Source organism: Cryptomeria japonica, chromosome 2 (assembly GCF_030272615.1).
Source record: "Cryptomeria japonica chromosome 2, Sugi_1.0, whole genome shotgun sequence".
NCBI lineage: Eukaryota > Viridiplantae > Streptophyta > Pinopsida > Cupressales > Cupressaceae > Cryptomeria > Cryptomeria japonica.
In genome coordinates, this window is record NC_081406.1 from 20,024,181 (window position 1) to 20,166,225 (window position 142,045).

At 38.1% G+C, this 142,045-nt stretch overlaps 1 protein-coding gene across 2 annotated transcripts; it reads right to left on the bottom strand.

The window, feature by feature from the left end:
* Window positions 1-53,376: 53,376 nt before the first annotated feature.
* Window positions 53,377-121,100, bottom strand: LOC131035397 (uncharacterized). 2 transcript variants are annotated; one of them, XM_057967099.2, is made up of 5 exons: window positions 120,452-121,100; window positions 55,521-55,571; window positions 55,177-55,310; window positions 54,925-55,016; window positions 53,377-53,896 (listed from the first exon to the last, which is right to left on the bottom strand). In XM_057967099.2, exons 1-5 carry the CDS (start codon window positions 120,764-120,766, stop codon window positions 53,841-53,843), a joined length of 648 nt encoding a protein of 215 aa, XP_057823082.2. In that variant the 5' UTR covers window positions 120,767-121,100; the 3' UTR covers window positions 53,377-53,840. The 2 variants fall into 2 exon arrangements, with proteins under 2 accessions (XP_057823082.2, XP_057823081.2); XM_057967098.2 differs by having other exon boundaries at window positions 53,377-53,907; window positions 120,452-121,099.
* Between the last annotated feature and the right edge of the window lie 20,945 nt (window positions 121,101-142,045).

The window sequence follows — 142,045 nt, forward strand, 5'->3', positions numbered from 1 at the left end:
GAAGAACCCCCTTTGGAAGTAGATGTTTGCAAACAAGCTTGAAAATTGGTATCACCTATCAAGGTATATGTCTTATTGTTGTAGATAAACTTAACTTGTCTGTGCAATGTAGAGGGGATAGCTTGCATACTGTGAATCCAATGTCTCCCTAATAGCAAGTTGTATGTTAGATTTCCTGACATAACATGGATAGGTGTAGGCAAAGTAATAGGCCCCACTGTGATGGGTAAGGTGATAGTACCTAATGAAGTTTTAGCCACATTATCAAAGCCTCGAATAGGATGAGAATCCGGTTCAATTAAGGATGTATCCACGTTCATCTTATGCAAAAGATTAAGGCTACACACATTAAGACCAGAGCCATTATCTACTAGTGTTCGCCTTATAGCAGTGTCTTTCATGATAACCACAATCATCAAGGGATCATATTGTTGTTGAATTTCACTAGTAGGCAACTCATCTTGGGTAAACACAATTTGAGCTTTAGGATTCATCACAGAGTTAACCAAAGATGCTATATTACTAGATGTATTCGGTGGAGGAACATTCAAATCTCTCAAGGCATCTTGTAACATTCCATGATGAGCGGAAGAAGTTTGAATCAAATCCCAAAGGGATATCTTAGCAGGGGTAGCTTTAAGTTGTTCTATGAGATCATATTCCTTACTAAGAACTTGCGAAATACGGGGAGCTTGTGGAAGAATCGGTTGAGGATTCAGAAGGGAAACTGGGATAACAGGAGGAGGACTAGGTTGCCTATTATTTTTGGTATGATAAGTATGGGCAACTGCATGATAACTCTCTCTAGTTATTTGCTTGGCATAATTATAAGGACTTATAGGTTTTCTTCCTTGCACCGTGATGATTGGTTTATTCGGAGTACGAAAGGAATCATGATCATACCCTCCTTGGACAGTAAGGAGAGGTGTCTTAGGACCTTGAAAGGTGGGAGAAGGATAAGCTCCTTGGACTTCAAAGAGAGGCTTTTTATGCTCATTCAAGTTTATCATGTTAACTAATTTAGAAGTTTTGTTTTTGTTTCGAGATTTCGATAAAGCCACAAAGTCATCAAGAGCATCATCCAACAAAGCATGATCATATCTATTAAAAGGTTTATCTTTTGATTCAAAAGGAGACATCTCCTCATAGAGGGGATTGTTGAAAACAACCATGTTACTAGATTTAGTGGAAGAGTTGATAGGAATGTACCCTTGAGAGGACTCATTCAACTTATCTTTCTCATCACAACGAAATGGCATAGTAACAAGATTTATGAGTTTTTGGTAAAATGAAGGTTTCGCATCTTTAGGGTTCAAAAACTCATCTAAAGCTTCATCTAATTCATCTTGGCTATACTCATAATAATCATCGAAAGCATGAACATTTTGCAAATAAAAATCTGACATTTTGAAATAAAAAGTGCATGAAATTTAAACACACAATGCAAAGAAACACACTCTTTTTATTTTTTTATTTTTCTTTTTAATGAAAATGAAATGAAAACACACTAAATCTAGATCTAGATCTAACAAATGCAATGCAAGAGGAAGCAATGATAGATTCACGTCGGGTTCACCAAAATGTGTGGGGGAAAAAGCGAGACTAGGTTAATCATGCCCTAATCCTACCTTTTGACACACATTACGAAATACGAAAGAGCCTAGAGATATCGCACAATTGGCTACTTCTTTTTGTGAAAGAGAGAGCCATGAGATATCTATTAGGATTTCTATTCCCTTGTTGAAATTGTAAGATCAAGTAATGCAAGTTCAAACCCTAATCCCAAAATGCAAGTATGAACTAATAACAAGATTGCAGAATTGAGATTAAACAATGAATAGCTATAAATACAAGGATGAAATAAGAATGCAGATGTGTACTCGGAGTCAAAATCGGACTGAAAATGTGCGGGATGGGGGCGCGGGTGCCACTATCCTGAAAACTGCACCGGAAACTGTTGTTCTGCACTCTGGAACACTGTCGGAAAGCTGTCTGAAAGCTGTCTGTCCGGAGGACCAGGGCACCCAGCACCTCTGTCCCAAGGACCAGGGCCCCCAACGCCCCTGTCCTGGTAGGACCAGGGTGCCCAGTGCCCCTGTCCCAGTCTTCTGCTCTGCAATTTGATACAGAGTGCTGTCTCGACCTTCTCTCTCCGGATCTGTATCCCGCGGCATCGTCCGAATCCTGAAACCTACAATGATATCTGAAAAAGGGGGTATGGGCGGCTATATAGGGTTTTGCCTTAGTCAAACCCCCGCTTCGGTGATTTCCACCTCCATGAATAGCCAAGTTGTTTTGTAAAATGTATTGTGTGTGCAGACCTAGTGTGTGTGCAAGGTCCTAAAATGCAAGAAAGCAAACTAGAGCAACCTAGAAAGTAAACCCTAATTGCTTGTAAATGATAATGTAAATGCTCTAAATCAAGATGCAAAGTGATCTAAAGCATGAATGAAGGATATATTGAAGCTTTATGCAAAGACATGAAAACAACATGAAATCATACCCAACCCTCAAGGGAGAGGTACAAGCCAATCTTCAGTCGGTAATCTCCTATTGTTCTTCAATGTCTTCCAAGCCCTAAATGGATGAATGGAATTGATGAATGCTTGATAGAGGGATGTTGTAAGATGTTGAAGTCTTCAAAGATCTGCTCTTTCGCTACATATGAGGTTCCTGGAAACAAAAATCCGATCCCTTCAAATGAAGAAAGAGAGCTCTTATGTATGAAACCCTAGGTCGCAATTTCATCTTTTGGCCGACCTAGAGATTGAATATCCCGCCAATTTCTTGGGGTTAAGCTTTATTTTATGATTGGATCGTGCTCCTAAAATTTCGGGAAAAATGTCTGGGACCGTGTGCACTTCGGGCGCCACAGTCCTGACAACTTTTCACCAAATTTTCAGGGCCATCAGATATGATGATTTTAGAGAGAATCCCGAAGTTACAGGTGATTTCGAGATGTTTTGACGCCCGAAATCAAGCCCCCAAGCTCAGAATAGGGCCTAATTAGGGTTTTTGATTAAGTGATGTATTGGAGGAATAAAATGAAAGGGGTACGCTTTAACGAAAGGGCCCGACTTTGTGATGTGGAAAATGGTGAAATAGAACCTTTAGACCTAATTAATTGGATTAATTAAGTGCTAAAGGGGAAATGCAATGCAAAGTGCAACTGCGCCAAGGCGGGTGCTAGACTAGGTGTTAAATTGTACTGCTTTAGCAAGTGCGTACAATTTATGACGTTACTGTAAAGCAGAAAATCGCGATCGAAACCTAGTTGCTCTCCCCTCTTCCAACTCCAAGGAGAGAGAAGGGAGATTCGCTAGGGTCGATGGTTTTCACTTAGGGGAGAGACTTTACATTCAAAAGAGGGGTTGAAACCCACAAGATCCAATCCCACGCAATGCAAGATTGGATGCTAAATGAGTTTCAAAGGTTATGACAGCAAGGCTACCCTCTTTTGTAAAGAATGTTGATAGAAGAATTAATCTAGGAATGCATAGAAAGTGAGAAAGATTCGATTATAAACTAAGATAGGAATACAGTATGAAGCTGCGGACCTGGAATTAGTAGTAAAATGTCGATACGGCGTTGTCCTACAAATTTGAGCGAAATTGCCGGGACGATGGCGCCCGAGCGCCACGGTCCTCCGAAAAATCCGCGAAACGAAGGGGGATCTGTTCGTCTCTGCACAAGTATTCCAGATCTTCAATTTCAGCCACGTACCTGCAACCTACACACAGAAAAGCGAAGACAATTGGGGGGTTAGGGATTAGGGGTTTGCCTTTAGGTCAAACCCCGGTTTTGGAATTAACCAAGAAATGAGCAAGTGTTGTAAATGTAAATGTATGTAATGTAAAACAAGTACTAATACCTTGTTGTAAGGATGTTTGTATCCTTATGTGCGAAGGTATAGATGTTGTTGTTTGTTGTATGTTGTATGTTGTATGTTGTATGTAGCATGTAGTATGTGATCTCCTCTTCAATGGTTGAATCCTTGTCTTGAATGCAACACTTAGCCTTGAATGGAGACTTGAAATGATCAATTGCTTGAAGGAATGCTTGAATGCTTGAATGCTTGAGTATAATTTCCACGCCTTTTCCATCATATCAAATGAAAGAGGAAAATGTAGTTTATATACTTGCCAATTAGGGTTAATAGACTGATTTTCCCGACCTTAGGCCGACCAGGAAAGATAATTTTCCAATTTGCAAACATAAAGACCCAAAGTCCAAAAGAGACCGGGCCCAAAATAGGACCCAGGGACCAGGGCGCTGGGCGCCATTGTCCTGGGGGACCAGGGTGGTGGGCGCCCTGGTCCTGAAGGACCAGGGCGCTGGGCGCTCCAGTCCCACCTCCCGGGACAGCAGGGTGCAAAGGAGGTTCAGGCCAGGGTGCAAGAAAATACAGTTTTCAGTGTCATAATCAGGTTTCGGGGTCTCCATTCAGGTTGCGTGTTGCGTCGCCATCGTGAAGACCCAAATGCAGTCAAAATTGGAAGTGTCACAATTTTAGGATGCTACATTTAGCCCCCACTTTAGCGGGAGTATGTATGCTCATACTTTCGGTAAAGTACAAGGAAAGAACATTGAAAGACTTTCACCATGTCAAGGAGGCAAGACACACCAAGCCCCCAGTGGACTAAGGATCTTACGACTTCGATTGACAAAGTAAAAGGGAAGATCACGAGGGAGAACCATGACTGTCAGTATTAAGGTTCCCTCACTATGAGTCATGCAAGAAAGATATCAAAAATTTTCAAGGCAAAGCTAAATTTGTCAAGAAATTTTCAAGTATCTTGAAAAGATATGAACGGGATGTATGCCCCCCTATGTTAAAGCGATCGCACACGCCTCACCGGGGGTGATTGTTTTAACGTAGTGATACACATAAGAAATGAGAAAGGAAAGGAGCACGTTATCACAAGGATTTAGCCCCCAAGTGTGAGATAAGCCCAAGGATAATAGACACAAAACACAAAGCACGAGGTGACTTCACTTTCCTCGGGGTCAGTATGTTGTATGATTATTCATGTATATCATATGTATGTATGCATAATTGATCTTCATTCCCCAATCAAGGAAGGTCACCTAGAAGAAGGGAACACATGTGTCTTTTGAGTCAACATGAGAGAGACCAAAAGAGATCTCAATGCTTTGCATCGTCCTCAAGTAGACAACACCAAGGACAACAAATAGAAGAATGAGAATAACATATAGAAGAAGTAACACAAGAGAGGAGGAGAGAATCTGCTATGCTAATGTAACTAGTCTAGCATGTCATCTACCCCCCGATCTTGCTGATCAATGTTTCAGGAAGGCAGGGAACATGCTAGAGGAGGAACATCCAACACAGCAGATGGAGCTATCACAAGATCCAAACAAGGGCTATGTTCATGTTCCGAGCCACGTTGTTCTTGTCTAGGAGCTAGGATAAGTGCTTTAGAAAATTCATTAGATAAATGGTTATCAATATCAACAAGTTCATATTCACTATCAGAAGCAAGAGGAGAAGTAGCATTTTCATCATGAATAACATTTTCATCTATATCATCATCAAGATTTATAAAAATAGGGTCTTTAATTCGTACAGGATCAAGACCATCATGCATCTTATGTTTTGGAGATTTTGGAGAAAATGGAATAATGCTTGTTGAATGTGTTTTTGGAGATTGCAAAGTTTGAGAAGCGGCTGCTTGAGCCCTAAGATGACACTTTCGTCAGCGTTCACGTGCAGAATGATTACGTCTAGTCTTAGTAGGAAGTGGAGAAGATTGAGGAGGAGGAATGTTCTCATCCTTATCACTTGGGTGTTTAGGTTGTGGTCTCTTAGGCTGGATAATAGGAGAAGAGGAAGGTCTCTTCTCTTTATAAAAAGAAGGAGAAGGAACTGCTCCATATAAAGGAGGAATTTTTGGTTTAGGAAGGAGACCAAGTCCATCATGACGAGGAGGTATAGGTCTACTTTTAGGAATTTTATTAGGCATAGACATAGTCACATCCATAGGGATGGGTTGGGAATCTTCTTGAGGAAAGATATTGGTTTTATCTTTCAAAGGGAGAACTTCCTTCTCAAGAATGATAGGAATATCAAGTTTAGGTGTTCTAGGTTCACTTAGAGATAGGATCATATCTGTTTTCCACTTTTGATAAGATTTGAAAAGATGATCACTTCGCGGAGGAAGAGATTGGAATTGTCTAGGCCAAAAGTAATCAATAGGAACACTAGAAGTTCTTTCAGCTGGTTTAAAGAGACTATGATTGACAGTAACAACTTCACCATTATGGGGAAATTTCAAACACTTATGTATAGGAGAAGCAATAGCCTTCATGGAAGATAGCCAAGGATAGCCAAGCTTCACACGAAATTGTTCGGATGAAGGAATAATAGCAAAGTTCACATCAAGGGATTTATTATGGACCTCAATAGGCAATGTAATAGAACCAATTGCAGGAGAAGAAAATGCATCAAATAGTTTCACAATAACATCTGTTTTGTCATAAATCATTTGATTCAATTGCAAAGTAAAAAGAAATTCTTCAGTAATAACATTAATCATGCACGAAGGATCAATAAGCACTCCACGGCAAGGTGTATTCTTGACTTTTGAAACTATGTATAAAGGACCATCAGGTGCCCTAATGGTTTCACTGGAATCAAATGTGATGGAAGGTTCTTTAGGGTTTTCTTGCTGCTCTACAAAGTTAATCACATTCGGAATCATAGACACAAGACCATCAGATGAAAAAGAGGAATCATTAGTCTCAATCGCATTAGAGGTATGAGAAGGTAATGGATCAGTGAAAATCTGAAGATTTTGATTAGGAGGAGCTACAGATGTATTGCCTTTATCATTCACTCCAGAAATAGAAATAGTATTATTATCAATCAAATCTTGAATTTTACCCTTTAAAGAAAAACATTTTTCAGTATCATGCCCAGGCTGACGATGAAATTGACAAAAAGCTTTGTTATCAAAATAAGGTGAAGTAATCTTTGCAGGATCAATTTGCCTTATAGGAGGAAGAGTAAGCACATTTTGTTCCAATAACTTATTCATTATACTATGCAATGATTCATTCAAAGGAGTATACTTTCTTTCTTTCTTGAAAAATTTAGAAATAGGAGGCACACCTGATGCTGCATTCACATTGTTGTTGATGATGTTTTCATTGAATTTGATGGAATCTCTGTTCGGTTTAAACTTCCCAAATGGTTGTTGACTGCTATCACCCTTATCACTCGGAGCCATAGGATGTGATTGTTCCATTTGACACACAGTCAGTTGATAATTGTGAAGAGTTGCACACAACTGTTGGAAAGAAGTAAACTCAGAAAACAGAAGTTTGTCTCGAATATCTTTTTGTAAATTAGAAATAAAGATTCTTTGAATATCATTGTCAGGCACTGGAAAAGAAATTTGAGCATACAAATGCTTATATCTACCAATGAAATTAGTCACTTTTTCTTTAACACCTTGTTTACAATGCATTAAATCAATCAAAGTAACTTTAGGACTTATATTGTTTTGAAATTGTTGAATGAAAGCATTTGCAAGTTGTTCGAAAGAAGTAATAGAATAGGAAGGCAACGAGCAATACCATTGTAGGGCTTTGTCTCTTAATGTTCTAGTAAACAATTTTGCAAGCAACCTTTGGTCATAAGCAAAATCGGTACATATTGTTTGAAAAGTCTTAACATGTGTTAGAGGATCACCTTTACCATTATAAAGCTCCAAATGCGGGATTTCAACATGTTTAGGGGGAATAGCTCGAACAATGTCAAGAGAAAGTGGGCTCGCAACATCAAATGTGGGCACACTAAACTTAGATTGATTCATAGAGGCAATTTGTTGCTGTAAAGAAGAGACAGTTTGTGCAAGATTGTTAATGGTCGCTTCAGTCAAAGAGTTCATATTAGATGTGTTAGATTGAGATGGAGGTGTTATGTTATTGAAAGAAGGTAAAGAGTAAGGTGGTGGGACCCTATGATAATTAGTCATAGGAGATGATTGGACAGGAGGAACACTACAAGGAGGAATGGAATGATTGAATGAATTGCCCCCTTGCATCATGTTCATTTGTGGAGATATAATAGGGACACTCATTGAAGGAATGAATGAAGAAGTCGGATTAATTGAAGAGGAATGATTGCCCCCATGACTGGTGATCACAGGAGGAATGTCTTGTGTAGAAGTAGCCATTATGTTTGATGTAAAGGTAGGTATGCTAGCAATAGAAGTCATCAGAGGAATAGAATGATTGACTTGAGTAGGAGGTTGTGTATAACCCAAATTTTCAGCACAATTCTTCATAGGCATCACATTCGAATCCACAATGTGTGCAATACCACGCAAAATATCAATTTCATTCTTATCACTTTGAAGCATACATTTTAGACTCTCAATTAAAGGAAGAGCTTGACTATCAGGGTATTCTTGAGACATCCACTATCGAAAATCATCAAATTGGTTATCCAATTTTGAAAGTTGTTCTACAGAAACCTCATGGAGAGCTTCTTCATCATTAGGAGGATTAGAGGAATTACCCATGTCCTCGTTAAAAAGGCTATTCAAATTAGGTTCCATCTCCTCAGTAGTTAAACCTCGGAAAGACTTAATTCTACGGCTTCGTCTAACAGGAATAGTGTAAGTAGGGCTTATTGTTGTAAAACTCATGCACTAGAGAGAGAGAGAAAATTTTGAATTTAGAGGTAGCAATTTTTAGTAAAATCAGCCAATCTTCTGGATTTAAGCTGTTAAATGCAATCACGACAGTCTCCCGAAATTTCGAAAAAAATGTCCAGGACAATGGCGCTTGGAGTGCAACACGGTCCTTGCAACTTTTTTCAAAATTTGCAGGGATGAAAGTTATGATGATTTTGGAGCTAATCTGAAAAAATTGAGTGGTTTTACGATCTGTAGATAGGCCAAATTAAAGTTGCAATCTCGAAATTGAACCCTACCAAGATTGTCGAAAAATGCAAAAATTTGAATTTAGAAAAAGAGAGGAAAACTGAAATTTTGAATTTTATGATTTTAGAGGGAATGTCAAGAGCAATGCAAATTTTGAAATTTAAAAATTGACTCAATTTCACGCAAAATTCAATTTTGAAAGCGGAAATTGAAGTTGTTGTAATTAAGCACTTAATTTCAAAAGTCACAAATTGTAAGAATTTGAATAAAGCACTGAAATTTCGAATGAATGCAAACACACTTTTCAGATTTAGGACAGTAAGAACACAATTTTGACATGAATTTCAGTTTCGACAATTTTTGAATGTTTAGAAGCGTTAATCCAAGCAATCCCTAGACCAACTTTGACTGTAATTTTGAAAGTGTTAGATTTGATAAAATCAGCCAAAATTCTGGATTTTAGCAGGAAAATACAGTAAGATCTAGCTCCTGAAATTTCAGAAAAAATGTCAGGGACGATGGCGCTCGGAGTGCACACGGTCCTCGCAACTTTTTTCCAAATTTTCAGGGATGAAAGATATTGTGATTTTATTGCGGAATCCAAAGTTACAGCTGATTTGGAGATGTTTTGATCGGTGAAATTGTCGGACAAAGGTTGAATCAAGAGGGTTTTAAAAATTAGGGTTTTAACACTTAACCACTTAATTTTCAAAATTAAGGCACAAATATGAATTGATACTTTGTAATAGAAGGGCAGATCTGAAACAAGCATTAACATTTAGACATTTCACAAGCTTAATTACTAAAAAGAAAATTTAGGGTTTTTATGCAATTAACCTCTAAAATTTTGCAAAAGATCAAACATGGAAATGGAATCAAGGAATCAATTTTCAGATCTAATCATGAATAATCAGAAAGGATGTTCACGTCGGGTTCACCAAAATGTAAAGCGAAAAATCGCGATCGAACCCTAGTTGCTCTCCCCTCTTCCAACTCCAAGGAGAGAGAAGGGAGATTCGCTAGGGTTGATGGTTTTCACTTAGGGGAGAGACTTTACATTCAAAAGAGGGGTTGAAACCCACAAGATCCAATCCCACGCAATGCAAGATTGGATGCTAAATGAGTTTCAAAGGTTATGACAGCAAGGCTACCCTCTTTTGTAAAGAATGTGCATAGAAGAATTAAGCTAGGAATGCATAGAAAGTGAGAAAGATTCGCTTATAAACTGAGATAGGAATATAGTATGAAGCTGCGGACCTGGAATTAGCAGTAAAATGTCAATACGGCGCTGTCCTGCAAATTTGAGCGAAAGTTGCCGGGACGATGGCGCCCGAGCGCCACAGTCCTCCGAAAAATCCGCGAAACGAAGGGGGATCTGTTCGTCTTTGCACAAGGATTCTAGATCTTCAATTTCAGCCGCGTACCTGCAACCTACACACAGAAAAGCGAAGACGATTGAGGGGTTAGGGATTAGGGGTTTGCCTTTAGGTCAAACCCCGGTTTTGGAATTAACCAAGAAATGAGCAAGTGCTGTAAATGTAAATGTATGTAATGTAAAACAAGTACTAATACCTTGTTGTAAGGATGTTTGTATCCTTATGTGCGAAGGTATAGATGTTGTTGTTTGTTGTATGTTGTATGTTGTATGTTGTATGTAGCATGTAGTATGTGATCTCCTCTTCAATGGTTGAATCCTTGTCTTGAATGCAACACTTAGCCTTGAATGGAGACTTGAAATGATCAATTGCTTGAAGGAATGCTTGAATGCTTGAATGCTTGAGTATAATTTCCATGCCTTTTCCATCATATCGAATGAAAGAGGAAAATGTAGTTTATATACTTGCCAATTAGGGTTAATAGACTGATTTTCTCGACCTTAGGCCGACCAGGAAAGATAATTTTCCAATTTGCAAACATAAAGACCCGAAGTCCAAAAGAGACCGGGCCCAAAATAGGACCCAGGGACCGGGGCGCTGGGCGCCATGGTCCTGGGGGACCAGGGCACTGGGCACCCTGGTCCTAAAGGACCAGGGCGCTGGGCACTCCGGTCCCACCTCCCGGGACAGCAGGGTGCAAAGGAGGTTCAGGCCAGGGTGCAAGAAAATGCAGTTTTCAGTGTCATAATCAGGTTTCGGGGTCTCCATACAGGTTGCGTGTTGCGTCGCCATCGTGAAGACCCAAATGCAGTCGAAATTGCAAGTGTCATAATTTTAGGACGCTACAGTTACAAATAGCTATTTAATGAACAATACAATTCATTTCATTTCATCGTAAATGTTGTTTTTATAATGAACAATATAATTCATTTAATGAACAATACAATTCATTTAAGCAACAATACAATACAATTCATTCAATGAACAATACAATTCATTTAATGAACAATACAATACAATTCATTTCATGAATAATACTTGATACAATTCATTATTACCCTATGCATGGTCCTATTTTGCCCCCCACCTCGGTCGAATGCTCAGGGTTTTATTAGGGCAGCAATTTTCGGTTAGCGAAAAAATTGTCAGTCTTACTCAATCGAATGTTGTCGCGTGGCCAATTTCTTGTTCTGCTCATCGCGATGACAAACCATCGGCTTCGAAATGTCTAGTTAGGCATTATTACCCTACGCATGCTCCTATTTTACCCCCCCACTCGATCCAACGCACGGGGTCATACCCTACCGACGTCGTCCCTTGAGTGCCCTAAGTGCTCAAAATTGTCAAATGTTGACGGGCCCTAACTCAGAATCCGTGGCACCTGTGAATGATCCGTTTGAACCTACGGGGCCACGAGAGGGGTCCCTACAAAATCCTATCTCAATTTTTCAATTTTCCCTATGGTTTTGTTAGGGCAGCAATTTTTTAGTTGGCAAAAAAATCGTCAGTCTCACTCAATCGAATGTTGTCGCGTGGCCGATTTCTTGTTCTGCTCATCGCGATGACGAACCGTCAGCTCTAACATGTCCAGCTAGGTAGTATTACCCTACACATGCTCCTATTTTTCCCCCCCGCTCAATCCAACGCTCGGGGTCATACCCTACCGGTGTCGTCCCTTGAGCGCCCTAAGTGCTCAAAATTGTCAAACTTTGACGGGCCCTAAATCAGAATCCGTGGCACCTGTGAATGATTTGTTTGAACCTTTGGGGCCACGAGAGGGGTCCTACAAAAGCCTATCTTAGTTTTTCAATTTACCCTATGGTTTTATTAGGGCAGCAATTTTTTGGTTGGCAAAAAAATCGTCAGTCTCACTCAATCGAATGTTGTCGCGTGGTTGATTTCTCGTTCTTCTCATCGTGATGATGAACTATTGGCTCTGCATGTCTAGTTAGGAATTATTATGCTACACATGCTCCTATTTTTCCCCCCCACTCGATCCAACACTCGAGGTCATACCCTACCGACGTCGTCCCTTGAGCGCCCTAAGTGCTCAAAATTGTCAAACTTTGATGGGTCCTAACGCGAAATCTGTGGCACCTGCAAATGATCCATTTGAACCTACAAGGCCACGAGAGGGGTCCCTACAAAATCCTATCTCGGTTTTTCAAGTTGCCCTACGGTTTTATTAGGGCAGCAATTTTTCAGTTGGCAAAAAAATCGTCAATCTCACTCAATCGAATGTTGTCCCGTGGCTGATTTTTTGTTCTTCTCATCGTGATGACGAACCATCAGCTCCAACATGTCTAGTTAGGCATTATTACCCTAAGCATACTCCTATTTTCCCTCCCACTCGATCCAACGCTCGGGGTCATCCCCTACCGGCATCGTCCCTTGAGCGCCCTAAGTGCTCAAAATTGTCAAACTTTGACAGGCCCTAACTCAGAATCTGTGGCACCTGCGAATGATCTATTTGAACCTACGGGGCCACGAGAGGGGTCCCTACAAAAGCCTATCTCACATTTTCAAGTTGCCCTACGGTTTTATTAGGGCAGCAATTTTTCAGTTGGCAAAAAAATCATCAATTTCACTCAATCAAATGTTGTCGCGTGGCCGATTTCTTGTTCTGCTCGTTGCGATGACAAACAGTCAGCTCTGACATGTCCAATTAGGCATTATTACCCTACGCATGCTCCTATTTTTCCCTCCCACTCGATCCAACGCTTGGGGTCATACCCTATCGGCATCGTCCCTTGAACGTCCTAAGTGCTCAAAATTGTCAAACTTTGACAGGCCCTAACTCGGAATTCATGGCACCTACGAATGATCTGTTTGAACCTACGGGGCCATGAGAGGGGTCCCTACAAAATCCTATCTCAGTTTTTCAAATTGCCCTACGGTTTTATTAGGGAAGCAATTTTTCGGTTGGCAAAAAAATCATCAGTCTCACTCAATGGAATGTTGTTGCGTGGCCGATTTCTCGTTCTGCTTGTCGCGATGATGAACCGTCAGCTCCAACATGTCCAGTTAGGCATTATTACCCTATGCATGCTCCTATTTTGCCCCCCCACTTGATCCAACACTCGGGGTCATACCCTACCAACGTCGTCCCTTGAGTGCCCTAAGTGCTCAAAATTGTCAAACTTTGAAGAGCCCTAACTCAGAATCCATGGCACTTGTGAACAATCTGTTTGATCCTACGGGGCCATGAGAGGGGTCCCTACAAAAGCCTATCTTGGTTTTTCAATTTACCCTATGGTTTTATTAGGGCAGTCATTTTTCAGTTGGCAAAAAAATCGTCAGTCTCACTCAATCGAATGTTGTCACGTGGCCGATTTCTCGTTCTGCTCGTCACGATGACGAACTGTCTGCTTCAACATGTCCAGTTAGGCATTATTACCCTATGCATGCTCCTATTTTGCCCCCCCACTCGATCCAATGCTCGGGGTCATACCCTATCGACGTCGTCCCTTGAGCGCTAAAATTATATATAAACAAGCATTACACTGTAGGCACATAATGATCATGAATATTTCCACGTATTGTATACACATAATTACCATGACACTTGCATATGACATCCATGAAGGGATATGCAAACATTCATTATCAATACAACTACACCAATGTACTCATGTACAGATACATGGACATTATCATCAATATAACTAAACCAATGTTCTCATGGACATTGTATATCATCATAACAATGTTACATCAATTCACATCCATATACAAATACAGCATCCCACTTCATCTGCATCAGACATCCTCATGTCCTAAGAGAAAAGCTTACGTACAGAAATGCCTGCACATAAATGAAGACCAAAATAAGTAACCTTTTTATGCGGAATGAATGTGCTACAAGAAACAAATTATAACACTTAATACAAATTAGTTTGGCAAATTATAAATAGATCATTTCAAACATTTTTAAGATGCACAAGATTGTATAATTATGAAACTTACCAGTTTCTCTACAAAGTATACAAGCATAACTTTGAAGAAAGACGCATGTTGATTAAAGCCCTTCTCACTACATTTCTCTGCATGGTTGAAGATGATGGTAGATATGGTCATTTCTAAATAGCAATACATTCACTTGACTTAATGTTTATGCACAAAATTTTATCTCAATAATGCACAAAAGAATATGTACCATCACCAAGAGAGGGTCTTGTCAATGGCGAATGATCTAGCATGAACCTGTATATCATCAAAAATCATAATGTGATGTACTATTGTATATCATCAATAAAAACCTGCATGAGCATAAAGGTTTTGCGATAATTATATCATCAAAAATTGTAAAGCTCATCAAATGCATGATAATAAGTCGTGTTGCAAAAATACGTCCCTTCCGATTATATCATGTGTAGACACCTAAAAATGACTCATTGATCATGTACTAATTATTCCTCTAATTGATTAAATAATCGTTATTATTTAATTTATTTTAATTAATCTATTTCTTCTAATTTCATATTTCCTCATCATCTTATTAATTATTTCGTTTTCCTATTCTTTAATCATTTTAATCATTTTCTAATATTAATTAAATAATTATTATTTAATTAATTGTGATTAATTTCCTAATTTAAATAATCTTTATTATTTAAATAAGTTACTAATTATTCAATTTCTATCTCCAATCATCTAATCATTTAACCCTCTTCTAAATATTAAGTAAATATTTATTATTTAATTAATTATGATTTAATCCTTTAAATCAAATAATCTTTATTATTTAATTAAATTCCATTTCTAAAGTAATTAAATAGTTTCTTTAAATTATTTAATTAGCTAATTAATTCTTCTAGTTCCCCAAATTCTAATTTCATTTAATTTCTTATTTCTTCTAATTTCTTCCAAATTCAATCACATGTGCATGAATTCAAAAATCAAATTGAAAATCAAAGTCAAGTTCTAAATATATTCAAATGCTAAATTGAATTAATAAATTCAATTATTTGAATAATATCTCATGCAAAGATTAAATTAATAATCTAAATCTAAATGCAAGCACATGCTAAATTAATTAATTCAATCAATTAATTAATTAAATCATTTATCTCTTCAACTTCTATTTCCATCTTTCAGTTAGCTTTTTCTAAATTAAGCTCTCTGTGTCATCTTCTTTATTTCCACCAATCATTCTTTTTCTTCCTTCAGTCAACTTTTTCTTAATCAGTTGACTCAATTAATCTATTCAGTCTATTGAGTTTCACTCCTACAATCAACAGTTCAACTATCGACTTGCATTTGAGCTCACCTGAGTTCAAACCTCTTGATCAATATGTTCCACCTTTCAATCAATCTTCTCCAATTATTTATAAATTGAGCATCCAATCTTCATTTTCAACAATCACGAACTTTGAATCTTTGTGTCACTTGCAGGTTACCAGCGTAATATCTGAGAGCCATCATACCACGAAGAGGAGAAGAGCAATGGAAGCAATATGCAAATCTTGGAATAGGGAGTTTTATTTGAATTGATTTATAATTCCTATTTTATTTGATCTTGCATCATTTCATTGTTAGTTTGTTAAATTCTTTGATTAGAAGGGATTCATGATTTCCCTGGTTTCTAATTGACTTTGCTTTGTTAATAGAAGAATGAATTTTGCATCCCACATTTTGGTGAACTCGACGTGAACTAATAGCAATTTAAGCTTTTTCTGTGTTCTGTGTGATTTTTGCAGATTGTATGGATTATTCTTTTTTTCAGGTTGCATGAATTTCAAGAAAAGATTTTTCATCATGCAATCGTATAGACAGAATTACACATTCGACCCTTCGAGGCCACGCATTCGCCCTGATAGGGTCATGCAATCACCCTGTCCACATCACGCAATCGCACTTTCAGGGTCACGCATCCGCAAGGTTAATTGTTGTTTTATTTTTCTTTTGTCTAGTATTGCTTTTGTATAATTATGTCTTAAATTTGGTTAATCCGAGATCAAAATTACTTTTTTATTTCAGGATTTGATTAACACAGGTTATGGCAAGAAAAGTTCAGTTCAAGATTTCAGGTGCAAGAAGGATGAAACAACAAAGGAGAGAAGCCAAACAATATCAAAAAGTTCTCCAGGCAGAAAAATTGATACAAGATTCAAAAGAACAACTGGCCTTAGACAGATATAATAGCCTACTTCTTTCTTATATAGTTAAATATGATCTAATCAATATTGAATGGATGGTGAGGGATTTGGCTAGGGCTTCACAATTGGTTTCGCAGGTTCTTGATCGGGTTTAGTTTTCTTGTTTTTTTGTTTTTTTCTAATTTTATTTTGTCGTCTGCATTCTGTCACGCATTCGAGCAAATAATGTCACACATTCGCTCTGTCAAATTCATGCATTCGCTCTGTCAAATTTACGCATTCGCTCAGTAAGCATCACGCAATCGCTCAGGTAGTATTACGCAATCGCCTCTGTCAAGTTTTGAATTTTTGTTTTCTGTTGGTTTATTTTGCTACTAATCTTCTGTTTACAGCCTGTGGCCGATTCGCAGAGAGGATTAGATTAGTAATTTTACATGCACATCTCACACTTCAATTTTTAGTGCTTAAAATCAACAACAATTAAAATTGACATGCATGGATAATCTCACACTTCAATTTTTAGTGCTTAAAATCAACAACAGTTAAAATTGACATGCATGGATAATCTCACACTTTGTTTTTGGTGCTTAAAATGAACATGGGCTAAAATTGACATGCATGCATCTTACATTTGGTTTTTGGTGCTTAAATATCAAACAAATGGTTAAAATTGACATGTATGCCTTCATTCTTGGATTTGGTGTTTAAAATTGACATGCACATGTGGATCTAACACCTAAATTTGGGCTATAAAATGAACATGAATCAGGCTACATTAGATTAAATCATTTTTCATTTTCTTAAGGGAAAAGAACTTTTCATTGTGTCTGGGGTGGACCTACTGTTGCACTAACTGACTTTCTACCCGCCATTGGGCTTTTGGGAGAAAGAAGGAAGGTGACAATGACATCCAAATTTTATTTTATTCTATGTAGTGAGGGGTATCTTTGACTGGGGATTTCATCACACCATAGAGGTACTTCGAATTGGGATGCATTGGGGATATCATCTCTCCCAGCGTACTCTCGAGCAGGTTTTTCGAGCCGCTATATAAATATATTGGTCAGGCAGCTAGAGTGTTGAGTGAATTCGGCGTATGTGGGGGCCTTCCCTGCACCAATAAGATCAACTAAAGCCTTAAGTGCCTTGTTCTGAGAATCCGTCATTGGATCGAGACCCCTCGAAACCTAATACTAAGAACCAATTTAGTTGCCAAAAATCCTACATTTAGTGGTTTCGGGAGTGCGATCGTACCCCATAGATACCCCTCATGTACCTTACATTATGAGACAGAAATCCCTCGGTGATAAGATCTTTGGATCTTTGGGGTAAGAGAGACTGGCATGCCTGAGAAGTGTGTGCCACTAGTGCTGCCAGACTCTCTATCTGTCCATCTTGTTTCAGTATTTTGTTGCGGGGGTCTCACTGAATGGTGTCCACTATCCAGCCTAAGATTGTATTCCGTTCTTTTTTATGTATCGTTGTGCTAGACCAGTATTGAGTCAGTCCCTTGGGCTATTTCAGGCCCTATCCCACGTATCTCCGAATTTTTTGAGATTGTATGAAAATTGAGTCAGACAACTATACATACCTACCAACCATTGTTCTCAGACTTGGAAATCTGCAAAACATTGTCCTACACATGAAGTTACCAAAAAACAAAGTCCATTTTGAAACTGATTTTCAAAACGTCCTTACATACTTGTGACCTAAGTCCTTGCATAGTCCCCACTTATGTCCTCATTATCGTCCTAAGTCCTTGCATAGTCCCCACTTACGTCCTCATTATCATCCTAAGACCTTGCATAGTCCCCACTTACGTCCTCATTATCATCCTAAGTCCTTGCATAGTCCTCACTTACGTCCTCATTATTGTCCTAAATTCCATGCATAGTCCTCATTCACGTCTTAATTATCATCCATAGTCGTTGCATAGTCCTAGTTTTGAGTACGCATTATCATTCTCATATACATCCTTGTCTAGACCTCATATACATCTGTCTTAGTCCATCATCATTTGCATAATCATCCTAGAAAGTCATACCCCAAACGTCCAAAACACAATCAGAGGATCAGTCAAACTCAACCTCAACTCAAACAAGTTGGTCAAGTTCAATCAAACATTGTCACATTCAGAGAAATGGAGAAAATATCTTACATTTTGTGATCCTAGGTCCAAACTAAACAAGAAAACATCATGGATTCTAATTATACATTTCGTAGGGAAGGTGGAAGATTCATCCCTTCCATTCCTATTCCATTGCCATCCATAGAAATATTAGCTCAACAAATCAAAACTTTGCAACGACAAGTGACAGACATGGCTAGTCCTGACAACCATAGGGGCTGGTTAGAAAATATGATGAGAGAAGATGGCCACGAGGGAATCAGTATCAGACCAACATTCTTATTCTTGTGAGACCATTCAAACATGCCAACCTTCATTCTTCAACAAAATCGTTCCTACCTCAGTTCAACCCAACATTCAAAGTACCTCTTTCAACCAAAATCAAACCCCATTAAACCAAAGTCCAAATCACAATTCATACCAACCTAAAATTCAAACCCCTTTCAACCATAATAAAACCCTATTCAACCAAAGTCCAAATCAAAATTCACACCAACCCAACATTCAAACATCTTTCAACCAAAATCAAACCCTGTTCAACCAGATTCCAAATCACAATTCATTCAACCAAAGTCCAAATCAAAATTCATTCAACCAAAATCAAACATCTTTCACCCAAAATCATACTCCTTTCAACCAAAGCCCAAATCAACCATATCTATCCACCATTTCATCATCCCCTGAAGTCACGCAAGACCAATCCACACCATCTCTATCTAATAACATAACATCCCAAGGGGTATCCATAGCACAAAACCAATCCAATCCAAGTCATGATTTAGAGAGTCTCATTCAAAATCCTTTCTCATCAAGTCAAAAGGTTGAAACATTCCAACAATCTCCCATGCATTTCCAAACTCCTTCCCCGTGTCAAGATGATGATCCAAAATCAGAAGAAATGAGTCCTGAAGCAAATAAAGATCAAGAACAACCACTTCCATCCTACCCAATTTTTGATCAAGATCCCACCGACCAAGAACCTTATGATGATCCCCTTTCTCTTTTCTATTCCATTCATAATTAAACCCTTTCATCTCAAGAACAAAGTGTCCTTTCAAGTCCCATCCAACATTCACCTCCTAAACAAGATCAAGACATCCCTTCCATCCTTCCTGATAATCCCTTTCCAAGACAAGATCAAAGCATACCTTTACCTTTATGTCCTAAACAAGATCCCATTATTTTTCCAAATCTTGATCAAGATCCCTCCATCCCTTCATCTCCATGTCATAATCCTCCATGTTCTTCACAATATTTCCTCTCAAATGAACTTGTCATTTCTCCTCATGATCCCAATACCTCTACACAAGTTGTTCACAAACCACTTATTAATGAAATCACCAATCCAGATCATACTACACATAACAACTTATCAAAAATTGTTTCATCATCTTGTTCAAGCACAATCATAACACCAGTTAATGAGATCAACACCTAGTTGAATTCATCATCCTCTTCAAGTGCAACAATAAAAACAGACATAACACCTGCTCATGTCACAACTTCGGAACTAGAATCAATTTGCCTCATACATCCACACTTGATAGACTAGGGGCAAGAGAATCTACCACAGTTGCATTGCTTTGAAAATGATAATGCTATAGCTGAATTCATGGCTTTCAGAGCTATATTTCCTTACAATGATCCACAAAATCCAAAAAATAAGAAAATCAACATTGGAGATGTTGAACGTATACACTTAGTTGAGTCCTTATATCCTATTGAAAAACACATCTTTATCCAACTCTTCAAACAAAGACCAATGAACTACCTACATAAAACTCTCTGATCCTATGAATGACATGCACCTTAAAAGATATTATATCTAAGGGTTGGGTTAGTTTAGGTTTTACTTTCCGTATTGCATCTCATTTTATACAAAACATTGCATCACATATAGTTTCTTTTTCAAATATATTGCATTTGCAAAATTTCTGCATTTTCATATATCAGCATCAATAAAACAAGGCAACGGTTTGAGTTTATCATTTGTTTGCATCCTAAGGAAAACAAGGGTCATTTCCTTTCTTAGATATTCAGACATGAAGTCTTTGAGGTTCTAAAGTCATTCATTCTCAACATTACCCTGTGATGACGCTTTACTTATGGTTGGATAATGATTTCACTATTTGAGACTTGTTAACCCACAATCTATCAATTGCTATATCTCACACATTAAGAAGATCTCTAATTCATTCTAGACACCTAGTTGATCATATGACTAGTGAAAAATCTAAAATTCTACTTCAGCGCCACTATAATTGTCATACCCAAGTAGGTTTCATTACTTACAAGTCAAGGCAAGAAAATAAAAAGAAAAAGAGCTATGCCAAATATCCATCTAAAGGCAGATAGAGAAATGATATATAACTGAAATATCATGTATACAAATGCGATAAAAAAGCTTGACTATGGGAACATACAAGTAACTCGATCAGGGCTATGAATGCCTACTGACAATGGAGCAATATTTGAGAAATTAAAGTCTATAACCTCGTCGGAGCTCTCAAGGCTTGCTGGCAGCGAGGCTCTATTCAGGATGCTTTTGAAGTTAGAATAATCCATGTAGCTAGTCGTATAGGATGCTAAGGATCTTTAGTGAACACAAGAGCATGAATTAACTCATCTGCACACACATGGGCAAAAGAAGATCAAAGTTTCAAGAACCAATGGGGAAGTTTTCTGCGTCTCCATTTGTAAATCCTAGTCACTAAGTGTGTTGAGATGAATGATCCCAGGGACCTTAGATATTGATTGATCGCTTATCTATGAAATTATTTGCACCTCTATTTCAATTGGTGTATTACAAATGCAAAAACAAACACAGTTAACCTTGTTCGAATAGGAAATGCATCTTCATCCTGCATGTTGCATTCACGTATGTCATGTCAAAAATTCATTTGTCTCCACATACGTTGTGCAGATCATCATCTCATATAGGTCTGCACACTGGGGGCATAAATGAAAAAATCCTAAAAATTAGGTAAAGTCCTGAAAAAATCCTAAAAATCAGATAAAGTCATGAAAAAATCCAAAAAATAATATAAAGTCCTGAAAAAATCCAAAAAATCATACAAAGTCCTGAAAAAATCCTAAAAATCATATAACGTCCTTCAAAAATATCCAACAACATTGAAAAATTTAAAAATACCAAAAACATTCAAATACAATCTTGAAAAGATCAACCAAAAACATTCAAATACAATCCTGAAAAGATCAACCAAAAACATTCAAATACGATCCTGAAAAAATCAATCAAAAACATTCAAATATCGATCTACAAAATCCAAAAACATCGAAAAAGCTCTTGGAAAAGAACTAAAAATTGAAAATCAATCAATCAGAAAAACTTGCTATAAAATGTCTCTTGAGAAACAAATACCCTAGCAGATATCCAACAAACACTTCACACGAAGTTAACAAAGGATACGACTATCCAGTCAAACATTTGTAATCAACTGATCAAACTGTCTTATCAATCGTATCATATCCATATCAAAGTGATCATTATCTTGTCTTAAACAGAAGAGGATACACTCGAAATCAGACAGGTCAGTCTTAAACGGGGTCCGCAACTTTCTGAGATCAGACATTATCAACTATCACATCAAACAACTAAGAACGAAGGCACAAGGTCAATATAGCTGCTGAATTTTGTCCAGGTCAGTCTTTATCTTTTATCATTTGGTGACAGATAGTGTTCCTATGCTACTCAAGGATGTCCACAAGTGACTAGAGGAGCCATGATGGGCATTATCTTTTTCTTTGTTTGCTACTAGTTTACTACGTGTTTGTTTCTTCAATGAGATATCTTTACATCTTGGTTCCTTATACCCTGATGTGCTAAGCTTCATTGTTCAATAATAAGGCTCAGTGATGAATATATATTGACGCAATAAAATATGTGACACAGGTTCGTGATTCATTCAATTTTATTCTCATCTCATCTGTTTCTTGATAATCTGTTGATTTCCCATCTTTCTAAATCATTTTCTTATCATCTCATATCAATCATCTTCAATTGCTTCTAATTCTCATCTAACATTATTCTATTTCATTATAAGGTTCATTCTCTCATATTCTATTCCATTATCATCTTCATATCACCTATCTTTATCTCTAATCAACTAACCATTCTTCTATCTTTCATCTCATATTCTTCTTTTTTCGAGAGATCATTCATATCTTTAATGCACAAACAATCTCTCGAGGGGGCATTACACCCTAAGTATCACCGGGGCATACTGGGGCAAATTTTTTTTAATTTTCTTTGAAACAATGTCATTCTGACATTGTCTCAAAGAGGGGCAAATGTAGACACCTAAAAATGTCTCATTGATCATGTCCTAATTATTCCTCTAATTGATTAAATAATCTTTATTATTTAATTTATTTAATTAATCTATTTCTTCTAATTTCATATTTCCTCATCATATTATTAATTATTCCGTTTTCCTATTCATTAATCATTTTAATCATTTTCTAATATTAATTAAATAATTATTATTTAATTAATTGTGATTAATTCCCCAATTTAAATAATCTTTATTATTTAAATAAGTTACTAATTATTCAATTTCTATCTCCAATCATCTAATCATTTAACCCTCTTCTAAATATTAATTAAATATTTATTATTTAATTAATTATGGTTTAATCCTTTAAATTAAATAATCTTTATTATTTAATTAAATTCCATTTCTAAAGTAATTAAATAGTTTCTTTAAATTATTTAATTAGCTAATTAATTCTTCTAGTTCCCCAAATTCTAATTTCATTTAATTTCTTATTTCTTCTAATTTCTTCTAATTTCTTCCAAATTCAATCACATGTGCATGAATTCAAAATTCAAATTGAAAATCAAAGTCAAGTTCTAAATATATTCAAATGCTAAATTGAATTAATAAATTCAATTATTTGAATAATATCTCATGCAAAGATTAAATTAATAATCTAAATCTAAATGCAAGCACATGCTAAATTAATTAATTCAATCAATTAATTAATTAAATCATTTATCTCTTCAACTTCTATTTCCATCTTTCAATTAGCTTTTTCTAAATTGAGCTCTCTGTGGCATCTTCTTTATTTCCACCAATCATTCTTTTTCTTCCTTCAGTCAACTTTTTCTCAATCAGTTGACTCAATTAATATATTCAATCTATTGAGTTTCACTCCTACAATCAGCGGTTCAACTATCAACTTGCATTTGAGCTCACCTGAGTTCACACCTCTTGATCAATTTGTCCCACCTTTCAATCAATCTTCTCCAATTATCTATACATTGAACATCCAATCTCCATTTTCAACAATCACGAACTTTGAATCTTTGTGTCACTTGCAGGTTACCAACGCAATATCTGAGAGCCATCATACCACGAAGAGGAGAAGAGCAATGGAAGCAATATGCAAATCTTGGAATAGGGAGTTTTATTTGAATTGATTTATAATTCCTATTTTATTTGATCTTGCATCATTTCATTGTTAGTTTGTTAAATTATTTGATTAGAAGGGATTCGTGATTTCCCTAGTTTATAATTGACTTTGCTTTGTTAATAGAAGAATGAATTTTGCATCCCACATCGTGTACCCGTTATGTGCATGCAAAAACCGTGTTGCCAAAAAAAAAAGTTCATCAATAGACCTGCATTTTCAAGACATCCTTAATATACAAGTAACAAACTTGATCATTAAGGTTTAATGATCATTGTTCGAAATGAAATGCATGATAAAAAAAATAAGGCACCATTAAAGACCTACTACTCAAGTGTGTCTGAAGGGTCATCTCTTTGTTTAAGAGTATCCAGTATTGCTTCATGATCAGCAGTAGTCACTGTCCATAGCTCTTTGGTCTTCGGTTTTGCTTGATGCTTCAACAACTTAACATTTGTTGCTATAATAAGGTGTGAATACATTATAGTGGTTTTGTGTCTCTCATAGTCTTCAAATGTAGGTATGCGATTCATTTTAATCATGTATGTTCACAACCAAGTTCTCACAACAACAACTGAACCTGTAGGATATGTGAACTCATCATCATCTGTCACTGGTTGCGTTAGCTTTTGTTTTCCCTGTACACATCGTGCCAAATAATATTCTAATCTCTCTTCATTCTCTTGCGGTGCAACAACTACAAATCATGTCCTGGTTGTACAAGATCTGATAGACGATCATACTCAAGTGAACTTTCCATGTCATCGTTTGACAATGATATTGTTTGAGATAAAGAAGTTAGATAGTGGGGAACCCACATATCAACCCACTCACTTGACTTGCACTGATCCCAATCACACCGAACACAACTCTGACAAAAACAAGCCAACGCTCATGTCCAAATGGTCCATGTACTTGCATCTGAGCTGAGAAATGAATGCATCTTTGAAGATTCTTTAATTGTTTGACAATCCAATCTATCTCCCACTATTCCCTCCTCAACCAACCAAAAGAATCTGCTCACTGCTGAATCAAGAGTACCTCCATGTGACAATGCTAAACTACACCAATCAACAATACAACGTGCATCAAAGAAATTTGCACCTAAAATCCTCAATTTCTCCTTAATTAGAGCTCTCTTCAAACATGCACCTGCTCCATCATGCTCTCCCTTCCCATGCCCTGCCTCAAAAAAAGACCAAATATGAGGTATACGCCTCTCCACATGCATTCTACTCAACCAATAAAACATACGGGCATTCTTGAATTGACCCGTACAGTTATCTAACCATATTATATGTCGGTCAATTGCAAGAACTCAAAACAAATCTCGAAAGAATGTTGCACATACTCGAAGGAGTGTGATCTATCATCACTCATATAAAAATGATACTCCCTGATTATCTTCTTGTCCTCTTTTGTACTATCAGGAGCATGTCTATATGTAATGTGAACAAAAATAGCAATCTGGACTGAATTGTAGTACTGAGACTGTACCTCATTTTGTGGTTGCAATGTATTGTTCTCTGCAAAATCAACCATTGATACAATAGTACCAATCGGGAAAGAGTTCTTACACATCCTAAACTATTGATCCAACCACTAAGCCCTATGGGTGTGCCTTGCATACTTGTAGAAAAGATTTTCCTTAAAATCCAAAATAAAATCAGCAATACTCACTTCTCTCGAGACTAATTCGCATCCAGAACCTTCACCTCCACTCTTCAAAGTATATTTCACTGTCTCGTATCTTTTTTTCTCAACATAATTATTTCCAAACTCGTGTTCGCTGCCCTCATGAAAACATGAAACAAACTTTGACAACCCACCACATTCTGAGCACTTCTCATTCAAACAATCATTTCTATAGAAATAGCAGCCATCATCTCTAGGGCATAAAAATAGATCTTCCAAGTCTCTTGATGATCTCGAAAATAGTATTGCACCACACTCCTACAACATCTCATTAGTATGCATCATAGAACGAATATGACATAAAAGTTCATGGTACATTGAAAACTCCACATGGTACTTGCAACAACAGGTATTGTGAATCTTAAGAGGAACACAATAAAATGGTTTCAAAGATTCAAAGGCCCTTTGTGATATTTGTAAAGTTGGATGTAATTCACAAAAAAAATTGTACAACATTGTTTGGCTTGATTCCAAGAAATGTTTGGGATGCGGTGTGCGGTCTCGGTTGCCGATTCTTAATTTCAAAACATCCTTTACATTGGGTGACACTCTAGAATTAGAGTGCCAAAATTGTTGAATCTCTTCCTTCACATTGTCAGTCAACTTTCTATCAACACGTGGAAGCCTCCCACCAAATGCCCATGTATCTTGTTGAAGTGGATCGTCAAGTCTTTGTCTTCGTGCAAGTGCTCTATCCAAAGTTTTACGGTTTATGTTAAAATCAACACAAGTTTGTCTCATTTGAAGAGCCTTCCTCAATTGATGGCTTACTAAGGAGGTTGTAATCACTCTTCGAGCGGCTCTCTTATCTCTTTCTTTGGTATTCTTTCCAATAGAATTGAGAGCGTCAAATAGATTTTTTGCAATAATAGAATTTCTCTCCATCTTCTTGTTCATACGAATCTTCAATTTGTTTAGAAATGGTCTCATCTTTATCATCTTTAGCAATTGAACAAAGAGTTGGCATTGCTCGGTCAATGTCTTAGTGCTAAAATTTTGGTTGAAAAGTTGTGTAGCCCACAACCGAATGGTTCTTGTTGACCTCTTGCCTTCAAGATTCGCAATAATGTTCTCATCGATTTCAAATAACCATTTTGGGGTTCTTGAAGGTCTTGGATTTGGAATTTGTCTTTCATCCATGAGAGGGTCTTCATTTCTAAAGTAATTAGGTGTTACATATGGTTCACTTGGTTGAGCAATTCCACCTTCAATGTTAAAGTTTTCCACATTTTCACCTCCTGTGTCAAAATTTTCCACATGTTGAGCATTTTCATTATCACTTTCAACATTTTCAACATTTTCAATATTTTCAATATTTTAACTTTCAAAATCTACATTTTCATTTTCAATAACTTGTGGCACATTTTCAAATTCAATTTCCTCTTCAGTTGAAGTAACATTAGCAATATTTAACATACCTTGTCTTCTCCTCCTATGATATTCTCTATCTCTTTCTCTATACACTTCAATTTGGTCATTTGAAAGTTTTCTTTTGCGTTTAGACTTTCGACGACTACTACTCCCCATTTCCCTCCACACATATGCTCCTTCGTGATTGAAAATGTAAGTTTTCACTTTAAGAATCTCCCAAAAGCACAAATTTGTCTCTAGATGTCTGAAAACCCATGATCCTCGACAAAAACAGAATATGCAAACTATGGGCCGTTGGAATCTACAAAATGGCCCACAAACCCTTTTTTCTTGATTTTTTGTACTAAAATCGGATATTGGATTTTATTAGTCATATTTAAGAGAGAGAGAGAGAGAGAGAGAGAGAGAGAGAGAGAGAGACCCCTAATGACATGATTTGGTGTCTTAAGGGGTCCTATGGTGTCGTTAGGGGTCATATGATGTCTTGGGACACCATAGGACCCCTTAAGACACCAAATCATGTCGTTAGGGGTCATATGGTGTCATAGGAGAGATTAGGGGAGAGATAGAGAGGGAAGGAGAGGGAGAGAGAGATTAGGGGAGAGAGAGAGAGAGAGATTAAGACATCATAGGACATCATGAACCCTTATGACATTAAGACATCATGAACCCTTATGAGATTAGGGGAGAGAGAGAGAGAGAGAGATTAAGATATCATGAACCATTATGACCTCTTAGGACACCATATGACCCCTAATGACACCATATTGGGTCGCTTTAGGTCATATTGTTCCTATGGTGTCTCAAGACACCATATGACCCCTATGGACACCATATGACCCCTAACGACACCATAGGACACCTTAAGACACCAAATCATGTCGTTAGGGGTCATATTGTGTCCTACAACCCCTTAGGACACCATATGACACCTAACGACATGATTTGGTGTCTTAAGGGGTCCTATGGTGTCGTTAGGGGTCATATAGTGTCCATAGGGGTCATATGGTGTCTTGGGACACCATAGGACCCCTTAAGACACCAAATTGTCGTCAGGGGTCATATTGTGTCCTAAGGGGTCATAAGACACAATATGACCCCTAACGACATGATTTGGTGTCTTAAGCGGTCCTATGGTGTCGTTAGGAGTCATATGGTGTCCATAGGGGTCATATGGTGTCTTGGGACACCATAGGACCCCTTAGGACACAATATGACCCAAAGCGACCCAATATGGTGTCATTAGGGGTCATTAGGGGACACAATATGGTGTCATTAGGGGTCATATGGTGTCCTAAGAGGTCCTAAGGGTTCATGATGTCTTAATCTCTCTATCTCCCCCCTAATATCATAAGGGTTCATGATGTCTTAATGTCATAAGGGTTCGTGATGTCTTAATGTCATAAGGGTTCATGATGTCCTATGATGTCTTAATGTCATAAGGGTTCATGATGTCCTATGATGTCTTAATCTCTCTCTCTCCCCCCCTCTCTGCTAATCTCTCTCTCTCTCTCTCCCCCCAATCTCTCTCCCTCTCCTTCTCTCTCTCTCTCTCTCTCCCCTAATGTCTCTCTATCCCTCCCCTAATCTCTCTCTCTCTCTCTCTCTCTCTCTCTCTCTCTCTCTCTCTCTCTCTCTCTCTCTCTCTCTCTCTCTCTCTCTCTCTCCCTCCCCTAAGCTCTCTCTATCCCTCCCCCTCCCTCCCTCTCTCTCTCTCTCTCCCCCCACTCCCCCCTCTCTCTCTCCCTCTCCCTAATATCATATACTAATTTATTTATAAATTAATATATTAATAAACAAATCTAATTAGAGAATTTACTAATTAAAATCAGATATTGTGTCCTAAGGGGTCATATTGTGTCTTACGACCTCTTAGGACAACATATGACCCATAACAACACAATTTCTCTCTCTCTCTCTCTCTCTCTCTCTCTCTCTCTCTCTCTCTAAAATATGACTAATAAAATCGGATATCAAATTTTTGTCATCGCCATTAATGTGGCAGTTCAATAAATAAAAGGCGGCAACAGGAAAATTTTTGGGGACTACAAATTTATATATTAAAATCGGATATCCGATTTTTGTAGTCAAATTTTCAAATTTCAAATTTCAGCTCGGGAATGCTTTGGTATTTGGATTGGAAGTGACAAGCCCAGAAAGTCAACTGAAAAAATGTGTTTTTCAGTATTCCTTGATTTTCCAGACTTTACACTGGTGGCTAACGACTTTTTTTGTAGCCAAAATTGATGAAACAAAAAGGGTTTTTTAAGGACATTCCCAGCTTTCCAACAATATAAGGCTTGTCTTATTTCGAGTTTAATAAATAATTATTATTTATTTTCTAATTGAAACCTGATTGATATACTGAATGAAAAAACACTCATAACTTTCAAACGGTATAACATTTTTTGAATCCAAAACATGCGTCACATCCTATGCTTCGTCTACTATAGGGAAAAAAAAAAAATTTAAAATCATAAGGTTTTGACCAAGTTAAGGTGGTCAGACGTAGGAGTTTCAGAATTTCTAAAAAGCTGTAGTAAAAAATTCATAAATAATTATTTAATTTATAAAAAAAAAATTTAAAAATGTGTCACATCCGGACATGAGTCTAATACTTATATTATAAATATTATAAAAAAATATTATGATTTGATTTTGATTAGGGTGGTCAGACATACGTATACTTCTTATTTTTTTCCTGAAATTTTAGTACCACTACATTGAAATTTGAAATTTTCATCAAATAGGATTTTTTTTCTTCCAAAAAACAACTAGTAGCTTAGAAACTACATTCAATTTTCTATATATTCTCTTCTTACATATTTTAAAAATAATGTTCACAACTTATTCAAATTTTCATGTCAAGTTGCATAACTTTGATTTTATGAAATTTCATTACCACTTAAGGGCCTATTTTGGCACACCATGATCCTGCACATACCCTGTTCTTGTGCCTATATCAATAACATCCAGTTCAGCACCCCACTGTCTCGGCTATAACTACTCAAACGAAGGATAAGCTACATGCAGTCTAATCACCAATCCTCAGTCTCCAACCTCCTTGTTGGATCAAACATAATATGCCATACCTGTAGGTACATCCTATCATTCCCTAAACTGCCTCTATACCCTCTCTAGTAGTTGAACCTCAATAATACTCTATCTCATAGTGGTCCTTACTATCACGTACCTCGCATGTCTTCAATAGGAAGATGATCATCATCATCTAACCAACTTGGGCAATCCCTATATGGTCTCCATGTAAAATCCTTCAGGCAGTCTAGTTGATGTCTCGCATACAATGTATGACCCAACGGTCCCTATGACAGTGCCCTATCATATCAATACACATAAGGTAGTCATGGTTGCACTCGTCTGTCTTGTATAGGTTTGTACACTACTATGTGCTCAAAAGCCCACACATGTAATAAAGTCAACCCACTGCTAATAGTTAATGTTGTAAGGAAGTTAAGTAGCGGAACAACTTCCTACACCAACCTTGAGAGGAGGGTAATTCAAAAACTTTTACAGATCGTTACAACAATTACATAACCTTAACAAAAATAGACACAACAACATGCATACCACAACACAGTGATTTACGTGGGGAAAACCCTTTCGGGAGAAAAACCCCACTCCAAAAGTCGCCCAATATATTATTCAGCAATCAACAACATATTACAATATACTTGTAGAGAAATTTGTTTGCAAGAGTACCACTAATCAGAGATTCAGAGGTAACTCAATAGCCATAAGACTTTTACACAAAACCTCTATCTCACGCACCTCATATATAGGAGATACAATACAAGAAACTGTCAAACAGTATTACAAAACCATGGGCTAAAACCACCCAATAAAGTAGAGCCAACCTTATCTCCTATCTAGATGCCCTATGACGTGTTGAAACACACATCAACATGTGTCCCTCCCTTTTACAACTCATTTATGTGTCTGATGCATTTTATATTTCCTATTTCAGGAGTGCAAACTTCCGGAGACCATAACTTGTGAGTCGTGTGTCCGATTGATGAACCATTTGAAGCGCTAGAAAGCTCGTGAAGTTCTCTATCACCTCGTAAATGTCTATGCCATTTACCCCCACTTTTCAATGCATTTAGGAGGGTCTAAAGTCCTCAAAATTAAGTTTAAACCTTTCATTGCACCCCTCCAAAATGGAAACTTTAATATCTTAAAAACTAGTTGTGATCTTGTGACAAAACTTTACCAATATGCTTATCTAGCCAACCAGAAGCTTTGGGGAGAATTTTGCACCATTTCATGCTCAAATGAAAACTTACTATAAATAGTAACCTCATGTAAATGCAAGGTCAAGACACCATTTTCCTAACAAATGTTTATCAGTATGCCACCTGATATAGATGAAAGTTAAACATCCCAAGCATGCATGGTCCCCACGCAAATATCGTACCCTTCACAACCATCTACTCTAGCACTCAACCCCATCCAATAGTGATTCCATATCCTCTCCTATTTGCTGCTACCAATCTCGCTATCACTACACTGATGACAGTCACCAACCTCAAATGTCGAGCTTCCATAGTCTTCCATCTAATCTCATAGTCGACAATGCATAGCTCGTCCTTGTCCACCTCAAACATTTGGATCAAAGCCTCTCTCCAAGTAGCAGGCTCATACACAACTAACTCTCCATGGATAGGAATCCTCAGTATTTGCCACATGTCCTCCACTATGATTGTCGCCTCTCCCATCGGCAAATGAAATGAAATCCCCTCAGAATGCCACCATTCTGCTAATGTGGCGATAAGAGCCCTATTCGCCCTTATCTCAGGCATGAAAGTAATATGATGTAATCCTAAATGCAATAAGTAATCTCTCTCATCTCAGTAGTTGATTAAATAGCGATAGGCATGAAGGCCAACTCTCACGAATCTATAAAGTCGGAAGATCAACCTACAAGATAGTGGGACACACATTGTGTTAAGCTAACCTTCTCCATCATGCCTTATTACTATTATCAATTATGTCTCAATCCCTATTTAGAAACCCTAACTTGGAACCTGAATTCGGTACCCTAATCAAGCACATGAGCATCAGCCCTAGTCAAACCTAGGTCAAACCATTCCTCATCCTAGTAAAAACCTAACCCTAAACCCTAATTATTATGCATGTTGACTTAGTCAAATGCACAGCGGAACCTACTCAACTATGTAGTATAACCTAGTCAATTGCGTAGTTTTGCCTTCCAACTGCGTAGTTGTAGCCCCCAATTGTGTATTTTTGTCTCTCAGTTGCACAACTCTTCCCTCAATTGCACATAAAATGCACCCAACTACGTATCTTTGCTCCTAGGCCCCCCAGCAAGCATCAAAAATGAAGAAATTAAACCTACAAAAGTGTCCTCAAATTAGAAATTAGAAATTAACAAGTGGGATCTGTGGTACATACCGTTGGTTCTACGCCCTCTAGTCGCTAGTAGCTCCACATGGGCTCACCACGATGATTCTTCCCTAGAATTTGCACCACTCCTACTAACTCTTCCTTGCTCCAAAGCTTCAATTCTTCCAAAAAAGACAGTGAAAATGAGCTCTTTTCACCCTCCCACCCCCTTTTATACCCCTCTTGCTTGCTTAGATTGACATGCACACACTCCTATTTGCATTGGTTGTTATCTTTTACACCTTCTCAAGCTTGTAACTTTTTTTTTACCTCTAATTTCACTTATGTTCATGATTTTGGCATCACTATCGACAAATTAACCTTTTTCCAAAAAATTTGGTCAATTTCTCGAGGGGGCACCCTTATAACCTGTCATACCCAGGGCATGTTTTAATGTGATTTTTTCTTCAATTTTCTTTGAAACAACATTCTAAATCACATTGTCTCAAAGAGGGGTAAAATGTAGACACTAAAATTAATCAACACCTGCGTTCTTTATTTTTAACCTAATCGCACATATAGTTTTTATTATTCACATGATCCTATCTCTCTTCTCCTTTCCCATTTCCTGTCTTGTTGATATTATTTTCTTCCCATTTCAATTTTGGGATATCATTTTGTCCTAAAATCCATCGTATTAATGTCAGTTTGTTCCCATTTCGATCCTATAACATCAATTCATCCCAAAACCTATCCCAGTTAGCTCAATTTGCTCATGTTTTGATCTTGTCATTTCTCCTTTCCCATTTTATGTCCAAATCGCATCATTTTTTCCCAATTTGAGTTTATGACGTCATTTTGACCTTTTCTCCTTCCCCATGGTGTCACATCAGTCTCATTTCAGTCCTTTGATCTACTTTTACCCAGTTTGACCTAATTTTCCCATTTGGGCTCAATTCTTCCCATTTTTTATTCGAACCTTCCCAATTCCTCCCAATTCCTCCCAATTTTGCCCAATTTGACTTAATTTGACCAAATTGGGGCCTTTGGATGTCAGTTTGACTTATTTGTCCTTTTAGGTTTAATTAATTAAACCCCTTATCTTACTAATAATTCTTCTAAAGTTGAATAAATAAATTTAATAATTTATTTATTTGTCCCCTTTGCCCATTAATTAGATAAATTCATTTTATTTAATAAATTCAGTCATAAATACGAATAATAAATTAATAAATTGTATTTATTAATTTATTGTATTTATATTCATCTAAAATAAAGATAATTAATAAATTTTATTTATTAATTCATCTTTATCTGCTTTTTTGAGATGAGATATTTAATAAATTTTATTTATTAATTATCTCTATTTATCCTCTCATATGAGGATAACATATGCTTTTTCCTAAATTTTTTATTCTTCATAATATCCTCCTTATTTTCAAATTTGGGAAACCAATATCTTTTCTGATTTTCAAAAATCATTTTTTTTGGTAATATCTCGTTTATTTTAATTTTAAATTCAAAAAACGAGATATGCACATTCTAAAATCATCTTTCTTCCTTTTCTTCTGCTTTATCTTCATAATCTTTATCCTTCCTCGAATGGTAGCTTTGTCATGCGCTCAATCAAGTCCGTCTGATTAACCAAACATCATTTTGATCCTACCCATCCGTCAAGTCTCGGGTTTTCTATAAATTAGGATCTTGTTCTTCATTTGAATCATCAAGTTTTAAGCATTGTCATTCTGTCAAAAAATTATCATATAATTTTTATGCAACATTATTCTGTCGAATCCATTTAACAAACTAGTTTTAAGAATTGTCATTCCGTCGAAATAATTATCATCTAATTTTTGTGCATCATTACTCTGTCAAATTCATTAGCAATTCGCAATTAGCATTTCTATCTTGCATAATCACATTCCTACTAAATATCAAATATTGCATCCTCACTTTGTATCATTTTCGTGCATCGTGCATTAGAGAGCAACGTATTAGAATTAGAGATGAAATGAGGAACAACGAAGCTTTATTGAAGAATCATGGAAGCGTTGGTTTGCATTTAATTCATGTTTTGTTTCATTAATTTTGTTGGTTAGAGTAGGAATAATTTGCATGTTATTTTAGTTTGTGATTAGCTTAGATCATTTTCATGCTTTGGTTTGATTTCTTCACCTGATTTTCCCGATCTCCATTATCATTACTCACACTATTCCTTCCACTTAAGCCTAATATAGAGCCTTTTCGACAAAAATAGAGAACAATCAATGCCCTTATTGAACTTTTAATTTTCAAGGAAGTTTAGATATTGCTATTTTCTAAAATCAGTTTTCTTGTTATAAATTTGACTTGGGTAGTTAATTTGGTCCTAGTGAGGAATTACAATGGTGAGATGTTGATTTTAGGAACTTGAATAGAGAATCTAAAAAAGACAACTACCCCTTACCCTCACTATATGAGGTGCTTCAAGTTGTGAACAAATCCCAAATGATGTCCTTTTTGGATGGATATTCAAGTTATAATAAATTAATGGTAAAGTATAAAGATAGGATAAAGACAACATTCACAATAAAATGGATAACTTTCACATATATGAGAATGGAATTTGATTAATGCAATGGCCACCTTCCAATGGGAAATGGGCATGACATTCAATGACCTGATTGGGAAATACATTATTATCTATATGGACACCTTACAATATTCTCAAAGGAAATAAAATTTCACCTAGCCAAACTCAATGAAATTCTTGTGTAATAATCCTCACTCAAAGGAAAGAAGTTGAAGATGAAAGGCCTATTGTTTTTGTAAGATCTCCTTTCAAAAATGTTGAAGTTAGGTACCCATATCTTGATTAAAAAAATATTTGTATTAGTAATAGATAGCTATTAAGAAATTCAAAAATTATATCCTATAAAGAAAAACCTTCTCCATTGTGCTTGATCGAGTTGTTAAATCCATGTTCATGCAAAGTGAACTAGGCAAAAGTAGGAAATGGATGGATATACTGCACAAATTTCATCTTGAAATTTTACCAATGAAACCTATCCCAGGAGAAGGTTTATCCCAAGCCATATCTAAGATTGATCCTCATATAATTTGTTAGCAATACATTGTAGATTCATTCACAAAGAATCCTTGGTACGCAAATTTAATTTACTTCTTGCTAAATGTTTAGAAGCATTAAACTCGAGCTAAAGAAGAGTACTGAGGCTGAAAAGTACCAAATACATCATTAGTATTGGATTCTTGTTGAGTAAAAATTTTGAGGGCATATAATTAAGGTGTCTAGGACAACAAGAGATTGAGCAAGTTCTTGCAGAATTTCATGGTAAATACGAGATTGGACATGGATTTGGTGATTCAATTATGCATCAGATATTAAGATCATGATATTATTGGCCTCTTTAGAGATGCACATCAAAATACGTGGGGTTGTTCATATTTTCAAACAACTACCTCCAAAGAATGCAATTATTTCATGCCTCTATAGCTTGTACATGATGTAAGACCATTTTCCCTATGGGCTCTAGATTTTGTGGTAGTAATCAATCATAATTCTTGTACAGGTCACAAGTTCATCTTCATTGCAATGAATTATTCTACATGATGGACAAAATCCCAAGTGTGTAAAAATTGTACAATCAACGTGGTGATCAACTTTCTCACGGAAAAAATTATAACAAGGTTTAGGATACCTTTTGCTCTAGTATGTGACAATGGCCAGACCTTTTCTTCTATGCTATTTATGCAATGGACATTTGAGCATAAGGTAGCTTTAAATTTTTCTTCTAATTACTATTCTCAAGGAAATGGGATGGTTGAATTAACCAACAAAAACCTACTAGATATAGATTGGACAAAATTGTTTAATGGCATGTCATAACATGCATCATAGAGTTGGTCAAAAGTCAAGTATACCATGTAACTCTCTATAATAATGCTCTTACCTACAACATAGAATCTCTCATAAGTAGCTCCCACATCTTTCAATACCATAATAATGTTAAATGCTCTTGCAAATTCTTACACACATTACAAAGTACTTGATATTGTTAAACATATGTTGTCATTGATGTCAATGGTGTGACAAAAGTATGATGTCCAAGGTGCCAACATATCAATAATAATTAAATGTAACTACTTCTGACATGATTTTTCTAAGCATTTGAGTTTCAAATTGGCTAGCTATGATGGATAGATCTCTTATTGTTATCATTATGCTCTGGTTTGACTTATTCCTGATTGAATATCTTATGAGATGTTATCTAGAAGCATCTATGGTATGTTTCTAAGGTTTGTTTCTCAGAAATAGAATGTGCTTTCAGTTACACTATTAAAGTGCTAGGTTCCACATTATGTCGTAGATGAGAGTTACGGCTCATGGTTTTGAAGTGAAGTATACGCCCTATGAGTCATATTCCAAATTTTTTAGTGGTTGAGCTTCAACAGACAAAAAGTTAGAACTGATAGATTGTTCATTGTTTTTGTTGGTCAACTAGGTTGATGTTCCCGTGTGATGCATCAATGGATTATAATGTGTGCCAGCTAGAAGTAGCATGTGATTTTGCATTGGGGCTAGTAGAGCACATGTTGTTGGGTAATGCATAGTGTGTCCCTTCTTTTGAAGTAATGTGTGGGCTCTTGGACCAAGCCTACACATTTAGTATAGAATTTATTATTGTGGCTGACTTGTAGATGCAATAATCTTATTCTAGACAAACATGTGAATGTAATTATCATTGTAATTCATATATATAGTTGATCTAAGTTCATTCCTAGTGTAGTTCTTAATGTGAATATCCAAAAGGTGTAACTGATGTGTGAGTATGTGGGTGATGTTGTGAGTTGCATCTCAATCGTTGTGTGCAATTTTGATTGAATATCATATGCACTATGTGGGGGTGTTCTAATGTTGATCAGATCATAAAGAAGTTGAGTATTTAACCTTGAAGGTTTGCAATTCATATCTCTTGTATTTTGGTGAGATTGGTATCTCACATGCTAAGTTGGTGCTCTGATCCTAGAGTAGGGGATTGGTGTCTCATGTACCTTGGTGCCTGCAAATGTAATCAGGGATCGGTGTCTCCCATAGGTTGGTGCCTACTTCATATTATAAATTTCTCATTATATTCCTACTTTTTGTGAGGTTGGATTTGAATAGTAGATCAAAGCAACTATTCTGACCATGGTTTTCCCTTTTGGGTTTCCACATAATTTTGATGTTCATGTGTGGATGTGTGTGTGTGTTGATAAGTTGCTTTATCATTAAGAAAAAATTAGCAAATGCTACTTTGATGAATTGGGCTTCATGCTTGGAGAAGTTATTAATGATAATTAATGTTTTACTAAGGTGAAATTGGTAATACCCACCCCCCCCCCCCCCCTCAATATATTAGTGTGCTCTTCAATTGGTATCAACGTTAAGTTCCTTAGAAGAAGCTTAACAACTTGAGGTAGATCCTAGATGGCACACTCAATTGCTCAAGAAGGTCTATCTTCAAATAAGACACCACTTTTTGATGAATCTAGTTATGCTTTTTGAACTGTAAGAATGAAAGTGTATTTGATGGCCCTAGGATTTGATGTTTCCAATTAGTTGTGGATGTATACGAATTCCCTAAGAGTCCCCCAAGAGATCGAGTTTGAAAGAAGGCTTGTGAGAATAATGTTGAGGCAATAAATGCTATTTATTGTGGTTTATCTAACTTTGAGTTTGTGAAGATTATCCATCGCAAGACAACAAAGGAAGTGCAGGTCGAGTTGCACAACATTTATGAAGGAGATAACAAGGTCAAACAAGCAAAGATTCAACCCTACAGAGTCAATTTGAGAGTCTAAAAATGAAGGAAGACATAAACATTGCTACATTCTTGCTCCAGGTTGATAAGGTTGTCAACTATATTAGAGGACTTAGTGAAGAACTAAAATATATAGTGACTATAAAAAAGGTACTTAGATCTCTTCCCCCAAGGTTTGATGTAAAGGTTTCTATAGTTGAAGAAGCTAAAAATTTGAATACACTAATTATGGATGAATTGCAAGGTATTTTGACTGCTTATGAGATGAGGATTGATACTAACAAGTTCTCAAGGAAAGAGACGACATTCAAACTATCCAAGAAGCAAAACAATCCAAATTTTGATGATGAGTCAGATCTAGAGGAAGAAAATTTTGTCAAAAAGTTGCAAGTGATTCCAGAAAGTATAAAGATAAATTGCCTTTCAAATGTTTCAATTATGGTGAAGTAGGAAATTTCATGGCTAAGTGTCCATATAGAAATTTTAACAATGATTATCAAAAGAATAGGAATAAATCATTTCCAAAAGGGAAGTGTTTTCAAAAGAATCGGAAAAGCTTCTACACTAATTAGGAAAGTTACTCATCTGATGATGATGATGAGTAATGTACTTACGAGAATGTGGGAAAAAATGCTTTATTTGTGGCTATGAAGAATACAAAAGGTGACGTCGGACTGAATTATAGGAATGGTGATGATGATGTGGATCTTGTGGAAGATTTGATTAAGAGGTTGAAGAAGAGGATTGTTGAAGAAGTGAAAGCTAAAGAAAAATTATCTTAGAACCTTGAGAAGGCGAAGAAGATGGTCATTGATTTGAAGATTCAAGTGGTAGAAGAAAAGGTGATTGAACATGTTATGATATAAAGGTTTCTAACAAGAGATAAGGACTGTTAAAGAATTGAGGCAGAAATTGACACTAATAAAGGATCTGGAAAAAGAAAATAATCAAATCAAATTGAAGTTTGAATAAAGCACTAAAATTTTGGATCAAATTATAGAAAGTCAAGATCGTCACATATCAAAACCGATGTTGGATTTAATGAGAAGAAGAAGAATAGGTGACTGAGCAACTCATGCAATTAGTTGATGAGAATTCAGAAGAAAATGGCTTTGAAAGTTAAAAGTTTGAACAAGTTGTGGCAACCAAATAAAGCAAGAAGGTGAACAATGGTTTCACTCAAGTCCATAGGCTGAATAGGAGATCCGGGTTACAAGTGTCAAGAGGACAAGTATACAATGCCAAGTTTAATTATTCTTTTTTTGGTTCCCATTTTAATTGCAATCAATTTGGTTACAAGGCTATGAATAGTAGAAACAGTCTGACGAGAAGAAATGACTTTGTTAGCAAAAATGTTTTTGCACCATTGTTTAATCTCAATATTATTTTCATAAGTGCGAGAATTTTGGTCATATTGCAAGAAACTATAGAAGCAAAATTGTGACTCCTCCCATGTCGAATGTAAAAGGAAATAACTTAGTAAGTCAAACTAGTGAAACCAAAAAGGTTTAGAAGAAGAAATCAGCAAGACAAAGAATTGAGAACTATATTATGGCGTAGACTACACTACATGCTCAAAAGGGAAATATTCTATGGATCATTGATAGCAAATGTTCAAGCCACATGACCAGAGACAAGAGCAAGTCCATTAATTTCAAGAAGTTTGACGAAGGAGCTGTAACTCTTGATAATAACTCAGTTGCTAAGATTACTAGTAAAGGTACCTTGAATCTTGATGGTTAAAAGACAAACATATGATCTCTTGTATGTAGAAGGTTTGAAACGCAATCTTCAAAGTGTGAGCCAGATGTGTGATCAAGGCTACAATCTTTCATTCAATAAAAAGGGTTGTGAAATTGGAAAAACTAATACTGTAGAATTAGTTGCGGAAGGAAGAAAAACTAACAGTGATGTGTATCATCTTACTAAAATAAATGCGCAAAATTGTTTTGTCTTATAGAATGAAGAAAGTTGGCTTTGCAATAGAAGGTTGGGACATATCAATTTTGATGATATTGTGAAGATTAGTTCAAAAGGTGTAGTAAGAGACATGCCTAAGATGAAGAAGCCTCCATCTACTAGTTGCAAACCATGTCATGAGGGAAAACGGACAAGAACCAGATTTCTTATAAAGCAGTGTTCAACTACAAACCCATTGGATCTGATTCATACATATCTGTATGGACCAATGAGGACAAAGAGTATACAAGATGACAAGTATTTTATGATGCTTATTCATGACTATTCTAGAATGAATTGAATTACTTTTCTAAAAGAAAAAACACTTTTGAGAAGTTTAAAGCATTCAAAGTCATGGTAGAAAATGAGACCAAAAGAACAATCAAATGTCTAAGATGAGACAAGAGACAAGAGTGGAGAGTTTGTTTCCAACACGTATGAAGAATTTTGTGAGATGTATGGTATCTAGAGACAATATTTTTCTCCTTGGACTCCTTCGCAAAATGGTGTGGTGGAGAGAAAGAACCAAATAGCACAAGAGATGGCAAGAACTATGTTGAGCCAAACAAAGTTGTCAGATATGTATTGGAGAGTTGTTCAAATAGAACTGTACATTTTGAATCAAGCTCAAATTAGGACAAGGACTACAAAGACTCCATATGAGCTATGGAAAGGAAGACCAACTCCAGTTAGGCGTCTCAGAATATTTGGAAGCAAGTGCTATATCAAGAGGGAATAAGACCATTTGGGTAAGTTTGATTCCAATTTTGATGAAGGTATTTTTCTTGGTTGTTCTATGACACGCAAAGCCTATAGATGTTATAACAAAAGGTTGAGAAGGATTGTGGAAAGTGTCCATGTAAGTTTTGATAAGACAATATAGACAATGAAGATTAGTTTGCAGTGGAGATGAAGTAGGAACTAAGTCAAAAAATACAATTGCTAAGACTCCAACCAGGTATGTCCAGAATAATCGTTTTGAAGATCAAATCATAGAAGATAAAGATAGCGGAGTTCAAACACGAAGGAGAATTAAGAAAGAAAATGAACAGGCACATTTTTTAGTACTATCAAGAATTGAACCAAGTACTTATCCTGAGGTAAGCAAAGAAAGGGGTTTGTTAGAGGCTATGGAGGAAAAGTTAACTTCGATTGAGAAAAATAAAACTCGAGAATTAGTTCTAAGACCTAAAGACAAGAATTTCATTGGTACCAAATGGGTCTTTAGAAACAAGCTATCTAAAGATGGAAATGTGGTCCATAATAAGGCTAGACTTATATGCAAAGGATATGCTCAAGTTGAGGGAGTTGATTTTGAGGAGACATTTGCTCTGGTAGCAAGGTTAGGGGCAATCATAATACTTCTAGCATTATAAGCATTTAATAAATTCAAGGTATATCAGATGCAATTCAAATCTGCATTTTTTAATGGAGAGTTAGAAAAGGAAGTCGTCATTGAACAACCAAAAGGGTTCCAATGTTGAGACAAACCGTATTTTGTGTGCAAATTAAAGAAGGCTCTCTATGGACTCAAGCAAGCCCTCAGAACATGGTATTCCATATTGGATAGATATCTACAACATCAAGGTTTTAGGAGAGGTAGCGCAAAAACAATTTGTACATAAAAACAAAGGGTGATCAAATGTTCATTGTTGTTGTTTATGTTTATGACATTATCTTTCAAGGTAGCAATGATGCAATGAGCAAAGAGTTTTGGGATGCTATGTATAAATAGTTTGAGATGTTAATGCTTGGTGAATTATCTTTCTTTCTTGGTTTACAAATTTCTCAGTCCACAAAGGGTATATTCATATCTCAAAGCAAGTATATAAAAGAAATGTTGAGTACGTTTAAGATGGAAAAGTGTAAATTGGTAAGTACACCTATGGTTACTAGGTGTAAATTAATCAAATATGATGAATATGCTCCGACAAATTAAACCTTGTATAGGTCAATCACAAAGGTGGATATTGTTGAACATATGTTGTCATCGATGTCAAAGGTGTGATACAAGCATGATACTCAAGGTGCTAGCAGATAAGTAAGAATTAAATGTAATTGCATTTAACATGATTTGTTTAAGCATTTGAGCTCTGGATTGGCAAGCTATGATGGATAGCTCTCTTATCATTTTTTATTTAAAAAGCAGCATTAACTAGGGCGTCGACCCTTTACATAGTCAGAGACTATCAAAAAAAAAACTTACCAAGGGAGCAAACCCCCCAACAACTAGGTCAGACAAGCAAACAGGAAAGCTTGTAAGACCAAAAATCTAACCAGGCCCAACTCAAGGAGAGGTTTGGACAAGGGTAGGGCCCCTCCCCTTCCGCCTGCGATGAACCACAATCTAGGCGATACAATCATTAGGACCATTCAAAGGGAAATCAAGTGGGAGTGATTTCGTAGGGTTGTAATCAAAAGCAGCTGCAGAGTGTTGTTGTAGAACTGCAATAGGGTGTTGTGAAACAATGACAGACTGTTGCAGAGGAACAACCGTACGAGCAGAGATAGTAGAGGTATCAGCATCAGGAGAAGATGCAGAAATAGGTTGTCGAGGCAGAGTGGCGCCAGAAGTAGGATCAGCAGAAGTAGAACAACAGCAGAAACAGCGAGAGGATCAGTAGAAGGTTCAGTAGCAGTGAGAGGCACTTCATCTCGGGATGATACATCATCCTCATGAGAGGAGCTAGCAGAATCCAAATCATTGACAGTCAAATGGTAAATAGCAGCATCTTTCCACCAAGTAGAAACACCCCTATGATGAGGAAGAGAACAGTCTAAAGCAAGATGTCCCATTGAGAAGCATTTTCGACAACGGAAGGGCAGGCCCTCATAATCTAGCGGTTGAGTCCATGCCCTATGCCCAACCATGATAACAACATCCCTTGGAAGAGGCGAATAGATGTCGATGTTGATTAAAATGTGAGCAAAGGTAGAGTGCCCCATAGAAGATGTGGCCTCATTCACCTTCAAGAAATGACCTATGGAGTTGCCAATAGCCTCGTAGCAGGAAAGTTTCAAAAAATGGAGAGGGAAATTAGGAAGGTGGACCCTACTAGATGCACAGACAGTGATTCAATAAGGGGATTAAAAGAGGTTGTCCAGGACTTGATAGAGAGAGAGTGATCTCCCCAAGCCCACAGCTTGTCCAACACCAAGTCTTTATCCAAGGAAGTAAAAGATGCAATAAAAGAACCTGTCGCACAAGGAAAGAGCTCTATGTTATGAGCAACCAGGGGTTTCCAAGAGTCACTCACCAACAATGGAGATCTAGAAGAGAAGGCCATAACCCAAAAAATTTGCACACCAATGCATTGCTCTGATAGAAGTCAATACTATCCACAACATCTTGGCCACAAACCACCACAGGGGAGGATTTGGCACATGGAAGGGGACGAAGCCCCTTAATTGAGGCAGACCTAGCCGCACGGGCAAAACTTCTTCCACCAGTAAGAGCAGGAAGTCTAGGAGGGAGAACAACCTGGCATCCACACCCCCTCTAGCAACACCAATAGTCGAAGTACACCCAGCAGCAACGCCCTCAGCAGTGGGATGACCCCCCAAGCCAGCTCCCACGGGAGGAGGGGGAAGGGCAGAGCTAGCCACATCAGTGCCAATAGCACCAACCACAACTGCGACACCAACAGACACAACTAAACGGATCGCATAGCAGGAGGGTATGGGAAGGTCGCCAGCAGCCCCCACGTGAGGAGGAAGGGGGGGATTCCATGAACAAGGGCACGTTAGCAGAGCCACTGGTCATCGCAGCAAAAACGGACACCTTCATAGAAGAGGCACCAGTGCTCAAAATCTGAGTGGTGGGAGAGTCGTCAGCGGGAGGGCCATCGGGAGGGGTTAAGTTATGTTTAGAGATGTTATATTTTATAGCTCTCTTATTGTTATCATTATGTTCTAGTTTGAGTTGTTCCTGATTAAATATGTTATAAGATGTTATCTTCAAGTAACTACGGTATGCTTTTGAGGTTTGTTGCTTAGAAACAAAATTTGCTTTCAATTGCACTGTCAGAGTGTTGGGTTTCGCATTTTGTCTTAGATGAAAGTTATGGTCTATAGTATGGAAGTGAAATAATTATACACCTGATAAGTTATGTTCTATAGTTTTGGTGGTTGATCTCTAGTAGACAGAAATTTAGAAGTGATAGTGTTCACTAGGCTTCTTGGTTGATTAGGTTGATGTTTTGGTGTGATGCGCCAGTAAATTGTATTGTGTGCGAGCAAAAAGTAGTGTGTGATTGTGCATTAAGGCCAATGGAATGCATGTTGGTTAAAGCATATTGTGTCCCTTCTAGGATAACGTGTGGGCTTTTGGAACAAGCCTATTACATGTTTACTATAGAGTTTGTTCTTGTGGCCGACTTGCAGATGCAATAATCTCAATCTAGGCCGACAAGTGAATGTAATTATCATTGTAATACATATATATAGTTAATCTTATCTCATTCCTATTGTGGTTCTTAATGTGAATATTTGGAAGGTGTGATTGATGTGCAAGTATGTGGGTGATGCTATAAGTTGCATCTCAATCATTGTGTGTAGTTTTGATTGAAGATCATATGCACTGTGTGAGGGTGTTCTAATATTGATCAGATCATAAAGATGTCGAGTATTCAACCTTGAAGGTTCCCAATGCATATCTCTTGTATTTTGGTGAGATTGGTGTCTTACATGTTGAGTTGGTGCTCAGATCTTGGAGTAGGGGATTGGTGTCTCCTATAGGTTGGTGCCTACCTTATATATTAAATTCTTTATTAGATTCTTGCTTTTTTAAGGCTAGATTTAGGCAGTAAATCCAAGCAACTATTCTCATAGTGGTTTTTTTGTTACGGGTTTCCACGCAAATTTGGTGTTCATGTGTGTGTGTGTGTGTGCGCGCGTGCGCGCCCACGCGTGTGTGTTGACAAGTTGCTTTATCATTAAGGAAAAAAATTAGTATATGCTACTTTGATGAATTGGGGTTCATGCTTGGAGAAGTTATTAATGACAAATAATGTTTAATCAAGGTGAAATTGGCATTATCAATCTAAGATTCAAAAATCATATGCAATGGTATATGTTTGTTGTTTCCAAATGAAGATTTGCATTCTTATTTACAAGGCGATGAAGAATAATTTAAATATTGACCTTAGACGCATTAGGAAACTTGTTGTAGAATTCTCATCTTCCAAGTCATCTACATTATACAGACAACTTGTCGAAAGTATGATTTATGCAATATGACTAGATATTTCTTTTATTGTTGGAGTCCTCTCTAGATTCATGCAACAACCCAAAAAAAATCATTGGGTAACAACAAAGAGTTTTTTTGTATATTAAGGGAAATTGGAACTATGGTCTCAAAATACTCCAAGATAACAAATTTCACGATGGTAAGATATTTAAATTTTGACTATATAGGTGATGTGGAAGATGAGAAACCTAATTTAGGTTTCTTAATGCATCTAAGATCAAATAGTATTCTCTTGGAAATCTAAGAAGCAAACAATGCTAGCTCTCTCCTCGGTAAAAGAAAAAAATATAGCAACTAGATAAATAATATGGTTCAAAAGGATTCATGAGTATTTGCAAGACCACATTTTATCAACGCCTCTCCTAGTTGACAATACATGTAAAATCAAACTACAAAAAATTAAATCTTTCACAATCAAACCAAAAATATTAACACAAAGCTTCATTTGATTTGACATCACGTGAAAGGTGACATCCAACTCAAGTATTGTCCAACTACAAAGAATTCAACATATATTCTCACCAAAGCATTTAGACAAGATAAGATGCTTGGTTTAACAACAATTCATTTCATATTACCATGGAATGTAATGTCAATCTTACAACTAAATTTAAGTTTGGTGGTTTTCCTTTTAGGTGCATTCAACTTTGATAGTTCTCCCTTTTAAGTTTGTTTGTGGCAACTAAATTGTTCAGCTTTGCCCTTTAAATATGGTTGTGTCTTCATTATGTATAAACAAACATAAACATTATGTTCTACTTTTTCAATCCTCACAAAATTGTTGTAAATTTCTTTACACTTGCCAAGTTGAACTAAGGAAAGGATCTATATGTTGTTTTGCCAAAATTAAGAAACATTTTTCAATTGTCTTTGTTGGTGTAATTATTTATTCACATTGGATATTGTTACACCTTACTTAAGTTTACTTAGGATAATGCATTTCATAGTAGTTTGGGTATGAGACACTTGGGTGTTTGTGCCACATTGGGATAGTGTGTGTAGGAGAATTTCCACCTTTTATGGTGTGATCTTGTTACTACTCTATCATATCCACTTATTGTGGAGTGATAATTCCACCTTCGGTGGGTGCCACCTCATGTGGAATATTTTATTGTTTCTCCTACCTACCACACATGTTTCCTACCTACCCTTGAATCTTATTGAGCCACATGTCATATTTGTGTGCTCACATATCCATATTGCCTTGCCTATATATGCAGGCTCATATTCACTATTTGAACAACTATTTGAATTTTTTTTATCTATTGATGAGAATACAATTTATTCTTGTCCTATATTTTGGTTCTCTATTTTGTACTTTTCATTGAGCCCTTGATATTGGCAAAATCTCACATGGTATCAGAGTCATTAGAGCATCATTGATTCGTCTTTGAGAGGCATTATTACGACATCAGGAGGCAGATTTGAGGAGCAGCATCTTCTGGAGGCGTCCTAGACCAAATCCAACCTTGCCATTGCGTCCAAGTGGTCATTTCCATGAATTTTGACTATAAATTCACCTATATTGGGTGAAAGTCAATTTTGGAGCTTGGAGGAAAATTTTGCCCAATTTGGGTGGTATGGTACATATTTTCGAAGAAAAAAAAAATTTAAATTCTATTTTCTGCAAAAGAAAAAAATCATTTTCATTCTGCAGAAATTTTTTTAAAAACTTTTTTAAAAATAATATTTTGGGGGTTTACAACCCCCCGCCACCGTACAACCCTGCAAATTTTGCAGGTTGCAGGAGCTGCCCATGTTGTGGCCCCCACCGTCATCATCGCCTCTGGTTCCCACCGTGTATCGTTGTGCCCCGCTGCCTCTGACTGTCGTGTACTCCGTCTTCCCGTGCCGCCGTCCGTAGCAGCTCCAGCAACACTTGCCCCCCTGTGACGTCAACCCCTGCCGACCCCGGCCACCAGCTCCGCCTCTCGACTCCCTCCCAGCACCGACACCGGCCCCGGCTCCCTCCCAGCAGCATGTACCTTCCCAGCCTATCGTTGTTGTATCGCCACTGCCGCCTTGGCCCCCCGACGACCCCGCCTGTCAGCCTCCTCCCTCCACCACACGGCTTCTCCAAGACCGCCACGCAGTCTTCACATGGACCCTACATCGGAAAGACTCTGCCACGCGGCCACACCCAGTCACCGACATGTCAGCAACCTATCACATGTACCTTGCCACATCATTTCGTGCAACCCGTCACTCGATCGTACTGCCACGTCAACCTTTTCAACGAATCAGACTCTGCCACGTGTTAGTCCATACGGTACGGACGCCCGGTCAGTAGGGAGATGAAGATTTCGCGACGGCTAGACGACCGTCAAATTTAACTTTAGTTTGCTGGCGTCATCATTTTTCAAAAATTTATCTACCCCCCTCCGTTGAACTTTTTGATTTTGTAGTTCAACTTCAAATGGCCATATCTTGCTCATTTGTGCTCTTTTTTTGGTGCATTTTTTTTTAAAATGGGCTGGAATTTCGTGTACTTTCTCGTGGTGGTATTATTTTCTAATTTTGATGGACTGATTTTTCAGCATTCTCAGTTTTTTGTGACTATACCTGTCCAATCCTCGTTTCTGCAACTTCCGGGACTCTGTTTGGGCTCATACGAACTCCTTTTCAGGTGCCGTTTTTTAAAAAAGTGCATAATTTTTCATCTACTCTCATAATATGTTTTCAGTTTGCAACAATTTTGGGTAGAAATTGTACTTTCAACATATGATCTTTTTTGGCCAATTTGGCATTTGTATTGCATAGATTATCTTGTTGGTCTTTTGCATTGTAGTTCTTAGCCTATTGGGGCAGTTGTAAAACAAAATCAGAAGTCCCCCTTGCCATTGTTTGCAAGTGGCCTATTGTACACGCACTACATATAAGGCCAAAATCATCATTTGGTTGGGGGGGGGGGAGGGGGGGGGGTACTTTGATTGATTGAATTTGGGGGAGTGTCTCTTATGCTTTTATGCTCGTGTTCTTTCCTTTTTGCTGCTATGGGTTCTCCTAAGTTTCCTCTCTTAACTACTCATAATTATGCTACTTGAAAAATTGATGCATGGAGTAAACTTATGGAAAAAAGGACTAACTCTTTATATTGATGGAACTATTGTCGCTCCCGTTGATCCTAAGGCTGATCTTGTTGGTCACTTCGATTGGCTCACTAAAAATATCATGGCAATTGGTACCTTAAGAAAGTATGTATCAAAGGATCTCATTTTTCATATTGAGAAATGTACTCTAATCAAGGATGTTTGGCAAAAGTTTCAAGACTTGTATGGTCAAGTTGATGAGATTAGGGGATATCAGATTGATAGTGATCTTACCATATTAGATCCCAAGAACTTTGATACTGTACAAGATTATGTCACTAAGGCAAAAGAGTGAGGGCACAACTCAAGGATTGTGGCATTGATAAGAAGGATACTCAATTGATCTTCAATTTGATGGGCAAGCTTCCACAAGAATATGCAACATTTGTTTCTAGTTTCCAAACCCATAGGATGACAATGGGTTCAAGCTACACAATGCCTACATTTGATGCTTTCGTTGAAATGTTGATGATGGAACAAACTAAGTTGATAAGCATGGGCATTCTTAAGACTTCTAAGTCTCAAGCATTAGTGGCAAATCAAGGGAACAAAGGAAATCAAGAAAAGGACAACTCAAACAAGAAGAAATGGCAATCAAAGCATAAGGACAAAGCACCATCTTCTCCACAACAAGGAGATTCATCCTCTTCCAAGAGGGGCAATTCACCAAAGAGGGGGAGACCTACTTGTGCCTACTGTAAAAAGGTTGGTCATGAGGAGCGTCGTTGCCATTCTAAGAAGATTGATGAGCTCACACACATCCTCAAAAAGCACAACATTGATTTGCCTAATGCCTACAAGGATAATTCATCAACTTCGACTTCCTCATATTCAAAAGGAAAAGGGCAAGCATTCATGGCTTCAACAAGTGGGAAGACTCACTCTTTTTGGAAAAAAAAGGAAAAGCTCTTTGTGCTACTACAAGTCATGATTCAGGAAGATGGCTTCTAGATTCGGGCTTCTTATCATATGGCATCTTCGCAGTCTATGTTCTCTACATTTGAGCCTTGCACCATGCCGTAGATTTTGATGGGCAATCATACATACATGGATGTGATTGGGAAAAGAACTATTGTCACTGGGGATAACTCCTTCAATGATGTGTTGTATGTACCCCACTTGACGAACAATCTCCTTTCCATCTATCAAATCACACATGGCGCAACTAAGAGAATTGTGGAGTTCACACCTGAGTCATTTTTTAATTAGAGACTTGGAGACTAGAGCTATCATTGTGCCTAGGGTAGTTGATCATGCATCTTGGTTATATTCCTTTTCAGATTTTGTTGATGAGGATGATTTCATATATGATTCTACACATGATGGTCACACTTCTTGTGATGATTCAGATTTTGAGGAGAGCTTTGGGTACTTGAACATGGGGATTCTCACATGTGACCCCGTTCTTGAGCCTTGTGTTTCATCTCCTCCTATTGATATCACATCACTTATTGCACCTGATGATGCAGATAGTGCGACATTTTTGCCTTCTTGTGATTCAGTGCAGCAGGATATTTCATGTCTTCCAGCTTCAGTTTCATGGGATGAGTACTTGACAGACATTGCAGGTTTGTTTGTGGAATCCTACATTGCAGATTTGGGAGACATCATTGATGATATTCATCTTCTCTTTGATGAAGATGATCCTTCTTCGATTGTTGTGAGGGAACACTTTGACCCTCTTGTTCATTCTCTACATGATCATTCTTTCGAGGTTGACATGATTGTGGATACTTATGTACAACAGTTGGAGGAGGTCTCTTTATCCTTAGAGGAGACATGAGAGTCTTTGGATCATGTTCTACATCTCCACTAGATCTTGGAGTACCTTTTTCAACAGTGTGGAGTAGTTTACTACCTTTGGAGGGGGTATCTTTCAGCATCAACATGGGGACACTTGAGCAGTTTTCAAAGATTCCATTCATCGTGAGTTTTTTTCATACATCTTCCCTTCATGATTGGGGAGACTTCATGGATACACCTTTGGTTTTGTTTCTTCCTAAGGGGAGGAATGTTGTTCGACGTTCATGGAGCAGTTTCTTCATACATCATCGAGCTTCTATCATTGGTGTAGATTCTACATTGATAGGGGGCTTTCTAGCTTCTCTTCTTCTCTCATATGGGGGGTACTTTTTCCTCACATGGGGTTTTGTCCTTCACATGCTTCTATGAGAGTTTTTTGTATCTAGTTTTCATCTCTCTTTTGGGGGAGGGTTTTTTCCCATTGGGTTTTTCTCTCTTTCCCCGCTTTGTGAGAGATTTCATTGCATTGGTTTGCATGCATTTGCATTTGTACATGGGTACCTAATATGGCCATGTAGTCGGGACCCATCTTGCATTGCTTAGTTGCATTGTAGACTTAAGTGCATTCCCCTAAGTTGCACTTAAGGGGGGGTGTTGGTGTAATTATCTATTCACATTAGATATTGTTACACCTTACTTAAGTTTACTTGGGATAATGCAATTCATAGTAGTTTGGGTATGAGACACTTGGGTGTTTGTGTCACATTGGGATAGTGTGTGTAGGAAAATTTTCACCTTTTATGGTGTGATCTTGTTACTACTCTATCATATCCACTTATTGTGGAGTGATAATTCCACCTTCGGTGGGTGATCCACCTCATGTAAAATATTTTATTGTTTCTCCTACCTACCACACCTTTTTCCTACCTACCCTTGTTTCTTATTGAGCCACATGTCATGTTTGTGTGCTCAAATATCCATATTGCCTTGCCTATATATGCAGGCTCATATTCACTATTTGAACAACTATTTGAATTTTTTTAATCTATTGATGAGAATACAATTTATTCTTGTCCTATATATTGTCTCTCTATTTTGTACTTTTCCTTGAGCTCTTGATCTTGGCAAAATCTCACAGCCTTGGACAAAAAAGGGCAAGCCTACAACACCATTGTTTTGCATGAGTTTTAATGTTATTATAATTAACATGCCCAAATCTTGCATGCTATAAAAGACTAGTAGAAATATTACCTTTTTTAATAAGGTAATCAAAGCCTCTTGAAATAGTGGAACTTCCTTTGAGATTTTATAGCTTTTCCTCTTCCCAACAAATAAACATGACTTGATTATCATACTTCCTTTTGTCAACAAAATTGAGTGGCCTTGTTGCCAGGTTGGAACTAGTGTCAAGAACTTACATCTCAACTAAGATATGATACATTGTAAATTACAAAATCTACAAGTCTTGGCATTTTAAGCTAAATGATTCCTTTTACAAGCTTGAGGCTTGTTTTATCTATCAAATAGACAAGACCACACACATCTTCATAAAATTCTTCGTAATAATCACGTTGAAATGTGACATGTTTTGTGGCTCTAATATCTTATACCCAAGTATAGTATGTATCAATGTAGCATCACATAGAAAATCACAAATTCATCATGATCACTACCACATGCAAACTAGGCTATATTTGCAACATTGTCATCACAATTAGTCGCATCTTTTAGTTAGAAATAATACTCTCTTATTCCGTTATATTTTGTATTCATGGGCTTCACTACTTTTCAAAAACACCATTTACAATATATGATTCTGGTTATTACACTAAAATTATCCTCTACCAATTTTACCTCATCTTCCTTTGTTCCTATGTAGGCCTCTCACCTCTCTCTTAATCACATCAACTACTTCTAGAAGAAAAGTTCTTCATAAACAGGTTGCCTCTTTGCTGAGCAAGACAAAAAAATTCACCAATGCTACCAATTTTTCTCCTAAAGGTTAATCCTCAGCCAACCAACTTATCAACTAATTGATCAAAAGTTATTATTTTCAATTCATTATTTAGTTATAAAGGTTCCAAATAATTTAAATTGAATTCAAAGTTGTACCTTTGTAAGGCTATAAGATAGATATCAATTTGACCACTGCCAACATCAACATCTTTATAACACACTTACTCTTAATATCACCCCATTTTTCATTTTACCATTAAATAACTTCAATTGTTATTCAAATTTACTAATGTGAATATGAATCACACAAATCTCTTTAACTTTTAAAGTGCATCACAAACTAATTTGCATGCTTGCATGTGTTTTAACACATCTCCATTAACTAAAGCCAAGGCTTCAAAATTCTTATTTTTTGGACATCTTTTCTTTAATAACTATTGATTCTCTAGATCGGTTGTCTTGATCACAAATATCACACAACAAATCGTTAAAAATATAAGCATTTTCAATTTCTGTATGCCATTCCATCCCTGTAGTTTTTCCAGTCAAAGGTCTCAGCAACCGTTGCTACAATAAATTACATTTTATTGCTTTGATTCTTGTGCAACTCTTCTATATAAATCTATTTCTTTAACTATTTTTTATTTAATTTAAATGTTTATAAGCATGGTACATATATATGCGCTTATCTACAACGTTCGTTGGGCCAATTAATTGATATTTTGCAGGAATTCCAGATTTTTAACTATATGGGTAATTGTTGAGAGCCCGTGTGGCAGAGCAGAGCCTGATTTTCACTCTGTTAAACAGTATTTGATTTCAGTGTAAGAGGCTTTGGAAAATGTGATAGGGCCACATGTTTATGTGTTCTCATACATGCGCAATTTTGGAAAAGCAGAACAGATAGGTATATGTTTATCATATCCAAATGAAGATAGATATTTAAATTAGCATGGATAGCTATATTTGTATGTTAGAAATTCTAAAGGGCGCGAATAAAACAAACATCCAGATCATTAATTCCAAGGAAAAGGCCTTGAAACATCTTTGTTAAGATTTCCTGCCGCTCCCTCTGAAACTTAAGGGTGGAAGCATACGCTGGTAATTAGTTCCTTCTCATTCAATTTAACAAATATACTTACAGAATGATGCATGCACATGTTTATTAAAATATTCCAACATTTTCAAAAGACAAACAATTCGTTGGCAGTCAGAAAATTGAGATATATTTAAAAAATTTAATCAAATTAACACCATTCAACAAGCATCCATCAATAGACCTTTCGATCAACATTAATGATAATTAATCATTCTAAAATTCCAATCACGTAGCACATTTTCAGGCACCTAGAGTTCATATGCACTCAAATTCTCCTGCAGTTTTAACACATTTGTTAAATAACAGCGATTATGGAATTATGACATGATAAACAGATTTTGAATAACAAGAAGCATTTCACAGTACTACAACCAACTATACTTCACCATGAAGAATGAAGATTGTGTTTTAACAGTGGCTAACCTACTCTCCAATGATTATCTCTTTTTCCTTGGATGACAAATTCTTCCTTTTCATCCAATACTTACTAAGCCAACGAGATAACTGCCTCAAAGCACCCAAACTTTTCAATATACTACGGCCCTGAACAATTCCATCATGTAAACCTCTAGCTGTTCTTGCCATCACCGGTTTCATGATGTTGTCTTGGACTTTTGCTCGCTCCTGCAAGAGAGCTAATCCAGTAAACAGAAAAATAGTTGGCAATACTTCTCTGATAAGCCGTTAACTTATAGGTTATAATATATACAGACTAACACAATTGGCTAAATCCTCCAATACCTTAGAAATTGCAAGCACAAAATAATGAAAAGCTTTACATTAGGGAAATCAAAACTGCACCAGGCTCCAAGAACTAATGAGCCGTGACCATAACAATTGAGTTTCACTCTTATTGTGGATGCAAAATGTACATGAAAGATTCCTTGTAGCCAAAATAAATGATATATATGAAGTTACCAAATACCCTGGTTCTTGTATTTTATATGCATATCTACCAAACTAGCATGCAGTGCAACAAAAAAGCACCCCATCAAGCAAACAAAAGAAACTGAGAAAGGAAATATGATAAGAGCTCTTGCTCTAACCGTCAGAACAGAAAACCTGAAAAAATGTATACAAGCCTTAACATTTAATCTTAAGAAAATAAAAAATATAAACATGACATATCAGTTTTATAATAGCCATCAGCGACTTGGATCATCAACCTGTGAGTTGCATTGATCTCTCAACTAGTATCTTTGTTTCAGCACTCCATATTTTTAAATTGCATAAACAATAAGGTTTGGGAAGTATTTGTTAGCTCGGTGGCTTTCAAATTATACATACTGATGTAGTAGAACATCGTTATTTAGTATCATACATTCCAATACCAAAGCAATCTCAAGCTACATAATAAACACACTTCAATACTATAAGGAACTAAATCTGCATTCTAAACGATGCTGTTACTAGACATTATAAGTAAATTTATTTAACCACAGCTATCACAATGCTTTTTAGTCATTTCACTTGAACTAAATCTAAATCGATTTTACTTAATACATTTGCTATGATCTATTCTTCCCTATTATTGACATTGAAATTTTGAAGATATTTTGTTTTCAGCAATTCCAATACCTCGTAAATATACTTAACAATGTGAATTCACTTTTATAACAGATGGTCCACGGATTTAAGAGACTAATACCAACCTACAGATGCCATATTAGTCATGCGCCGAAGACCATCCTCAGCTGCTCTGACTGCCCGGGTTGAGTTCCTCACACCTTCCGTTATCTCTTGGCTGTGCAGTAATGAAAATATGTTAACTAAGGTATACCTTATTTTTGGCTTTAAAATGACATACGTTAATTAGAGTACCCTTTGCTTAGAAGAGGAAAACTAATTATCATTTTAATAAAAGATAAAGCACAAAACACATCACATAAGGCTAGAGGAGAAACCCCAAATCACTAAGCTCCATTGTCAGGTCACTGATTTCCATCCCCGATAATCTTACAGCAGCCATTGTTCCAGGCAACTCTTCCCTTGTAACATCTAGTAGCTTTTCCATGGATTCAGCAGCCCTCTTGAGTGCCTTTTTACAGTCAAAATGAAAAAATGGCAATCAGACCACGTGAAAACTGCAAAGTAAATTCAGAGAAAATCTTTACATTATAAACCTACAGAAGATCTACAAAAAACACAGGAGTTGATCTTTCTTTACAACTTATAGTTTTACAGATCTGTAGCATAAAATTCTAAGCCTTTCCCATTTCTGATTATAGAAGGGAACGCATTAGCATACCATCAAAGTTGGTATTGCAGCAAAAAACAAGCAGGAAGCAGACACTGCTACCTGAAATGGAAAACACAAACTATTAGTATTTGAGAATATTTGACAAAATCATTTTTACAAGTGTTCTAACCTAATACAAAAATAGCAATTAAAATGTAAATTTAATCTGACAATTGAATTCATGCAGAGAAAGAAAATATAAAACACAAAAAAGGCATCAGGATAGAAATTTAATCCTTTCACACATATAGGATTTTTAAAAAAGTATATTATTTGAAAAGAGGCTAAGTTACCAGTGCAGATTCAGGTATTCCGATATAGCAAATTTTGTGGGTGTGGGGTGCATCAATCCAAGAAACAAATAAAAATCATAAATATATACATATTTTAGCCTAAAAACAGGAATTAAGTTAAGATAGCCACATAACAAGCATATAATAAACAACACTGACTAAAAAAATATATACCAACCATCAGCACAGGTAGAGAATGCAAAAGTTCATATACATTGTACATTGAAGGCCAATAACTGAAGTTCTGAGAAGTATTGTAATGTAATAATATTTCCTAGAAAGAAATAAAGCATCTGCAGGTTATAAAGATTGTTAACAAGTTCATGAGGTTTAGAACTTCTAATGAACTTCATTGAGTTTCAGAATTTGAAATGATCGAAGCTCCATTCTAATTCACAGAAAAGATAAATGAAGCTTGAAACAAAATGCTACCACAAGTATTCTCTTGCTTGCTATCCCTGTAATTTGAAGTTCGCCCAAGAAAAATAGCAGCATTTATCAAGGCTGCAACTTGCTCAGATAGAGACCAAGAAGAGTTCAAACAAAGATCCACAAAAACAGGGCCGAATGCCCATTGTTAATCATAAGTGCTATGATAGTTGACATATTTATCATCTGTAATACAAAAATGGAAAAAGACACCGTGAAATGAAAAATGCAATTGTAATTTTGAGTCTTTTGACTATGGAAAAAGCCATGGATTCTCCTGAGGGTACATTCTAGGTCCCTGCATTTGCATGGACATACCCAGACAAATTGTCCTGCAAATGCAGAACCCGCTCTGAACCCACAAAGAACTGAACCAAACCCAAATCCAAAACAAATCATTCCCAACAGATGTGTGTGGACAAATGCATCTTGCAAATGCAGAACCCTGTCTGAACCCACAACAAACCAAACCAAACACGAATCCAAAATGAATCAGACCAAAATCGAGGGCTGCAGGGGAGCAAATTGGTAATAGAAAAAAGAGAGAATGGATGAACTTTCATAGATGCTGTGGAATGCAACACTTGAGAAGCCACCACTTCATTTAAAAGCAAGCTTCAAATAGGACACTTTCATGGAACAATTAGAAAAATAACATCCAATACTTATACAAGATGAAGAGTTTATTTTTCCCCAATTCATGAGGTTGGCTGGGTTGATCCAAAGACCATCCTTAGGGCTGGTACGCAGTGGGTTCCACCAGGCATCGGATGGGTGAAATTCAACTTCAACAAGGCATCACGTGCCAGTCCAAGTCCCTCAGGTGCGACGTGTATAATTTGAGATCATGAGAGGTTGTAGAAGCTGGTCGATGGCACAAATAATGAAGCTGAGTTTCAGGCAGCCTGGTTAGGGATTCAACTGTGCAACAAGTTTAAATTTAATAGGATAAATTTAGAAGGTGATTCACAAATAGTGATTAATGTCATTCGTCAGAAAGATACTCCTAACTGGAAGCTAAAGAAGTTGGTGGCTCAGATTTAAGAGGCGCTATCAAATTTTGAAGATGTTAAGGCTTTTCATGTCTATAGAGAAGGGAATCAAGAAGCAGATAGATTGGCAAACCAAGTTGTTGAAATAGAGGATATGTCTTGGTCAATGGACTTTAGCGGCCTTTGGAGCGATTTAAAGTGAAAAGAGTTGGACGATTGGACAGTATAGAACACCCACATTAATGGTGACCAAGATGGTCACATTAAAGGCAAGATGAAGGAATGAAATTTCACACATGTGAGTGTCTCGGATGACGCGTTCCAAGCTTGGCAGATGTTGGAGGACGATATCTTGGCGTGGCAGAATGGACACTACCATTAACCTGGTGGGCAACGGAAAGGGAGATGGCCTTCAAAGGAAGAAACTCAGACACGTGTCTATTGAAAGTATTCACATCCAAAGACAGAGAGATTTTGCAAGCCATTAAATTGGTTTTGGGTGACGGATACCTAAACTCCACGTATAGGCATCACGTCAATTCAAACATTGTGTCCATGTTCTTGGCTTGGATACTAGAGTTGAGAGAGGACAAGGTGACAGCAAAGTTTCTAATGGAGCATCTAGTTTGGGTGAGATAGAGGGGCAATATGAAGCAATTTGTGGACGCCACAACACTTCGGGTTTGGACACTCTCCCCAAGGGGGCAGTCGTCAAGACACACTAGATTACAATGGCCCTTGAATTCCCTTTGTTGTTTGGGAAAACGGGGGAGACAATGCAGCAAGGCAACTGCAAGCAACAGGAGGGCTGGATTTTCTGAAGATAGCGACTGGTGTTGGCATGATCCGAAGATCCCACTGGCCATCAGGTGGGCTAGTGTTGATGGGGCTGCGGGGTAGGCAGGTGCTTTGATGTCTCTTTAGCTGTGACTATTTTTGTTTTTGGGTTTTTTGGCAACAAGGTATTGGATGTTATATGGCTTTGTTTGCTAGGTTTGATCCTTTTTGGTCTCCCTTGAAGCCTCCGCTCTTTACATGTAAATGGGTGTGGCCCCTTAGCCACTTTCATATATCAAAGAAAAAAAGATGGAGAGTACGTTTTTACTTTTTCCTCTATCTTATTTTATTATTCTTAATTCCCATCATAAAATTTTGGGCCAAGTTGATAACAAGTGGGTATGAGAGACAAGAATATCAGATTCATTCCAAGTTATATGCTCAACATATGAATGATGCTGACATTCTATGTGAGAGAGGGGTGCCTAACTACACTTAGTACAATCTAAAGCAAAAGAGAATGTCTCTATGTTCCACAGCAGTTCGATGATGGGGGCAAGGGGACAGCAGTGGACATCAATGATGGGGACAAGAGGACGGCAGTCCAAAGGCCATTTTTTGGGGACGGCATTATGTGTGTGTGTGTACATATATATACATGTGTGTGTGTGTGTATATATATATATATATATTACTTCTAAAGTTATGTGATATAAATATATATACTCTGGTTGTTTGACTTTTTATTACAATCGAGTCAGATACAGATGATTGAAAAAGAAATAAATATTAATAGGGAAGTCCCAATGAAGGCTAAAACATAGAAAGAGGCCAAATGCTGACAATGAATCCCATCCATTGTGAGTATTAGCCACTAATTTACCATGTTGAAGAAAGATCACATTCTATTTAAGGAAGACGGTAACAAATCTCAACCCACACACATTAATTGACCACTGTCCATCCCCGTGCAGATAAAATAATCCTTTCCCTGAACTTATATCATTTCTGATGCATTCTGCAATTATGACCCATAACAGTTCCCTAAGGTAGAGTTTAACATTATGCTGCAGTAGAGAAATAATCTAGAACATAGAGGTTTATCGTTAATCTTCTCATATATTTTGACCCTTGAGTGTAGCTGTTGCTAGTACTTTGCTAATGAAGATGGCAAATTTTTTTCTTGATGTTGATGCATTTACCTGAAGATTGTTTGCTGATTTTTTTCCCTTCTGTATTAAATGATTAAACTATCTAATAACAGATTTTGGAGAATATTTTCATCCATTGTTCAGTTCCTTAATGTCAATTTTCACTGTTTTAACTCCATAATCTGCATATCTGCAGTAGCATCCTGCAAAATAATGACTATTTTGAAACTATCAGTCTTATTGAAAAGTTACCTGGTCTAGAAAGGTAATATATGAATTCGGAGGCATATTCTGTCAATTGTGGAGGAATAAGAAGATGCTTTAGCGTGAGAATCAATCTTAAATGAAATAAGTCTTCACATAAAGAAGGGCAGGGGAACCAGAAAAAGAGTTTCGATTGACATGATATATTCTTGGTCATCCTTCCAAATTGTTTTTGGAAGTCGAGGCATCCCTTGAACAATTGACTTGAATATTACTTAATAGCTGGTCTGTGATCCATCCCTTGACACAATTGTAATATATTATAAATGTATAATAGCTGAAAGAACGTGGATGCATATTTTGGATTCATTGTGAAACTTATTGATGTAGGGGGGTGATACTCTCCTTCAAATCAGATCTAGAATATGCAAACATAACAAAGATTTCTTGATTGAAAGCAAAATGTGATTCCTACTAGAAAATTTGAGCCTACTGCCTTCACACTCAACATAAAAAAATCTGATTACAAAGTCTCATGATCTGCAAGAAGGAACTTCAATAGCAAGTATCCTTCAAATCTGATTTCCCTTCATCTCCTTTCTTCCTTCCTTCCCCCTGAAGAAAAAACTGGAATTAAAAGAATGAAAGTTGTAGTTGCCAAACTCCACTTGAGTTACCTTGACCTGTGGTTTGGTAACCTCCCAAAAGGCTATGCAAAAGCCAAGAGGGAATCATAGAGGGAAGCATTTTCTCATTTTAGAAATTACATTTAATTCCATTAAATGCCTTGTCAACTCCACCTCCAAACTTGCCAATAATATCAGCTAACTAGGCCGCCACCCACTCCACTCAATAGGATCCCCACAATAGAAACAGACCCAAAACTCATTCTAACCCCCATTTGAATAGTTATCATTTAGGAGGGAAATTATGAGTGGTCACAAACAGTAACTCCTAAAATATTACACCCAAAAAGGAATATTCCAAGTTTGAAGTAGAATATGCCAGATTCAAATTTGAATCACCTAGTCAAACTTGCCTTCAAAACTATGGCCACAAATATTTATATTATATTTGGTCTTTTATGTTGATGATTTATAGCTTCAGTCAGATAAAATTAAATGTTAAATTGGCCTTAAGGCCTTCAACATTTAATTATATATATCATTATGTTAAATTGGCCTTAAGGCCTTCAACATTATATATAGCATTAACGTGTAACAAACAATTGTTTAGTATAAACAAAGAGCCACAATCAAGTAATGTCTTGATCGGTCATGACCGATCAAGGCATTGCTTGACCGTGCCTCATTTGTTACATACTTATATTGAGTGGCATTCGTGAGATAGGATATAGAAATATAATAAATGCTCCTCTCACCTGCCATACAAAAGAAGATAGTCAGATTTATATTTTAATCAGTAATACATAGAACAAGATAGATGTTAATTCTGATCCATAAATTTAACATGGTATTGTTGACGTGTATTTTGTACACAATCATACACAGAATAAAATACCTAAGGGCATCTTATCCTCTCTTGAATAAAGCCTCTAACTGCTGAAGATTCGCATGAAGGATCAGTTAGGATGACTCCAAGGTTCCTTGATGTAGGGTCTCTACGTGTGGACAAGCTCCAGTGGTATGATGTGATTTGCTGGAATCACAAGGGGACTTACATTGAACTTCCGATCTGCTTTGCTGGACACGGACTCTTACTAACTTAGATTTGGAAAAAATGGAAAAAGGATAAGGGCGAAGAGAGGATCTAATCCTAATACTAAGAATGTAGGAGCAATGATTGATCTTTGACAAAACTCTAACTAGATCTTGTTTTGACATCAATGGAACATCTACACAAGACTAGTGCGATCTTCTAAGGGAGCTTTATGATGTTCAAATCATCACCGCAGGCATAGATACCATCCAAGTTGATGCATATCAATGAAGAGGCGACAAATTGAAATTGAGCTTAAGCTGAACGATTCCAGTCGACTACACAAGGCAAGTTTGCAATCAACAAACTGTTAGTAGTATGGATGTACGAATTCCACCATCAATCAATCACATTCCCTCCATTCATTTAATCATCTACCATCTAAGATTGAAGACTCCACAAGAAACCATGCAAATTGCAAGAAAACGACATATTTCACCATTACTTCAATGAAAATGGAGTTTGTTTACAATCAATGGCAACAATTTCTTGCCTTGTCCTCCTATTCTACTCTCTATCTACTAACTACTTTCAACTATTTCTATATTATCTCTCTAACCATCTAAAATTCACCTTTACAAAATGAAATGCCTGGGCTTATATAGTGCCCACAATACAATTTGATGGCTTAGATCAATTCAAGATCAATGGCCAAGATTTTACAATGAAAACCCTAATTAGGGTTTGTTACAACCATTACATAACATTTAATGCTTGACCAATGATAAAATTGTATTGCTTGGACACATGTCCCTTCTAGAAAAATCGACCAATGGATAGCCGGGGTAGGTACATCGGAGTTTGTGCCACCTTCCATGAGTTAAGTACATTGAATCTGGACATGCTGAGGTGGACCACACTGACTGGAGGAGTGATGATTGGGATGCCACCTCATCTGGGATGCCACCTCATCTGACACTTGTAGCTTGCTAGATATTCAATTTGATGTCGTTGAGAGGCTATCTTTAATTAACTCTTGTCCTAACTCCTTTTGTCCTTGATGTGCAGGATGACGATGTACCTCGCCTTGGAACGTTGGATTGAAAGGGGTCGCCCATGTCCTGGCTAAGACCGTCCCGGCGAAGACCGTCCTTGATCCGGCTTGATTTTCCTTGAAGAGACCTCCATTTGATGCCTACACAACATTTCAAAATTAGTACCATGATTTTGCAATACATAACATAAATTAGAGAGCAAATTTTAGGAAACTTAATGATAAGTCCTTTATTAATCATTTCCTAAAAAAGACTGAGCTTATTGAAATTCAAAATTTCAAAATTCAAAATTTAAGCTATGACGATCAACGTTCAAAATCAAAACAATAAATTCATATCGCCATACCTCTCTTAAGAGCTTAACTCTAAAATGCAAAATGAGGAATTTGCCTACGCAAAATTTGAAATAAGATGGTCTTGATGTGATCTTCAAAAGAACGTTCCTCTTATCAACTTCGCCACCCTTGGAATCTTTGATGTGTTCTTCAATGTCCTTGGCAAGTTCGCCTAACTTGAAACTTCAAGTTCGCCTCTCCTTTGGATAGTAGTTTCGCACCACCTTTGATTGAATTCGCTCCTCTTCTTGAATGATAATTTCGCCCGTCCTTTGATTGAAATTCGCTCCTCTTTTGCCTTCTCCAAGTTGCATATGAGAGATGATAAATGATGATGTGAAAATGAAATAAACACCTTCCTTTATAGGCGCTCACCTTCATATTGACCTTAGGCCGACTTTTTGCAAAATATAGCAATTAAAACGATTTTTAAATAAATAATAAAGGCCAACCTTGACAAAATAAACCCAAGCGCTCCCTTTTGATTTTTATTAAATTAATAATTAATTATTAAATGCCTTTATTTTTAATTAATAAATTTCGATTTTTTACAAAGGCAAAAAATAATTAATAAATACATACCATGCGCTATTTAAATGCTTTTAATTAAATATCAATTTTTTCTAGCATTTAAATAAATTTAAAAAATGTGTTTTAAGCGCCAAAATGAAAAAGTGAGAAGATACACGTACCTCATCGCCCTGGTCCCTGACTGAGGGACAGGAGCGATCCATCAATTTGGTCATGATTCTTGCAATTTTTACGTCCAAGGTCTTCATCCTTACGTCCAAATCGCCATTTTAGCTGGGTCCTTTGAGTTAGATTGACTTGCATGTGTGAATGAGTGCCTTTGAATGTAATATCGCCCTGGTCCCTTCCTGAGGGACAGGAGCGATCCTAGTGTCCTGGCTCAAATTTGTAAACTTTTGATCTTTGTTCTTCATTCATTGTCTTCCAAAGGACGTCCTTGACCATGCTTATCTTTGCCTTGTCTTGGTTTTGACGGAACATGAGTGTTTTAGTAAAAATCGCTTTGGTCCTTGTCCAAAGGACAGGAGCGATATAGGCTCTTTGTGCAAATTGGTAGCATTTTAACGTTCAACACTTTGGTATATCACCTTCAAAAGACGCCTTAGACCTTTTACCATCTTGCAAAACCTTGGCTTGACGTAAATTTTGAGAGACTTGGCCAATATAATCAATATCGCTCTGGTCCCTTCCTGAGGGACAGGAGCGAACTTCAAGTTTTTAAGCTTGTCCTTGCGTTCTTCAACTTGCCATTACCTTCAATGCGTGAAATGACGTCCCTTGATTCCTCTTGGTGGCTTGATACTTGTTAAACTTCCAAAATCTTGGTCTTTATGGAAATTTCGCTCTGGTCCCTTCCTGAGGGACAGGAGCGAATTAGGATATTTTAGAGCAAATCCCTCAATGTGGCGATCCTTGTAACTTTGTGCTTGATGGAGATGCTTCGAAACGTCCTTGGTACCTTGTTCTTCGCCTTGGAGTGTCCTGATCTTGGAGGGACGGCAATATAATCATCATATCGCCTTGGTCCCTTGGAGAGGGACAGGAGCGATCTTGGCTTTGTATGCTTCACTTCACTTTGCTAGCTTCCAGATTTATATTCAACGGGTTCATAATGCGTCCTTCCATTCATCCATGCCTTGGAATCGGTCGTAACTTGGCGAGAAAATCATCTATAACAAAAATCGCTCTGGTCCCTTCCTGAGGGACAGGAGCGAACTTAAGCATTTTATTGTTTTGATCAAGTCTGGATGCTCTATCATGCTCATTTCGTCCTTCACCATGCCTTTGATGTCTCAATTCGTCCAAACAAGGTCAGGAATGGCTCAACTAAGCATTTTCGCTCTGGACCCTTGGTGAGGGACACGAGCAATTCGCCTTGGTCCCTTGGGGAGGGACAAGAGCGCTTTTTCGCTGTGGACCCTTGGAGAAGGGCACGAGCGAAATTTGACTTTTCGCACTCTCAATCAGGACAATTTTAATGGAATATAACATTTAAGTATAAGTTTCTTATACTTTAAGTTATATTCCATATATACTTTCAGGATGTTTGAGAGTGGTTTCAGACCTCCAGGAGTTATATTGCAAAATCTAGTTTTTGGAGGTTTTTTCAGTTTCCAGACTTAGTCAAATTTCAGGGTCAGGACATTCCAGACTTAGCCAAATTTCAGGATCAGGACCTCACTCAAGCCGGACTTGCTACCCTGTTGATCTCCCCGACAGCACTTCAAGTTATATTCATTTGATAAAATGTACCTCTTTGGACCTTTTCACATCGTCAAGACGTTAAAATCTTGCAAAGACAAAGCAGAATTGGATTTGTAGCTCCGGTCCTTCACTGAGGGACAGGAGCGATTTTTCCCCTGGAGGCATTTCTGTGCTCATGAAAATCTTCAATTTATATTCAATGGAAAGATCTCGCCTTTCTCCATCACTTCCAATTCGTAATTCATCTTGACCCTGCAGGAATAGTAAGATATTTGAAAACGAGCTCCCGTCCTTCACTGAGGGACAGGAGCGATTTTGCTCCTACAGGCCAAAATATCATGATTTTACACATTTTATCACTTCACAAGGCGAAAACAAATCATTTGAAATGCCTAGGATCAAAATTCAAAAAAGTCAAAATTTGGTCAAAATATTCAATCGGACAGAAATTCACATTGACGGTCAACACTTAGACAAATTTAAGCTCTGCATAAACATTCCAATTGAAAATTAGACCATTTTGGCGAAATCATTGCATTCAAAATTTGCATTCCAGAAAAGGAAGCTCAAAAGCTCTCAAAAAACAACTAGATTTTGGCTTGAAAAGGCAAAATTTAAAACCCTAAGGCTTGACCCTAAATCCAGACAACTAACAAACTAACAAAACCCTAGAAAAAGCAAAGCGAAAACGAACAAAACGAGCAAAAAACATGGGTCCCCATTTGCAATGGGGCGATGTGTGAAAACGTCACAACATCTAGCGCCACCTTGAATAAATGTTGAAAAACATTTCAGAGATAAAGACTCAATCGACACCTAGAACCTCTGGAAAATTCAACCGAGCTCATCAAGAGATTAGAAAATGCACTCAAAGTAGAAGGAGAATCTTTAACCAAATCTAGACACTTAGTCTTTGATTACCCAAGTGTGTGCAAGTGTATTCATTCCTCTTGACAAGACAACTATAACTTTCAGGTTCCCCTGTGATTAGCTACGTAGTTTATCTGAACTTCAAAAGCATCCTGGATAGAGCCTCGCTGCCAGCCAGACGTCCATAGTCCCGACGAGGTTATCGCCGCAAGCTCACGAACATTGCTCCATTGCCAGCCAGGCGTCTATAGCCCTGATGGAGTTACTCGCATATTCCCTTTAGCCAATTTTGATATTTCATTTCATTTCATTTTTCTCCTCATTTTTCTTTCATTTTCTCTTTTTTTCTCATCTTTTCCTTTTGATATTGCTTTTTCTCTTTGTCAATTCCTTTGGCTCGTAAGCAGTGAAGCTTACTAGGGTTTGAGGGTTGCGGTGGCGCTGAAGCCAGATTTTAGATTTTTCACCAATCACAGCTTTGCCTGAAAACCATAATGACTCGGAGTCTATTAATGTGTGAAGATATAGTAATCAACAGATGTCGGCATCAAGACACAGAAAATGATTCCCTTCCAAGTCAAATACAGGTCCTAATCAGATGATAAAGCTGGAGAGGAACAACCTCGGATTCCAAGCACTTCATGAATAGATATCTAAGAAATGAGTCTAACATAAGATCCAGGATATTGCCAACGTGCGGGCAACAACACAAACGCCTTTCTCACAAGAATGAACCAATTCGATCCAGCGTGAAGTCTTGCAAGGATTATTGTGGGTTCCTTTGATTGCGAAGATTTCTAGCTATGACCCTTTGATGTTCTTCGGCTCTATCTTCCTCTTGCTCTAAGACGATCCTGGCTCTGCTATATTCGACTTGACTTCTCCTTGCGTTCCAAGCTACTTGATTCAATTGGGAAATGATGTCCTCTTGGGTATTGCCTATTTGCAAATTGGGTTGCACCACTTGATTCAGTCCTTCATTCGGCAACACCATCGTACTTCATGATCATGTTTGCAATGTTTTTCTCTTTTCAAAATCTTCGGACTTCGAACTTTGAAATTAAAGAGCCCTCCTTCTAGCGCCAATTCTGTTGACGTGTATTTTGTACACAATCATACACAGAATAAAATACCAATAGGTATCTTATCCTCTCTTGAGAAAATAGTCTCTAACTGCTGAAGATCTGCAAAAAGGATCAGTTAGATAGACTCCAAGGTTCTTTTAGTGGGGTCTCCACGTGTGGACAAGCTTTTTAGTGGTATGATGTGATTTGCTGTTTCCTTCAAGGCGTCTTACGGATTCAAAAGTTCGAAGATTTTACTAAACTAAAAGGAACTTACAAAAAAAATGGAAAAAGGACAGGGTTTAAGGAAGTCTAATCTAGCCTAACCCTATGAACGACTTAACATGAATGAGATTTGGCAAGATTCAACCAACTTCAATTTTGCCATAAGATAACAACTCAATTGAAATTAGTGCGATCTTCTAAGGTAATAATGGTATTCAATGCATCAAAGACCAAGGACACTACTACGAAGGTACATATCCTAGATACAAAAATGCTTGAAGGTTAAGGACTCAAAATGTTTTCCAGTCGACCACACAAGGCGTTCCTACAATCAGCAAGAAGCTAGTGGTTTGGATAGCGAATCCTACCAAATATCAAATCTCACACTTAGCCTTTCAAATTAACAAACTACTTCGATTGAGCGTGATTCAAGTACATCCAACAACCATGAAGATAACTCAAGAAACTTGCAACAAAACACCATAACTTCAATATTTTATTGATTTCCAAGTCATCATATACAACAATTGCTTGAATTTCTCTCTTCAAGACTCAATCTTGCTACAAAATAAAAATTGCTTTTAACTCTAATCTCTCTATTACATCAACTATTATCTCTCACACTTATTCACTATTTTTCTATTATTCCCAAATGAAATGGAAAATGGGGGTATAAATAGCATCCCCAGTTACAATGAAAGGTCCAGATTGAAAGCAAATCAATGGACAAGATCATGACACCTAAACCCTAATTAGGGTTTGTTACAAATGACCTCCTTTTTACTGAACAATATTAAATACATAGCCAAATATTAAATTTGGCACAAAAATCTAGGAGGTATCAACCAATGAGAAATAAGATGTCATGTCATCTGTAACAACCTTTCATCTAGAATCTTATTCCCTTTCCAATTCTCTTTCTTAGCATATGCAATGAATTTTGTCACAATTCCTTCGATTTCTGTGCTTGGAATCTCGGGAAGATTCTTGATACTCTCTTCTAAGTGGATAACCTGATCAAATGCATCTAGAAGAGCTGTGTCCCAAGTAGGTTCAAGTTCTTTTGTTCTATCAATCAAGAGCATGGTGGCATACATCTGATCATATTGCTCATCTGTAACATCTGCGTCCTTGCGAAAGATGATCTTGATTCTATCCTCAAATTCTTGTAAATCCACATCTGTCTCGACCTCGATCCTTCTGCCAAGAATGGTACGAAGTACCTCAAATACTCTGTCCTGGATCGGATTGATCACCTCCTCAACTTGACCACATCTAACACTGATGTCCTCAAAGAGAACACTCTTTATATGGAGCAAGGTTGACCACTGAAACAAACTATGAGAATCACCTTCTAAGATCCTCTCTTGTGCTAAAATTCTTCTGGATGTGTGTCTTATAACTTTCAAGACAGGGATGACAACATCCTTGGTATGGGCAAATGCAGCTACTGTTGCCATCAATCTGTGAATAATCTCAAGAACTTGGATAGCCTGATGGGTGATCTTCGACATCCTTGTAACAAACTCAATGGCCACCGTGTGAGATCTATCCATCCAACTACATGTACGCTGGACCATATTCCTGAATCTTTCTGCTTCATTGATTGATTGAAGGGGTAATGCCTGCAATGGTGATCTAACTGGATCCTGACGTCCCAAAGGTTCATTGATGTGACTGAAATAAGTCCTCCATGCACCGACCTCTCTCTCAAGCTTTCTATTCTTTTCCACTTCTTCTCTAAGCTTGTCCTTCAATGCCTCAAATGTGTCGGTGGCATCATCTAAAGTCTGCTCTGCTGTGGATGGTCCTAACTCAATAGTCTGTATATGATAGTCTTCTGCTAGGATTTCACCCTCATATTTGTCTGCTGCCGGTGTAGCTATCTGCAGTTTTCTAGATCCAGTCTCATCTCGAATCATCTTGGACATCTTTGTAGCCTTCTTCTTCTCTGTTGTCATATGTGAACGTCCAACAAGGCTCTCTAGATCAATTGCACTGTCCTCGTCCTCTATTACAATCACCTTAGTCAATCTTTCCTTCAACCAATCTGGGATATTCGATCTTGTCTCTTGAACTTGAATTTCTTTATGTACCATTTCTTCTTGTCTGGGAGGAGATGTTACTTCATTATAATCTTCTAAATCATAGTCTTGGAGAGATCCATCGGATGAAACATGCTGTGCGTGTTCTTCTTCCTGTCTGTCATTCTGTACCATCGATTCCATGGACTCTTCCACTCGAACTGTTCTATCCTCTGGCCTGGAAGAAGTACCTGGTGTTTGATCTTTGTTAGCACCTTGCTTTTTCTTGGAAGGCTCTTTCTTTTCTGATCTTTCCTTTCTCTTTGAACCTCTCGAATGGAGATTGCCCTCACTGGCACATCGAAGGTTACCTTCACCTGAATTCCTAGGATTAGGATTGCCTTCACTAACACTGGCTCCACCTTCGGCTGGCTTTTCTTCCAAAGTAAAAGACATAGCTATGCCCTGTTCTCTCAACTTCTGATGCTGAACGTCTACCCATCTGCGAGTACAAGACAAGACTGGTGCCATCAAATCATCTAAATCCACGGCCTCGGGCTCATTCCAATTCAAACTTATTGTTTTACTTTCTCTATCATATGAAGATTGGATGTGCCTGCCGTTGTCCTGAGCTTGGTCGGCTACTCTGTAAATCTTACATTTCCTGATGAAATCCAGAGGCAATCTAGAATGTATCTTACGTTTCACTTCAAGATCATCTAGGAGATTCATCATAAAATCTTCAATCTGGTACTCATGCCTAAATCTTCTACCGACCGTCTCCTCTAAATGTCCATGGGGATCAAAACTATTCCTCCAAGCAAAAGATGAAAAAGGATACAAGGCTAACTCCTTCTCTGCATCATCCATGGCTAAGACATTAGGACATACCTCAACTGAATTACCCAAAATAATAGGTACTTGAACTCCATTCTGATGTCTGTGTCTGAATGCCTTCACATATGCTGCCAACTGCCTTGTTACTTCAAGTAACACAATTCTGTCTGTCGGGTACCTCGGCAACATGTATGGAGGTAAAGGACATCCATACACTCTAATGTAAGTGAACTTGGGAAACTGAATGAACCAAGCATCGTACCTCTTGATGAATTCCTGGGCATCCTGAGATAATCTGTTGTGAATCCCTCCTTGCAACGTCCTTGTGATGTTCATCGTGAAAGTATCATTGATTAACTTGTAGTTCTTCCCTGGTGGATGATGCAAGTAGGTATAGGATTCACAAACTCTGACCTCGCCGGGTCCTCTTCCAATCACTCCTCTGTGAGGTAGTCCTGCGTACTCAACGCTCCTGATTAAGGCATAGATGACGTATGAACTCATGTGGAAGGACTTAGTAGCCCTGAGTCTTCTCAACTGTACGTCTAAGCAATGGCTAATTATCCTAGCCCAATGTATTGTACCCTTTCCTTGAACAATCACCTGGATGAAGTAAAACATCCATTTCTCAAAATAGAAGGCATGAGGTGCTCCTGTAACTCTGTTGAGCATGGTAATCAAATCTCTGTACTCCTCTTGGAAATCAATCCTGTGTGGTGTGTTCGGTACTTTGCTCAGACGGGGACGACTCTTAAGTAGCCAGTTCTTGTTGATTATGTTTAGGCAAGCATCTGGATCATCATCGTACACTGATCTGGCTCCTTCAATGCTCTTGTATATCATGTCCCTGTGCTCTGGAAGATGGAAGGCTTCACTTATGGCTTCCTCTGAAAGGTACGCCAAAGTGTTTCCCTCATTGGACACAATCGTCCTGGACTGTGGATTGTAATGACGGGCACACTCGATCATCAACTCGTGGCACTGAATAGCTGGAGGAAAACCGGTCGCCTTGATGATGCCACTCTCTATTATTCTCCGGGCGACAGGTGATGGCTTGCCGATGTAAGGGACCTCTCGGAACTTCTTCGTGCTAAAGTTCCCCAAGTTGGTATCTCCAATGTTGCTCCACTTAGACACGATCTTGGTCTCCACTTCTTCGGTCTTCTGATCTTCTTTCATGAGAGTCGAGCGGCTGGTGGATGCTCTCGCCTTTGGGGTCGCCATACCTACACAACATTTCATTATAAGAAATAGATTTTGCAATAAATAACGTAAATAAGAGAGATAAATTTTAGGAAATCTCATGATAAGTCTCTAGAGTTATCATTTCCTAAAATACAACGATTAAGCCAAGAGAAATTCAAGAATCAAAATTTCAAAATTTGAAATATGATGATGAATGAATAAAGCAATAACAATTAAATCGCCATACCTCGATAGAGAGCTAACTCTAGAATGCAAAAGATAAAAATTCGCCTAGGCAAAATTGAGGTATAAAGTAATCTTCAATATGATCTCCTCAAAATTGACTTCGCCGCCTCTGGAGAGAATGTGATCTTCAATTATCGCACTGGACGTGGTCTTAAAATTCGCACTTAATGTATCCTCAAGCTCGCACTATATTCGCCTCTTCTCAATTCGCATGAAGGAAGGTAAAATAATGATGTAGAAAATGATAATTCCACTCCCCTTATATAGCGCGTTCATCCTTTACCCCTTAGGCCGACTTGATAAAAATAAAACCATTTTTTAAATGATTTGCAATGAAATGACAAGGCCGACCTCCATATATGAGCGCTCCAATTCGATTTTTTATTAATTAAATAATTAACTATTAATGCCTTGCGTTTTTTAAATGAGAATTTCGATTTTAAATAAAGGCAAAAAATAATTAAAAAGAGATAACGCCATATTAAATGCCAAATAGAAATGAATTTTCAATTTTTTAAATTGATTTAGCATTTAAAGCAAATTCGAATTGTTTTAATTTGGCGCCAAAAATATGAAAATAAAGGGACGTACCTCATCGCTCTGGTCCCTTGGAGAGGGACAGGAGCGATCCATGATTTTGGTCTTGATTCTTGTGTTTTCAACGTTCAACTCCTTCATTTTCACGTTCCAAATCGATCATCTGGTGGTCCTTCGAATTTGAATTTCTTTCTTGTGCGAACAAATGCATCTTATGACCATTATCGCCCTGGTCCCTTGGAGAGGGACAGGAGCGATCCTAAGTTTTTTGCTTGAAATTCTCCATTTTGGTACGATCCTTTCCTTGTATCATCTTCCAAATGCTATTTAAAACCTTGTGCGTCCTTGTCTTAACGTGATTTTCAAAGAATATCGTGTGTTTTGCCTAACATCGCCCTTGTCCCTTGGAGAGGGACAGGAGCGATCTCCATGTCTTCACGTTCACCTTGTATCTTTGACCTTCAAACTTCCATTGTAAGGCGAATAATATCATCGCTTGTCCATTCCACGTACGTCCCATTCGCTTTTGCAAGGTACCTTCGATGTTATAAGGATCATCGCCCTTGTCCCTTGGAGAGGGACAGGAGCGATCCATTATTTCTCCTTGATCTTGGCAACTTTTAAACTTCGATCTCCTTTGCAACGTTTTCCCAACGATGTCCCTTACACTTCCTAACCTTGCTTCGCCTTGATCTTTGAAGGAACGTGGGTGTTTTGATAGTATCGCCTTGGTCCTTGTCCAAAGGACAGGAGCGATATGGGGTTTTTACACTATTTGGCGATGTTTAGACGTTCAAACCCTTGCAAATTATTCTTCAAACAATGTCTTGGACCTTGCATAACCTTGTGAATCTTTAACTTAGCACGCACTTGGAACAAAACAAGGAATCCAAAGCGAATCGCCCTGGTCCCTTGGAGAGGGACAGGAGCGATATGGTTCCTAGATCCATTTTGGTGATTATTTAACGTTTGAAATCTTCATGCATCACCTTTCTACCCTTCCGTGGACCCTCTAAGACCTTGCGAAATCTTGTCCTTACGTAAATCTTGCATGAATTGATCAATACATCTAACATCGCTCTGGTCCCTTGGAGAGGGACAGGAGCGAAGTTCATCATTGCGAGCTTGTTCTTGTTTTTAGCAACTTGCAATTATCTTCATTACGTGAAATGACGTCCTTTAAGTCCTCTTGGTAACTTAATATTTGCTTGTCCTTTGAAATCGATGCCTTAATGGAAGTATCGCTCTGGTCCCTTGGAGAGGGACAGGAGCGATCTGGGTCTTAGAGTGCACATTCCTTCCATGTGATGACCTTTACAACCTTGCGCTTGATGGAAATGCTCTAAAATGTCTTCGCCACCCTTCGTCTTGACTTGGATCGGCCTTGAACCTTGGAGGAACGACCTTGAACTTGCGTAGAGAGTATTATCATCATCATCGCCCTGGTCCCTTGGAGAGGAACAGGAGCGATCCTTCCCTTGTGGCCACTATCTCACTTTGCCAGGTTCCAAGTTTATATTCAACGGACTCGTCCTTCTTCACTCTATTCGTCCATGCCTTGACATCATTTGTAACTTTGCAAAAAAAGCAATTATATCAAATATCGCTCTGGTCCCTTCCTGAGGGACAGGAGCGAACTAGGCATTTAACACTGGTATGGACGTCCCAAAAATCTTCAATTTATATTCAATGCGTTCATCTCATGTTCTCCTTTGTTTTTGAACGTAAACTTGCCTTGACCCTTGTCTGGATTTTGCAAAATGAAGGAAATCGCTTTGGTCCCTGGGAGAGGGACGAGAGCTACAAGGTACTTCGCCCTGGTCCCTGGGAGAGGGACAGGAGCGATTTGGTCAATATAGGTCATTTTCCTTCGTTTTTTGCGTATCAAATTATATTCATTTGGCAAAGTATCTTCCTTCGGGCCCTTTCAAATTGTTAAGTTCTCGAAATCTTGCAAGGACAAGGCGAAATTTGAATCGTAGCTCCGGTCCTTCACTGAGGGACAGGAGCGATTTTCCTCCTGGAGGCATTTCTGTGCTCATGAAAATCTTCAATTTATATTCAATGGAAAGATCTCGCCGTTCTCCATCATTTCAAACGTAAAATTTGTCTGGACTCTGCAAGGATGATGAGATATTTGAAATTGAGCTCCCGTCCTTCACTGAGGGACAGGAGCGATTTTGCTCCTACAGGCCAAAATAACAAGATTTTTCACATTTTAACACTTCACGAGGCGAAAACAAATCAATTCCAATGCCCAGGATCAAAATTCAAAAAAGTCAAAATTTGGTCAAAATATTCAATCAGACAAAAATTCACATTGACGGTCAACACTTAGACAAGTTTAAGCTCTGCATGAACATTCCAATTGAGAATTAGACCATTTTGGCGAAATCATTGCATTCAAAATTTGCATTCCAGAAAAGGAAGCTCAAAAGCTCTCAAAAAACAACTGGATTCTGGCTTGAAAAGGCAAAATTTAAAACCCTAAGGCTTGGCCCCAAATCCAGACAACTAACAAACTAACAAAACCCTAAAAACGAAAGCGAAAACGAGCGAAAAACAAGCAAAAAGAGGGGGTCCCCATTTGCGATGGGGCGATGTGTGAAATGGTCACAACAGGTATCAAAGCCAAGTTTCCTTCTATAAAGCCTAACCGCCTGAAGGAAGATCCGATTAAGATCAGATTGATATCTCCTTGAAAGTTTGTATATTAAAATGACGAATGGAATCAGATTCGAAGACAGACTTGAAGGTGTCTCAAACTTAAACTACAAGCGTCCCTTGCTAAAGTCAGAAATTCAGACGTATGTTCAGAAAAATGTTCTCTAGAAGAAACTCAAGATACCTTGTGATTGAGAGGGAGCTTACTAATAAAGATTGAGCACTTCTGAGATAAAAATTGTAAATATTGATTATTATTAGTAATACTAACAATTATTTTATGGGCCCTGTGTAAATCATAAGGAAGTGACGACTTCCAAATGATTTCCACTTGTATTTTTGAGATTATTGGAAGGTGACGATCTTACAATAACTCAAGATTGTGGATAGAATCGTCGACTGAGGCAATCCACGTAAGAGCTTGTGGATAGAATCGCCGACTGAGGCAATCCACGTGAGAGCTCATGGATAGAATCGCCGACTGAGGCAATCCACACAAGAGCTCATGGATAGAATCGCCCACTGAGGCAATCCACACAAGAGCTCATGGATAGAATCGCTGACTGAGGCAATCCACACAAGAGCTCATGGATAGAATTGCCGACTAAGGCAATCCACACAAGAGCTTGTGGATAGAATCGCCGACTGAGGCAATCCACACAGGAGCTTATGGATAGAATCACCGACAGAGGCAATCCACTCAAGAGTTTGTGAATAGAATCGCCGACAGAGGCAATTCACATCTTGAAACTATGGTCCCAAGATAAGCATCATACAATTTATGAATATTGCTCCCAATATCTTTTATCTTCCCTAGCTAAGAGGGAGTGTTGATGATTTATAGCTTCAGTCGGATAAAATTAAATGTTAAATTGACCTTAAGGCCTTCAACATTTAATTATATATATCATTATGTTAAATTGTCCTTAAGGCCTTCAACATTATATATAGCATTAACGTGGAACAAACAATTGTTTAGTATAAACAAAGAGCCACGATCAAGTAATGTCTTGATCGGTCATGACCGATCAAGGCATTGCTTGACCGTGCCTCATTTGTTACATACTTATATTGAGTGGCATTCGTGAGATAGGATATAGAAATATAATAAATGCTCCTCTCACCTGCCATACAAAAGAAGATAGTCAAATTTATATTTTAATCAGTAATACATAGAACAAGATAGATGTTAATTCTAATCCATAAATTTAACATTTTATTACAAATTTATTCTCCAAAACATTTATTCCTAAACACTTGCATACAAATTAAATTAAAATATTTTTTTGGTGATGCAGGATTGCCCTTACACCATGGATGCTCCTGCATCACTTATGATGAGTTTCTTAAGAGTAGCATGTGTGCATATCTGATTAGCCATTGTACTAGGGCCCTGTAATGTCCCTTCTTGGGATATTCCTATTTTTGCCCTAAAACAACAAGTCCAACTTAAGATGAGAATTGCAATATATTTATAAATATAATTTTATCAAACCTGTAGACATTTCATTATAATATTGAACATAAAATTCTAAGAATAATTCAGAAGATAGAACTTATCTTGATTTTCTGCAATAACTCTCCTTCAGACTGTCTTGTTGAAGATCAACAAACTCGGATCAATAAATCATAGTACCATTAACATTAGGATCAATACATCATAGCATATTCCTTATGGTCATCCATATTAGGAATTCATTGCATATGCTTGTGAACAACAATCTCAAGGATGGTCATCCTTGTATTGCAAGAGCATGGAAGGATTTTAGATCCATTCCATCTCTCAATCCACCTCCTAGGCTTGTCATCCTCCTCAAACAAACCCAAGAGCATAGAATGGATTTTTGGTTCATTCGGCCTCCCGGCCCACACACATGGCAGGACCTCCAATCCATCCATCTCAGGGTTGCATGCTTGATAAGACACATGAAGACTATCATCTTCAACCAAGCCCAAGAGCACTGAATAGATTTCTGGTCCATTCGGCCTCCAATCATCCATCTCGGGGTGGCATACTTGATATGAAGAATGACAGATCCTTCAGCTCTTGTGAACTCAGAAGGCTGGCCATCCTTCCTATTTGCTCAAGGAGTTTTCTAGAGTGTTGCTGATTGCTTGATTTCTCTGTATCATCATTTCTTGAAGGATTGATGAGTGGATGCTTAAATGATACTTAAATATATTGATGACTGATTGATTGATGCTTTAATGATTGATATTTGAGTGATTCAATGATATAATGGTTGATGCTTGAATAGTTGATGTTTGAATGATGGATGTTTGAATGATGGAAGTTTGAATGATTTTTGAATGATTGATATTAGACTGATTGAATTGATAAAAGAATTGATTGTAGGTTTGGTTGCTTGATTCCTTTATTCCCAATTGATGATTAATGGATGATTGAATGATTTCCTTTGATTTGATGATTTGATATATTGGTGAATGATGATTGAATGAATGTTGAATTATAGAGTGATGAGTGATGATTGAGTGAGTGCTGATTTGATGTATTGGTGAGTGATGATTAACTGCTGATTTGATGTATTAGCGAGTGATGATTAAGTGCTGAATTGATGTATTGGCGAGTGATGCTTGATAAGTGATCCTTGAATGCTTGGAATGATTTCTCCTTTATACTTTATTGGTGAAAGAGTCACCAATTTTTATAAGAATTGAGTCACCACCCTTCATTGCTGCCTTCTTTAGAATAACAAGTTATTTTCCAAATTGATCTCTCTTGCATGTCCTCCTCAAATGAAACCTTTTCAAAGAGTACAACCCTCCATCATTTATGCCCTTTGGAAGAGTCAACCTTTCACAGTTACCACCCTTTGAAAGAGTACAACCCTTCATCATTGCTGCCCTTTGAAAGAGTCACTTCCTTATTTTCTTCCCATTCCTTTTTTCTTCCATTAATCCTTTCCTTGATTCGCATGCTCCATTCTTTCTTCCTTCCTCCATATCCCCTTTCAAATGAACTCTTCTCCATTTTATATCTAATGTTTGAGGGAGTCACAACTCTTCATTTCATGCCCTTTGACCATTCATTAAACTTGATTAAATTTTAATTATATTATATTTTAATTTCATTATTATTATATCCTATATAAAAAGGGGACATTACAGGCCCGTTGTGGACAGGAAAAGTAAATTTTAGATTTTTACCATTAGTCACGTGAAAAAATAACTGCCTATGTTGGACATTCAGCTGGTTCAAACTGATGAATGCACATGAAAGAATTGGTTCCTTAATAAACTATACCTTAAAAAGTGTATCACTGATATGAAATCGGACTTTAAAGATCCATGCCTTACCCTTGCTTTCCACTGGTCTGGGTTAGGGATTGATATATATGAAGTTGAGAGCAGAAAATTTGCTGATACAGAAAAAATATAGACCCTGCCTTAAAAATGAAACTTGGAGGCACAATGAGGAAAGATCTTGTGTACATGTCAATGGAGATGGGCCAAAGTAACAAATGATACTTGTTGGATGATACAGTTGTATTCTCTACAGGTGGCAGTTGAAAACTTGGAATCTCCTTTGAAAAGATAATGCTAGACTTAATCATCACAATCCCTTAGTAATTTGAGTTATTGTCCATTTAAGGCTAACCCTATAACACCCCAATGCACATCTCAGGTGTTTCAGGGACAAGCATGCAATTGGTAACAAGCATCAACCCAAGAAAAAGATCAGAAGTGAAATTTATGGAGGTAACTACCAGAAGACAAGAAGATGACAATCTTGCGATATTTGGCATTGACAGTCATAATAAGAAACATGTAACATGAAATTGTCAGGAAAGTGGAGAAAGGCCTGTTCACAGAAAAGAAATTTATCAGCAACCAAACCTATTGAAGTTGTTGCAAAGAAAATGCCGTAACAAAAATTACGAGTGCTGTATAATTTAGACGAGAATAACAAGCATTAGTGATAAGAGAATAGCCAATAAAATTAGGCACCGGAAGGATAGAAGAAGAAAATATTTTAACATCCATGAGGCTAAACATTAAAAATTAAAAAAGCCTATGGGACAGTGAGCCTTGCCATCTTTGACTTTTCCAATTCAGTCCTTCTATACAAGATGATGATGAGCTCCCCAAATTTCTCAACAACCCTGTTGTCGGGAATAATCATTATGTTATGTTGTCGTCGGTAATTGTGGGTTACGGCATTTAGTTAGTCTTCCCGAAGGGCAGTTGGACGCGACGGTTGGTCGCACCCCTTCGGGTAGCATATATTGCATACCTTTCCTTCGAAGTAGGATCATGATAGTCGTATCTGGGTGTGATGTTATAAGCACTTGATGTACATGGACTGTTGAATTAATACAGGGACTGGTTCTTTAATATATTTCCATTATGTTCTATGCATTTACTTTCTGCATTTAAACGTTTACCCGTATGTGGCAAACATCTGGCGCCGTTGCCTAGACATACTCGGGAAAGGAAGGAGCGGATGGCGTACAAACACGATGGGCCTACCCATTGGTGAGATCAACCCAGAGGCCGTCGACGCACAAATGGAGCTCTACGGCGAAGAAGACACTGCAACGAGGGAATTCTCAATCCTACTTCAGGTGGCCATCGAGACCTACGTCCGAAGAGAGGCCACGGAGGCTGAAGTCCCAACAAGTGTCGTGTGGACCGCACTGGAAGTTAGCCCCGCAGTGAATCGGTTGATGAAACACCTCCCCCGGTGGCTTGCACAGGGATCACTGGCACAGCGAACCCGCCTGGAGGAGATTACTCGTGAGGAGCGACGCCAACAGGTCCTCCGACAGTACGAAGAAAACAATCGTCGTTGGGAAGCAAAGCGTGATGGCAAGAGGCGAAGGGGAAATCGAACCCTGACATAAATTGTGGCCGAAGGGGAAAATAATAAAAGTTTTTTTGTTTTGTGTACATGGTGTGTGCTTGCTATGTACGGAAGTAATTTATACCCAATATACTAAATAAGGACAAAAATAAAAAGATACAAAGTGACGAAGGGGAAGTGGCACAAAGAGTGTTGAATCTCAGACAGCAAATAGAATGAAGGCGTAGGCTAAGGCAGCTTGCCAAGGGACGACCGGCCGAGGGGATGCTCGAAGAGAACCCAAGAGGTGTCACGGAGGTTGCGGTGGCAGAGATAGACGGAGAGAATTACACTCTCTACACTGTCGTAGGGTTGCCCGAAGGGAACCTAGGAGTCACGGAGGGTGCCGAAGGAGAACTCTACAGTTCGCCAAAATACCACCGTAGGGTAAGAAGTCGCGAAGAGTTGGTGGAACAAACAAGGCGAAGTCTAAACCTGATCGATGCTACCAAAGACCTACTAAAGAACTTGTCCATTTCGGAGGACAACCGGAGGGAGACGACCGAAGGTGACGGTACGGCCGAAGGTGTCGGGGGAGCACAAGGGTACCGTACGGGAGGCAATTTGTTCGGTTCGGGGTCAACAACTTTCTCCGGAGGACCCACAAGTGGAGGATCAGGTGCAGGAGGCGGAGGCGGAGGATCACCAGGTACAAGCACACAAGGCACCGAAGGAGCTAGACCCAACAGTGGGATGGCAAGTAAACAGAAGCTGCCGAAGTTCAACGGCGACGAGAAGGAAGATCCCGTCCGCCATTACCGCACTTGCGAAACCATATGGTCAGCGAACGGTGTTACCGACCAGGACGAATGGGTAACACAATTTCCAGCAACCTTAAGGGGAAAAGGCTATACCAAGAACCAACTGTCAATATATTAACATAATTGCTCCCGATGTATCTTTCAGATTCAACTGCCCCGGAAGTGGAAAAAAATACACACCATTTCTTCCCAAGTTTCTTCTAGCCTTTTCCACCCCCTGTTTCACATCGGAGTTTATGAGATGCATGTATACATGTGTATGTATATGTGTGTGTGTGTGTGTATGTGTGTATGTATGTTTGTATATATGTTTGTGCGTGTATATGTGTATATGTAAGGAAGTTAGGTAGTGGAACAACTTCCTACACTAACCTCATGGATGTTAAAATATTTTCTTCTTCTTCTATGGAACAACTTTCTACACTAACCTTATGGATGTTAAAATAGACACTTTAATCCAAGTATGCTTACTAAACTTATCTATAACAAAAGCCTTAATCTCTTTGTTGTCTAGGGAGCAAGCATTTAAATAAACATTCCATTTACTCATCCTTCTGCTGTTTTCTCTCATCCAAGTCTTCTTTCTTTTGCTCAAGCTGTAATTGAAAACAACCTTAGGTCATCTACTTGCTTCCTTTTGTTCAATTCTTTTTAAATTTCTTACGAGACACATCCTTCTATTTATAAGCAAACTAACCCAAGAGCATTTACAGAGGGATCTGAGCATATCTACACCAACATCCATCCATTTTGGGCAGCCTTTATCAGGAGACAAGAACAACAAAAAGGGTGCAGATCCAGGCTACCCACAAAGCACACAGTCACAGATTGTTAACAGCAGCCCACAAAGCAGTGTTCCGGCCCTCTACAATCAGATCCATCATCTATAGACATTATGAATTGCAAATCACCACTTTGTAAGAATATAGGCACAGCAAAGAACATCAGACCCACAACCATTTTAGGTGCTTGGTTTTAAAGACCATTTATTGGAGGTTACAGGCTGAAGGCCACCTGATTGCTCAACACAGAGCGCCACACCTTTCAGCTACAGCACCGAGAATGGTCCTGATCCACCATCTGTCTAGGCATGGCCTGGTCATACTGTACAAAACAGGGATCAACCTTTGGTCTGTCAACTGATAAGACCGGTGCTGAAAAAATTGACACTGCAGATCTGCTGTATGACTGTGATTTCCTTATTAACAGCAGCATTATTTTAGATAAATTTTTCCATGATCAAGTTAAGCTTGGCTGTTCAAATTTCTAATCATTAAGAGAACTGAATAAACTACATGAGTTGTAGGAGGGATTGTGGTAACCTAACCAGCCAGGGACCATAACAAAAAAGGGCCGTGCTTTTATCTTTTCCAGACTTGGCAACGCTAGGGCAGCAAAATATTTCTTTGGCAGCTATTTATTCTTCCTAGCTTTGACTATTCACCTTTCTTCGTGTGACCTTTCACTAAGGATGTTGTCTATTGGTGATCATTCGACTTCTTTGAGGGAATCGTATGTCCAATTCTTGGTGGCCAACAGTTTTTATTAATAATGGGGTAGCATGATTTCTCAGCTTTTAATGCAATGACCATCCACCTCCAAAGCAAGGGACCCTTCTTTGGCAGGCAGAATTGTTACTTTTGAGGGAGAGCATAGAAAAGAAAAGAGGTTGATCCTCCAGGTAGTGAAGGAAGCAGGCCAGAGGATAGAGAATTAATCCTCCAGAGAAGGAAAGAGAGGGATGAAAAGAGAAGAGTCAAGATGAGAGGCCAACTGTGTTGAGAAGTGATAGGGGACAACAAAGATGAGGAACTTCAGGTGTAGCTCATTACTCCCAGATACTAAAACAATCCTTTGGTTTATTTCTGCACTATGTAATCAGTAGGCTTGTAAGTGCATGTTTGCAATCCATTTGCAAGCAGATTTCAATTTAATACAATGAATGATTGTCTTTGCTTTCATCTGGTGCATGCATGTGTTGGTGAGTGTTAGGCTGCTAAGTTTAGGTTGTTGTTCAATTGACCTCGCTACCTAGACGGCATCAATTTCTCACCAGTCATTCTCTCAGCTTCTTTTTTCTCTTATCAATGAATTGGAGTCTAATGTTTTTATTCTTTGAAGGAATGCTGTGTTGGGTCTAGGTGTCCTACACCTTGCAACCTATTGGTGGATTTGTTATTTATTGTGGCCTCGTGAAAAAGGGTGTCACACTTTGACTTGGCCAATAATGCCATGTGTAATGTAATATATGATCCATCTAATAAGTTGAAAGAAAATCTAATTTCATGGAAATGAGTAAAGCATCTAATGACATTGTAAGATGTGTAAAAGATCTTATGACAATTCTAGGACACACAAGAGTATGTAAGAAGGGAATTACAATGTTAACCTGACTAGTCGACCAGCTATCTTTGAATGGAGATAATGGAGACAAAATGGAGCACCCAATTGAGGATGGGACTATGACATGTGATGACGGATTAACACAATATGCTAAAAATAACCTGAGACTATCCTTTGGAAAATGGCATTAGAATTTGTGCCATGGAATATGGTGCCACTTTTGGGTCATGGGATCGGTTCATGAATTTGGAAAACCACTCTAGTTTTATGATTTGGTCTCCTTCTATTTATTCAGTACTTGAGATAAAGGTTATATAGTTGTATTGCAGGTACTGCTAAGCTGCCAAAATATATCTCCATATCTGTATGTTGGTGTAATCTGCTATGACTACTTAGGCCAAGATTTGTATTGTACCCATATTGGTGTTTCTGGAAATAGAATTGATTAATTGTGGAAGTTCCATACTGCTTCATTTCATGATGAGGATTCATAAGGTATTGCCTAGGATATTCTAACTTAGGTTATGTAAATTTCTAATGCATTGGATTTTAGGACCTAGGCTAAGTTATTTTCTATTATTTTATTACCATCCCGTCCAATGTATGGAGATCAAATATTAAAAGTTGTAATTAAAATCCTAGTTATTAGGATGTTAGGTTAAGTTAGCTAGTTGTATATCTGTTTTCAATTAACTGCTCCAATTGTTTTTTATTCAACAAATTTGACAGTTTGGAGTGTATTTCAAATCTTGTAATTTTGGCATATAACATGCCTATATAGTTACTTGAAATACTTCAACTCAAATTAATCAAGATTACAGCTTCATTTGCAGAGATTTTCATCACACAATTGCTAAGTGTAGACCTCTGATCACTGTTAGCTTGGTTCCACATCAAGGGTACCATTGCTGGTAGAGGTACCAGTGGTGCAACAGCCAAGAATGTCGCTTCCCATGTAACAGTAACTTTGGCCACAGTCTTGGCTGACGCTGCAGCTTCTGTGAAGAGAGATGGTGGGGATGCAGCCAGCTGCAAGAAGAGAATTGGCATTTCAGCTAAGCTCTTTAAAAAAGATATAGAAACAGCAAGAGCTGCAATGTCTACCAGTATAAATAATGTAGCAAATGGCTTGACCTCAGAAAGACCATTGGAAATGACTCTCCAGATGTCAAACATTGAAACAGAACTGGAAGATGAAGGACTAAGACACATTCCAAAATTTCTTAGAGCTGGAGTACGAAGTCTAAACTCTAAAAGTTTAATTTTGTGAAAGTGCAACTCCAGAACAAGTGAACACAGACATAATTTCAGGAGTTTTGACCAGTTAATCCATCAATAAAGGGAAGAATGATGAGATCACTCCTCGGGAAGGGTCTGTTCTGGAATTCAGAACTAAAGCCAATAAGCATGATGATAAGGTAACTATAGGGGTTGATGATTTTATTGATTTTGTTCAATTTGCAGCACAGCCAAAGCTGCATTTGGTGCTCTTTTGTAGAGCATTCAGAGGATGCACCTTCGAATGCCCCTGTACATGTGTTGGCAGAAAAAGAGGTTATCCTTTCAAATTGGGGATGAAAGCAATCAACAGTCAGCTGGAGGAAAGGGGATAGCACCCTCATGGAGAGCTGCTACAGTAGCAAGACAGACATCTGCTGGTCCCACGTCTACTGATGTTCCATAGGTTCCTTGGAATTTTGACACAGAAAATGTTGAATGATGGGCTGGCTTGGCAGAAAGTGCCGGTGATCCATATCAGCACTGAACATGGGAGATTTGTGGCCAAGAGTTACAATGCAAGGCAGCTGAATACAACAGGACCATGTATTCCTTTGTTTGAAATCTTAATAATGAAAAGATCGTGACCAGGAATACAAGCAATAGGCATTCTACTTGCATTGGAATGGAAAAGGTGCGTAAGATTCATTATCAGGATTGGCTATCGATGGTGAATAAAAAGAAACAAACATGCACAAGCTAAAAAAAAGGAGTGCAACATAGCAGATGGAGAGTAAAAATTAAGAAATGATCCAACAACAATAATTATGATTTAGCACACCATTCACCAGATGGCTAGAAATATGGCAGTAGACCTGGAAGACCAATGCGTCCAAGATTTGGAGAGTTGCTCTGCAGTACACAAGAAGAGATGATGACAACAATATAACAGTGCATGTAACATGTAATGAGATGACAAATAAGTTGCTGTTAAAGAGTTTTAGAGCTAGAGCTTTGCTTGGACCCAGCGAAGAGTTGGAGAAACGTGTGTGAATGGAACATTTTCAGGATTAGGAGCATCCTCAAACTTTGATGCAGAGGATGATAATAATATCATTCAAAAAAGCAAAATAAAATGCATCTTCTCTTCATCTAAATTCAACGAATTCAACTGACCATGCTTGTAATGGGGGTGATGGTGATCATGGGGCCACTCAAATATGTGCTCAATAAGATGGAAAGTGGTGCAAGTCCACTCATACCTTCATGCCTTTATAACATTGAAAAAATCTTCTAGCAGCAATGAAAAGCATAGATTAGTTGAGGATATTATGAATTATTGATGAGTCAGCTCCTTTCTTATATGATTCCTAAGCTAGTGATGTTATCTGGTCCCTTGCCCAAAAGCTATTAGGGGAAAGATCCAAATGCTTATCTTGCAGGCGAAGGGAAAGGAAATGGAACCCATGCCTAACAGCTGTATTGGGCCATCCAGGTGTGCCAATGACAGCAGTGAAAGCAATGAGATATTTAGCAGCCCAAGCTGTAGCCTCTGATCTGAGTTACAGTAGAGACATTTGGAATTATTTGAATGTGAGAATCATTGACATTGGCTAAGGGCACAGCATCAATTATGTTGGTGGATTATAGGTTAGAAGAATATGCTAGCTTGGTGGTAATAGTTTTCCAGGTCATGTGTAACCCAACTGCCTTATTCATCCAGTGGTTTACTCTTAGAGTAATAAATCATTGGTGAGTCGTGTTTCCTTATGTTTGTAGGTTGGAAGAATACCCAATTTGCTTATCTCATCCAATGGTCTACAGTTAGAGCAATAAATGCCTGCTGACTCGCGTCTCCTCGTCTTTGGTATGTTTTCTATGCAAGGCTTTGGCCATGAGCTTTCAACCAAGAGACTAGATATTCTTCAAGGCAATAAATTAATTGAATAAAGCCGAAGACTGTTGTTTAGAGTATTGTGTCAAATAATCATTATCTTGTTTGATTGCTGAGCTAACTTTAGGAGGTTTACAGCACATTGTGTTTCATCTGGAGTTTCCCATGTGATTGCATCTTGTAGTAGAGCTCTACACTGATATTTTTACCAAGTTGTCTACATAATAGGCAGCTGAGATTGATGGTAATATTTTCCTGAGAAACAATTTCCCGCAAGCATATAATAGAGTGATTGGAAAGTTTTGAATTGACCTGTGGTGGTGGAAAGAGGAAAGTGTCTCATCCATTACAGTTAAGTAGAACTAGGCTGTGTCGGCAGGTTCAGCAAGAATCCTTGCTGTATTGAAACTGATCTAGTTCGAAATCAATCCTACTCTGGTTCCAGCCTGCGTTGGCCCAGATCCAGCCCCAGGTCTCTGGATTTGGCCGGGGTCATTCAGAAATTCAAATAACCAGGAAGAATCTACTTGGAACTCCAAAAGCATAATGGATAAAAGCAAAAAATAATAAAATCTTGACCCTAACAACTTTCCTTAGTCTTGATCAAGTATGAGGCACACAAGGCTACCACACGGCATTTTCATTTGCATAGTGCAGCTATTTGATATTTCTCAATGTATACTATGTTCCATGCATGGAACTTAACCTTCTCTCAGTTAGATCATAAGACATTCTCCCCAGTTGGATGTTGTTTTCAGATCCCACACTGGCAGCATTGTTGATAGGGAGACCCGCACTACAGTTGCTCTGGGACTTGAGGATCATGGTCTTTATAGACTTGTTGATTCAGGTGATTCTCAAGAGCACACCATGGCAGCCAGAAGTTCTTCCATCGGCAATTTTTGGCATCAGCGTTATGGGCACTTGAATGTGCACTATCTCTCTCAATTATCTCGGGAGGGTTTTGTTGCCAGTCTACCTAAGATCCAAACTCAGCATCATGGCATTTTCAGAGCTTGTCAGGCTGGGAAGCAGCATTCGACACCATTCTTAGATGGTGATTCCTGGCGAGCCTCCAAGGTACTTCAATTGGTTCACGCTGATGTATGTGGACCAATGAACACTCCTGTTACTAAGTCCAAGTAATTTTTATTATTTGTTGATGATTTTACTAGAAAAATGTGGGTGTATTTTCTTAAGAATAAATCAGATGTGTTCGGTACATTTCAGCAGTATAAGGCCTTAGTTGAGAAAGAGTCAAGTTCTCAGATTGTTACTCTAAGATCAGATAATGGGGTGGAGCTTTGTTCATCTGATTTCTCCACATTTTGTGTTGCACACGGCATTAAGCGCCATCTTACCACACCATAAACCACTTAGTAGAATGGTGTCGTTGAGCGTTGGAATCGCACCATTACTAAAATGGCTTGTTCTATGTTGGAGCATCGAATTGTTCCTAAGAAATACTGGGCTGAAGCAGTTTATACTGCTGTTTACCTTCTGAATCGATCACCTACACATGTCGTTAAGAAGTTGACTACTGAAGAAGCCTAGTCAGGATGAAGGCCTAAGGTGGGCCATCTGAAAGTCTTTGGTTCTACTGCTCATGTATGGATCCAGAAGCCAAGCGTGCCAAGCTAGATTCCAAGAGCCAAAAACTTATGTTTACTGGTTACAACGACAATCACAAGGCATACAAGTTGATTGATTGGAGACAGATCGTCTCATATTTAGTCGCGATGTTGTGATTTATGAGACCACTGGTCCTTTTCTTTCTTCTACTACTATGAGTCCTAAGGATCAGCCTATGAAGGCTTCTGATTTGGGTGTTCATCTTCCTTTAGGATCACCTGATGGGAGGGCTTCAAATCACTCCGACTCTGAAGATGAGGAATCTCCTAGGCATGATATTGTTAATGTTTTTAGCAGCAGGAGATTTCATTTTGCCTACGATGGTTTCTTCCTACACTTCTAAGAGAAGCTGATGTGTAACGGCTTCCTTGATAACTGTCACTGACTTGCATGTATGACTTGCAGCTTCGTGGGAGCCTTGTGCATGCTGGCAGCAGTTTCTTTCCTCTTCATATTCCATCTGAAAAGAGGTTCGCTTGTGTCTACATCTTATGGCTCTTGTCGATGCCGGAGTTTGTAACGGCAAGGATTGTAACTATCGTCTAGCATATTACATGATCTGGATGTTGGCTTTTTGTCTACTCCATCTCAAATTTTTCAAGCCTTGTCGTTTCTTTAAAGGAGGTCAGCAGTTCGTATTTCGAAGCATGGAAAAGTCCTTAAAGAGAGACTATTATATATTTGTATGAGTTATCATTCAGGGGTGGAGTTTTTCAACAATATTTTATGTAGCATCTTGGTATCTTCTTCAGCATATATATCTTCTTTGACTTCTTGTGTATGATTGAGGGATGCTTATTATATGTCTCAGAAAGCTTCGTGATGGTCATATTGTAGAAGCCTTCAGTTTCAGATGTTATCGGCTTCATCTTCTAATTGTTAAGTGTTAACAATTGTGTCTAGATCATTCAGTTTGAGAGCTTTTGTATTCAAGTTTGTGACTTCAATAAAGTTTGATTTTTGTTGTGGTTGGATTTTTCACCCTCAAGTGGAGGGTTTTCCCAGGATAAATACTTGTGTATCTTGTTCTTGTGAAATTTTATTGTTTCAGATTTCTGTGTCTTATGTTTCTAGTTCTAACATTAACATGGTATCAGAGCGAGTCTGAGCAAGTCTCCCTCACAGGAGGCCTCAGGATTCTGGGAGGGTTGCTTGTTTATTGTTTGGTGTTATTCAAACTACGTTTTTCTAAAGACTGTCATTCTCTAAGCTGCGACTTCATTTCTTCATATTTCGGATTTCTTGAGCGGCCCTACAAAACACGACAAGATCTTTGCAATGCGACTGATCTGAGGATATCACATCGTGTGAAGTCCACTTTATTGTTTTTGGAAGGACAAGATTACGATGTCTTTGTGTCGTTGCTCTTATTTGGCATTTGCATCCTATCAGCTTGTATTTGCTATGATCATTTATCACATTGTTGTCATTGCTATAATCTGCAATCTCTGTTTTGTTCAAAGGAGAGAACACTCAGTATGTGGTGTATTTGAGCAGACCTTAATGCATACCAAAAGATTCTTGATATAAAGAACAGTGCTGGAGGAGTCTTATGAGAAGATAAGATTCAGCTACAGGACTAACTCAATGGGAATCGGCAATAAAGAGGTGGAGGCTACACATGTTCTAGGTGCATAGCATGTGTTTGTGAAACTGAATGATATATCTGAGAATCATCCGAGCTATCATTATGTTCCATACTGCTGGAAGTGTTGGTCACTCTACTGATGGGAGATTTGGAATTGGGGTATGCTCCAACATACTTCTTGACCGTTACAACACTGAAGATATTAAAATTGAGACAAGAGGGCTCTCCCAGTGAGAGGGAGCCTAACATTTCAGCTTCAGAGGGAGCCTAACTTTTCAGCTTCAGAAGGAGTCTGACATTTCAGCTTCAGAAGGAGCCTAACATTTCATTAGAGGCAACCTTGGACGAGGAGGTCAGAAGGTTGATATCAAGTTCAGAGGGAGCCCATCATCATGAAGATTTGGTTAATGCATTCTTCTCTATGACGCAGAAATTTGAGGTGAAAGCCCTTGTAATGCATTTTTCTCTATGATGGAGAAATTTGAGGTGAAAGCCCTTGTAATGCATTTTTCTCTGTGACGGAGAAATTTGAGGTGAAAGCCCTTGTTGCTCTTTCCACTCATGGGAGTAGCCATAGTAGATGTCATGTTGAGAGACTCCATGACAACATCACGTTGAGTGACTCTGTGATGATAGCTTGTGTTTATTTCACACATGGGAGTAGCCATGGTGAACATCATGTTGAGTGAATCCATAATGCTATCACGTTGAGAGAATCCGTGATAAAGTTTTGCTTTTTACACATATGGGTGTAGCCATTGTGTTTGTCATGTTGAGAGACTCCATGACTTGAAAATTTGTAAATGATATCTCCTTTGCTAAGAGGGAGTGTTAATGTTTTTAGCAGCAGGAGATTTCAATTTGCCTGCGATGGTTTCTTCCTACACTTCTAGGAGAAGTTGATGTGTAACAGCTTCCTTGATAATTGTCACCGACCTACATGTATGACTTGCAGCTTCATGGGAGACTCATGCATGCTGGCAACGGTTTCTTTCCTCTACGTATTCCATCTATAAAAGAGCTTCGCTTGTGTCTACATCTTATGGCTTTTGTCGGTGCCGGAGTTTGTAGCGGCAAGGATTGTAACTACCGTCCAGCATATTGCGTGATCTGAATGTTGGCTTTTCGTCTCCTCCATCTCAGATTTTTCAAGCCTTTGTCGTTTCTTTAAAGGAGTTCAGCAGTTCATATTTCGGAGCATGGAAAAGTCCTTAAAGAGAGACTATTATATATTTGTATGAGTTATCATTCAGGGGTGGAGTTTTTCGACAGTATTTTCTGTAGCATCTCTGTATCTTCTTCAACATATATATCTTCTCTGTCTTCTCGTGTATGATTGAGGGATGATTATTATATGTCTTAGAAAGCTTCGTGTTGGCCGTATTGTAGAAGCCTTCAGTTTCAGATGTTATCGGCTTCATCTTCTTATTGTTAAGGGTTAACAATTGTGTCTAGATCATTCAGTTTGAGAGCTTTTGTATTCAAGTTTGTGACTTCAATAAAGTTTGATTTTTGGTGTGGCTAGGTTTTTCACCCTCAGGTGGAGGGTTTTCCCAGGATAAATACTTGTGTATCTTGTTCTTGTGAAATTTTATTGTTTCAGATTTTCGTGTCTTATGTTTCTGGTTCTAACATTAACAGATATTGCACCACCTGACTTTCCTCAGGATCTTCATTCAGATGACTTTGTTCCAACACCCTCAAGAGATGTTGTTTCTCCTATGCCAGATATTGGTACTTCTACCCTCCGGCCTAAGTGGTGGGCCAAGACTATAGGGGATCTTCATGATGATGAGTTCATTGAAGGAAGATCAGTTCGCAGAAAGAGCAAGCAGCAAAACACAATCAATTTTGCTCTTATGGCCAACATCCACAGCATCTATGAGCCTCATGTTGTTTTTAGTAATCAGATTTAAAGTAAATAACAGAAACTAAAAATGCAACACATTATGGCACAAAACAACACAAGAACAACACAGCGGTACCCTGAGAAAACCTCCCTCCTAGAGGAAAAACCCAGCAACAATTCTCAGATCTTATTATTCAATAATCAGTAGGTATCTTTACAATTTAGCTTCAGCACATGAAGCATTTAACATCAGCACAATAGTATTAAGTCTGCAAATTAGGGCAAACACACAAATGATGAACTTATCTGCAAAACACAAGATGTTTGCTGCCACAAGGGAGTTCGTTGGAGCTTGTTGTCACTGCAAGGTGAATTGCAGATCTTATCAACTGTTTGTTGTCTTCAAGAAGATGTTTGCAGACCCTACAATAAGGTTCGCTGCCACGGGAACCAGTTCGCTGTCCTAGGGATATGATTCGCTGTCTCTGCAACAGTTCGCTGACCTTGTTTTATACTTCGCTGATCACAGAAGTAGTTCATTGACTTCTTGAAGAATCATTGATAGTTTAGTAGGAAATTCGTTGTTTTTGCAGACATACATCGCTTGTATTGGATCATTGTTTGTCTTCAAATCACCTTGTAGATATAGGTGACACATGCCTTTAATAATCCTAAGTCGGCTTGCATATATTATGCCGAGAGTTTTACACGTTACAATTATATAGGTCAAGGTCTAATTACAAGCTACATATTTGATAGGTCTTGCCCCATAAGAATTACATAATACATAAGTTGAACGCCCAAATAGGACCTGCCCTATTATTATAAGTTACAATGGGGCCCAGCCCAATTACATGAATAACTTAAACTAGAATCCGATTCTAGCTACATATTTCAACACTCCCTCTTAGCTAGAGAGGATTCTATGAATAATCAAGTCACATAGTGGCTACCACCATGGTTACTCCCATGGATGAAACACATGATATGTTCACCATAGCTACTCCCTGAGGGTGAACGAACTCATCATGGAATTTCTTCCATGATACCCACCATACCTACTCGCAGAGGGTGGAACGAGGGCTCTAACCTCAGACTTCTTCCAGAGAAGAATGCAACACCACCATGCCTATTCGCAGAGGGTTGGTCCAGCATACCTACTCGCAGAGGGTGGAATGAGGGCTTTCACCTCAAACTTCTCCCATAGAAGAATGCATTAACCAAAGAATGCGGCTTCCTCGGAAGCTGAAAGAAATTGGCTCCCTCTGAGCTTGACAAGCTCCCTCTAAAGCTAAAGATGTCAAGCTCCCTCTAATATGTTGGTGTTGGAAATAAGCCACGCCTGGACCAACGATGGACTAGTCCAAGAGGGGCCAGTAGCTCAATGGTAGAGCACTCCAGCAACGTATGGAAGGTCCTAGGTTCGAGTCCTAGCTGGTCCATGTCTCAACATGGTATCAGAGCCAGGTCCAAGCTAGGAGCCCCAAGCACACGAGAGGTGTGGCTTAAGGGGGGGTGTTGGTGTTGGAAATAAGCCACACCCGGACCGACGATGGACTGGTCCAAGAGGGGCCAGTAGCTCAATGGTAGAGCACTCTAGCAACGTATGGAAGGTCCTAGGTTCGAGTCCTAGCTGGTCCATGTCTCAACATAATATTTCCTCCTTTTAGAAAAGGAAGTCTTCATTTGACCTTTGCTCCTCCTGCGATGTCCCTATGCCAACTTCTACAGAAGAAGCAAGAGGAGTAGACCTGAATTTGCAATCCCGAGCAAAATGACCATACTTGTCACACTTAAAGCACTGGATGTGAGATAGGTCCTCCTTCCTTTTTGATTTAGGGGCAGGATCTGAATCTCTATCTCTATCCCACTTCCTTCCTTTGCCTTTAACCATATGCGAAGCAAGGACTTGATTTTCTACATCATAATGATCACATTCAATTCCTCTTGCTATCAACCGTGAGTCTTCTTGTATGCAATCTACTCTCAAACGATCAAACTTGGGAAGTTCTGGTCTTGTACTAATTCCTTGAATGTAAGACTCCCAAGATGCCGGAAGACCATTGAGAGCAAGCATGGTCAAGTCATTGTCATCAACAACCTTCCCAATGGATGAGAGCTGATCTCTCAAATCAGAAATCCTCATGAAGTATGCTATGACGGATTCACCTTTCGTCATCTTGATGTGATGAAGTTGTTGCTTCAAAGCTAGGGCACAGCTGGTGTTGTCGATTTCGCACATCTCTTCCAATGTCTTGAACATTTCGCTGGCAGTCTTCAGCTTGGAGATGATAGGTACAATATGATCCTTCACGGAGTCAACCAGCATTCTCTGAGCTTGAAAAATTTTCTTCCTCCATGAAGTCTTTTCCTCTTCTACCTCAGGTTCAATGGATGATCTCTCCACAAAGTCTGCAAGATCAATTCCATTCAATGCAAGCATGATTCGGAATCTCCATGACGTGAAATTGGATGCACCATCCAATCTATCTTCAACCCTGAGACAGTTCAACATTTTGAATGATGTGATAAGAGCAAATAGGAAGAAGAGGAACAACTACAATCAATCTGATTACCCCTAATTCGAACCAAGCTCTGATACCATGTTGTTTTTAGTAATCAGATTTAAAGTAAATAACAAAAACTGAAAATGCAACACATTATGGCACATGAACAACACAGCAGTACCCTGTGAAAACCTCCCTCATGGAGGAAAAACCCAGCAACAATTCTCAGATCTTATTATTCAATAATCAGTAGGTATCTTTACAATTTAGCTTAAGCACATGAAGCATTTAACATCAGCACGATAGTATTAAGTTTGCAAATTAGGGCGAACACACAAATGATGAACTTATCTACAAAACACAAGATGTTGAACTTATCTTGAAGATGTTTTCTTCAAGATGATGTTTGCAGACCCTACAATAAGGTTCGTTGTCCTAGGGATATGACTTGCTATCTCTGCAACAGTTCGCTGACCTTGTTTTATACTTCGCTGATCACAGAAGTAGTTCACTGACTTCTTGAAGAATCGATGATAGTTTAGTAGGAAATTCGCTGTTTTTGCAGACATACATCGCTTGTATTGGATCATTGTTTGTCTTCAAATCACCTTGTAGATATAGGTGACACATGCCTTCAATAACCCTAAGTCGGCTTGCATTTATTATGCCAAGAGTTTTACACGTTACAATTATATAGGTCGAGATCTAATTACAAGCTACATATTTGATAGGTCTTGCCTCATAACAATTACATAATACATAAGTTGAACGCCCAAATAGGGCCTGCCCTATTATTATAAGTTACAATGGGGCCCAGCCCAGTTACATGAATAACTTAAACTAGAATCCAATTCTACCTACATATTTCAACACCTCAAACATATTCAGAGGCTAAAAGAATTCCTAAGTGGGAAAAGGCTATGGAAGTCGAATACCATAGTCTTCTGAAGAATAATACTTGGGTCCTTTTTGATCTTCCTTCTGGGAAGAAACTTATCAGCTGCAAATGTCAAGTATCATGCAAATGGTACTCTGGATAAATACAAGGCAAGGTTGGTAGCTCGAGGATTCACACAACAAGAGGGCATTGACTATGAGGAGACTTTTGCTCCTACTGCCAAGATGAGCACAATTCGTCTTCTTCTCGCTATTGTAGCTCAATTAGGATGGAAACTCCATCAGATCGATGTCAAGAGTGCATTCCTCAACAATGAGTTGCAGGAAGAAGTTTGTATGACGTAGCCTCCTGGTTTCAAGGTTGTCAGTAAAGAACATCAAGTATGAGATTGGTTAAAGCACTCTATGGCTTGAAACAGGCTCCTCAGGCTTGGTACATCAAGATTGATCAATACCTAGTTGATCATGGTTTTCAGCGCAGTCCCTCTGACACTAATCTGTATGTCAAAAACTCTGGTGATTATATTCTTTTTCTTGTCGTCTATGTTGATGACTTAATCGTTACTAGAAGTTCAACACATTTGATTGCAGCAATCAAACAAGATTTGTGCCAAGCTTTTGACATGACAGATTTGGGGGTTCTCCATTACTGCTTAGGTGTTAAGGTTTGGCAGATTGGTGACAGTATTTTTATCTCACAATCTAAGTATGCCAAAAGTCTGCTTGACAAATTTTGGATGTAGGATTGTAAACCTGCTTCCACACCTATGGAGAAAGGGCTGAAATTGTCAGCCAAGTCCGATTCACCTATGGTGGATGAAACAACATTTAGGCAACTAGTGGGCAACCTCATCTACCTCACTGCCACTAGACTTGATCTCAATTTTGCTGTGAGTTACATTTCTCGCTTCATGACAGCCCCAAGAATTGATCATTGGGTTGTAGTGAAGCATGTGTTGTGATATGTGAAGGGCACTTCAGATTTTGGCATTCTGTATAGCAAGTGCAAGGATCCAAAGCTGATTGGTTATACAGACTTATATTGGGCAAGTTCAGTGGATGACAAAAAGTCCATTTCTGGGTATGTATTCAATTTGGGTAAAAGTGTTGTAACATGGACCAACAAGAAGCAACAAGCAGTGGCTCTTTCCTTGACTGAAGCTGAATATCAGGGAACAGCTAAGGCAGCGTGTGAGGCAGTTTGGCTACGAAGGATGCTTTCTGATATGCAAATGTCACAAACAGGACCTTCTCCCTTGTACACTAATAATGAAGGGGTGCTCAAACTAGCCAAAAATCTAGTCTTTCATGAATGTAACAAGCATGTTGAGCTTCATTGTCACTACATCTACAAGAGGTAGAATTACCATTGTCTCATTTGTTTTTACAACAATAATGAGAACCCTTCCTCCCACATTCCCCATCCCTACCTTTCTCACTTTCCTACCTACTCAAAACATGTACTTTTAGCTTTTAATCAGCACAATTTTGAACCACTCTCACAATAGATGTCTATGGTTAAGAACTTTGTCTGTATTTGTCACCCATAAATTCATTTTAAATTCCCTGCAAATACTCTTTTTTTCCATATGCAATCATTATCTATGTTCAAAGCTTCCAGGATGTGGACAGCAGGAAACATGGGCACATGCTTTAAGGATCGAAGGGTATGGGAGGTGTTTTTAGGGACAATAGGGGGTGGCAACTTAAAATATAGAAATAAAATATATATAAATAATTTCAATTATTCATATGATAAGGCATTCACCATTTCATTATATATCCATATTCAATAACCTTATAGTTGAATTGAGAATTAACCAGTGTTCCACGGGGACCCATCCCCCCAAAAATCATGGAGTTTCCAAGACAAAGACATTCCTTCGACGGGGAGACGTGTCCAAGACGTTTCTTTGTCGTACCTCCACCTCCACCATTACTCTCCGCCAAAAAGGAGATGTTTCTTGTGTTGCCTGGGGCGAGAGAGACATCTCTCAGCGAAGAGACGTTGTGGGGAGACATGCGGATGTCTAGACGTCCCTCGACGGGGCAAGAGATGCCTAGACGTCTCTCGCGGCGGCAAAGTTAAAAGTGTATAACAAAAACAATAAAAAACACAAAATCTGTAACCCTAAAATGACTAAAGCTCTTAAAAGAGACATTTAATCTCATTTCAGTCATTTGCAACCACAGAAAGATTTAAAACATTTGATTTACTGAGTTTGGAAACCACGAAATTGAGGAAGCAAGAAGTGGACAATGGACTGCAAGTTTGAATCAGCAAGCTTGGAGGAGGATTAGAGGAAGATTCTTCATTCTTGTTGCAAGATTGAAGGTAGGCATTTGCTCATTGGTCAATAATTTTTAATTTCTGATTCAAGAATCAAATTGCATCCATTAGAAACTATGTTACCCCGAGTTTCCGGGACGGGGACGGCAGGAGATGGTGGGACGCATTTCCAAGACGGCAAATTTTTTTGCCAAATTTGGGGACGGCGGGGGACGGCTATATAAAATATAGGAAAAATTTAAAATATATAGGAAAATTTCAAAATTCTAAATGTTCATATGAAAACATGGATAAAGCATGTATACATACATTATATTCATATGAAAACAATAAAACATGGATATAGCATGTGTATGATACTATGAAAAGTTGAAAACATTTTAGAATGTAAATTCTGAACATACAACATTGTTAATACTCAATAGACAATATGCAATTATGCATTCATAAATTAGAATTTCAATTCATTAACATTGTCAATATGCATATCATAATAGATATTAAAGAAATAACATACAAAATGTCAAAACAAAGAGGTTAAATTTTCCCTACTTCTATCGACGCGGTTTCCCCCCATATTTTTCAACGGGGGTTTGGGGGCAGCACCCCCAAGGTGGGGTCAAGGGGCATCGCCCCTTGCGGGGTCAAGGGGCAGCCCCGCAAGGCTACACCTATGTTACCCCGAGTTTCCGGGACGGGGACGGCCGGGCGAGTTTCTGGGACGGCAAATTTTTTTGCCAATTTTGGGGACGGCAAAGGGGACGGTTATATAAAATATAGGGAAAATTTAAAATATATAGTGAAATTTTAAATGTTCATATGAAAAATAGATAAAGCATGTATATATACATTATATTCATATGAAAACATGGATAAAGCAAGTATATGTACATTATAGAACCTTAACATACCACATTTGCGTTCAGAATTCATTGTCAATACTCAATATGCATTCATAATTGAAAATACATTGTCAATATGCCAACACTTGTTTGCATGTAGTTCATTGTTTATTTATGGTTGAAGGATATTTTGATAGTCTTCCATTTCTATTATGACCTACAACCGCTTCTTTATGCACTACAAAGTTTTGGATGTTTGTGAAATTCTATACCAAGCTGTTATTCATATTTCTGAGTGCTTTTGGCTATGATTCAGACCTGTTTACCTTTCATTATTGTGAAAAATCCAATATTGCAGACCTACAACCACTTTTTTATGCACTACCGCGTTCTAAGTGTTTGTGAAATTTATTACCAGGCTGCTGCTCAGTATTTCTAAGTGCTTTTGGAAGTGATTCAGACATGTTTACCCATCATATTAATGAAAATCCAATTTGATAGACCTATAATAAAATAAAAAAATGTTTTTTTGAGCATTTGAGTCTTTTTTTGTTTTTTAAATGTGCTGGGAAAAGGGGGACGGCTGGCCGTCCCCAGGACGGTTAGGGGACGGGGGGGACGTCCCCAAACCATATTGGGGACGGGGGGACGTCCCCTTTGAGAGTCATTGTCGTCCCCAAGTTTCCGGGACGTTTCCCACAAATTTTGCAATTTTGGGGACGGCGGGGGGACGTCCCCTAGCCGTCCCCAAGTCCTTGAAACGTCCCCCATACGGGGACGGGGGATTTTAACCCAGGGACGCGTCCCCGGGTTACGTAGGGCTACACTGCTGCCATATAGTTTCATTGTCAAAATTATGAATTAAATTAATAAATTTAAAATTTAATTAATGTTATCTTTTAATTTTTTTTATTTTTAATAACAATTTGAATTAATAAGGGGCCAATATTAGAAAAAAAAATTTAAAAATTGAAAATACAACTTTTTTTATTTTTTAATGGCCTTAGATATGGGGGACGTTTGGCCGTCCCCAAGATGGATTGGGGACGTCCCAGCCCCGAGATGGATTGGGGACGTCCCAGCCATCCTCGGGACATACGGACGTCCCCCAGAGCTAGGGAAGGTGTCCCCCTGTTTCGAGGACGTCCCCCAGAGCTAGGGAAGGTGTCCCCCTGTTTCGAGGACGTCCCCTCAAAATACAGGGCAATTTGGGGAAGGGGGGAAACGTCCCCTAGCCGTCCCCAAGTCCCAGAAACGTCCCCGGGACGAGGACGGGGGGTTTTAGGTCGGTGACGCGTCCCCGAGTAACTCTAATTAGAAACAAAGAAATTTAGGAAAAAAAACTTAGAAACTAAAAAATTGCTTTTTGCTTGAAGTTGAACATCATTATCACTATTAAGTATTATAATTATACTATTAGAAACATTTCTACGAAAAAAAAATTGTTTGCTTGAAAAAATTCTGAATTTTTTCTTTAACATTGCTTGTTGCAGCATCGTTATCACTGTCACAATGAGCTCTAACACCATGAGTGAGGATGAGGAGGTTGAGATTCATAGTGAAAACGAATCATCTAAATCTAATGAACCTAGCACAGAAGAAGTGGGGGCAAGTCAGACTGAAACAAGTTTTGTTGGGAGTGGAAATTTCAGCTACCCATCTAAAATCCTCAAAAAATGGGCCAAGGGTCCCTTTGATCCAAAACTACCCTTAAAACAATTTGTATCTAAGGTACCAGCACAACCTGGGATAGTTGGGGGCACTAGAAAGTGGAAATCAAACATGTGTAAACTTGAATGGTTTGGCAGCACTACTAGAACTAATGCTCACTTCCTTCTTGTTCGAGGCAAGGGTGTAGAAGTATGCAAGAAGGTGCATAAAAACTTGAAGTACGGGGCTGAAATGTTAAAGTTATAGGGTTGCAATGAAGATGAAGTACCTACGTCATGTACTTTGCCACATAGGAACAGAGCTTATCAGGTTTCTGCAATTTCTTTTTCTACTTTACAAACTCAAATGCCACCAATTCCATCCAGTTCAGGGGCAGCAAAGGCTAGGGGAAAACGTAAGATGACCAGTCCATCTTTACAACCATTGGCTGATTTATTTAATGCGCAAGCAAAAGATGAGGCAGATGATGCCATTGGCAAACTCTTCTTTGCCACCAGCATTCCATTTCACGCGGCCAGCTTTCCTTATTATAAGGAAGTTGCGGCAAAGATAATAAGGACAGGACCATCATATGTTCCACCTGGTGAAGCTAAATTGAGGACAACAATCTTGGATCAAAACTATTCCAAGATTAATGTTCTGATGGAGAATATGAAGAGAACCTGGGTCACAAGTGGCTATTGCATAGTCATGGATGGGTGGACAGACATTAGGCATCGTCCACTCATCAATATCATGGTTACATCTACAGCGAGCCCTTATTTCCTTAGGGCTATTGATTGTTCAGGGCATGGCAAGGATGCTCATTTTCAGTTCCAGATCCTCAAGGATGCTATAGAGGAGGTTGGGCCACAAAGTGTGGTGCAGGTAGTGACAGATGTGGCCCATGTGTGTCGAGCAACAGGGAAGATGATTAAGGCAACCTATAGACATATTTGGTGGACTCCTTGTTGTTGATTGTAATTAGGTAGGAGGGGCGGATTTCAATTGCCTTAGGCAACATTGGAATCCGCCCAAAGGGCTGGCCCCTTTCTCCCTTAAGGTAACATGTAGGGCTGGGCACTTTCTCACATCTAGCACAAGGGTGGTGTGCTCTAGGGCCTGCCCTATAATTCAACACGCCACTCACACTACAAGTTTTAAAGACTAAAAAGGGCGCCAATTCAATTCAAGAAAGCCGACCTAATTAGAGGCTAAAGTACATATAAATAAAGGTATGAATAAAGCATTCAAACAACAAGCATACACATAAAAGAGCAAATTTTGTCTGCAAGTAAGAGGTGTGAAATTCATGCAAATATTAAGGCGAATATCTTCAGCAAAGTGCAAACTCCATCAACTTCTCTCCATTGTTAGCTCTGCTGTTAGGAGAGTGCTCCTCATCATGCGATCTAACAGTTGAAGGACCTGCTGTTCTGAAGTTGGTCACGGTCATCAGTTGAAGACATACATTTCATCCATCTGCTATTCAAGGTCAAATCTTTGGTTTCTGGTTGGTGCAATAAAAGGTAGATCTAAAACTGGTTAAGAGGCAAATCTGAGACCACTGGAAAGTTGAAGATGCCATTAGCCCTAAGGGTGAACTGAGATAAGTATTGTAATCAGAATATTATTCATAATCCATAATCAAATCGGAGGATCTTTTCTGGCTGGGTTTTTCCTCCTAGGAGGTTTTCCCAGGGTAACAAGTGTCTTATTCAACTTTTGTTATGATTTTGTTTGTTCCTAAATTTGAAACTTACTAAATCTAACAGAAAACTATCTAAGTTAAAGGTTAATTCTGTTTTTTGAGTTTTCTTTATTAATCTGAAAGTGTAAAACTAAAATGGTATCAGAGCTCTAGGTTAGATTAACCTTCAAATTTCAGTAGTCTGCTACTTCCAATTTGCTTTTTCATTTTCAGTCAGGTCAATGGGGTTGAAAGTTGAAGATAGGCTCGATGGAAACCTCAACTTTGCTGCATGGAAGGTCCACATCCGTATTGCCCTAGAAGAAGAAGAACTTCTTCAATTTATAGATGAAGAAAAGTTGACTGAACCTACAAATGCAGCTGAGCTAAAACATTTTAAAAGGAATGTTGTCAAAGCCAGAAAACTCATCATTGATTCAATCAATGATCACCTAGTCACCTTCATTTCCTCATTCACTACAGCAAGGGAAATATTCAATCATCTTCAAGTTACTTATGAAATCAACAATCTCGGTAGAGCAATTACCTTAAGGCAGCAATCACTTAATATCAAGATGTCAAAGGAAGAATCTGCTATGTCTTATTTCATGAAGATTTCAGAACTAAAGAATCAACTAGGTACAATTGGACATAACATGGAAGACAAAGATATTGTCATGATTGCTCTAAATGGTCTACCAGACTCATGGGACTCTTTCATTCAAACCATAAGTGGAAGAACTGAATTACCTACTTTTGATTGTCTTAAGAATGATTGCATTCATGAAGAGACTCGTCTTATCACAAGAGGAAAACTCAAAAGTCATCAAGTGAATGATCAGCATGTACTTGCAGCCCAATGCAAGAAAGGTGGCCATTGGAAGAAAAATAATCTCAAGAGGAATAGAGATTTCAGATTCTCAAATGCTCAGAATTCTTGGAAGAAGCCAAGAGATCTCTCTCGTATTCGATGCTTTAGATGTGACAAATTTGGTCACTATGCTAAAGAATGTCAAAAATGTCAGAATGAACCTTCGCAAAGTGAAGCCAACCTAAATGAAGTCTCAGATCTAAATGAGGAATTCTTATTCATTTCTGCCCTGTCAAGCAGCATTCCCACAGACTGTAACACATGGTTGATTGACAGTGGTGCTTCCAGACACATCTCAAGCTATCGTGAGCATCTTTCAGACTTAGTAGAGAAAGACACCAGTCTACATGTAGTAATTGGTGATGATGCTAAACATTCAGTAAGAGGTTCTGGCATTACTTCTCTGAATTTAGATTCTGGTATTTCTCTTCACCTTAGTGACATCTTATTTGTCCCTGGAATTAAAAGAAATTTAATTTCCATTTCTACTCTAGAAGATAAAGGTTATCAAGTTGCATTTTATGAGGGTAAAGTACTTGCTTGGCCTAAGAAATCTAGTTTTAAATCTGCTCATGTTATTGGAAATAGATATGATAGTTTGTATAAGCTTTCCACTAACCCTGTTCAAGCCCTCATTAATGAGGCCCCTGAATCTTGTGAGCTATGGCATAGAAGACTTGGACACTTACACTTTCAAGCTCTTCCCTCTCTTGGAAAGATAGTTAAAGGTATGCCTAAACTCAGTAAATTTCATGATGATTCATGTAAAGGTTGTGCTATGGGTAAAAATGTTAAAAGTCCTTTTCATAAAAGTGAAAGTAGAGCTAAATAAAAACTAGAACTTGTTCATTCTGATTTATGTGGCCCTATGTCTATAGCATCTCCTAGTGGATTTCTTTATTATGTAATATTCATAGATGATTTCTCGAGGAAACCTTGGATCTATTTCTTAAAGTCTAAAGAATCTGATGGAGTCTTAAGTAGATTTAAAGAGTTTAAGGCATTGGTTGAAAACATTTCTGGTAAAAGAATTAAATGCTTAAGATCTGACAATGGAGGTGAGTATACCTCTGGTAGTTTTCATGACTTTTGTGTTGACATAGGAATTAAGAGGGAGTTTTGTGTTCCCTACAATCCCCAGCAAAATGGTGTTGCTGAAAGAAAGAATAGAACTATTGTTGAGGCTGCAAAGGCTATAGTTCATGACCAAGATTTGCAAACATTTCTATGGGCTGAGGCTTCTAGAACAGCAGTATATATTCAGAATAGATGTCCCCACCGCGTTCTAAAGAATATGACTCTCGAAGAAGCCTTCACAGGATCCAAACCTGACATCAGTCACTTAAGAATTTTTGGAAGTCCTGTATATGTCCATGTGCCCAAGGAAAAACAAACCAAGTTGGAGCCTTCCGGGAAGAAAGGAATGCTAGTTGGATACAGTGAATCCTCCAAGGCCTTCAGGATCTACATTCCAGGTCAAAGGTATGTTGAGGTAATTAGGGATGTTACTTTTGAAGAAGATATTGCATTTAAGAAATCAAAAGGCTCTCTGGTTATTGATGAAGTTAATGACAATCAAGATATGAATGTTGATACTAACCCTGAGATTCAGAGGGAGTTTGTTGAGCCTCCACCTCAAGAAGAGCATAATGATCCACCTAAGCTTATAAATCCCACTGATATACCTAGTGACATTGTTGTTAGCAAAAAGAGGCCACTTTGGGTGAGAAACAACATTCAAGAAGCTGAAAGATTTGCAACTCCCAGTGGCACTTTCAGAGAAACCAAGAGACCTCAAGTATTCTCCAGCTATGTTGCATTGATGAGCAATCTCATTGAGTCTGAGCCATGCAATGTTGAAGAAGCCTTGAACCATCATGCCTGGAAGCTAGCTATGGATAAAGAGCATCAGTCAATCATCAAGAATGATATTTGGGACATAGTGCCTAGACCCAAAGGTAAATCTGTTGTTTCCTCTAAATGGTTATTTAAAATTAAACATAATGGTGATGGTAGTAATAAAAAATATAAAGCTATATTTGTAGCTCGTGGTTTTTCTCAAAAGGAAGGCATAGATTATGAAGAAACATTTGCTCCTGTTGCTAGATATACTTCTATTAGAACTATAATAACTATTGCTGTAGCTAAAGGTTGGAAGCTGCATCAAATGGATGTTAAGACTGCTTTCCTTAATGATGTCATTGAGGAAGAAGTCTATATTGAACAACCTAAGGGTTATGAGATTCATGAAAGAGATACTCATGTGTGCAGATTGAAGAAAGCTCTCTATGGCCTCAATGTGATGTCCCCTTTTAGCTAGTGACATCATGCTAGCCAATGATTAGCCTATTATTGGACCCTCGTAGGCTAATGTGGATGATTAGAGGGTCTTCTGAGGATTGATTCTTCTCCAACATTCAGGGAATTGGCCTTTGTTCGATATCATTTGGACTCCATTTGCCATACTTACTATGTATAGTAAGTTAGGGGTAATAGAGATGGACCCTTTCTATTTTTAGAAAGTGTGTTTGGTCACATGGGGAATTATGAGGAGAGATTCCTATTTCAGACGGCATAGCAATCTGACAAGTATTTCAAGAGATATTAAAGTTTAAATGACTTAAGTGATTTATTTAAATATTTTAATGTTATTATAAAGTTATAAAGTAACTTATAATAATAAAGTCACTTTAATATTGTAAGGTGCAAATATAAGAATGTATTTTATCCCACATTGGGAAGAAAAGTAAGTGAGCTCCTACAAGGAAAGAATAAATTAACATGAGAGGTTCTTTCTTATCATCGGATCATTGTCAATTGCATTTGATATGAAATTGGGAGAAGAAGCCAAGGGTTTCTGATTTCAGTTAGCCATTGGAGAGCGTCAATTCTTCAGTGTTGCAACCATTTGAGGTGGTGAAATATCCACTGAATTTGGCATTTCAGGAGAGCTTCACTCTGGAGTTCTATTTGTGCTTAAAGTAAAGGAATAACAGAAAGGGTTTGAAGAATATTGAGGACTATCGAGTGCAGACCTGAAGATTCATTGGCAGCCATTAGTAATCGTTCTTTTTAAAGTTTGTTCTTGCTGCTACAGTATGAGTGAACAGTGTGCATGAACAGTGTCGCGCTACAGTATTTGTGCTTGATTCCGATTGCAACTTTCATCTCCATCATTGAGCATCACTATTATCAGGTTCCTCTTGCAACTGTTAGTAGTTAGTATTGAAATCTTAGGCATATAATCTTGCTGTTGTAAGTGATAACTTAGAATCAGATTTGGCATTGCTGTAGTCTTTTGTAAGCCAATTAGTCTTGGCAAATCCATAGCAGCATTGTACTTAGGAATGAATTCCATAAAGAAGATATATGTTGCATACCATTTGTTTGACGAAATGTCCTTTTAATAGCATATATGATCAGAAGATATAGTTGCATGCCAGTTGTTTGTCAAAATGTCAGTTGGCTGTAGGTATGCATTCCATATCTAGTTTTCATGTATATGCATTGAAAATACCAAAAAGAACTGCACTCGCATACTAGTTCATTGTAAGAGGTATTGTCAACATCATTCATGAACATCCTAAATTTCTTGGTAACTTTCAAAGTATATCAAACAATCTGAAATACAAAAATCAGAATAGAGAAAGATAGCATACAAAGTGTTTGACAATATTCCTTGAGCCAAAATCAGTCAGTTTGGGAAAGGGATATTATAGTGGTATCAGAGCTAATTTCCTACCATCCTGAGGGTTACGAAATTCACATGCAGCAGAAAGAAGTTGGTTCTCACAGGTATTACACACACAGAAGGGCACTGTTGGAAGGAGAACAGGTAGACAGGCTACCAGACGCCATGGGTGAGAGGCAGTCAAATAGCCCACCCAGAGGCCACAGGAATAATGATGATCAGGAGACTAGAGAATTTTCAAAGTTATGACTACTGGGCAGCAGCAGATGGCTCAGACGTTACAGGCACTCACAGCCATGATGGAGCGCATGGCTCCACCAACGAGGCAGAATAGAGAACAAGAGGATAATCAGAGTGAGAACGGTCCCCCACGGGCTCGGAGGACACGATCCAGGACGGCAGACAGACCTACACGCCCTACTTTTGTCAGAGATGAACCGGTAGAGGAATAGGTAGAAGAGACGGGTGAAGAGATGTTTGCAGAAAACCTTATGGCAGAAAATGATGAATGGGAACTCTTGACGCCACAGGTTCGAGAGCGGATTCCTTTTGACAGGTTTGTCAATCAGAGGAGAGAGCATTACCGCTCCATGAGACAGGACAGGAGACCCTGCCAGTATAGTGAGTTGAAGCATGCTGCAGGCAAGCTTACGCTACCCACTTTTGACGGCAACGGGAGATCGACAGCACAAGCTTGGATTCACAAGCTAGACACTTTCTCAGCCTTGAGACCTATGATAGAAATGGAGGCAATTAAATATGCCACATTACATCTGGAGGGGGTAGCACATGATTGGTGGTACCATGGATTGATCACGCTTCAGCACAATCAGGTGACTTCATACCAGGAGTTTGTTGACAGGTTGGTAGAGAGGTTTGATAGAAAGGACCTGTTGATGTGTATTTTGTACACTATCAAACACAGAATAAAATACCCAAGGGTACCTTATCCTCTCTTGAATAAAGCCTCCGAATGTTGAAGATGTCGCAAAAAGGTTCAATCGGGATGACTTCAAGGTTCTTGTATGTAGGATCTCTACATGTGGATAAGCTCTTTGTGGTATGATGTGATTTGCTGGAATCACAAGGGGACTTATATTTGATGATTGAACGTCTGATCTGCTTTGAATATTGCTGGAACACAAGATTTTACTAGCTTTGATTTTAAAAAAAAGGAAAAAAGACGAGAGCGAGGAAAGGATCTAATCCTAACACTAAGAATGTAAGAGCAATGAATGATCTTTGATGAAATTCTAACTAAGTCTTGTTTTGACATCACAGGAACATCTCCACAAGGTTAGTGCGATCTTCGAAGGAAAGCTTTATGATGTTCAAATCATCACTGCAGGCATAGACACCATCAGGTTGATGCATATCAATGAAGAAGCGATAATTGAAGTTAGGCTTAAGCTGAACGATTCCAGTTGACTACGCAAGGCAAGTCTGCAATCAACAAACTGCTAGTAGTATGGATATACGAATTCCACCATCAATCAAGCACATTTCTTCCACTCATCTAATAACATGAAATCAAATATGAGAAATATAGAGACCATGCAAATTGTCGAATCGACCCATAAATTTCACCATTTCTTCAATGAAGTTACAAGTCTTTTACAACAACATCTTGGCAACAATCTTTGCCTTCTCTCTCTACTCTACTCTAATTGCTATTCTATCAACTAGCTAATCACCTTCTAACTACTCTCTATCTGTCTTCTAATTGCTTCCAACTATTTTCTATCCATTCTATCCCCTTTACAAAATGAAGAGTCGGGGTTTATATAGTGCCCATAATACAATTTGATGGCTGAGATCAATTCGAGATCAATGGCCAAGATTTTACAATGAAAACCCTAATTAGGGTTTGTTACAACCATTACATAACATTTAATGCTCGACCAATGAAATAATTGTATTGCTTGGACACATGTCCTCTCTGGAAAAATCGACCAATGGATAGCCGGGGTAGGTACATCGAAGTTTGTGCCACCTTCCATGAGTTAGGTACATTGAATCTGGACATGCTGAGGTGGATCAATCCGACTAGAGAAGTGATGACTGGGATGCCACCTTGTCTGACACTTGTAACTTGGCAGATATTCAACTTGATGTTGTTGAGAAGCTAGCTTTAATTAATTCATCTGGAACCATCTGCTTCTTCAACGAACCCTTTGCTCTGACTTCTTTTGTCTCTGATTTGCAGGATGTTGATGTACCTCGTCTTGGAATGCTAGATTGGAAGAGGTCGCCCTTGATGATGTTAGTCCGAAGAAGGCCGTCCTTGTCGATGCTAGACTGGAGGAGGTTGCCCTTGTCCTTGCTTGATCGCCCTTGGAGGAGACCGTCCTTGATCTGGCTTGATTTTCCAACTCCAGGATTTCCATTTGATGCCTACACAAAATATTAAAGTTAGTCTTTTGAGCATCAAACCTCAAAGCATGAAATTTAAGACCTTTCAAAGGTAAAACTTAAGATATTAATTTGAAAAAAGTCATGATAAATCAAGAACTATACATTTTCAAATTAATCATGAATGGAAACTGGATTTTCAAGACTTAGATTTTACAAAATTGCAATGGGATCGCAATAAGTCTTGAATGAGATCTTCAAAAAAGTAATTCTTCATACCTTCCCTTGAGTATTAAAGTACAAAACCTTGAAAAATGAAGGAAGAAGACCGGATTTTGTTGGGCAAGATTTATAGCCATCCCTTAGATGAAGTACACCTCCTTTAGCCTTCAAAAAAAATCTGGAAATTATCCTCCAATCTAGCAAGAAATTCGCCTCTCCAATAGCCTTCAATATGAATTTCGCTCCTCAAATTGCTCTCCAAATTCGCACTTGAAAGGATGATTGAATGATTTGAATTGTCAAGCAACACCTCCAATATATAGAGCGCTCACCTTCCACTTACCCATGAGGCCGACCTAGCAATTAAGCCTTAAAAAATAAAAAATAAAACCATCAAGAAGAAGGCCGACTTGTCAAATAAAGGCAAAATAATGCCTTGTGCACTCAACTTTTAATTTTTTATTTCACAAAAATTAATTTTAAATGCCTTTATAATAGAAATTCGATTTTTTGAGGCCCAAAATTAATTTATTAAATGCCAATTTAATTAATTTTTTCAAATATTCCAAAGTTGGCAATTTTGCATCTAATGCGATTTGGAGGATATTAACGTTGGGATATGGCAAAAATAAAGAATGCTAATGACTTCACTCTGGTCCCTTGGAGAGGGACAGGAGAACTTTTTCATTTTTAGGCTAGGATTCTCAATTGTTTAGAGTCAAACCTTTGTTCACCATGCTTTAGAAGATTCTTCCCATCTCATACAACGTTGGCTTAGCATAATCTCGGAGGGAATTAGTTGTTTTCATAAAAAAGTGGGACGGTCCTTCAGTGAGGGACGGGAGCACTTTTGAGTCCATTGCATGAATTCTTGATCATATTAATCTTCAATTTACCCTCAAGGCGTAGAATATCACATTTCACACCATCTTGAGCCTTGGTAATAAAAATATTATTTCAAAATGCAAGGTAAAAGGTCATATTTGGAAAAAGTGGAACGGTCCTTCAGTGAGGGACGGGAGCACTTTTGCCAGTTGTCGTCAAAATTTGCAACTCTTGCATCTCAATTCAACTTCAAGGCATTTTAAACACTTTTTCAAACTTGCGCCTTGGTCTCAATTTGTCCAAAATTGGCGAGAAAGGGAAGATAACGCATTAAGTGGCATGGTCCTTCAGTGAGGGACGGGAGCACTTTGAAAAAGTGGCATGGTCCTTCAGTGAGGGACGGGAGCACTTTGAAAAAGTGGCATCGTCCTTCAGTGAGGGACGGGAGCACTTTTGCAATTACAAGCTTATCTGTCCTTTGCTAGCCTTCGAAATTATCTTCAATGGATGAATCTTGCCTTCTCTCATTCATTTCAATCACGCAACTTGCCTTGCCTTTGCAAGAAATTTGTATTTTTAAAAAAGTGGGACGGTCCTTCAGTGAGGGATGGGAGCACTTTTGAGTCCATTGCATGAATTCTTGATCATATTAATCTTCAATTTACCCTCAAGGCGTAGAATATCACATTTCATACCATCTTGAGCCTTGGTAATAAAAATATTATTTCAAAATGCAAGGTAAAAGGTCATATTTGGAAAAAGTGGCACGGTCCTTCAGTGAGGGACGGGAGCACTTTTGCCAGTTGTTGTCAAAATTTGCAACTCTCGCATCTCAATTCAACTTCAAGGCATTTTAAACACTTTTTCAAACTTACGCCTTGGTCTCAATTTGTCCAAAATTGGTGAGAAAGGGAAGATAACACATTAAGTGGCATGGTCCTTCAGTGAGGGACGGGAGCACTTTTGCAATTACAGGTATCATCTTGCCTCTGAAAAATGATCAAAATTTACCTAGGCAAGAATACACAATTTCATCTTCAAAATGCTAACACTTAGACAAAATTTGAATTTTCCCTCAAAAACCCTTACTAGACCTAACCTGAGACATATCTGACTTCCTGACAGACTTATCTTACTTCAATAATCAACCCTCGGAAGGACGCTTAATAACTTTCAAAATTTGTCTGGACTCAGCTTAAAAAATATCCAAAAGAAACCCCTAAGGTTTAGCCCTAGACCAGACAGACAACTCACTCATTCAAAACCCTAAAAGCAGGGAGAAGAACAGGCAAAACAAAAGCGAAAAGAGGGGGTCCCCATTTAAATGGGGCGATGTGTGAAAACGTCACAACAGGACCCTGAGCTTTACTTCAAAGAGCTAGCTCAGCTGAAACAGACAAGAAGTTTGGACCAATTTATTAATGAATTTCAGCGCTTGGCAATGTTGGTACCAGATATCTCTGAAAAGAGACTGATAGTTCTATTTTGTGAGGGATTAACCGAACCACTGAGGGGTTGGGTTAAAACGTTCAATTCTCCCACACTGCAAGAGGCTATGGGTAAGGCCAGAGACATGGAACCTGCAGCATCCGCAAACAAGTTTCATGCAAAAGGGGCATCTTCCAGCAAAGACAACAAACCATTCTTCAAAAGACCTGAACAGGCAGGGTCCAAAACTGACAATAAGGATAAGTCTTTTGCACCCCTTGACAAAGACACTCTTAATGATTTGCGGAAGAGGAAATTATGTTTCTATTGCAAAGGACCGTACGATAGGGATCATGATTGTCCTTTGCGTCCTAAAGGGAAAGCAAACAGGGTTATGTGGGCCTATTACGAGGACTCAGATTCTGAAAATTCAGACAAGCAAGCAGATAAAGAAGAATCTGATGAAGAACAAGGAGGCACAGAAGATGAGCACTTGAACAAAATGACCAACAGTGAGGATAAGTCTGAAGGAAGACTTAAGGAGGCGCGTCTCACTAGTGTACTGCAGGAGGGCTCATTTAGAATGAGAGGAGTGTTGGCTGGACAGCAGGTTATCACTTTGCTTGATATAGGTGCCACACATAATTTCATTGATGCCAGATTAGTTGAGAGGCGTGGGATACAGACTGAGCAGTTTGAGGGCTTAAGAGTGAGGGTGGCCGATGGCTATGTCCTCAAGTGTGATAGGAAGATCACAGACTTACCCTTGAAGATAAATAATTTTGACTTCAAGGCTGATTTCTATGTGGTGAATATGGGCGACACAGATTTGGTACTTGGGATGACTTGGCTACATGACATAGGAGTATTCACTCTTGATCTAAAACAGATGGAGATGAAGTTTCAGGCGGATGGAAAAACACACATACTGAAGGCCATCCGAGACACTGAATTCAGGATGATGTCTTGCAGGCATATGCAAAGCTTACTTAAGCATGATCAGGCTGAGTGGGCAGTACGTTGCACTTTCATGCCAGCACAGGGGCAGCAGAAATCGGAATATCATCCGGACATAGAGGAGCTGAGGATTAAGCATTATAAGGTCTTCAATGAGATTCCCCCAGGTAGACCTCCTGACAGAGGTATTGAGCATGTCATTGAGTTGGAAGAGGGAGCAAAGCCCATCATGATCACACCATACAGGCATCCGAAGAGACTGAAGGATGAGATAGAAAAGACCATCAAGGAATTACTCGCCATGGGTCACATCAGACCAAGTAAATCTCCTTTTGCTTCTTCAGTGGTGTTAGTGAAGAAGAAAGATGGTACACTCCGGATGTGTATTGATTACAAGGTCCAGAATAAAAAGACAATTAAAAACAGGTACCCCATCCCACGGATTGATGAGTTGTTAGATGAGCTGCATGGAGCATGTTTCTTCTCCAAGATAGATTTGAGATCGGGCTATCATCAAATCCGAGTTTGAGAGCAGGATATAGAAAAGACAGCATTCAGGTGTCACTGTGGACATTTTGAGTTCGTAGTTATGCCATTTGGGCTAACTAATGCTCCGGCTACTTTCCAATCCACAATGAATAGGGTTTTTCAGCATCAGCTGAGAAAATTTGTATTAGTCTTCTTTGATGACATCCTGGTTTATAGTAAATCATGGGATGAGCACTTGCAGCATTTGGATACAGTGTTGAGCATATTGAGCAGAGAATCCTTGTATGCCAAGGAATCAAAATGTGATCTGGGCCTATCAGAGTTGTTATATCTGGGTCACATTATCAGTGCACAGGGCGTACGCATGGATCCTGAGAAGATTCGTGCTATTGTTGAGTGGCCTAGCCCAGTCAACCTTACACAGTTGAGAGGATTTTTGGGGTTGTGTGGATTCTACAGGAGGTTTTTCAGTGGTTACTCCAAGCATGCAGCACCCTTGACCGATTTGATGAAGAAGGGGGCTTTCCTATGGACTCCTGAGGCACAGGAGTGTTTTGATAAGTTCAAAGAGTTGATGACTTCATGTCCAGTTCTAGCATTACCAGACTTCAGCAAGCCTTTTGAGCTACATTGTGATGCATCTGGTGAGGGTGTGGGAGCAGTGCTTATGCAGGACAAGCACCCAATTGTATATGAGAGTAGGAAGCTCAAGGGACCTGAGCGGAGCTTCAGCATTTATGACAAGGAAATGTTGGCCATAATGCATGCTTTGGCCAAATTCAGGCAGTACTTGGTGGGCAGCAAATTCTGCATAAAAACGGACCACAACAGTCTGAAACATTTCCTAGGGCAGCGAGAGCTTAATGACAGGCAACAGAAATGGGTGAGTAAATTGCAGGCATATGATTTTGATATCACCTATTTCAAGGGGACACAGAATGTAGTAGCAGACGCCTTGTCACGCAAACCCCATTTGAGCTTGATGACAGATATATCAGAGGATTGGAGGCATTTGATCCTTGCAGAGTATGCAAAGGATACGTGGGCATCAGGATTCATAGATGGATCGGTTCAGGATAGTGATTTCACCCTTGTGAATGAGCTCATCATTTACAAAGGGCATATCTATTTGGTGCCAGGCTCAGAGGTGAGCAGGATGGTGTTGAGAGTTTATCATGACTCACCCATGGCAGGACATCCGGGTTTTTATAAAACCTACCGGCAGATTCGTGAGCGCTTTTCTTGGAAAGGGCTCAAAGCTGAGGTGTTGCAGTATGTTAGAGAGTGTCCTACTTGTCAGCAGAATAAACAGGAACACTCTTACCCGGCCGGATTATTACAGCCACTTCCGATTCCTGATAGGAAGTGGGAGTGTTTGTCGATGGATTTCATCACAAGACTGCCGAGAGCTCAGGGCAGAGATTGTATATATGTTGTTGTGGACCGGCTTACAAAGTTTGCCCACTTCTTTCCGATCACGACTACATACACTGCTACGCAGATGGCAGAGTTATTCTTCCGTGAGGTGTTCAGATTACATGGCCTACCTCGGAGCATAGTCAGTGACAAGGACAGCAGGTTTATGAGTCACTTCTGGCAGGAGCTGTTCAGGTTATGCGGGACAGAGCTCACTTCGAGTACTAGCTACCACCCTCAAACAGATGGACAGACTGAGATAGTCAACAAATGGGTGGAGGGATACCTCAGGAACTACATAGCAGGGTAGCAAAAGGCTTGGGTTAAGTGGATTTATCTATGCGAGTATTGCTACAATTCCACTTATCACATGTCTATACAGATGTCACCTTTCATGGCATTATATGGGTATGAGGCGCCCAACTTCATGGACCTTTTGCTGAGTGACAGTAGAGTGCCTAGTGCTGGGGATTTGTTGCAGGAGAGCCAGGACATTGTGAAGGCTCTTAAGGAGAATATTGCTAAGGCACAGAATCAGCAGAAACAATATGCGGATCAGAAGAGGACTGAGCGGGCATTTGAGGTAGGAGATATGGTATACCTGATGCTACAGCCTTACCGCCAGTCCACTCTAAAAAGGAGTGGTGCCAAGAAATTGAAGCCACGGTATTATGGGCCTTTCAAGGTGATCAGAAGAGTAGGAGAGGTGGCCTATGAGTTGGACTTGCTAGCTGAGAGCAAAGTCCATAATGTCTTCCACGTGTCACACCTCAAGAAGGCGTTAGGACACCACATTGTTCCTTCTACAATCCTCCCACCCTTAGATGATGAGGGTAAATTGGTTCTAGTGCCAGAGGCTATTTTGGAGTTCAGGGAAAGGAATTTAAGGAGGCACACTATCCGGGAGTACTTGGTGAAATGGAAGGATATTCCAGCTGAGGATGCTACTTGGGAGAGCGAGGAGATTTTACAACATCCAGAGTTGAGATTGCTTGAGGACAAGCAATTTCAGGAAGGGCGGACTGTGATGTCCCCTTCTAGCTAGTGACATCATGCTAGCCAATGAGTAGCCTATTATTGGACCCTCGTAGGCTAATGTGGATGGTTAGAGGGTCTTTTGAGGATTGATTCTTCTCCAACATTCAGGGAATTGGCCTTTGTTCGATATCATTTGGACTCCATTTGCCATACTTACTATGTATAGTAAGTCAGGGGTAATAGAGATGGACCCTTTCTATTTTTAGAAAGTGTGTTTGGTCACATGGGGAATTATGAGGAGAGATTCCTATTTCAGATGGCATAGCAATCTGACAAGTATTTCAAGAGATATTAAAGTTTAAATGACTTAAGTGATTTATTTAAATATTTTAATGTTATTATAAAGTTATAAAGTAACTTATAATAATAAAGTCACTTTAATATTGTAAGGTGCAAATATAAGAATGTCTTTTATCCCACATTGGGAAGAAAAGTAAGTGAGCTCCTACAAGGAAAGAATAAATTAACATGAGAGGTTCTTTCTTATCATCAGATCATTGTCAATTGCATTTGATATGAAATTGGGAGAAGAAGCCAAGGGTTTCTGATTTCAGTTAGCCATTGGAGAGCGTCAATTCTTCAGTGTTGCAACCATTTGAGGTGGTGAAATATCCACTGTATTTGGCATTTCAGGAGAGCTTCACTCTGGAGTTCTATTTGTGCTTAAAGTAAAGGAATAACAGAAAGGGTTTGAAGAATATTGAGGACTATCGAGTGCAGACCTGAAGATTCATTGGCAGCCATTAGTAATCGTTCTTTTTAAAGTTTGTTCTTGCTACTACAATATGCGTGAATAGTGCGCATGAACAGTACCCGTGAACAGTGCGTGTGAACAGTGCCGCGCTACAGTATTTGTGCTTGATTCCGATTGCAACTTTCATCTCCATCATTGAGCATCACTATTATTAGGTTCCTCTTGCAACTGTTAGTAGTTAGTATTGAAATCTTAGGCATATAATTTTGCTGTTGTAAGTGATAACTTAGAATCAGATTTGGCATTGCTGTAGTCTTTTGTAAGCCAATTAGTCTTGGCAAATCCATAGCAGCATTGTACTTAGGAATGAATTCAATAAAAAAGATATATGTTGCATACCATTTGTTTGACGAAATGTCCTTTTAATAGCATATATGATCAGAAGATATAGTTGCATGCCAGTTGTTTGTCGAAATGTCAGTTGGCTGTAGGTATGCATTCCATATCTAGTTTTCATGTATATGCATTGAAAATACCAAAAAGAACTGCACTCGCATACTAGTTCATTGTAAGAGGTATTGTCAACATCATTCATGAACATCCTAAATTTCTTGGCAACTTTCAAAGTATATCAAACAATCTGAAATACAAAAATCAAAATAGAGAAAGACAGCATACAAAGTGTTTGACAATATTCCTTGAGCCAAAATCAGTCAGTTTGGGCAAGGGATATTACACTCAAACAAGCCCCTCATGCTTGGTATGAAAGAATTGATAAATACTTGTTAAGTTTAGGGTTTTGTAAGAATGATGTTGACTCTAACATTTACTTTAAGGTATCTAATGATGAAATGTTAATTCTGGTTCTATATGTGGATGATTTATTTCTTACTGGTAAAGATGAGCTTATTATTAGATGTAAGAAAGAATTAGCTTCAGAATTTGAAATGAAGGATTTGGGTCTAATACATTATTTTCTATGTATAGAAGTATGGCAAAGATCTAACGAAATTTTTCTGAGTCAAGGAAAATATACTATTGATATTTTGAAAAGATTAAGAATGATGGATTGTAAACCTATGTCTACTCCTATGGAATCTAACTTAAAGAAGTTGAGTGTTTCTGCAACTAACTCTGATTTTGCAAATCCATCGGAGTACAGGCAGTTGATTGGATCATTGATGTATCTAGTTAACACTAGACCAAATATATGCTATGCAGTGAATGCCCTCAGTCAGTTCATGAGCATGCCTAAGCATGTTCATCTTGTTGCAACCAAGCACATTCTGAGATACTTGCGAGGTACAGTTGGTTATGGCTGAAGTACCCACTCAAGACTCCAATAACCTTGGAAGGTTACTCAGATGCAGATTGGGCAGGAAGTGTCAAGGACAGGAAAAGCACCTCAAGAATTTGTTTTAACTTAAGATCCGTAGTGATCTCTTGGGCTTGCAGAAAACAATCCTCAGTTGCACTAAGTACTGCTGAAGCTGAGTATATTGCAGCAAGTGTTGCTTCTAGAGAAGTAGTGTGGCTTCGTAAGCTTCTTGCTGGGTTGTTTGGACAACCTTGGAAACCTACAGTTATTCATTGTGATAATCAGAGTTGTATCAAGATGTCTGTCAATCCAGTGTTTCATGACAGGTCAAAACATGTGGAAACTCATTATCACTTCATTTGAGATATGGTGCAAAGAGGCGCCATTCAGCTGAAGTATGTCGGCACTGATGAACAGGTTGCAGATATCCTTACCAAGCCTTTGTCCAACATGAAGTTTGTGTACTTCAGAGATAGACTCGGTGTTGTGGAAAATGAAACCCTGGTTGAGAGGGAGTCTCAACCTCAGTGATACATTGTGTTGTATCGACCACCCTCTGCAGGCAATGTAAGGTGGTAGTGTAATCTTCTCAGGGAGAAGAGTAATTGTTACCATCCTCTGCGGGCAATGTAAGATGATAGAAAAGATCCTCTCCACCCTCTGCGGGCAATGTAAGGTGGATCCAGTCTATGCTTGTGTGTGAGCTGGAAGATTATGTTATGTAGTTCCATTCTATGCTTGTGTGCAAGATGGAAGACTACAATATTCTGATTATGTAATCCATTCTTTGCTTGTGTGCAAGATGGAAGATTATGATATTTTGATTATGTTTTCTCCTCCCTAATTAAGAGGGAGTGTTGATTGTAATTAGGTAGGAGGGGTGGATTTCAATTGCCTTAGGCAACATTGGAATCCGCCCAAAGGGCTGGCCCTTTTCTCCCTTAAGGTAACGTGTAGGGCTGGGCCCTTTCTCACGTCTAGCACAAGGGTGGCATGCTCTAGGGCCTGCCCTATAATTCAACACGCCACTCACACTACAAGTTTTAAAGACTAAAAAGGGCGCCAACTCAATTCAAGAAAGCCGACCTAATTAGAGGCTAAAGTAAATATAAATAAAGGTATGAATAAAGCATTCAAACAACAAGCATACACATAAAAGAGTGAATCTTGTCTGCAAATAAGAGGTGCGAAATTCATGCAAATATTAAGGTGAATATCTTCAGCAAAGTGCGAACTCCATCAGCTTCTCTCCATTGTTATCTCTGCTGTTAGGAGAGTGCTCCTCATCATGCGATCTGACAGTTGAAGGACCTGCTCTTCTAAAGTTGGTCACAGTCATCAGCTGAAGACATACATTTCATCCATCTGCTATTCAAGGTCAAATCTTTGGTTGCTGGTTGGTGCAATAAAAAGCAGATCTGAAACTGTTTAAGAGGCAGATTTGAGACCACTGGAAAGTTGAAGATGCCATTAGCCCTAAGGGTGAACTGAGATAAGTATTGTAATCAGAATATTATTCATAATCCATAATCAAATCTGAGGATCTTTTCTAGCTGGGTTTTTCCTCCTAAGAGGTTTTCCTAGGGTAATAAGTGTCTTATTCAACTTTGGTTATGTTTCTATTTGTTCCTAGATCTGAAACTTACTAAATCTAACAGCAAACTATCTATCTTAGAGGTTAATTCTGTTTTCTGAGTTTTCTTTATTAATTTGAAAGTGTAAAACTAACACTTGTTGTGTGCATACCATGAATAATGCACTCAAGGACGTGGGTAAAATCCAATGGATCAAATCAATTGTTAGTGATGCTAGAGATGTGCAGATGTTTATCTGCAACCACCATACTTCACATGCACTCTTTAGGACCTTCTCCAAGAAGGAATATAGAGACTCAGCATGCATCATACTTTATTCTCTTGGAGAGGATGCTTGAGTTGCAAGAGCCATTGCAACTAATGGTTATGACAGCACAATGGAATAGGTGGCCTGAGTCGAAGACACAATAGGGGTTGAGGGTGAAGGAGGTGGCGAAGAATGATCTCTTTTGGGCTGATGCCAAATATATTGTCTCCATCATTGCTCCAATCTTCACAGTTATTAGATTTGGGGATTCTAACGCACCTTCCCTTGGAGAGGTGTATGAGTGCATTGATTCTATGCTTGGTCAAATGAAGGCCGTTGTGTGAGAGAAGGACCCTACATTGCAATTCTACATAGAGCATATTCAATCGATCATTCATCGTAGATGGGAGAAGCTCAACACTCCCTTACACATGGCTGCCTATGCATTGAACCCGAAGTGGTACGTGCAAAGGCCAAGCAAAATTACACCTATAGAGGATCCTAAGGTGAAAGACGAATTCATTAATGCAGTTGACAAAATGTATGTTCCTACAGAAGCTAGCTAGATTCGTACTGAGTGGACAAAATTTGCCATTCTATGGGTATATTCAGAGGATAGATCTCGAGATTATGTCACAAGAGGACCCCAAGTTGTGGTGGACTATGCATGGGCCTAAATCTTTGATAACTACTCTAGCCATTCATTTGCTGTCCCAGGTTTCTAGTTCTTCTACTACTGAGAGAAATTGGTCTAGTTACAGCTTCATCCACTCCGTTAAGAGGAACAAGCTTACTTTTAGGAGGGCAGAGAAGCTTGTGGCGGTACATAGTGCGTTGCGTCTCATTGACCACAGCACATCTACGTACAAGGAGAGTCCAGCAGCCAGATGGGATGTAGAGCCAGCACAGATTGATGATGATGCTACAGAGACAGGGCTGGTTGGTATTGGTATAGATGAGCTTGAGAATGTGGGGTCCAGCAGTTCGAGTAATGAAGATATTGAGGAGTTTGGCGAGGATCTTGGGGATGATTACAGTCATTAGACTCTACTTCTAGTGCTATTTAGTATTTTGTTTTTGAAGTTTGAACTTTGAACATTGTTGAATCTTGATAACTTGATTATTTGATACTTGATTGTAATTTTGATGAACATTGGATCGTGATTAGATGACTATGAAATGAAAAAATTTGAAAATTCTTGTTCCAATGTCTATATTTGATATTTTAACACTTGTCATTTGAATACTAGACTTTGGTTATTATGTTACACGTCTTTATCTTTTTAAAACTAATTTTTCAAGTACTATATGTAGTATGTCAGCACTGCTCCCCCCCGGTGTTCCCAAACTTAGGCCCCAAGTACCCCTATCCCTGAGACTCGTCCCCCCATCCCCCAGAGGAAACATTTCATTGTTTTCATTGTCAATGTGCATATAAAACAAAAGGCTGAAAGGCTACAACTACAAAATGACAAAATTAAAAAAAAAATCTGAAAAACAATGTCTTCTATAATTCAGGGCACATTTCTCGAATGGACATTTTATTAAGTTGGTAACCGCACCTTTCTCTCTCTCAATCACTTTTAAACTTTCATTGAAGTAAAGGACAACTTTGGTCTTACTATATTTTGGTAATGCAATATCATTGACACCAAAAATGCCTGCAGTACTTCATTACTGATAAGGCATAGAACTGTGGTCGAAATTGATTCAAACCTATACAAAACCACACAGAGTTACAGCTGTCTATGAATGAACTAAAAAATCTGATATACTATACAGAGGGAACCATTATAAGTTTATAACGAGTTTATGGACCTTTTTCTGCCACATTATAGAACTTTTTGTTTCAATTTTCAGCCATGATCACATCATATTTATAGCTATTATTACTATAGTATTAAAGCAATGACAGGAATAACAGTTTAAGCCGGGTGGTGGTGTAAGGACATAGCTTTAACAAAGGCAGTAAATATTTCATTGTTTCGTTTTTTAATAAAGAGGTCAAATTATGGTACAATTTATAGTATAGCTAAATTGATAACAAATCCATTTCAGAACATTTGACTGATCTTTTTTATCTCTTCTAGCTGTGACTGCTGTCTGGGACAGCTGAGTGCCGTTGCTGGAATGTGACGAGTACAGGGATGACAAAAAAACACCCAGGATGCAATTCCTGCTCATTCTATTTCATTATAGTCCATTTGCTACTGTTGTTTCTCTCATTTTATCCTAGGGAGCATTGATTGACTACTGCTAATGGCATATAAATTCTTAATTACATATTTTAATCCTGTAATCATAACAGCATCAAAGATAAGTAATAGGTTGCCAAATTTACCTTCGAATACACTTTATGAAAATGATACATGACTAACTTGCATAGAAATTAGCATTTATATTGAAGGCACAGAAAATTGCATTTATGATATATTGAATATGATATTGGTCACGAAACTGAAAATATAAAAATTTCCCATTATAAAGAAAGCTGCAAGTATTCAATATGCTTTCCATTTAGCTATATTTCTTTTAATTTCCCCGGGTGTCTACTGTATCGAAAATATTCCCAACTCAACTCAATTAAAAATGAATTTTGCTATGAGAATACTAAGTCATTCTCCAAATAGGAACATTTGTATGGTAGATTGTTTTTAAGTTGAACTTACATGAAATCTAAGGCAGCTCACTACCTAACCTAACTGAGGCAATCCTAAGGGCTTCTCGCACTATCTGAGGGCACTCTTAAGATCATTTCCCATGGTACTTGCGCATCAGGGCAACCTATAATTTCAGCTAACATGTGGCGAATTTTAGTATTAAGAATTATTAGCTCCTAAACCCATGTTTTTAAAGACGGCCCCTAACCTTGCCCAACATGTACCAACAAACAAAGACATGATCAATGAATACTGTAAATAATTAGAAAAAAAATGCCCATACACCAAAGATTCAACCACCGTAAAATGATAAGTTCCAATAACGCTTACAATACAGGCGATTCCATTGAGTAACATCAGATGCCGATCCGTCATATTCCATGTCTTGAGCGATTTGGGAGCTAATTGCGGAGTGCCCACTGTGGAAACAAAATCAGTTGACTCCGGTAATGATTGCTGGGTATCCCTTGACACGCTTACGGTTGCAAAGGAAATCGACCTCGGCACTACCTGCAACTGCTTCACCTGTCTGTATTCATTGTTTCTAAATAAAGTGGGCGTCCGTGTATGCACCTTAGTATGGATTAAACAAGGGTTTCTTGGGTGATAATTATGGTTAATAATTGTGGCAGAAGAAACCACCATTGTTTCACGAAATTGTACCTGCACGTCAGACCAAAACCAATGCAAACATCATGCCAAAACCAATTTGCCTTAAGCCATGGTTGAGTTCTATTGTCCCTAAATATGATCACAGGCAACCTACTAATCAATATATTTTTGATAATATTGTTTTGATAGTAACTATAATCCTTGGAGGTATTTGCAGGGAACCATATTTTCTGGGACTGGTTTATTCAAGGAAGAATGTGAAATACATGGTATACAGTGGCGGGGACGGTGGGTGGGGGTTTGCGTCGAAGACTGTTATTTCGAGGAAACTTTTTTTTTATGAAACGTGCAAATTAAAAGTATCGAATGAATGGATGGATGTTTTTAATCATGTCTATTAGGAAAGAAAGAGAATTTTAACATCTACAAGGTCAAGAATAGTTTATGGGACAACCTCTCCAATTTGAATCAATTTCTGAAGAGCAGATCTCTGCATATGCAAGTCGATGATGAGTGCACCCAGTTTTTCTATATGTTCCTTGTTGAATAAGTTATACCATGTGTTATCAACTAAGATATTGACAAACTTATGCATGTTGTCTTTAAGTGCTTCACACTCCAAAATAAAATCTCCCGGTGTTGCAAAACAAACAAACTCTTTCTTCCCAATTTTCTTTTGGCCTTTTCCACTGTCTGGTCTCACATCGAAGTTGGTGAGAGTTGGTTCTAAGCTGAGCAATGAGGATTTTAGCTCTCCAGGATATATTAGCCCCTATATAGACTTTTTGGAGATGATCATAAGTGGAGTTGAACTCGTTGATACAGTATTGTTTCTTTCTACCTAACCCAATACCCCAAATTTTTTTGTAGAACTTATCCATAACGAAGACCTTTATCTCCTTGTTGTTTGTGGGACACGCACTCAAATGGATGTTCCATTTTTTCAACCATTTGATGTTTTGTTGCATCCATGTCTTCTTCCTTTTGCACAATATATCATTGACAACGACCTTAGGCTATCTATCTCCTCTTAATTGCTCGGTTCTTTTTAAATAGCTAATGAGATGCACCATAGCAATTGCTTCAATAGGGGCAACTCTCACTTCACTTAACATGATATCATATGGAACTGTACTTTTAATTTTGAACTTGCTTGAGATTAAACATTTTTTAATTCTCTCTATTTGCTTCCATTGAGAGATAGAGGTACTGATGGCCCAAATTTCAAATCCATAAAGAACAACCGACACCACTAAAAGCCCAAAAAGAGTTTGGATAGTGCTCCAATCCCATAGCTCTGCCTCCCTGCACTTATTTTGAAGAGCATACAATGCTTTCCAACCTCCTAAAGTTCTTTTCCTCTTGCAACCTTCCCAACTAAGATTTTTCTTAAAATCAATCTCAAGGTATTTGTAATCTGTAACTTCTTCAAGAATGATGCCTTCAAAGTAAAATTTATGTTGCTTTTGTTTCCTTTTATTTGAAAAAACCATGACTTTCATCTTGTCGATGTTAACTTGCATACCCACCGTATTACAAAAGCGCTTGAGTGTAAATAAATGCTCTTGCAAACCAAGGGCAAATTTGGCAATCAAAATGAGGTCATCCACATAAAGAAGCGGACTTATCACAAATTCACCCAGTTGAATACCCTCACCATTTTGCATGTTTAACCATTCTTCAAGCCTGTCAATGTATAAGCCAAACAAAGTAGGAGAAAGAAGACACCCTTGTTTGACCCCAATATCACTTCTTAAATTGTTTGAAATGCCATCTGAAGTTCTAATTTTCACTTTAACCTCTTCATAAAGCCTATGAACAACAGCTCTAAGATGAACCAGAATACCAAGTTCTTCCATCCTATGCCAAAGCTTATCTCTAGGGACTGTGTAAAAAGCCTTCTTGAAATCAACAAAGCAACAAAAGATTTCTTCCTTCTTCTCCCAAGATTTTTCAATGATGTGTCTCAAAGTAATACCATGGTCAACTGTGGAATGCTTAGGTTTGAAACCAGCTTGACTCTTTGCACGTTTATGATTTTCTTCGGCCCATTTGTTGATTCTATTTTCTATCTGTTTATGGTGAAAATGGATACAACAATGTTGAAAGACTAAATGGATTCAACCACAAAACCCTAGCCTAACAACAACAAAGATCCACCATAACATATAAAGATTACCTAAGACAATGCAAATCAAATGAAATCACAAAGATTATACCATCACATGTCCAATAGGGTTTGGATCTTCATTCTTCCTATCTCCATTGATCTTGCTTGATATATTTGCTCTCGGATTTTATATGTGCACAAGAGCTCAACAAAGAACGGAAATGTGGTTGCAAGTAGAATCGCGTATAAAAGTTCAAAGGCGTAGTGTAGTCGAGTCGTAAGCGGGTTAGTCAGGGTTGATAATGAAGGAAGTATCCTCTTATATAGAAGACACTATATGAAATGGAGGGATAAGATTGAGAGGTGTAAAAGATAAATGGTCGGCTATGATTAGAGGGTAAGTAGAGAAAATAAGAAAATAATGAGAGGGTAGGTAGTGTATGAATTAAGAGATGAATAGCACGTGTCATGGGTGGAAAAGGTTAATGAATTAATTAAATAAATAAAGATTTATTTAATTAATAGAAGAAGTGGGATCAATTAAATAAATAAGATATTTATTTAATTTAAGAAAAGGATAATTTAAATAAATAAATGTATTTATTTAAATGAGAAATGAGGGTAGAAGAGGATAAATTAATTAATTAAATAAATAAAGATTTATTTAATTAATAGAAGAATTAGGCTTAAAGTAATTAAATAAATAAAGATATTTATTTAATTAGACTAGACAATTTTAGGTGTCTACATTTTGACCCTCTTTGAGACAATGCAGCTTGTTGCGTTGTTTCAAAGAAGATAAGATGAACTGATACAAAGTTGCCCCAAGATGGGAATGATATGCCCCCTCGAGAGACTGGATGAAAATGTCTAGAAAGATCACAGACAATCTCTCGATAAGAAAGAAATGCTAGAAAGAGTTGACCAGATAGGACAGAGTGACAGAGTCATGGGATAATGAAGACTGACTCGGGAAATGAGGGCTAGGGTAGTCTATAAAATAAACTACAAGGGGAAAACATCTTCATTGTCATCCACACATCCAAGAGATCAGAATGCAGAGAGAGAATAAAGCAGAAGCAGTCAGCAGCGATGGCATTGGTGCATAGATTCGATTGTGTTTGTCGATATCAGAGGCCAGCAGATGCAGGAGAGCCGGTAAGTACCGCAAAAACCTCCTTGTACTTTGTCACATTAATTGTTGTCATTAATGCATGCTAGGTAGTGAAATAAATGTGTTTTAGGACAATGTCAAAAATGCGTAGGCGCGTCTGTGTTGGTGTCAGGCGCATCTATGTTGGCTAGGCGCGTCTGTGTTGGTGCCAGGCGCGTTTGCGTTGGGAAAAGCGTCTGTGCCAGATGCGAGCGCGTCTGTGTTGTGCAGGCGCGTTTATGTCATGAAGGTCAAATCGGCAATTTTGTGATGAACATACGCTGTCGATTGGATAAGCTGCTGAGAGGATACACTCAAGCAGGTCCTCTAGGGAAGACTATGATAGCAGATAGGGCTAGGATTGCCAATTATGTGATAGAACATACGTTGCCAATTAGGAAACTACTCAAGAGGATACACTCAAGCAGAGGCCCTAAGATAGGATAGATTGAGGCACTTTGTGATGAACAGTGAGTACCAAGACATAGTACTTTGTGATGAACAGGGAGTACCAATAGGAGCAACACTTTGTGATGAACAGTGAGTGCAAATACGAGCAGCACTTTGTGATGAACAGGGAGTGCAAAAAAAATGTAGTACTTTGTGATGAATAGGGAGTACCACTAGGATAAATAGCAACACTTTGTGATGAACAGTGAGTGTCACCAGGAAAAATAGCAACACTTTGTGATGAACAGTGAGTGTCACTAGGAAAAATAGCAACACTTTGTGATGAACGGTGAGTGTCACTTAGACTGACATGATTGATTTGCTTGACTACAGGAGTACTTGCCTATGCTGGAGTCACGAGAGAGATTCCCGTCGACGCAGAGGTTACGACCAGAGCTGGCCTTCGAGGACAGGGCTTCTATTGAGGTTATGGGTCTGCGATACATTCTATATGTGCCTGAGTTTCGGGCAAACATGTGGTTGTTGACTATGTTGGTTGAGAGATGGCACTCAAAGACTTGTAGTTTTCATTTGGCTATGGGTGAGTTAACAATCACCTTAGAGGATGTGTACAGGATACTGAGGATATCGATTGATGGGGAGTTAGTTCCTTATGATCGAGACAGAGACAGGGATGCACTGAGACGAGTGCTTCAGGATCTAGGACTAGAGATAAGGGCAGGACATGTCGCATAGGACACAATGACACAGACTGGATTAGCATTACCAACAGTACTGGCAGAAGTGATCAGTGGGTTCCTATGTCTAGATAGGGCGACACGAGGGTTGGCTGTGTAGCCATATGTATTTTGACATCATTGTATTATGACACTTATGATTTTGATATATATATGAGATTCATCCTTGCGGCAACTATATGCATGTGTACCAATGTGATGAGATGTTTCATGATGTATGCTTATGTTATGGATGCAAATATGTATATGATGCAATGCAATTTTTTTTTTGTTCTTTTATGTTTTATATGTTATGCCAATGCAAATGTGAATGTACGAAATGTAGATGAATACGATAATGCAAATGACTATTTACATAATGAAAATGTAAAATATGCTAACATGTGTTGTGTACAGGATGTGATGCAATTGTGATATCTATATGTGTATGTATAAAATGTTAATGTGTGGTAATGCAGGTGAAACTACATGAGATGCAAATGTTTTGGGTGTGTCATTATACTCAGACATGTGATAGCGAGCTACACGGACTCAAGAAGGACGATGGAATTCAATCAATAAAGGGGGATGAAAGATAGAAGATATGAAAGTGAAAGAGCTTCTTGTGCGTTATCATCATTGAGCTTTATTATGGCAAGTAAGTTATGACAATCGAGGCATATGTTCGACCCAGAAAGTCATTGTGCCTGTTTGCATGGAGATAAGACAGTCGCAAACAAGGAATGCCCCAGTTCATACTAGACTCTCAGTGTCCTCATATCCTTGGACAAGTCAAAGCATTACTAAGAGACAATCCGTAGACAACAAAAACAAATAGGTGACGATACCCCATCCTCGCCTTTCTAGTCAAAGACATCCTGGAGATAGAATCTCTAGTAAGAGACATCCTAGAAAAGCTAAAAGACATGTCACCAAAAGATAAAATCAAAATAAAACCAAGGCTCGACACCAACATCCACTGAAGTCCTCAAGTTTAGTGTCTCTTGTCACTTGTATAAGTCTATTTGATTGTGGTCACAATGTTTACTTTCACAAACGGATAGATAGCATTGAACCATGACATTGTCTGAGTCTGCTGAAAGATTTGATTTGTTGAAGCCTATTGTTGCTGTTGTGTCTCATTTGAAACTGACTGAATCCATGAAACTGATACTTTATTGCGGATTGTGCGCGGATAGACTGAAGAAAAATGGAAGAAACTGTACTCCTCGAAACATGTGATGCTCTTAGTTCCACACCCATCACTAGACGTAGGATTTGCCTTAGCCACAGATAGGAGCTGATTTATTATGGATGGAAACTGAGGGATTATTATGAATGGCTAACCAATCTTAGATAGATCAATAACAAGTCATGATGGGAATGTGTAAAGTTTATTATGGATGAAGAGGTTGTGAGTGTGTGCAAAGTGAAAGGATGAAATGGAATCCTAAAGGAGGGAGCAATGTCTCTACGCATGGTGCTGGTGACCCAGTTTTCACCATGGTACTTGCCTAAGGCACCACCAAAGTGGTTTTCACTGTTGCACGAAATGTTTTTTGTTTTTTTTTGAATTAGGATACTCTGAAGATCTATGTGTAAAACCTGTGAAGCTGCATGTTGTTGATAGGATCCTCCAAAGGTTCGCCATCTAGAGTTGAGAGCTGATATGCACTAGATCCATATGTTGTTGTGATGATATAAGGACCAAGCTAGTTTGGTTCGAATTTGCCCTTCTTCTCTCTGTCTTGCTGATTTTTAGGATTTTCTCTGAGAACCAAGTCACCTACCTCAAATGTGTGAGGCTTGACTTTATGATTGTAGTTGCATTGTTCCTTGACTGAATGATGTGTAGCTCGAGTGACTATCTTCCTTGATAAAGGAACTGAAATAGAATTACTAGTGTGTGGACTACTGAAGCCCATATGCGTGTCACCTAAAGAAGTTTGGGCATCCTTGATAACAAAGTCCCTTGAGGAAGCTCCATTAAAGGTCCATGATGTATCACCGGAAGGGAAAGGATGTGCAAAACAAGTGGATGAGTGATGAAGGCTTATGATTGCGAAAATAAGTGAAAGTAGGATAGCATGATGGAGACTTGGGATCAACAAGTATGCTTTTTGTCTTGAAATTTTAGAACTTTTGCCCCCAGTTATTTTGATATTAGGGGAGATGAACTCTTGTTCTTTTTCGTTCATAGGATTTTTATCCTTGACTTTGATTTTTGTAGAGTCCGATAGCTTTTGATTTTGATTTGGATTGAAGGATTTGTCTTTTTTTTTTTTACTTTTAGATTTTTCTTTTCAAAGCTTGATTTTTGATCCCCAATGGGTAAGGGCTTTTGTAATTCTTGTTGATCCAAGTCTAGAAGTGGAGTGGAAATGGAAGGAGTGGATGAAATGGTAAGGCTATGTGAGTTATCAAGAGGGTTCGCGATATGCTCAATAGATTCTTTGTTGGAACCACTCTTAGGACTATTGATATCAAGAGTTGCTTGCACCACTAGAGGAGATTTGCATTTAGACTTAGTATCCACAACACTAGGCGGTTCACACCCAATTCCTTGAAAATTGTTTATAGATTGTTCATGTTGACTGAATACCTTAGGAGATAGTGGGATTTGATCAACATGAAAGATATATTCACCACATCCTAGGTCTTTAAACTTGAACTTTCCTTTGAGCTCTGCTTGTTTTGATGTAGAAGGCTTCAAGGATTCTGGATCCACATATGTCGATTGATTGGTGTTGTTATTTCTGATCTAGGTCGCATATTGTTGCAATATATGAATGGATTTGTGTCAGCTTTGACGGTCACTTCAACTCCATTGTGTGGGAACTTGATACATCGATGATATGTAGATGGTACTGCGTTCATCTCATGAATCGAAGGACGTCCTAATAATATATTGTATGTGAGATCCAGGTCTAGGACTTGACAAACCACATCCTTTGTAACTGGCCCAACTCTGAGAGGTAAGGTGATTATTCCCTTGGATGAGCGCTCTTCATCATCATATGCCTTAATGGTAATTTTTTTTGTAGAATTCATATCCTTTTCAGAATATCCCAATTGTTTAATAGTGCTCAATGTACAAATGTTTAGACCTGCTCCTCCATTTATCAGGACTCATTTTATTCGTTGTTTGTGTATGAAGGCTTCGATGTGTAAAGGTGCATTATGTGGCTGGCTCATAGAGGCATCGTCAGCTTCTGTAAATGTGAGAGTGTGGAACGGAAAGGTATCCCACCATGGCTTGAAACTGGTCCATGTTCAGATCAGTAGAGACAGAAGTGTCTCTCAAGATTTTGACAAGAATGGCTTTATGTGTGGGGGATATGCGTAAGAGCTCAAGGATGGAGATAAGCGCGGGTGTCTTCCCTAACTGTTCTACAAGGTCATACTCAGGTTTGGTTGATGAGGAAGCAATGTTTTTAACTGGAGCACCTTGTAAAGTGAATTTACCTCGATGGGTTGTGACATTACATTCAGAGGTAGGTTCGGAAGAAGATCCAATGCCTTTTAGGACAATCTTGGGTCTTTGGGTAGAATTCTTAGGCATTTGGTCCTTGATGATAATGGTAGAGATGTAATTATCCATTGAAATGTGATTGATAGTTGAATCATAGTTATAGGATGCTCTGGTATAGTTGGTTTGGTCATCTGTGGCTTTAGCTTTTCCCTTATCATGTTTTGGGAATGGTTCTTTAAACATTTCATGTTCTTGATTAGATGAGTGTCCCTCGATCTCAATGTCACCTCTATCAATAAGATCTTGTATGATGTTCTTCAGTCGATGGCAATTTCTTGTTTTATGTCCTTTGCTCTTATGAAATTCACAATACTCATCATCATTCCACCAATTTGGTTTGACCTTTGGCTCATATGGAGGCAAATCTGGAATTGTTATTATCTTGTTTGCCACTAGCTTCTTGAAAATTGACTCAAGTGGTTCTCCCAATGGAGTGTACTTCCTTCGTGACTTTGAAGTTGTTTGAGTATTCACTTGATTGTTTGTAGAGCTTGATCCAGAAAAAATGATTTTGGGTTGTGTTGTATTGGTATCGACAACACCATCATTGACTGTGTTCTTATTTTTATTCCAAAATCTTGGCTTATCTTTTCCTTTAAAGTCATCTTTGTTTTCCTTGAATATCTTAACGACTCCTTATTCAATTAGGACCTTCTCTGTTGCTAAGCCTTTTTCAATGACGTCCTTGAAGGTGGACAAACAAGCTTTCCTTAGGTCATAACCAATGTCTTTGTTAACATTTTGGGTGAACATCTCTACCATTTGTTTTTGTGGAATTTCACAAGAGCATCTGCTGGCTAGATTCCTCCATCTTTGTAAAAATTATGAAAAAGACTCTCCATCCTTTTGCTTGGTGTTGCACAAGGTAGTGACTGATATGTTTGTCTCTATGTTGTATGAGAAATGTTGTATAAATAACTCAGCTAAGTCACCCCATGACTTAATTCCAGGTGGAAGTTGGGAGAACCATTCCATAGCTTGATCACCTAAGATTTGTGGGAATAATCTCATCAAATATGTCTCTTCTACTGCCATCTCAATGCAAGCTGTGAAAAATTGTCTTATGTGTGCCTTAGGATCCCCTTTACCTCTGTACTTATCAAACTTAGGCGTCACAAAGTGTGTAGGAAATGGAGGCATTGGAATGCTTTTGTCAAATGGATAGGGACACATGTCTTTCATTGTGTAAGTTGGCTTCAGTGTATTTATGTCCTCCATTTTCTTTTGTAAGTCCTTGATTTGTTGTTCCAAATTATTCTTAGGTGGAGACCGACTTATTGGACCATACCCCATGCCTGAACCACCGGGTGGAGGAGGAGCATGTTGTATATATGGATGATATTGATCATACACATGTTCATATGGAGGAGGTCTATAATGATGTTGCGTATATGGACCACTTGGTATAGAGTAATGGTGAGGAATGGAATATCTGCTTTGTCCATATATATCATACTCTATAGGCATGTCATGAGTTTGTTCTAGTGTGTTTCCCCCAAATTTGACATGGGGTTTCCTTGTGTCCAAATTTTGAGCATGCCTTTGAATATCCAATTGCTTTGGTGGTTGATCCTTAGCATTGGTATGTGATTGAGCATGTTTTTCTGCATAAGACTTCCACAATGGTCTGTGAAGGTGAGTATCATATGCTTGACCATGTGTGTATGGGACCTTTTGTTTTTGAAACAAAGATGATGGTGATTCAGGCACAAGATGTGGTCCTCTATTGCCTCCACTGTTAGGCCTCCTTTGATCCATGTTGGAGTGAGTTTGTTGCAAAGGTCGATTTTCCATTATTTGAGACATGTCAAAATCATGAGGTATCTTGGCTCCACTTTGTGCCATCATTTGTAAGAAATATTGTCTATCCCTCCTCATTATTTCCTCAACCAATCGATTGAAATGGGGATCCATAATGGAGTCTTCCACTTCTGCTGAATGTATTGAAATGTTGTCCATATTGTCATTGTGTGTATCATTGTTGTTTATAGTGTCCATGTGCTCAACATTTGGAATGTTTCTGTAGGCATCCATGTCAGCTAATGCAGTATGATCAGAATTGAAGAAGATATCATTGTCATACTCATAGGCACTCATGTTTGCAAACTCTTGAGCCTCTTTAGTTTCTCTCCTAGATTTTTGGGAACGGGTTTCAACCATGAACTAGGTATTGACCAGGATGTGTGAGACTAGATGAAAATGGAAAGAGTATGGAAGACCAAGAGTTGGATGGAATGTAAATGAATCTAAAGTTTACTTGCAATGTCCAAAGTGTAAGACCAAGTATGTATGTAGTAGAATAGGTGTGGCTTCCAAAGAGATGATAGTTGCTCTCGATGAGGTAAGTTGACCTTGACTCTAAGTAAGACCAAATGAGACCCAAAGGTGATAGACCTTGATGAGGGATCACTTAGCAAAATGTTGTTGTATGTAATGTGTTGACAAAGTATGATGAGGACAAGCAAGTGACCTTTTGACTCAAGTTTAGAAAAATGTGAATGTAATGTAAGGTGTAAAGCAATGATGGACTTTGTGAGACCCAAAGATAGGTTGAATGCTAGATGAAAACCTGAAGAGATAGCTTAGGAAGCTCAAGAATTCTGAAACTGATTGCTCTTGTTTGTTGGACTGTAAATTTTTCCAATTTGTGAAGTTGTTTTGTTGTGACCCAATCTGAATTTTTTTGACTATTTTCTGTGACAAGAGGACACAATGTTGATGAGGACTCAATGTTTGCAAGTGTTTAGACTCAAAATGACTCAAAGAAAAGTCTGGTGTTTGATGTAAAATTGTTTTGCATACACTTGAAGACACAAAAGACACAATGTTTTGCTGTTTGGTCTTGAATGTTTGATTGTTCAAAATAAGACAAGCACAATTCTTATGGTTGGCCAAGACAATAGTTGTTGATCCCACATGGATTTTCCCCCGAGGCTACGCTATTCAGAGCGGATACTTAGATACTTGACCCCATTGGCTCCACCCTCGACACTCACTTCTCGAGGCAGCCAAGCATCAATCCCCATGAAAACTCCCTGTGACGAACTTTGTATCTCTACTAAGAACCGTATGTGTGTCTACCAGAGGTCCGACCTCCTGCCCCAACAACTAGAAGGATTTTGGCTTCTAAAACAAAAAGGTGCTAGTAAGGGCATCCGCTCATGTGGCCATACATGCGGCACTTTCAGCTCTGTAAATACAGAAGGCTCCCAGTCGGTAGGGGTTACGCCCTACAAATGATCAAATAAATTTGATCAAACGGGTTTATGGGGAGACATAGTGTCAGTATGAACTAATCAACATACGTTATCCATAGTTTTCACCATGAATACAGTTGTTTATAGTGGTTCGGAAGAGGTGGGTTTTCCTCACTACCACTTGGGTCATTCTCTCCTCACTAGTAGTCCTAATGACCACACGGGGAGACAGGCCCTCTAAAGATTAAACAAAAAGAGCCTATTGCCCAAGACACAAAGGACACTAGTTCAATTTTAGTGCACCAATTGAAGTGTTTGATAATCTATGAAAACAAGGCACACAATAAAGATCAAAAGAAAATCCTTGTCAAGGTCCTGCAATAAAGATTTGTTAGTAGTTTGGATTGTTTTAAATGATGACCCCTTCCTGCAAGCACACAAGTTAGGTAAATTTTAGATCCAAAAGACTTTGTGAAATAGGGGCCTTCAACAATGTGTTTTGTTGACCAATTCAAATATCCGATTCATCATAAAAAAAAGACCACTTGTAAAATTTCAAGGGATTTCCAAAAATGTAAGAAAATCCAAAAAATTTGCTAATTTGCTCCAAAAATTAATTTTTTATGAAAAATCATAAAAAATTCATATAAAATGCAAAATCAATCCAAAAAATCTGAAATTTTTGCTGGATAGTCCTGATGGTCTTCCAAACTTGCATAAAAAAATTTCTACAACAAATCCAAGCAGTTTGTGAGATATGAGTAAAATAATGCAAAACCCTAATTTTTAAAGATCCAATTTTTGAAGAATGATTTTGCATCAAATTTAAAATCACAAAAAATAGATCCTATATATAATTCTGAGAGATTTCCAAAAATGTAAGAAAATCCAAAAAATTCGCTAATTTGCTCTCAAAATTAATTTTTTATGAAAAATCATAAAAAATTCATATAAAATGAAACCTTGATCCAAAAAATCTGAAATTTTTACTAAACACATCTGATAATATTCCTGACTTGCAAAAACAATTTGATGCCAAAATTTGAAGCCATTTGTGAGATCTGATCAAAATAAGGAAAAACCCTAATTTTTAAAGATCCAATTTTTAGGGAAATATTTTGCATCAAAATTAAAATCACAAAGAACATATCATGTGTATAAATCAGAGATATTTTCAAAAATATAAGAAAATCTGAAAAATTTGCTAATTTGCTCTCAAAATTATTTTTTTATGAAAAATCATAAAAAAATCATGGAAAATGCAAATGTGCTCCAAAAATTCTAAATTTTGGATTGAGAGTTGTTAATACTGTCCTCAACTTGCAAACAAAATTTGGTGCAAAAATTCTTATCCTTTTGTGAGATCAGATCGAATCTCTCCAAGATCTTGATTTTGTGTCCAAAACCCTAGCTGCACAAGGTTATTCTCCAAATTGTTTTACAAAATAGCAATATAGGGTTAGAAAAACCTGCAAAAACACAGATCTAACAAAAATTCATGTCCCACCGGGCGTGCCAAAATGTTTATGGTGAAAATGGATACAACAATAACGAAAGACTAAATGGATTCAACCACAAAACCCTAGCCTAACAACAACAAAGATCCACCATAACATATAAAGATTACCTAAGAAAATGCAAATCAAATGAAATCACAAAGATTATACCATCACATGTCCAATAGGGTTTGGATCTTCATTCTTCCTATCTCCATTGATCTTGCTTGATATATTTGCTCTCAGATTTTAAATGTGCACAAGAGCTCAACAAAGAACGGAAATGTGGTTGCAAGTAGAATCGCATATGAAAGTTCAAAGGCGTAGTGTAGTCGAGTCGTAAGCGGGTTAGTCAGGGTTGATAATGAAAGAAGTATCCTCTTATATAGAAGACACTATATGAAATGGAGGGATAAGATTGAGAGGTGTAAAAGATAAATGGTCGGCTATGATTAGAGGGTAGGTAGTGTATGAATTAAGAGATGAATGACATGTGTCATGGGTGGAAAAGGTTAATGAATTGATTAAATAAATAAAGATTTATTTAATTAATAGAAGAAGTGGGATCAATTAAATAAATAAAGATTTATTTAATTAATAGAAGAAGTGGGATCAATTAAATAAATAAAATATTTATTTAATTTAAGAAAAGGATAATTTAAATAAATAAATGTATTTATTTAAATGAGAAATGAGGGTAGAAGAGGATAAATGAATTAATTAAATAAATAAAGATTTATTTAATTAATAGAAGAATTAGGCTTAAAGTAATTAAATAAATAAAGATATTTATTTAATTAAACTGGACAATTTTAGGTGTCTACACTATCATGCTTCCAAAGAGTTTAGCAAACAAAGGATTGATAATTGTGGTCCTATAATTGAAAGGGTTATTAACATCGCCGCTTTTGAAAAGAGGTACAACAAGACTTGTTGTCCAATCTTTAGGAAACCCATGGAGGATGATGTTATTGAATATTTTTGTAATATGAAGAGCAAGGACATACATGCCCCACTTGAGATATTCTACTTGAAGCTCATCTAAATCTTTAGCTTTACCAACACTCAACTTCTTAATATCCAATTCAATCTCTTGCACAGTGAAAAGATTTGTTGGAATGTTGAACAAGGGCAGGGAGGCCACATCCATATCATGCTCATAAAGTTGTCTTGCATAATCAAACCATTGTGTAGACGTGATATTATTTTCAATCTGCTTCTTTCCTGGTTGAAGCTCTTTACAAAAAAGTTTGGGATTATTTTTGCCAATAAAAATTAGCTCCTCTCTCCTTGTGATCATAAAATCAGCTTTCTTTTTCTTTAAAATCTGTTTGTAAACTTTGATGTCTGTCTCTTTTTTATTTGACTCTCTTAAACTCCTTCTAGTCATTTTGCATTCCTCATCAAACCATGCATTCACCGGGAAACAATTTGCCTCAGATTTTTTGTTTTTTGTTCTTTTGCACTTTGAGAGAGCCACATGTATCAAATTAGTTAACATATGATTGTTGAGACCATGATAAGTAGTTTTCTCCAAATAAGCCTTGAAGATACTAGCATTTTCTTATGTTAAAAGAATTTTGCCCTTTAAATGTTGTTGCTGAGATGGTTGAATTTTCTCCTTATATTGCTTTGTTTCTGCCCATGCAAGACTTAAATAAATTGGCATGTGATCTGATTTGAGATCCCAAAAATGCTCACCAATCATTAATTCCTCAATTTTATCGCCTAAGCTATGCGAGCAAATTATGTAGTCAACCACTCTTGTCCCATTGTAAGTGTTGTAAGTGAAATTTCCTAATTTTGGCCATCTAATCATACCATTACAAATAATTAAGTCAAAGGTGCCACAAAGAGTGAGCAACTCTTCCCCAAACTGATTGCATCCTTTGGTGTTTTCTAACACTCTTTCCCATTGATGTTTTTCCTCTTATGTGAGCCAAATAGGATTACGATCACCTTTATAGCTGAGAATGCTAGCTTGTTCACTTGCAGTTCTAGCATTGAAGTTCCCAACAAGAAGGACCTCACTCTATTGGGAGAACGTATCAAAGTCCTTTTTCAAGGCTGCAAAGGGGTCTTTGTTGTCTAAACCACATTTTTTGTAGATTTTGGAGACTTGCAGAGCAAAATAACATGCTACAATCTTAATAATATTGCAATTTTCTGCGATCTTGAACCATAAAAACTGCTTATTGAAATCCTCTTTTTCCAGCTGAATGAGAGGCCCTTCTTTTTCTTTCACTAACACCATTATACCGTCATGACCTTTACCATTACCTGTTGCTTTGTTCCACATTGCCATTTTTAAATACCCTTCAAATGTGGGAGTCTTACATCCTTCGTGCTCATGAGTCTCTACAAGACAAATGATCTCTCTACCTTCCGCAATAGGCCGTAACCCAGGCCCACATCTCCAAGGATAGCCTCTACAATTCTAGTAGACTAAACTTAGATAAGCCTAGTTGAAACTTGATTGTTATTTGTCATGGAAAGCAAGACTCGGCGTTGAGTCTTCATTTCTATGTGATCTTATGGGCCTTGTTGTATTGTAACCAACTACATTTATTGTTGTTGCTTTGTTGCTTGCTTGTTGCTTTGTCCTATTATGAGGACTGAAGTAGGAAATAATTGCTTTGCCTTTGAATAACCATGCTCTTTTCCCTTCATCTCTAGTTGTTCCAACTTTTGTCAATTCAACCCTTCTCTCTTCTAGCTGCCTCATAGTTAAATCTTCATCCAAGAAAAAACGACAACCCCTCAAGAGTTGCTTCTTATTTAACAAGTTTTGCTTGTCACGGACACTTAGCAAGATAAATTTTATAGGCCTATTTTCCCATCGCACAATTTGCCAACCCTCCATTCTTTGATGATTTGACCTTGCCAAAGTAGCATATCTCTTAGAAAGTCTCTTGTAAGGTCGAGAGTGTGCTCATTTCTCTCGTATTCTCTCACTCCTTTGATAATTACATTTGCTGCTCTACCTTGTCTTTCTTTAAGCTCATTAACTCATGTTTTGTCAACCCAATGATAATTTTCCCTCTCTATGTGTGTATTTTCCTAGCTGGTGTCGGCCCAAGTTTTGGTAACTTCTAAGAAACTACTTTTACCTTCTATGTTTTCTACCTTTTTATGCAAGCATGCTTGACCCGGTGTTTCCTCCACCTCAACCTGAGATGCTTTGGCATTGAAACCATCTCTGTAAGCTAATGTTGAAGCTTTCAAAATTTGCCACTCATCTTTCACACTTTGCCAACCATCCTTCATGTTTTTCCACTCAGACTTCCCAACAACAAGTGCATCATGTAATATTGACACTTGCTCTTTTAAAACTTTATTGTTGTCTGCTGGAGATTAACAGGTTGTTGTCAAAACTTGTATCTTAACCTCTTTTTCTTGCTCTTTGACCTCTAAAGCCTCCAATCTCCTCTTGGCATTCATCAATTCTTGCACATATAGGTCGGACGACCAAGTGAGAGGAGTGGAATTAGGGCTATAAATGGCAAAATCCTCATAATCTCTGCTACCATTGGATATGTTGTTGACTCCCCCAAGCCTAGGAGATTTCTTGGTATGACCTTTTCCAATGAGGTTCTACTTATTAACCTTGTGGTAATGTTTTTTTCTCTCATGTGCACACTTTAATCGAGTAAGTCTATGCTTCATAATGCCCCTAAATTGTTTGGCATTAACCAGATCCATTTTCCAGTTTTCACTGTTGATGCAATTTTCACTTGTCCCAAATGGTTTGTTTCAAAAGGTTCAGGAAGTTCAAGACTATTTTTTAAGTTTGAGGTTGTTTGCATTTCCATTGATAGAAAAGGGATAGGAAAAAAACAAAATTGACAACCTAAAAAGACAGAGAACGGTCTATCTGTTGGGATGCAGTCCAAAATGGCACCCAGAACAAAGAAGAGTGTTTGCCAAGTGTCAATGCCCCACAAAGGCCCAGCTCAAAAGCGTCCCTTATTTTTCAAAACCCCTATTTTGGACCACTAAACTAGCACAACCGACAAAAAAAAAGACCCTTGTTTGTCACCCCAAAATTCCACTGTGCCACTGTTCCAAGAAAAAAGTCAGATCTGGACCTACTGTGTGTGCTTGGGAACAAAATACTAAGTGCTGTCAGAGCGGGATAAAAGTCTGTCTGCTTGGAATAGATGAAAATATGAGTGCTTGTCTGCTCACGCACAAACCAAGCATAAACCCTGCGTGCCTGCTCAAACCGTGCCCAAACCCTGCTCAGACGATGCCTGCCTGCTCAAACCCTATCTACCAGAAATGAAAGGTGGTTTTAAGCTCTAGTCAATGCCAGTTGATCATTCTTTTTGATGTAGTTCGGTCACAAAATTCCACCCTTCACCCTCCAAAATATAATATGGCAGTTGTTTTCAAGCTCCACCCTCCACCCTCCAGAATATAATATGGCAGTTTCTTTTAATTTGCTTTCAAGTAGTCTATGGGACCTATGTCGTAGTCAACAAAGTAAAACATGTACAGTTCAAAATACTATTTAATTTTTTTTTTTCCTTCTGCAATTTGGATCTTTGATTTGTACCTTGACCAAGAAATGTGCAACTCTTATTATCTTCTCTTCTTCAAACATATTACTCAAGTTGTTCACTTTCAGTGTCTCAATATAATTAATATGAATATCTTTGCAAGCTAAACACTTCATGATGTAATGCCATTCTACCTCTACCTTTTCTTGAGTGCAATAACTACACCTTCCATCTACTCACTCTTCTTTAGGTATCATCCATCTTCCCATTTCACATTTGAGTTGGTGCAAACTAATTCTTATTTGAGCAATTAACATTTTTTTTTTCCATTTTATTTGCATTCCTATGTAGGCCTTTTGTGCATGGTCATATGTAGGATTGAAATGTTTGATATAGTATTAATTTTTCCTCCCAAACAACCCTTTCCACATGCTTTCTATGAATTTTCTTTGCACGTAACTTTTTTATTTTCTCATTGTTATTTGGACATTCACTTATGCTAATACCCACTTATTCATCCATTTGATGTTTTGTTTAATCCTGTGCTCTTCCTTCTATCTAATTTCTCTCCAACTACCATTTTTTGTCATAACCCTAAATTTCACTCACTATTTTAAACATTTCTTTTAAGTTGAATTTGAATAATTATGAATGAATTTCTTCACAAATATTAAAGTAAATTGTTTTCTTTATAAAAAGATATGTTATTTAAACTATTATATTACAAAATCAAATGTTTTCTTTGAAATAATAATAATAAGAAAATGTATATAAAATTATTTATATATCTTTTTATTTATAAACTAAAGGTTTTCTTTAAAATGATATATTTTATTATAAAAAGATAATAAAAATAATAAAATGCATGAAGGAATACTCATAAAATGCATGAAAGGAATTATCATAAAATGCGTGAAAGGAATGACCATGCATACAATGCATGAAAGGAATACTCATAAAATGCATGAAGAGAATACTCATAAAACGCATAAAGAGAATAATCATAAAATGTGTGAAAAGAATAATCATAAAATGCATGAAAAGAATAATCATGCATACAATGCATGAAAGGAATAATCATAAAATGCACGAAGAGAATAATCATAAAATGAATAAAAGTGGGATTTTTATTAAAAGGAGGAGATTTCCAAAATTAGGAAGGGAGGATAACATTTCATTATTTTTACAAATAAAAAGAACTTAACCAAATTTTGGAGAGAAACGCCCTCTTCTTGTTTAACTTTTGTTTTTTAAGAATGAAATAGTTTGTGGATGGATTCAAATGGGGTTTATTAGATTGGAATAGAAATTGGGAAGCCTTCAATGTTGTCCAAGAATTGTATAAATTCGTTTGGTATGTTGGAGTTCTTTGCATTTTCATTTTGGAGAAAAATGAGGGAGGGCTTCTCATATCTTTTTCATTTCTTCATCTTTTGAATTAAAATTTGTTGCAAGTTGATTGCAGTGTGGCTTTAAGCATTCTCCATCTTTAAATACTTTCATTTGAATGAGTATATTATTTGTATCTTTCATATTTGGAAAAGCATGGGTTTATATGGGGAAATATTGCTAAACTTTCATTGGATTATGGGAAGGAATTTTGAATGCATTTTTGTGTTGTTTGGTTCATGGAGACCAATGGGTTTAGATCTCAAATTTTGGTTTTGACTATTTTGGATTTTTAAGCCTTTGAGGTCCATTAATGGAGAATGGCCTCTTGGATTGGTTTTTATTCAAAAAATGAAATTTGAGTGTTCTAACGACATAGTTTACTATGGAATGTTATATTTTTGGTTAGTGACGAGTCTCCACATTATCTAATCTTCTTCAATAACTTAAAAACCCAAACATAGCAAATGCTTCAATGGGCAGAGCCCCAACCTTTATGTAATCTCTCTATCTGTCTCCAATTTATTGTTGAAGTGTTGCTACCCCATACTTCACCTTCGTATAGTACCACCAGAAAAAGTAGAAGCCCAAAAATAGTTTTCTTAGTCTTCCAGTCCCATAGCTCAACTCGTTTGCATCTATTTTGCAATGAGTATAAAGCTCTCCATCCCCCTTGTATCATTTTTCTCTACATGTTTCCCAATTGAGTTTCTTGTGGATATCAAGGCCAAGGTACCTATATTCATTGACCACCTATAAGGGGTTGCCTTGAAAACCAAATTCCTTGTTTAAGGTAAAAATCATGACCTTAGTTTTGCTAGTGTTCACCTACATCCACACCTCGTGATAAAATAGCTCTAGAGCTTTTAAGTGTTCCCTCAAATCTTGTGTTTTTTTTGCCATTAAAATAAGATCATCAGCATAAATAAGAAACTTTATAACATAATTGGTCAAGTAAACCCCCCCAACCACCAAACTTGTCTTGCCACTCCTCTTATTTATCAATGTATATACCAAATAAAGTAGGGGACAATGGGAATCCCTTCTTGACCCCAGTGTTAATTTCAAAAAATTCTAAAAATCCTTATTTGTTTGAATTTTGGCCCAGACTTGGTCATACAACATATGGACAACAACCCTATATTATTTTGGAATTTCCAATTCTTCCACTCTACTCCATAATTTGCTTCTGAGTACCATATCAAAATCTTTCTTAAAGTCAACAAAGCAGCAAAAGACCTCCCTTCCTTGTTTATCTCAAACCTTATCAATCAAGTGTCTAAGTATAATGCAATGGTCGATGGTATAATGCTTTGGCCTAAAGCCCGCTTACCCTTTCGCCCTCTTTCCCTACTTTTCAGCCCAAACATTGATTCTTTTTTCAATCATGCTCCCAAAAATTTTACCAAAAAGAGGATTGATCATTATAGTGCAGTAATTTGAAGGGTTTTTGATGTCACCACTTTTGAGCAAGGGGATGACAGCACTAGTCGTCCAATTTGTTGGAAACCCATTCTGAATGACCCTATTGAATATTTTTTTAGTGTGAAGTGTAAGGGCCTCCAAGGCACATTTTAGATATTCTAGTTGTTGACCATCTATGTCTCGAGCTTTACCCATTGCAAGCTTATTTATTACTTCTTTAACATCTTTTTTGAAGAGAAGAGTTTATCTCTTGAATTGATTATTAGAAAGTTGTCTTTATCTTGCACTCTCTCATATAGTTTCTTTGCATACTCTAACCATTTCATGTTTTTTTGCTGCAATTCTTTCTAAAAGCTTCTTGTATTGTACCTCCCAAGTGAAATCAACTATTTTATTCTTGTTTGCATATAGCCTTCTTTTTTTAGTCCAACAAGCTTTACATGTTCCTTGTTATTACCCCATATTTTGACCATTTTCTTTGTTGCCTTATAGTCCTTATAATACCACGGGTTTGACAATAAGCTACATTTGTTGCTTCTTTTAGGCCTGTACCTTTTGCAATAATTGAGAGCCTAAAGGATAATAGAGGTCGACATGATATTGCCTATTGTTTTCTCTTTAAAATTGACCATCTCATTGGTTCCCACTTCATGCAACTATTTTTTGAGTGTTGTTAAAAAAGGTTTCTTGTTTTTCATGTGTCAAAAGGATTGTACCTTGAGTAGCCTCTTTCTTTTCATTATGTTGCATCTCCTCTTGGTGTTGGTTATCTTTTTGTATGCTAATCTTTACATGTATTCAATTGTGATCTGATTTCATTTCTATGGGACAGTCCTTCACCTCTATGTCTATTAAACTTGTCATGAGTTTATTTGAGCTTATAACATAGTCCACCATGCTTTGACCATTGTAGGTGTGACATGTAATGTTCCCCGAGATTGGCCAAGCTTTTAAACCGTTGCATATAATGAAATCGTAGAAGCTCCCAACAATTCTGCCCCATATTGTGTGATGGCTCCTTTTTCATCTCAAGATACTCTTTCCCACTTTTGGCTCCCTTCCTCTTCCAACCATAAAGGGTTGTCTCCCATTAGTAAGACAAAGAGACTAGTTATTTGCAGTTCTAGCATTAAAGTCTCCAATTAAGATGAATCAAGAAAGAGAAACAAGAAAGGTAAATTAAACGTTCTCAAAACACCTATATATCTTAGTTAAATAAACTAGTAATTGCAGTTTGGGGGAAAGTAAAAGAGGCATGGAAGGTCAACTAGAAAAAATATTGGTTTAGCTTTTGCATACATTTGTGTAGTACATGAGATCAATTGCTAGACTATTTAGCTTATAATTTTTTTTTGTAAAATAAAGGTCTCAGTGGAGAAGT

Bases quoted from the DNA above. Each gene is read 5' to 3' on its own strand.
- LOC131035397 (XM_057967098.2), bottom strand. From the start codon at position 120,766: ATGGTGGTTTCTTCTGCCACAATTATTAACCATAATTATCACCCAAGA. The intron at 55,311-55,520 runs GTATGCTAATGC...GACTGTAAAAAG, and splicing joins CTGCAATACCAACTTTGATG to GCACTCAAGAGGGCTGCTGA. The intron at 55,017-55,176 runs GTTTCTCCTCTA...ATTACTGCACAG, and splicing joins ATGGAGCTTAGTGATTTGGG to CCAAGAGATAACGGAAGGTG.